This window comes from Neopelma chrysocephalum, unplaced genomic scaffold (genome assembly GCF_003984885.1).
Source record: "Neopelma chrysocephalum unplaced genomic scaffold, ASM398488v2 Primary Assembly neopelma1_80b, whole genome shotgun sequence".
NCBI classification, from domain to species: Eukaryota; Metazoa; Chordata; class Aves; order Passeriformes; family Pipridae; genus Neopelma; species Neopelma chrysocephalum.
The window spans coordinates 2,303,533-2,435,933 of record NW_020897742.1 but is presented as its reverse complement, the minus strand read 5'-3'; the positions used below and the strand labels follow the sequence as shown (position 1 = coordinate 2,435,933).

The window sequence follows — 132,401 nt, the reverse complement described above, 5'->3', positions numbered from 1 at the left end:
TTATTATTATTATTAGTTCAAGTGTGTGGTGAGTGTTGGTCTTCTCACAGGAAACAAGTGACAGGTTGAGAGAAAATGGCCTCAGGTTGCATTAGGGGAGGTTTGGATATCAGGAAAAATTTCTTCACTCAAAGGGTGGTCAGACATTGAAAGAGGCTACCTATGGAAGTGGTGCTATCACCATCCCTGGAAGTGTTTAAAAGGCACATGGGTGTGGCACTTGAGGATATGGTTTAGGGCTGAACACAGTGTTGCTGGGTTAGCTGTTGGAATTGATGATCTTAGAGGGCTTTTCTAACCTAAAGAATTCTATGATTCTAAGTTAGCTGTCTAAATTTTGAGGGCAGGATCACATTCACCTGATTCAGCTGCTTAAGCAGAGGTGTCTAATGCCATCTGTAAGGGCCTAAGGTGTCTGAGACATCAACATGTGTCCAGACAGCTGAGGTAACTGGAGTGGTTCAAGTCATACCAGTTAGGTCATCTCATCCTTGTTGTTGTGAGGTGGTTACCAACCTGTCTGCTTAGAGCTAGATTGAAGGTATTAAAATGTTACTTCAAATGAGCCATCCAACCACTCTAAAATTATTACATTTATTCCAAACCATAATATCAAAAGTGATGGAAAAACTTTGCATTTCAAAGTTTGAAAATTCTACCTTAGGAAAACATTTTCAGGTTTTCTTCTGTGTTTCCTTGATAGTTGGTGTTATTGCTGGTCGAATTTTAAGTATATTTTTCCTGTTCAAGCTGTGTATGTGATTCATTTGCTCACTTGTTTGTATGAGTAACGTTTTTGATCACCCCTCAACGTCCAACTGAAAAGTGTAAAGCCATTGATTTCATTCTGCAGAATTATGATTCATCTTCTCAGTAATGTCTTTCCTCTGCGTTTAATCATGCTCCATCTGAAGCAGTCACAAGGGATAGTTCTGATGATTTGTTTATAATGAATTTGGGGTGAGCATTGCGCCAATGGATCACTAGCCACAATGATGTAAACACTTTATTTTGATTTTGAAAGGTTTTTAGTAAAATAAAAAGCTGTAATCTCCTCTCCTGCTAACTGCTTCTGTTAATATCTGCCATGTGGGTTTTAGTAATGTAGTTTTTTAGCCCATAGGTCAAAACAATCTGTAGAAATCAGCTCAATGGCAGCAGTCATAGATGGGTGTTCAAAAGCGAGCTAACTCCAGTCTGGAGTGCTCGTTTTCAGGCAGAAATGGAATGGAAGCAAAAGGTTTAAAGTATATCTGTATGTGTTAGCTTATATTTATTTCAGTTATCACAACACTATTTGTAGCCCATATGCTGATATATAGCTCTCATTACAGGACACAGGAGCATGAACAAGATGAAAAAGAGACCCTGTCACTGCTGTGTGAGTTGGAAACAGAGAGAAAACAGTCCAATCACTGATCTTGGCTGCTGTTAATTCCAGCAGAGTCTGCAGGATGGCCATACAGTGCTCACCATACCTTCTTCTCCCTGTGAATTCAGAGCAATGAGACAGGGTCTTGCATTGCTGGACGGGGCTGCTAAAGGGACTGCGTTGGGTAAAGAGAGAGTTGGATGTTAGAGGTGGATTGGAGAATGTAATTTAGCATTTACATGATCAGAGTGAAATTCGTTACAATAGAATGTTGTATTTAATAATAAGAAGAATTATTTATCTTACTCTTTGAGGCGAGGACTTGAGAATTATAGTGAAGAAAAAGCAGGGAATGACATGGACATAGAAAACCAATCCTGAACAGTTTGATCTCTGCAGTTCAGCTACTTGAAACTATTTTGGTTTGAGGAGGCCTGGAAAAAACCAAACCTGAATAAGTATTGAGATGTATAGGAATAAAAGTCAACTTTGGAAATGTATGTGTTTCCTAGTGAGATCAGGAACAGCATTAGGTTATCCACTGTCGATAAGCAAGGTAGGATTTTTCTTGTGTCACTTTAAGCATTTAGAAATCCAGTTTCAGATCTAAGTTTACAAGGCTGCCTCTACAAGCAGCAGAAAGAAAGAGACACTTGGTGATTCATTCTGTCTTAAAATACTCATGCATATATTCATCCTGCCTCTTTCAGACATCTCACTCTGTATGGGGTGAATCACTGAAATTTCTGGCCATCTCCATTGGCTGCAGAGGGACCAAAGACAACTGACTTTTTAAGCATCAAACATTTGATTCAATTAATGCACCTTTGCAGAAAGAGTTGTGATGAGGAATATGGATATAAATGAAGAGTGAATCTTGTACTATTAAGCAAAGCCCAACAACTTATGAGTCAGAGATGCAGTCCTATAAAGGCATCTGATGGATTCAAACTCAAATTAAAATGAGGCTGGAAGGTGAACAGTGAAAGTACTTAGTGAGAATACCAGCTTAAGGAGTTTGACTGTGCACATATCAAACCAGAGTACAGTGACATTTCAAACTAACAATATGGAAAACTGATAGCAAATCAGAATGTAATACAAGTGGAGAGCAAGCATGGAATACTTTTTGATAACCTTATGACAAAATAAATTAATATCTATTTACAAACAAATGAAAACTAAGGAAAAAAATGTGCATATATGTAAATGAGGTCAAGGCAATGGCTAAAGTTCAAAAAACCTTATCCCCAAGCGTGAACCTTCAATAATCTTTCACTCAAAGAAAAACGGAATTTTAATTCACACTAGTTTCTACAAATTGACAAAAATTCTGTATCTCAGACAGAGGAAATGTTGATACAGTTTGACATATCAAAATTAGATGGATGTTTACAATCTACACAAATGTTGTCCCGTGGTTCCAGAATAAGACTGGAACCTACTCAGAGAAATTATAATGTGCATACATGCCCTGTCAGTCTTCTCCTAAAAAAGAGATGTTTGCAGAAATTATCCCCGAAAAGGTGGAGTACTGAATAGTGGATAGATCTCTGAAATATCTAAAATTGTATGAACCACTCTTTTGAAATGCAAGGCTCAGAAAGTGACTATCAGTGCTGACATGTAACTTGTTCCAGTGGCCACTCTGAAGTAGTGATGTCCAGGAGGTTCCAGATTTCACATCTCATGAGGAAAAGCTTATTGGAAACCATATTCTAGAATAAAACCTCAGAGAAAGCAATAAAAAACTCTTATATTTCATAAAAGGTACAAAACAAACTTGTCACAGCAATCAAGGCTCTGATGTTGGAGCATTCTGGATAATTAGGTGATTGCAATGGTATTCAGCATATGAATTATTAGGGAAAGGTACAGTAAATGTTCTGCAGGCATTTTAAGATTATTATTTACGAGGAAAAAATTCAAGACAACAGACCTGTGAAGAAAATACATATTCCACTGCTGAAAAATGAGTCTTCTTCCTCAATTCACACCTCCTTGTTACTCACTGATCACCACCCTCAGTAGACACTGGACCAGTAGCAAAATGAAACTATGGCAACAGATGAACTTAACATATTTGTCTCAGCATTAACAAGCATATTGTTCTCTCCAGAAATTAATCATGAAATTCTGTAGAACATATAAATCACTAAATTCTACTGAAATATTGGAAAATAGGTTGACATGGAAATAAACCCACAAACAAGTTTGAGTTATGGCAGGCATCAAAGCCAAATAACAAAGGTAAGGAGAAAGCAAAAATTTTCTTAAGGACAACTGATCATTCAGAGCCTAAACTTTCTGTAGAAATGGGGACACTCTCCTCCTTGTGGTCGGAAAGGACCTGAGAGAAAGAACAAGCAAAAGAGGGATTTTGTCTTTCCAAGTACAAAGCTAAGTCATAGAGCCTGGACGCTCTTCTGAGCACTTGTGTCTTGTTGAACAACTCAAATAATTCTTAGCTTTACACTGTGTCCTGCCATCCATGTCCAATTGCAAAGGAGAAAAGCTAGCTATAGCTTTTTGTAAACAACTTCCCAATACAAATGAGAAAGGGGGCAGAAATAAGACCCTGCCATGTTCTTCAGACCAGGTTAGTTTTTACCTAAGCTGCCAGCTTCAGCACTGGGCTTTCAATAGAGCCCTACTGTGACTCACAGGAGTGCATCAACAGTGGAACTACTGGTGAATCTGGTATTGCCCTTGATTTTCATATTGAAAATGTAGAGAACTCCCTTTTCCAGACTCCACAGAAAACAAATCCACACTTTTAATGAGATAAATCCAATTTTAGCTTCCTAGTCACCCAGAAAAAAAAGCCCTACATACCAGTCATTGTTGTGTTAGAGCATCCTCCTGCACAGCTTTTACCCTTTCTAATGTTTTCTTTATTGCTTGAATCTAATTGAATATCCATCTCATTTCAAATAAAATTTAAAAATATATCTCTCTTCTCTTGGTTAAACCTCTTTTCTCCATTTATTATTCAATTCGGTGGGATAATTGCATTCCTTAATGTAATTACTCTCTATTTTCCCCCATTTCTTTCGCACGAAGAGATTACGGACCTGAATCTGATATTTGGTAAAGCCAGTAAAGTAATCTGAAATTACTGCATTTATTCCAGTTTTTGCTGTAGTGTAATATAAATCAGGATCTAGCCTACTTGTTTCACCCATAGTTTGAGGTTTATGTTGTCAGCTGTAAATCATGTCTGCTATATATTTCAGTATATAGCAGTATAGTGTTACACAAACACAGAATCACAGGATGGATAAGGTTGGAAGGGACCCCAGTGGGTCATCTGGTCCAACCTCTCTGCTCGAGTGGAGTCATCCTAGAGCTTGTTGTGCGGTATTGCATCCACACAATTCTTGAATATCTCCAGTGAGGGAGACTCCACAACCTCTCTGGGCAATCTGTTCCAGTGCTCGATCTCCCACACAGTAAAGAGGTTCTTCCTCATACACACACACATGTAAATTCTTATTTTTCAGTCATAGTTGGTTAGAAATTCAAAATAGAGCTCCAAGTTTTGTCTGAAGGAGAAAGCTGTTCCTTCACGCTTGGTTTTGCTTCTAAGTAGGGAGAACAACATGGTCCTGAGGTAACTGATGGGCAATACAGCAACATAAAAGTCTGTTAGCTCTACCTATACCTGATAATGGATTTATCCCACAATTATTACTGAAAGGATGTCTGCAGCTCTTCAGTCGCAGAACTGTGGAGGTTGGCAGGGACTTCTGAAGATATACAGTGCTCAGCCCTACTCAGCAGGGTCAGCTAGAGTGGGTCCTCAGTGCCTGGCATTGTCCAGCCCCATTTGGCTGTCACTGTGTCGGGTACTCTGCCCTTGGTGCCTCTGCCAGTGTCTGGCGTGGTGTTCCTTGCCTGGCTTTTCTGTCCTGACAGCAAATACCTGGAGGTGGATTTCTTTCATCTTCCACTCCTACAGGTTGTTGCAGCTCTTCTTTCTTGCAGGCAAAGTGCAGGCATGGAGCTGCTGTGTGTTTAGATCCAGGGGTTCTGAGAAAGGAGTAGGAAGATGGGACTGAGCCAACTGAGGGAGTTTTTGACTCATGGGGGTCAAACCCATCTGCGGGAGAGCCACAGATGCCATGACATCATGAAGTAAAGGCTCCTGATCACTGAAGAGGATCTGGCTTACAGGAGAGACAGTGACAGAAAAAAAACAACTGCTGCCACCACTAGTTCCTTCTAACACAACTGACCCCTTTTTCAAAAGGTTTAATCATAGTGTAGTACTTACATGGTGTCAGCATCTTAAGAGCTGGTATCACGCAACAGTACCAGAACCTTCTCTAAAATATATTAATCTTTTGAATGTTTTGGGAAAAGAAGGGGCTTTCTAGTGTAGTTCTGCTATGCAAGGTATAGGACTCAGCATCATCCTTGCTTCATGCAAACTGACTTAGAAATTGTGTTGACAACTGATGTGAAGAGGTGCTTCACAAATTGCCTAGGGAGAATAGAATCATAAAATAGTCTGGGTTGGAAGGGACCTTAAAGACCATCTAGTTCCAACCACCTGTCATGGGCAGGGACACCTTCCACTAGACCAGGTTGCCCAGGGCCCCATCCAACCTGGCCTTGAACACTTCTAGGGATGGAGCATCAACCACTCTGAGCAACCTGTTCCAGTGCCTCACCACCGTTATTGCAAAAAATTTCTTCCTTATATGTACCTTCTTTCAATATAAAACCGTTACTCCTTGTCCTTTCACTACAACCCCTGATGAAGTCTCTCTCCATGGGGATGGGAAAATTCCTCTTCTTTTCCACACATACATTTCCTTGGGTACTTATTTCCATGGGGCTTTGGCTATGAGGTCGTTGTTTGTTTTGTGTGTGAAAGACACACTACAGCTCCAAATTTCATCTTCTTCTGTGAAACAATAAGTGTATTTGAAGAAATGAGGCATCTTTGTGGCTTGATAGCCTGCTTCTATCATCATGCGGATGTTAGAAAAGGCAGTGTCTGAAGTAGCCTGAAGAGAAAGGAATGATGCTGGGAATTGTCAGGAGTTAGAGTTATTACCAGCACACAGCTGGAAATTTGATAAACAGCCTGCTTAAAAATCATGTGAAAATGATTCTGTTACTGTAAATTGTATGATTTTCCCAGCACTAATTGTTTGGGGTTTTGTTACCCGTATATATATGTATGTTGGAGTCTATACAGTGTTTGATGTGCCATTTATAGATTTGTATTGTGTCAAAGATTGCAAAGACACCCACCACGCTTGCTTGCTCAATGCCTGGATTTCACATGTAGTCCCCAGGAGTCAGCACGTTCCTGTGGGAGCTTGTGGGCTGGGAGTGGGCAGAGGGGTGGGGGTGAACCACAGTTTTCCTTCCAACCTAATGAGTGCCTGCCAGCGCAGCTGAGCTGGCAAAGTGAGTGTTGTCATTTGCTTCTGGCATAGTCCACACGACTCGTTGCCATTTCCCAAAGCCAGAGAAGAGCAAGAAAAACATGCACCATACAAGGGAATTCATCAAATGCACAGAACTCACGAGGCTGCAGAGGTGTTAGTTGACTACCAACCGCTTCAGCTCATGCAGAATTACTGAGAAACCAGAGTGTGAACATGGTCAGGTGTCAAAGCAGCCAAAGTACACGGGGATTAGTAGGTCCAATCAGTTAGGTGCTTGTGCCCAGGGATATAAGGCACTCCTGGAATCAGTGAGGGAGGGAGGTGACTTCAATCACCAGCGCCTCTTCTCTAAATGATCCTTTGGATGAGCACTTTTTCTCTCAGCTATCCATGGGGGAATTTAGTGAAATTAGGCAGCTACTGCATATGCCAAAAACAGGTGGTATGACTGCCCCTTTTCCCCATAACTGTGTCACAGAATGACAGAATCACCAAGACTGGAGGAGGCCTCCAAAGATGCCCAAGTCCAAGCCCCTGCTCGAGCAGGGTCAGCTAGAGATGATTGCACAGAACTGTGTCCAGTGGGATTTTGAGTATCTTCAAGGATGAAGACTCCACAACTTTTCTGGGTAACCTGTTCCAGTGTTTGATCACCTGCACAGTAAAGAAGCATTTTCTTACATGAAGACAGAATTTCCTGAACCTGAGTTTCTGCCCACTGCCTCTTGTCTCCCTGGGCATCCCTAAGAGGAGGCTGGCTCTGCCATATTTGTTCCCCTCATTGGGTATTTAGACACACATTGATAAGACCCTCTGAGCCTTTCCTTCTCCAGGCTGAACATCCCTAGTCCTCTCAGATTTCCTTTGTATGACCAATGCTTATCACCTTTGTGGCTGTTTGCTGGACTCGCTCCAGTAAGTCCATGTCTGTCTGGTAGGGGGAGCCCAGCACTGGATCCAGTGACCTGGTGAATTGGTGAGGTATGTCTCACCAGTGCAGAGCAGAGGGGAAGGATCACCTCCCTCAACCTCCTGGCAGCACTTTTCCTGAAGCAACATGAAAAGGAAATGGTTTTATATAACTGTGTTTAAGGGAAGTAAGCAAAACAACATAGAACTGGTTTTCAGGCACAGGGCTGGACATAGTTGGTGCTGTCTTCTCAGTGGAATTTGGGTCCTTTTTCAGCACAAATGTGAGATCTTTGGAAGCACTCAGTTTATTCTTTCTTAGGAACAGCTAGAGTTCTGTTTGTTTGCACTTGGTCCCTTTGAACTCTGGGCACTTACTGAGGAGGCTGGAGGGTAACGAGAGGAGGGAAAAGAAGTTGGTGGGAATGAAGCTGTGTTAGCAACAGTTTGGGAGGTCTTTTGAAGTCATTAAACAACAAACAAGGTTCTGTAAGTCACGTTTTGCTATTGAACTCAAGTTTTTTTTCTTTAGGTCTTTAGTAAAATTTTGTTTTGTAAAACTGTGCTCACACTGGCAGCTTAGTACTGGCAAGCCAAGTGGGAGCTGCAGACCTGATAAACCTGTGCAGGAATTGCTGTAAGATATTCCAGGGAAAAAAACCTTGCTTGGCCAGGAGGTTTGGATGATGATCGAGCGGAGAGCATTTAAAATGGCACAAGCACATGTGGGACACATGATAACATTGCAGGAAAGCTATTAAACAAACGATACTAGGTCTTCAAACTGGAGGAACTGTTTTCCTCTTTCTCCATGGTGACTTAATGCCCACTGCCTCTAAAGGCCCCAGCAAATCATATAAAATGTTTGCTAACCCATGCTGCTGAACCATTTTAGAGTAAGTTCCAGCTGCTGCTGAAGCCCTTTCCTGCTTCCCAAGCTGGCTGGCATGGGCCTCTTGAGGTCCAGCAGGGCAAAGAGCAGGCAGGTACATCCTCATATTGCACTTACTTGCCTGCTGCTGGCACAGCCTGGACTGCTTCAAGTTGGGGATTGGCTGTTTAATAAATTTCCATCTTTTAAATCTGACCTCCCTACAGACCTGTAAAAGCAGCAATTAAGGTGTTACTTAATGAAGTACTGGAGTACTAGTCTACTAAGTATTTCTCAAAAGCCATTTTCTCTGGGCAGCTGATGGCCTCTTTGCGCATTTCAGAAAAGGGACGTGTTTTTAAACTCAGCCTTCATTGCTGTTGCTACTTGTTACACAACAGTAGAGTTTTAGTGTTTTTCTTGATCTCTACTTTGGATTTTGTTGTCCTTGTTAGTATTAATAAGCATTCTCCTGCCAGAGTAACCTCATTGGGAACAGAATTGATACCTTTATTGATGCCATGTGGCACCCAAATACCTGGTTCCTTGTTTATTGTGAATCTCTCCCCCACAATGGCTTGAAATCAAAGCATGTTGCTTTTTTTCCTTTTCCCTTTCATGATTTTTGCCAGAAAACACAACAGAAGATGAATAGCAGTGTTTCAGTTGTCACATTAGATGGTTGGAAGTATGGAAATTGGAAGCAAATTTATAGTTTAAAATGGTAAAATTTACTAAAGAAAGAAATGCTTGCAGTGATCTTTCCTCTTCTTGAAAACTTAGTGATTGTGCAGCTGTTCTCTCCTGTCTTTTCCTAGTGCGTATTCGTAGATTTTCACAAAGAAAATGCATGTTTGCAAAACCATGATTATAAGTTAATTAAAAATAGTTTTCATTTAGAAAACTAAATGTGTTGGTGGTAGCATACTCATTGCTAATGGCTGACTGTACTTTTGCAATTGTAATAAGAGATTCAGTGAAGCTCTAGAAGATGTTAGGATATGATTAACTAGATAATCTACGTATTTGAGTTTTTATTCCCAAACAAGGTGGATCTCCCATAGCCAGAAGTGTGAGATTATATTTGATAATTATATGAGACTCTTGAGCTTTCTTGCAGATTGTAATTCAATTCCATAAGAAAATAGCTTTAAAACATGGAGAAAGAATGAATGCTTTTAATTCTAGGAAGGCATTGTGACCAGCTTGGTCAGCATGTCTCAAACAGAGCCCAGCAGATTATGCACCATGCTGTGCTGGAGCAGCAAATAAAAGTACAGAACCCAGCAGTCCCAAATTATACCTTTCTCAAATACTGGGTTGATTCTGTGGCAAAAATAGTGTCTGAGAGTGTTTATCAGAATGTCAGCTGTAGTTTTCCTTTACTAGAGGATAGTCTATGGTGAAGTACATCAGAGATGGATGGAAGGTGTTTGGGACTTACTGGACTACCTGTTGCAGACAAGCAGCTGACCAAAATTAGGGACCCGTATCACAGAAGCAGAAAGCTGGTGTCTTGTTTCTCTGAATCTGATGATAGAAAAGGTTACGTGTGGATATGTGTGTTTATTCATGTATTCTTACATACTTAATCTCCATGTTCTGTAGATGTTCTATAGTGTTTTATGTTCACAATATTGAAAACAATACACATAACTTTGAAAGATGGAGCTGAGATTCACAATTCTGTCTGCTTCCACCTGTGTAGTGCCAGTTCCAAGGGCTTTAAAGTTAACACAACAAAGATTGAAAAGTTGCTATTACAGAAAAGTTGTCAGTCAAAACCACCTGATTTTTGCTCATTGAAGATGCTTTTTTTCATTGATAGGTGTTGTTGAGTTAAACATTAATGGGGATAAGAATCCACGTGAAGAGTTAAGTAACAAAACACTTGGATAAATTAAGAGAGCCAAAAGGTGTCTTATGAATCTACCTAAGCTAGTTACCCTAACTGCTGAGAATCATTAGAGGTCTTCTGGGTCCTAGGCAAAGCATGTTATGACTGCAAAGATAACAGAGCTTAAATTAAAAAAAAAAAAAAGGGAAATAAACAGGCTCCATAAAGACTAAAACAAATAAACCAGTCATTTTTTCATGTAAAAGCTATCTGAGTTGGAGCTAGAGAAATAACTGGTATACTGTAGTCTCCATGGGATTTAAACTCAGATTTTGCCAAATTAGGTCAGTGTCGTACATGAGAAGATGGGGACTTCAGAGATAAGGCTGGGGCAATTGTTCTAAATACTATGAATTGCAAACCAGTAGTTTGGTCAAAACTGCTGATTTCTGGATATCTGAGTGTACAGTTATTCCTGTGGCAATTAACTGGAAAGTTAAACCCTTACATATTTGTTCTAAGTTTACCAAAACATGTGAATGGGAGATTGGCAAAGCTTCAGAATAAGTTTAGAGCAAGGGTGTGCTGCTCTTAGGTAACAGCTGAGTGAGCCCTTGCAGCAAGTTCTTGTAGTTCAGAAAGATGAAGGAGGAGTGATTAACTTTGCACCTGCTCAAGGAAGGTTCCCATAAAGGAAATCATATAAATAGATCGATATGTTGGAATAGAACAAAGTATGTCCTTCTGAGGAGAAAGAAATTTCCCCTTCAAAACAGGGGAATATGCCAAAAGCAATCGATTAATATCAGGAATGGGTAGTCATATGGACTAGAAATCAAGGCATTCAGCATGGTGCAGTCATTAGACATAGATGCTAAACTGGAGATAAAAATGGAAATGCAAAGCTAGGCTCAGGAAAGAAATTCATCACTTTGCAGTTCTGTACAGGACAAGTTAAGTGTTGTCTGTCATCTGACTAAAAAATAACTGAAAGACATCTGTCATGAAGCAAACTGTAGCAGAATGGGAAAAATTAAAGAAGAGGATTTCTCTAAAGTTCTGTCAAAGGACGTCTCTTGAAATGTCAAAGAACCTGGAAGTATCTCAAAGGGCCAACATGAGTAATACTGAAATAACTGTATTTATGTATACATACATGCATATTTTGTATTTCTGGTTGTTTTATGTTTAATATTTATAAGTGTGTATACCAAATGTATGTGATTAATGCATTGAATATCTTCAGAGTTAACAGTGTGAAATGTAAACCGTCTAGTGCGTATCAGCTGTGCATTAAATATATAAATATGCATCTATGTATACATATGTGTATATATACATTTATATGTACAAATATATAGGAATTAAATTTATTTTTCCAGTTCAATTTCATCATTTTTTGAGACCAAGTGTGTGGAGTCTTGCATTGCTTCCTCCCAGTGGAACACCTCATGCTGTACGTTACAGGCCTCTCTGTCCACAGCATTGGACCTGTGAGGAATAGCTGCTAATGTGGGTGTCATATCAGAAGAGATTTTCAAGACAAAGAGTAATTCTGTGGACATCCCTGAATCTCTGATTTTTTATTTGGTAAATTCAAAGAAAAAAAATAAGTAATCTTTTTCAATCTTAGTGTAAAGAAAAGCTGTATGGTGCCTAATTTTAAGGCAAATAAGTAGTCTGTCTCTAGGCCTTGAGATTCCTAAATGAAAGAAGAATGTTGCCTTTTTCAATATTTTCAGCCTCCAATATTCAAGTATGACTAAGGTTCATGTTCACTAACAGATCTGGGAAGTTGTGTCTGACTGAAAGCAGCAGTGAGTACGAGTGTGCAGTTCAATCTTTATGGCTAATTCCAGTTTAATGGCCACATTTGGCTAATTGTATTCATTTATTTTCAAGGCAAAATGGGGAAACAAAACAGCAAGCTGGCCCCCGAGGTGATGGAGGATCTGGTGAAGAGCACGGAGTTCAATGAACACGAGCTAAAACAGTGGTACAAAGGATTTCTAAAGGACTGTCCAAGTGGTAGACTGAACCTTGAGGAGTTTCAGCAGCTCTACGTAAAAGTAAGTTATTTAATTTACTTTAACTAAGTTCCTGCTATTTGACTGCAGAAAAAGTTATGCAGTAACATAAAGCAAACATGTGGTCAAGACTCGCTGCTCATTTAGACTAAGGAATAACTTTGCTGGGAGAAGCAATGATGATGAGATAAATGGGAAATGCTACCATCATCACACCAGAGATTCATGTAACTGCAGTGACCGGAATCAAAAGTTTAGAAAAAGAGCTGTGATTTATTCACAAGAAAAATATTCTCTATGCTCTGCAATTCATGGGCCTCTTTCACCCTCAAAAGATGGTTGTGGTCCTGCTCAATACAAACCACGTGATTGCTGGACATACTTATATGACACTGGTGAAGTTTCATAGCAGTATGAGCTGCCGATAAATTACACACTGTGCACAAAGGAATTCTGTCTAAAATTTTAAGTATTGCCTTTATTTTTTTCCCTACTGCCACTTTCTTCTCATTTTATTGGAAAGGAAAAGCAGGCTGATCTGTTTATTTTCTTCTTATTTTTCATTATTTTATCAAGTTCAATTTAGTCTTTTCCTTACATTTATTATGTATTTATTCTGTAACAAGAAGAGTATGGGGGTAGCATAAGAAGTGTATTCATGTTACAAAGAAAATTATATTTTAATTCAGAATTGAGTGTCTGCCTAAAGGTCAGAGACTTCAAAGTAATGTTAATTAGGAGAAATATTGGATGGCAGTGATGAACAGTAAGATCAGAACAGCTCATAAATACAACGTGAGGCTGAATAAAAATAAAAAAAGCCTTTCAAAGGTAAGTAGTTAGTGTTGAGCACACTGACAGTTTCTTCAGACAAGTGGTACTGTCGTTTCCCTCAAATGCATGCTACAGTTCTTTCCTAAATTTCTTCAGCCTTGAACCCAATCATTCTGCAAATTATACCTAGCCCCTTTTTCTTTCTAATGAATGGTCTGGCAAAAACTTCCAACTCCAGCTTACATAAATAAGCTTCTGTCTTCATATTTTAATATTTATGGCTCAAGATGTTGCCTCACAATCCTTTTCTTAAGAAACAAATGACTTTGTAATAAATGTTATTTTCAGATGAAAGAATTTTTACAGCCCCAGGTATTATCCATGTTATTGACTGATAATTTGTAACTTCTATTTTAAACAGTTTGGAGTGCACTTCCAGCAAGAGCAGACATCTAGTCATTTCTCATACATGTTTCTGAGAAAAGCAAACGGTCTTCATGAAATTCCTAATAAAGTATGCCAGCTCTTTAGCAATAATTACTTTCTTTTTGGCAAATCACAGTAAACGGATTAATTTTTTTTTTAATAGTTTTTGTGTGCTGTGATAAAAAATATCTTCTGAAACCAGCTGAAAACTGTTAGGACTACCTCCCCTCAAAGGGGCATTTGAAGTGTTCATAGATACTTCGCAAGATACTTTACTCATGAAGACATACCAGAGAGTAAATTCAATATCATGTTTACAGAAATGGTAGTGCAAAAAATAACAGGAAGAGCATAAGCAGTATTTCGCTCTTGAAATTTGAAGACAGCTTTCTAATCTTACTAAACTTCAATATCTAGCCTTGAGTTTTATGGCCTCATATATCTTTAGATATGCACATCAAATACAATTGTCTCCCTTGCTTTGGTAGTTGTGGGTTTTGAGTTTTGCTGTGTAATGGCACTGTCATATATTTAGTCCAGTTTATTGCCATCGTATATATATTGTCTATACAGGGCAAAATACTAATTTTGCAGAGGAGAAATACAATTAGCTGTAGTAAATCCAGAGCTGTACTTCTCTTTCTGTTGCAGAAATGCTTGTAAAATAATGTCTCTGAGAAGCCAATAGTCTGAGTGTTGGCCGTGGTGGCGACTTCTCCTGTGCAGGACATTCTCCCTGCTCCAGCTGCTGGCTGCAGACAAAACCCCAGATGTGAAATTTGCTCTTTCCAGGAGGAGCCACCAGCAGGAAACCCAAATCATTATGATTGCAGTTACAGCACTTCAGTCCCCTTAAAGCACGTTCAGGGTGAAAATACATGAAGCATGTATTGATTTGTAATTCTTCTGCACAAGCTTGTAGTTGGGAGGGATGACATTTATCTGTTGGTCTAAACTGTATTTTATTGAAGAAGATTTCCATAGATCAATATATTTTGAAAAGAAATACAAGACTTACCTTCATTTCAGATTTATATTTACTTAAGATGACATTGTTTCTTTGTTCATGAGTTGTGTGGTGCACTGTCACATGCGTTGATAAAAAGGTGTTGGTCCTATAATTAAGATGCAAGGATAACTCTTTTTTTTTAACTCACACGCAGTACAAAAAATCCTCAGCTTAAAGAGCCCAAACATTTTATATCATATGAGGAGCAATATTTTGAGGTGAATTTCCTTGATGTCTCCACTTCTCTTCCATCATATTTGCAGAGTGGGGTGTACAATCTTGGAGAAGAGGAGCTGCCTTTTTTTTTTTTGTTAATGAAATGTAACTAGAGGTGTCCTGGGATCCCACCTAATATGTTACTGTATCTAATGCCTGCTAATAAGCTTGACTTGATCTGAAGCAGAACATCCAGAACATGTGTGATGTGAATGTCAGGTTCTCCACACCAACTCTACCAAGTCTACGTATTTGCATCAATTGTGCTGTGCTGTTGACTGATGTAGATGAAGACTGTATTGACTAAAGGGGGAATCACTCTAGTTTGGCTTGGAAACATTTGCTATTGAAGTTTCCATTATGAATACCAATCATCCAGTGCTTAAAATAAATAGCAGTTACACAAATGGACTCTAAAGAAAAATTATTTGCAGCACTTTAGTGGAAGTGTCTATAAAAATACTTAGTCAAGAACATCTCTTAAATAAGCAGCTAATAGGCATAAGCATACTTTATACTGTTGCATATTTAGCATCTTCTGCAATATAACAGATTCATTAAAAATATTGGTTCATTTTTGGGTAGATAGATTCTTCTTGGGATCCAAAATCTATGGCAAGCTGTTAGGGCTCATCTTTCCCTGCATGATGCTGAATGACATGAATGCTTCAGCAGTTTTTGAAATAGTTTATTGAAGAATTGGTTATATACTGCAAACCCAGAGTCACAAAGAGACCTAAATGCTGAAACACCGAGTTAGCTGTCCCGACAGTCTGCACAGTGCATGGGAGTGGAGGAATCTGTGGATAACATTGTGAAGAAGCTAAAACTCAAGCCAGCATGTTGTAAACAAATGTGGAATTGGTATTAAATTCTACATTTCTCCAGGGTATATGTATCTGCTTTTATATGGGACTTGCACCTTTCAAACCTCTCCCACAGAGAACTGTCTAGAACGTTAGAAGTCCAGGCAAAAAGAACTGACTGGAGTCCTTTTGCTTTCTCTCTTAAGTGACGAAGATAATGTAATTACCTTATCACAGTGGTTTAAGTACTCCTTAAGGTGTAGAAAACTGAATCTATTAGAGGAAGAGCACTGCCAGAAGGTTGAGGGAGGTGATCCTGTCCCTTTACTCAGCCTTGCTGAGGCTGCATCTGAAGTGTTGTGTCCAGTTCTGGGCAACTCAGTACAGGAGAGACAAGGAGTTCCTGGAGCAAGTACATTGGAGGGCAGCATAGATGATCAGGGGACTGGAGCATCTCCCTTATGAGGGAAGGCTGAAGGATCTGGACCTGTTCAGCCTTGAGAAAAGGCAACTGAGAGGGGACCTCATCAATGTCTATAAGTATCTGAAGAGAGGTGTCAAGAGGATGGAGCCGGGCTCTTCCCTGTGGTGCCCAGCAATAGGACAGAAACTGATACACTGGGAGTTCCACCTGAATATGAGGAAGAACTTCTTTGCTTTGTGGGTGACCGAGCACTGGAACAGATTGCCCAGAGAGGTGGTGCAGTCTCCCTCACTGCAGATATTCAGGAGCTGTCCGGATGCAATCCTGTGCCATGTGCTCTAGGATGACTCTGCTAGAGCAGGGAGGTTGAACCACTGCGGTTCCTTCTAACCTTACCCATTTTGTGAATTATCTTGTCCCTGTTTGAATCTGCACTGCTCACCCTCTCATTTATCTACCTGTGATGAGATATCACCTTTTGGGATGCTGACAATATCCCAATTAACCTCTTTTTCTGCAGGAAATAGCATCAGACAGGCTGAAACCTAGAATTTCCCTGTTCAAAGAGAATACCCTAACTTAATCCTGCCTGGCTTTCTTAATTTTCCTTTTTTCTCTTCTAAAAAGTCCTTAATTCTTTTATCTTACATAAAACTTCATTAACATTGTGAGCAGAGAGCTAAGGAATTAATATACAAAACTGTCATTAAAATAAAATATACTAATAAAAAATTCTGGAGTGTTCCTATCATTCTTTAGGGCTTCTTGCAGTCTAGAGGGCCAAATACATTTTTCTTCAGATCTTTTGAATTCACTGGGTTTAGATGAATATGCCCTAGAGTGTGTAAGTGTGCATAATCACTGCTAATGTTCACAGGAATTATGTATGTTTATTAAGTGGAAAATAGGCTTCTATATTGTGATACTTCTTGGAACTGGGTCACTGAACATGAAAAGCATATCCTCTGCATTAACAACAGAAATAAACACCAGTGGTCCTATAACTCCAAGGGTAGGGTTAGGAGTGATCATGATGTAATGCTAGCATTAAAGAAAGCAATTTACTTTGTGAATTCATGGCACCTATATATTTAGCTATGTTCTAGAGTTTTATAGATAACATTTAAATCAAAAAAAATTAAGAAAAAGTAATGCTATTTGATTAATTACAATCAAATGGTTTGTCATATTTTTGGCTTCTATCTCATATTTCTGGCCTTGAAGGGAATTGATTTCTAGTCCTTCATTTTAATATGTGTAGGACAAAAGAATCTCAAAAATCTATTGAAATTTAAGAGGGTGTATTTGCAACCTCTTTTTCTCTATCCAGATTTTCAAGATAGGCTAGCATCTTTCTAAAGATGGCACAGAGCTACTCAAAATTTTAGGTTAGGGCTGCTTTTCAGGCTTTTAGTGGCTGCAAAAAAGTAGGATTCCAGAATGGCACAGCTGTGTTTACAGATGTCCTGAAGATAGATGCAGTTGTACTGGCAGAAACTGATTTTTCTGGGATCATCTCTTTTAACTGGTAGAGCTGTGGTGGTTTTATGAGTGTGGTTTGGCCACTTAAATTCTCCCTATAATAGAAGTACTTTTATGGTACTTTATACCAATGTTAAGTATATTATGCCTAATATAACTATTATATTTAGTATATTGTACCAATCCTGTATTGCTGAAGAACTAGAGCATGTTTTTGAAATAATGCCAATTATAAGAAATACTGATCTATCACACAATGATTTTAGCCCATGTGTTACTGCCTTCCAGAAGATTGCATGTGGCGCACCAGCAGACTTCCTGGACCATATGACAGAATATTTGTTTGATGTACAACCTAAATTTAAGTGCAACACCATAGAAAACATGATATGTATTTGTTTATAAACATGACTCTAAACAAATACTTAAACTGGTTAATATTACTGCTTTGTTATTAAATTTTTCAAAATGATGCAGAATAATAAAGCTATTACTGTTACATTAGAATTTTTTTATACAAACAAATAAAGCAGTGAATAGCTCTGATCTGGGGACATTACAAGGTGGCTCTATAAAGAAGCAGTGCATATGTAGATAGGCAAATAGAGGTTAGAAAGGAATGACAGTAACATTACTGGCATCAGTGGAAGTTTTACTTGTGGGGGATTGTAAAACAGTTGATGAGGTAAAGATTCTTAACGTATTCGTTAAGCACTTAGTATAAATTTGCACATTTGAGACAATTACAGTAAATCATTAGAAACAAATGCTCCTAAGGAGTAAAAAACCTTTCACTAGAAGCACAGTGAAGTTCCTATGAAAGGCAAATTAATATAGTAGAATCCAAAAGGCTGAAAAGCCACTGTGCTTGCGGTCCAGCAATATCACGGGGAAGTGCTTTTCAGGATGAGCAATGTGTTTGGTGCTCCAAAGCTGAATTAAAACTGGTTTCTGATAACTTTAAAAACAAAAGAGATTGCAATTGCTTTTCATACAGGACTTGGCTTAAAAAAAAAAAAAGGCATGGGCTTGTTGCCTGGATGTTTTCCATGCAAAACTGCTTTTGCCATTATTCGTTTTCTTCTCCTTATAAACATGAATAGGCAGGTGCTGTGCCAAAATGCAGGTCTGCTACAAAACCACATAAGAGGCTTATTATATGTTTCAAACAGAAGCTGAGCATGTGCTGTATGAATTTTAAAACAAAGGGCCAGAATGCTTCTTACATATAAAACCAAAGTCAAAGAAATCCCGGAGGCAGAGTTAACTTTGAGGCTGACTTTGAGTGATTCAGGAAAGGGGAGGATACTGGTAACGTGCCCTCCTGCTGCATTTCTGTCTCTGTGCTGATCCCAGGAAAAATAACGTCTGGACTTAATATCATTCTGTGGAAGAGCTTTTAAAATCTGTCTTTAGTAAACAGAGCTTTAAAGATCAGCAGCCATATTGAAAAACAAAATACAGTAAATAAACACAGATTCTCATTTAAGCTGCAAAGTAAATTGAAAACAGTAATTTCCAGTAGAGGATCAGCATGCTGGGTAGCAAACAGTTCTGAAAATACAGCTAAATGACAACACTGGATGCTAAGAACCTTTAACAATGTGGAATGGAGTCAGTTTAGATTGAAATCCTAATCTCAGTGAAGCTAATGGGAGTTTTCATTCCTGATCCTTACTTAAGCGCTTAGGACTGTACTGAGTTTCTGAAATTGTTTATCATTGTGAGACCTGAGTGCTGTGAAGTCTGGTACAAGCTCCATTAACCATTATTATCCAGTCCTACAAGCTGGATCTAGAGTCTGGAGAGCTCTTCATCAGGTGTGAAGAACATACAGATTGCTAGCTGCCATTTAAAGGCAGCAGCTGTTTAAAAACTAAGTCTGTGTGGGTGAGGGGTGAAAATAAGTGTCCTGAAGTTAGTAGAAAAGAGTTTCAGAGGCAAAGGACAATTCCTTTTCTATTTGCAGTATTATGGCTAGTGGTTAATTGTAAAGGCTAAAATACATTTTTTCTTTACATCTGTTGCAGAGCATATAATGGTTCATATCCTCCAGACAATCTCCTCTGGAGATTCTAAATCTAGAAAGCAAGGAAGTCAGACAATTCTAAAAGATGAAATCTAAGCAACTAAATCTTAATTGCTCCAAATAGTAGCTTGTGGAGTATCCAGGCTAGTGGAATGACTCTCCCTAATGCTTAAACAAATCAGTAGCATATGCTGACACTCTGTCTGTGAGAGGTGGGAATCATGGTCACGTGAATCCATAAAGCAGTCCAACTGTCCAAAGGCATCTCCAGGGCTTAGAGTCAGCAAATGCGTGGGAATGCAAAGGTTTAGTCCAAACCTCTGATTATTACTAAGTATTGAATAGATCTGTAATTCTGTGGTTATATGAGGTTCTTGGAGGCACTCTAAGCTAACTTGAGGCCCAATGCACTGAAGAGAGTATGTCCAACCAGGACAAGATGATCCAGCCTGGAATGCTTAAAAATATCGCCATTTACATTCATGCCCTAGTTTCCACTCTAATCTGATAGAAGAATGTAGGCTGGGTAAATTTGCCAACAAAAACATGCAAATTACTTTCACTTCATCTTTTATTTTGAAGGAAGCTCACCAGTTCCCAAAACTGTCATGCATTTTTATAAGAGACCTTGTTCCTTTACAGCTCACCTTTGATCTGTGTTGGATTCCTCCGAGAAATCAAAACAATGAATTTGGGATACTGTGATTATTTCTGTAGCAAAACACTGAATTCATTAATAAGGTTATAGGAAGGATAATAAAGAAGGAGTGCTGCAGCTTGGATGGAGAGAGCCATTGCTGACACAAAGTATGAAAGATTTCAAAGAAAAAGAACCCAATGAACTGTCAGCACCAAGTCCCTTAGCTGTTACAATGTTCAGATTTACTGTTTGCTGTAACAATGCTTATTTTACCGTTGTTAAGTAGTCCTCACAGCAGCTATCAAAACTGATCAGTGGTTCATAACCTTTACACACTCTGTTGTACAAGTCAAGTGTTTTGGACTTTTTTTGTCCTGAAACTTCTGTTTCTTAGCTCCCTTCATACCATCTCAGTGCTTTCCTTCTCATTACAAGGAAGGGTGTTCACAAAACCAGTGAAAATCCTTGAGGATGTGCAGTGGAGAGAGAGAGGGGTAATACTGACTGTACTTCTTTCAGACATATTCAGGAACTTGGTGCTCTGAACTGAGTCCCTTCACCCTCATGTGTCCTCTCTGACTCCACACCTCAGCTTATCCTCCCTCCTCCTCCCAGGAAACTCATCGGTCCTGCAGAAAATTAATTTACTGACTTTACTTCCAGAGCTTCCCAGATGGACAGCTGTAAGTCACTGTAGCTGGGTGTGAATGTCCCAAAAATTAAAGAGGCTGCATTAGTCTGGACTTGCAGCCAGGCACTGCATCTCAACCTGCTCCATCTGCTCGTGGTGCATTGAGATGGCAAATCACCATTATCGCTGCAATGAATATGCTGCTGTGGGAAGCTACAGCTATGCAGGTATTGAAACATCAGCTGCTTTTTCAGGGTACTGTAGTATGGAGAGGCATTTGGGAGCTCATTTGGTTATCAAGTTAAACACAGTTTTTATTATCATGTAGACATTAGTTGACATTCCAGTCAGGTTTCTATTAATCGTAGTCTGAATGTTACCAGTACCTTGGGATATCAGCTTTCTTTTTCTTCAATGAGAGTAAATTTCCATCTTTTCATGTTTAATTAAGGCTCATAGGAATAGACTATTTGCGCCGACAAACCTAATGATTGATGAATTGAAATGATTTACTGCTACCTTGCATGAGAATTAGGTAGCTATCTTAATTTTAATCAGAAACAAATCAAAATGAGAAAAACATATGGTTTGGAAGATAAAGTAATCAACACAAGGAAAATCAGACAGGAGGAGATTTTGTCATTTTGCTGACATACACATGAAACATTCTCAGAAGAGTTTGGTGTGAAATCCGCCAGTTTAAGAAGTTGTGAAGTTTGGCTGTCTGGTTGCATGGAGAGCCCAGAACTGAGCATGCATCTCTAAGTAAAATCCCACTGTAGTCCAAAGAAAATGCAGTATATACAGAAGTGTAAATCAACACTGTAGTTTACTTCAAAGTGAATATCAAAGTCAGTTGGAGATTATTTCCACATAAACAAAGCTATTAAAGAAAAAAGGAATTAAAAATTCCTGTCATTAATTGACATAAGACTTTTTATGGACCTTGTCAGCAGCTTTCTGCAGAAATATATTCAATTCCCAAGTTATTTCTAGATAGCTCTAGAGGTCCCCTTCATTTGAAAGCATGTACCCTAGGATTGCTGTTATCCCTTACTAGGAAATACACACCTGTAAGCATATTTATGACTCTTCACAGCTTTCTTTGGCATATACTCACTAGTTTCCTCCTTGCTGTCAAACCAAATCAGGCTAGGAGATGGTTAAAGCCCTATTCCAAGATACATGAGTTTTGGCTATGTGATTCCTGTCCCTAGTGCTGATACCAAAAACACAGGAACTGATAGAAAAAGAACAGTTCTTGAATTCTCTTTTGTGTTCACAGGTCCAGCTACTGCTGCTACTTGTGTCCATGGTGACTATATCTGTGTCTAAATACCTTTTTGGTTCTGGAAAACTCTTAATTGTGTTGGTGATTGTTAATGTAGCAATTACAGTGCCTAATTTTATAATATGTGTCAGTGCAGATAATTATGACTTAAAATATTTAACTGAAATGATGGAGTTGTCTAAGAACGGATCAACTAAAACAAGAAATTATGTTGTGAAAGCCTCATGGGATACCACAGGGATGCAGGTGACTTTAGGAGATGTACTTCTTCCTAGCATGGATCTGTTTTCACCAAAATAAACTCCAGCTGGCTGCTTTTCAGAGAGCTGCTAAACACTGGTCTCTGGAAGGTGATGCTCTTTGGGTGTGGTCCTGGTGAAATGCAGATGTCCTTCTCTCCCTTCAGAGTCTTCCTATCCACACATACACATACCTTAGCCCCAGTGGGGAAGGATGGAGTTGTTTCTTCTGTGAAATCACTGCTTCCCACTTACCCTCCCACCTGCATTTTGGCAGGTCAGGTACCATTCCCTGTACTCTATTAACACTCCTAACTTCATTCAGGAGTAAAACCTTCCTCAAGGTCCAATTTCTGCATTTCAATTCAAAGCTTTTTCAGCACATTGAGTCTTATATTACCTGTGGGTTGGTAATCTCAGTACAAACATTATATGCACACATTAAGCTTCTTAATTAGGACAAGTGATTTTGGTGGCAATCAACCCTTCTGAGCTCATAGTTGCTTAGTGGTGACCAAATCCCACAGTTTTCTTGGAAGAATACAGTCATACCATCTCATATGTAAAGTCACAGAAAGGTACAGCTGAGCATCACCTTTAGTGTAATGATATTGAACACATCGTTTTCATCTCCTGTTGCACATGTGTATGGAACAAGGGATGTCTTAACACTCCATTTATTACTTTAGAAAGTCAAACTTCCCAATATTTAATTTAAAAATATTTCAGACATTTATTTATTTATTTTTAAATATAATTTCTATACATGACATTTGCAGTTTGTGTTTTTTTAAAGGAAAGTAATACTTCAGATAACAGTTGGCCTGAAAGAGGTACATTTTCCAAGTTCCACTATACTGTAGTTCTTAAAAGCCCAGCAAGAAAACTGTGGTTAAAGTCTAGAACAGCTCTTTAAAGCATATCTGATGTCTTTTTTTTTCCTGAGTTGAAAGAAATGCTGGTATGTTAAACAGGATTCTGAAAATGGGAGTTAGTAATAGTCATATTTAATTGTAAGGGTGCTATATTAGTCTTGGCTTGAAGAAGCAAACATTTATCTATCAATTAGTTCTTGCTACAATTAAATACAATATATGACAAGGGAAGCCTTAGAATTGCTAACTCAGTGCCGCAGATTAGCCCTTATGGTGTATTAGTCTATGCACTCATTTATTTTTAAGATTCTTTTCCCCTAGTGTTTTTCTGTATACCAGGAATGTGGTGTTTAATAGACCTAATGTTACCCTCACAGAGACACAAATGCTGGGGTTATTCTAATGTATGACCAAGAGTTGGGAGAATAATGATATTTTTGCATTTTGTAACTACTACCTCAGGTTATTTTTGAAGCAGGAAAATCATGAAAAAGAACACATGCTCTGAAACAACCTGGAAGGAAACCCTGTTTTCATTCTCAGAAAATTTAGTTGCTTATACAGAAAATCACCAGCAGGTCCAGAGCAATAAAACTGAGTAAAAAAATACTGCTAACAAAAGGTAAATGCTGATCTTTGTATACAGCAGTTTCTTTTTAAAATGATGTACCTCTTTGTTACCTCTCTGGAAAAATAATGACATTTTGCCAAAGAAATGAAATCTGTTTCCAAAGGATAAATTTAACACATTCAGTATAAAAATGACAATAACATGTAACCAAATTTACTAAAGACTTTTGAAAATTATTAATTTGGCATGCAAACTTCTAATAATCCTATAGAAGTGGACTATCTGTGGGAAATTGGCTCTTGAGCTGTATCCAGCAGGCAATTGTCAGTGTGAGAGAAAAAAACTTGTATTCTGGCTATCTAAGGGTGGAATTTTTCCTTCACAGGCACAATAAATAGTTTTTGCTAGAAATAAAGAGACTGCCAAATCAACCTATCTGAATAAAAAGTATGTTGTGCTTTACACATGGGAAAAGTGCTCCAGAACAGTTAATCCCTATGAAAACATTATCCCTGGATTATCACCAGTAGTACTTGCCTTCAGGCAGTTTTCAGTTATTTGTTTCCATTTTCTATACATGTACCCAGTGTTTTTATTTCCACATGATTGTTCATCTCAATCATTTTCTTTGCTGTCATCTATTCTGGGCTCGTGCGTGCGCATTTTACATGTTGCCAGAGTACTTTGGGCTATATTTACATTTCCAGATTCATAGAAATATTGTTCTACATACAATGCTATGAAAGCCAGTATGTAGTCCTAAGAGGACCACTGATTTCTGTGGAAATGGCCTATGTCACTGCAAAGTACAACCGTGGGCAAGAATACTTTTTATCTTTTCTCCTTCCCTTTTACGTAGACAGGATATAAATATTCCATGGAAGTCCTTTATATGAGTGGTGTGAGTGAGTTCACCCAGCTCACTGGTTGAAGAAGTCCCACACAGGTTTTATTGCCAGCACATTGGTGCAATAGCTGGGTCAGGGGACAGCTAAAGTTGTGTTGCTATGCAAACAGGATGTCTTGGAGCCAAATAAAAACAAAGGGAAAAGAAACTCTATACGAGAAATGCAGTCCCTAATTACTGTGTAGATCTTTTACTATGTAACAAAAAGGAGTGGTAACAGTGCATGTCACGTATACAGTGAAGTGGAAACATTACGGTGGCGGATAAGAGTTTGACCAAAGTGAGAATATTTCTTTAATATAATTCATGATGCACTAAAAATACACTTTTTTAAATGTTAAAGCTAATTTACTGTACTAAGCCCTTAATTCTTGGTATCACTGGGTAAATTCACAGAATGCAATATAATGAAAAAATAAGTTTTCTTCCCCATGGAGCAAAGTGCCCTCCTTTTTCCTGTGCCTTCCTTGTGCCAGAAGATGCAACCTTGGCATCTTCAAACTCCTGCACAGTTCTGGCTGTCAGACATGTGGGATCTTGAGCTACATCCCCATCTTTTTCTTAACCATAATGTGCTTTTCTTCTCATCTAGCTCATCTCCTTCTTCACTAAGGCACTGGCTGGATCAGTGGTGAAGCCTGATGTGATATCTGTACACCTTTGTCCTTTTCTTCTGCAGCTTTTGAGTTTCTGCAAACTCTGCCTTGTGACTTCAGCATAGTGAGAAGCTTTCTGTTAGTTGTGCTCGTTCAGCCTGTGGTGGTGGCTTGGTGATTTTATTTTGTGTCCTTCTTTACTTCAAGACAAGGGCAGCCCAACATCAGAAAGCCAGCCTGGTCCTTTATGCAAAGGAAAACCTTACAGCTGAAAGCTTTTTTAAAATACAAGTATACAAACTCTGGAAAGATGCTGCATAGCAAAGCAAAAAGAATAGGCATAGTTAAGTGTTTGTTTATTGTGAATGGAGCTGAGAAACACTTCAAGAAATGGAACTATCCAGGCTCTTATACTTGAACTAAAATGAAATGTCTCCAGAAAGATTTTGAAGTACCTTCCTTTTAATTTTTAAATGTATAAATTTCTAATTTACTATGCCAGAGGTAAGGGGGTGGGAGGCTTTGTAATTTTTTTATTTTTTAATATTTTTTGGCAGTAATGCCAGTTATATGCATTGTGTTGTCAAACAATACAGATTTGAGGAATGAAAATAAAGTAAGAAGAGAAGAAATTGAGGCTGGGTAAGTGTAAATTTGCTGTAGACCTTTATAAAACTAAGGATTTTAAAAATAAAGACAGATGACGAAGGGAATGTTGGCAGGAGGACATTATCTAGACAGTCCATTCAATATTTGAGGTTATATATCTGTAATAAAACACATGGTTCTGAGAAGACCTGTACTGCAGCCTTTAAATAAGGTTGTAAATTAACAGATTGAATAGCCAATGGTCCTGTTCAAATCCATGGGAGATTTGACACCTTCTGTGGGACCAAGGCTTGACTTGCATTGTACCAGTTTCTTGTTTTATAACATATGATACACTCTGCAAAAGAATGACAGATGACCTTATAACTATTTTTTTTTGTGATGAAAATACATTCACCTCTTTTTATCTTTTGTATGGAAATTCATTCTCTCTTGGTAACTTCCACAAATAAATAATCCATTACCGAGCTGTTCCTGAAATGACAAACATAGTATCTGGAAGCACAGAGAAGATGCTGGACTGGGCACTCCTGGGAACTCCCATTCAAGCCATTGTGGTTTTTTTCAGTTCATTGGCCAAACAAATCAGATTACCACATCTGTTTAGCCAGATGGTCTTTCGAGTGTCATGAGGCAAGTGCAGTCAAAATACTATCTACAACTAGCACAAGGATTGCACTGGCAACTTGCTGCAGAAAAGGAATTACTTTACAGAAAACCCCTGTTGATGGCATTTGATGGCATTTTTTTTTCTAACAGGCAGATGAACTGAGCACCGTCTCCAGCCATGGTTCAGGTGTGCACAGAGTAGATGACAGCCTATAAAACTGAGTAGTGCTACGGTTGGTTTCTGGAATGCAAGTTAGGAACGTTAATCTTTTAATGTTAGAATCATAGAATGGGTTGGGTTGGAAGGAACCTTAAAGATCATCTAGTTCCAACTTTCCTGCCATGGGAAGGGATGCCATTCACTAGATCAGGTTGCTCAAAGCCCCATCCATCCTGGCCTTAAACACTGCCAGGGATGGAGCATCCACAACTTCTCTGGGCAACCTGTTCCAGTGCCTCATCACCTTCACAGTAAAGAATTTCTTCCTAACATCTAATCTAAACCTATCCTTTTTCAGTTTAAAATCATTGCCCCTTGTCCTGTCACTATCTGCCCATACAAAAAGTCCCTCTCCCTCCTTTTAATAAGCCTCCTTTAAGGTACTGAAGGGCTGCTATGAGGTCTCCCCAGGGCCTTCTCTTCTCCTGGCTGAACGGCACCAGCTATCTCAGCCTGTCTTGACAGGAGAGGTGTTCCAGCCCTCTGATCACCTTTGTGGCCACCTCTGGACCTGCCGTAACAGGCCCACGTCCTTCTTGTGTTGAGAACCCCAGGGCTGGATGCAGCACTCCAGGTGGGTCTCACCAGGGTGGAGCAGAGGGGCAGAATCCCCTCCCTCAACCTGCTGCCCACACTGCTTTGGATGCAGCCCAGAATACACTTGGCATTCTGGGCTGTGAGCACACATGGTTGGCTGATGTCCACCTTTTCATTCATGAGAACCCCTAAGTCCTTCTCTGCCAGGCTGCTGTCAATGAGCTCTTCTCCCAGTCTGTACTTACACTGGGATTGTCCCAACCCATGTGCAGCACCTTGCACTTGACCTTGTTGGATTTCCTGACGTTCTTGTGGGCCCACTTCTTACGTTTGCCCAGGTCCCTCTGGTCCTTCTGTTGTGTCTTCTATTAATCTTGGCCTGACCTCCTTGATATATCATGAGATCTTAGTTTCTTTGTCTATTTTTTCAGCACCTGCTGGCAAAATAGTATTGTGTGTATTTTGGGTTCTTTAGACTACTTCTCTTTCATCTCTTCTGCTGGATCCACTGTACATACATTAGTATGATTAGATCTATACTACATAAATAAAAAAGAAGAAGAAGGAAATTATCACAGCTGCTGTGCTTCCAGCTAAAAGGAAACTACCTGAGATCCTCTTTCAGATTATCATTTAGTTGATTATGGCCTTATAAGGAATCTTCTCCCAGAGGATGATCATGCTCTGGTTAACTCCTAAGAATTTGCAGTGACTATAATGATGGAGCCAGCTGAACATTCAAATGTTGGATGACACTTTTGAATAGTAAATAAAATGGATTTTGTCCCTATGGACCTTAAAAAATCCAGTATTATAGGAGAAATGTATGGGACTTCGTTACTAATGGAGAGCAAAGGCATCTCCAGTGGGAAACCATTTCTTTACGAGATAAATGTATAGGAAACATGGCAGAAATCATCCTTGGAAATAACCTATCTACCTCTATCTAAAGGGTGCCAGTGAGCAGTTAGATGGCTAGAACTAGGAAGAGGAACCTAGACCTTGATGAGAGGTATTTGAGAGAAAAACAATTTTGCATAATAATACTTAAAAATTAATCCCAATTGCAAAATATCATATAGATTTTGTAATGCTGTTTGGAATATATAAGCATGTTTTATATCAAGATATCACAATGTTTTCTTAGCAAATGGTAAAAATCATGCAGATCAGCTCACTCCACACACTCCTTATCTTTTTATTGTTGTTGAATTCAAGGATCCACTGTGGTCCTTGACAAGTTATTCTTCCCCTTTGGTGGAAATAAGATCTGGTCCTGTGGACTCAGATGGACGAAGGGAAAACAGAAACTGAGATACATGGAAGAAAGTGTGCTTTTAGGCATTTGTAAACTCTTTTATTTGCTTAGTTTAGAGGATATTCATAGTGGGAGAAAAAGATTGTTTCTGACTTTTTATTAGTTTTGTGATAATTATAATAATTACTTTAAAAGTCAAAACCCAGGAAATTCTAAATGAGACAGTATAATTATAATATATAACCATAATAATGCTTCCTTCCATTCCTCACTTGGGTACTGTGATGCTTAATTAGTTAATGTTTATACAGCGGTAAAATGCAAAACACCATAAAAGTATTAAGCATTTTTCCTGTTTCAGTTCTTCAGTATAACCAATTATCTTTCATAAGGTTTTTAAAGAGGATAATTTAAAAAGATCTGTATAACTAAAATGTATTTTATATCTGTCTTGCTGGGAGATGGAGTGGCAAATCAGTGTTTAATTGCATCAGTATTTCACATGAGCACGCTGACACTGTGACAATGGATTTGGCCTAGAAATATTTGTTGATTATCATATTTCTGGGCCATGCAACAAAACTGAAGTGTTCTCATGGGAGCCAGCGACACAGCTGATAGAAATGAATAGAGAATGAACGTCACAAGCTCACAAACCATCATACTTAGAAGGGAGAAAAAAATCACTAATAAATAGTGTTCAGCTGGAATAAATAAAACCTTTTGTCAAATATTTAGAATGTGAAGGAATATTTCTTCCTTTCTGATGTACAGTGTTCAGTGAAGAAAAAAAACCCTTGTGCCAGGTGTAAATATGCAACGTATAAACAATAAATGGAGGTACAACTCAGGGAATGTGTCACTGTAGACCAAAATGAGGTTTAAAATTATCTTTAAGTGAAAGAAGTTCCAAGCAAGATCTGGGTATCAAAATAACTGTTTTACAGTCTATAAGAATCCGTCTGCCTTAGAGGTGGCAATGGACATAAGTTAATTTTCAGGAGATTATTAGCACCTTTGTGGATGATAGATTCTGTTGGTTAAAATCCAGGATGTTCTCCACTAGATCATTTCTTATTTAGTCATCCTCATTTTGGCCATTGAGCTTCAGCACAGAGTCAAAGGTTGGGATTAATTTTGCCATCTGAAGGCTAGTTTGTTATTTAGGATGCATTAGAGTCAATGGAAAGAAAGAGGTGTTTCCATAGGATTATTCATTTTTTTCTACCTTATGCAAAACCACTTTTTTTTCTTTATTAGCTGATGGACCAAAGGAGAGTTCTCAAAGGAATTAATCTGACTGTAAACACTTATTTTTCAAAGAAATTAATGATGCTTTGGAAACACCACTCTCCTTTCACTATAGAGGGATTCTCAAGTTTCATAGCTGTCTTTTAGACGAATTAGATGCCTAAGATAAATTGCATGAGGAGTATGAGCTCACCTCTCAACATGCTACATACCAGCAATGCAGAAGATATTGAAGTACTTGTGAGAAGGGACAGATCTCATCATTGACTGGGGTCATTCTCAATGTCATTTGTTTCAGTTTGGAGACCATTTTAGATTCCTTACTGCTGATGATACCATGGAATTAAGAAGCTTCAGTTGTAATCCACATGTTTCTGTGAGCATATGGACCTGTCAAATACAGATTAAAGCAGATATTTTTTTAAGCAGAGGTGGAGTGCTAAGCAATTGGCTTTAGATCCACACTGACACTAGGATCAGTGCTTTTAAAAATAAGTTTTAATGAAAACAAATTTAGATTATAAGAAGACTCAGTTTTATAAAGGTGGTGAAAGTTTTGCAGTTGACTTTCAAGAATCCATTATTTCACCCATTAAATGAAATGTAGAGTGGCCTGTTTTACTGGTAATCATATGATGGTTAACAGACTGGAGTAATCGATATGTAGAAGCAATCATAATTAAATATTGACTCTTGATTTTTTAACCTCAGCCTCTATTACTGCGGTTGCATCAGGCTGGTTGGTTTTCCATTCAAAACTGTATTTTATTTGGAAAGAATTTTTCTAATGTATTAGTGCCACTTATTCTGCTCCCAGCCGATTTATAAACATCCGCTTTCAGCAGGCGAGGGCTTTCCACTTTTGTAACCGCGAGAATTTCCATTATTGCATTTACATGTGCCTCAGCTGCTGCTAAGCAACAGGGCTGAGCTACCTGCCAAGGCCTGGATTGAAAACCCAGGTCTGTAAAAAGGATGGATAGAAATATGGATGTGTAATATACTTAGAATAACAAGTGAGGAATGTGGTTTTGGAAATACGTAGGAATGGGGACATATAAGAGGAATACAATTCATTTTAGGAACATGTGAATAAGGGTGATATAATGCGTTAGAGAAAAATTAGAAATTCCATCAATTTGTTATATTTTGGTGATTTGTTCGTGAAAACAGGCTGTTGTCAGACTGTTTTTGCTTTGCCAAACCTTACCAAGAAGTGAATAGGTATACATGCAGTGTTGGACAATGGGGAATAAGGAATGGGGAGAACATCACGAAGAAAATTTAATTGAATGCATGTAGTATTTCTAAATCATAGAATCATATAACGGCCTGGGTTGGAACGGACATTAAAGATCATCTAGTTCCAACAAAATTTGATTCATAATATTTTGTTTGATTCATAGTGATTTTGCTATTTTTTTTAAAAGAGGCAAATGTAGTTATATTTGGATAAGAAAAGAGTCAGTCTCAACTGCTTTTCCAAGTCTTAATTGGTTTTCTTTTCTGTTGGTGTTTTTGGTCTCATGCCTTTGGCTTGACTGAGTGGGACTGTTTCTAAGAAATGGTTTGGATGTTAGAAATGCTGTTGCACTTAATTGCATTAGCATTCAAATCTAAGGGTGTATGAGCAGTAGTGTTGCACCAACACGAAGTATACAGACAGTTTTACCTGGCAGACCTCATAGTCTGCATTTAAGGAGAAGGTGGTATATGGGGGGGAAACAGACCAAGAGCCCCAGGAGTGACAATCCAAATGGCAGATGACTACTGTCTAGGCTTGGGTAGCAACAGACAGATTTCAAGAAGACACTTTGAAGAGCAGGAAATATCCTGCACTGGGCAGGATAAGTGGGAAGAACATATAATGCTGCTTGCTACAAAACTGTAGATAGTTACAGGCGACATCACTGCTTGAAGTGAAGACTCAGTCTGCATTTGTGCCTTGGTACAGTGAAGAAAGAGGTACCATGAAGGCTGTAGGACACAGAAGGTTGTCAACGAGCAAGTTCAAACTGTTTGGACTGAGAAAATGTTAGATTTTCATCATGAACAACAGAAGTGTAAGTTCTTTATTCTCCTCTGAAGTTTGTTCATATTTTTCCCTAGTTTTGAAGGCATCTTAAAATTCCTTAAGGCATTTCCTCCTTTAGAATAATCTTATATGCCAAGTAAGACATTTAACTCTCTTTATTAAAGCATTTAAGAGAAGTTTCCTACCAAGTGGTTACTCTTTCCTGCACTTCAAGACATAGTCTGATGAGAATATAACATCATAAAATGTCATTTTAGCCAGACAGTTTATGCAATAAATTCCTAATTCTTTAGTTCCCATGGTTCTCTTGGAACCAATGTGTATACATGCAATCCCTTAACCATAGAGTTGTAAGAGACAAAGCATTTTCATATATATTGCTTGTACTTTGGTGCACACTCTTTTACTAACAAAACTGCTATGTTTTGTTAGTAAAAACTAAAACTGTTGAAATGAGGCAACAAAACTGTTGTGACATTTGGGGCAAAATATTTAGACTGTAAAAAAAAAGAAAAAATGTTATGCAGAAAAAAAAGATACTGACATATTTATAACTCTGCAGAATAAGAATAGAACAACTGAATTTGTAAAAAAATTTTTTAAAAAGTTAGGATTAGTTTATCTTTTTGTAATAAAACTGCACTGTATTTTTAGAAAAAAAAGGCAAGTGACAGGAAAAAGTGACATATAAAAAAATCAGATTAAATCAATGGTTTAGTCTGACTGAACACAATTTTTTTCAGCACTTCAGTGACTATGTCCAATTTAGCTATACTTCCCCTGTCAGCATCACTAGTATTAAGTCTGAAATTTTTCCATAGCTGTTTATGTATTTAAAGTCTGTTGGGGAAGAGTCAACACCATGTATTCTTTCCTCACTTCTTCGAAGTGTCTGATGGGGTGAGTGGGCATGTGTGTATAGGTAATCTGCTTGATACCATTTACTTGACTTTGCAAAGAATTTAGGAAATCCCTTCAGACTGAAGTGAGTTTCTCCTAGAAAAGTTATAGAAAAGAGATAAAAATTCTCCCTGGTATCATTCAGAACAAGGATACTCTCTATTGAGTACAGAGGACCTTTGAGAAACAGGTCCACCTCAGATAACCCAAGCCTTTCAACTGCTCACTTTAATATCCATAGGGGGTCTTTAAATGGATTTTCTGGATTCCTGTGCCTCACAATGCTTAATTATTTTTGTTGACTTTAATAGGTTAATGCTGTTTTGAAGGGCAGAGTGTTCTCAGCCTTAACCATCTTTTCTTCTGGGCATATATTTAAAACTGTGAGGAGAAACAATGGTTATCTCATTTGAAAATCTTACTGCTGTTCTCAGAGCAGTAATTGATATCTCACAGAGTATGGCTACCTTCTTTTCTCATGTGTATTATGATTCATAAAGGAGGATCATATTACTTCTTGAATGGCAGTGCCTGGAGGCGCCAACCTGAACTGCTTGGAATAAAGAGATTGTGTCATCAGCACCAGTGGAGAAAAACCATGGGAAGAAAAATAAACCTCTAAATAATTTGATTACTCCTCATTCTAGCACTTCCAATTAAGGCTCTCACCTGCACTCATGTGTTTTAACTTAATGGAAGGAATTTGAGCTAATGTACCCAGAGAGAAATCAAAATACAGGGTGGGGCTAAGGCTAAATAGCATCATGGGTCACAAATAAAAGACTTAACTAAAACAAACACAAACAAGGCAAAACCCAGACATGTAGACATGGTGCTCAGAAACGTGATTTAGTCATGGACTTGCAGTGTAAGGTTCATGGTTGGACTTGATGATCTTAAGGGGCTTTCTCAACCTAAATGATTCCATGATTCTCTAAAAAATACATCTGGATGACATCAGTCAAGGCAACAACTAATCGTTCTTTCCAATAGCCCTGTTGAGAATGGAGGAATTGTGTCCCTGGGTTAACTATCCAAGAGAATGAATCCCTTAATCCCACTGAATTTGTATGAGAGCAGAGCTTCTATTGCAGCTATTCTGACAGCAAGAAGTTGTGTTTGCCAGTGGTTGTGCTGGCAACTGGGGTCACCATGACCCCAGCTGGGACTCCTTGGGGGACAGGGATTATGTTATCACTCCTGAACCAGCAGTTTTTGAAGCTGAGACCATAGGGAAGATCCAGAAAAAGCAGGTAGACTTTTTTCCTGTCCTCTTCAAATTGTCACCTCAAAAAGTCCAAGTCCAGTTTATTACGGCATGGTTTTTAGGCTTTGATCTCTTTTTCACTGTGCCAGCATGCGAGAAGATCGTTCTTTGCCTGCCTTTGCCAAGAAAGAAGGACCTGGGATGGATGATTCAGTGCTAAGGTCTATGTCTTAAGCCATCCCTATGCTAAGTCTATCTCAAGGAAGTAAAGCTCTTCCAAAGCAAGAGCTGCAAATTGCTTTAGTGGTCTGATGAAGAGCACTGTTGGAAAGAGTTTGTGCAAACAACATGTGCGCAAGAGATCCTGGGAGTACCAGCGTAACATAGATGTTAAAGAAACAAAAAATATACAATTAACCTAACTGGAAAAAATTCATCAGGAAATATTTTTTCCTTTTTTCTTCACACAAAGTGTGCTTCTAGGTGCCTTAACAGTAGGAGGATGAGCTGAGTCACTTGAGACAATATTTTCAAGAGAGAGCTGATTCTCCAATGAAAAATGTCCAGGAAGGGGATTTAGCTTAAATACTGCTCCCAGGAAGCATGGCATCCCATGACCTGGGCTGAAGATGGCTGTGTCCCTCAGTTCTTGATTTCTAGAGCGGAGAGCCCTCCTTGAAGCAGGGCACCAGAGCAAATTCAAATCTTTCCACAATAGTGTTCCTGTCTCCTTTAGAGCCCTCAAAGTAGTGCCTTAAAGTATACTGGGGGTTGAGGTGCAATCTTACCCCTGCTTGAGGATATTATTTAAATTTAGTTTTCTGTACTCCCATTAAGGTCCTCTTGACACTTGGTGTTAATGTGGCTTTGTCTGTCTCCCTCAGTGATGCTAAACAAAGGGAGTAGTGCTGGTCTGTCCTAGATCAGAGCTGCTGGCTGAGGCCCCTGGTTGGTCCAAGAGTTAGTCTGTCGTATCTGTCTGGGCAATATTTGCTGTCTCCTTTCTTAAGGAATTAAAGATGATGTGATTGAGCTGTGTGCTTGTTTGCATCTGTCTTTCTGACTTCCTCTAATGAGTTTTGAATCGGTATCCCTGATTCATATAATTTGAACAGAGGAATAAAAGTCTCAATGCAAAAAAAACCCCACCAAACCAACCAACCAAACAATCCAAAAACTAACCAAACAAAAACAAACAAAAAGAAAATATTCCTTTTATAAGTTTTATGTAAAAAATATCCCCATAAAGCCATAATACTCTCACAGAAGAAAGACACCAACAGGCACTGAAACCTTCTGATGTATCAGATAATTCACATGGGCACTCAATTATAAGATGTAATGACGAGTTTCTCTGAGTCTGATGCTCAAGAGGTTATCTGTTCCCTGTTTAGCAAGTTTAATAGCTTGTTCAATATTGTACTTAATAATGAAACTAAGTTATTAATGGTTTCAGTAAAATATTTGATATTAAGCAATTAAGATTATGAAGCTTATGGAAGCAATTGAGTTCTTGTTTCTCTCCCATTCTCTTAATAATTGAAAATAAGATAAAATGTATTACATTATTTTTGTGTTATCATTATGATTTTAAATTTATTGCTTAAACCATAGTAGATTGTAATTAATAGCCTTACATACAGCTTTTGATAAACCTCCATGTCTGTTGTAAATCAAGGCTTCAGGTATGCACTGCAGACTATTTTCATGACTTTTTAGTTGATATACCCTGTAACTGCCCAGTGATGTGATAACAGTGATTATGTGTGGAAGTGGCCTTCATTAATAAAGATAATATGTCTTTTTAATAACTGAATTTGCTCAAATGCCCCCGCATTGTAGAAGCATTGTTAGATTGACATTTATTTGGGATTCATGTCTGATTTTTGGGAATGACCAGTTCAATACATCATACAGCATCATGTATGTTCATTCCTTCCAGTCATGAATCAACAGATGAAATCTGGTGGGTTATCTGCCAAGTGTTCTCCTTTGATGATATCTTAAGCAGCATCACCCAGTTCACTACTTGATGAACGGTATAGCTTGTCTTAGAAAATAACTGTTTATAATAGCAGTCTAATTCGGGCTTAAATAGAAATAATGTTAGCAGGCAGTATCATATATTCAGTAGAAACCATGAGTTTGCTAAATGGCTTTTGTTTTCATGATAGCTGAGCTTAATAGGTGCTTCACTACAACAAATAAGTCTTCTAGTAGAGGATAATCCTTATCCCTTGCACTGCCAGACCTCAGCTCTGTTAGTCGCCATGTGAATTCAAGCAGTTAAAACATTTTGCTGAAGGAGACTGGACGTCATAAATGTTCTTCTCTTTTTGTAAAACTACCCAAATGATCTTTTCTCAGGTTAGATCATTGAAATAATCTTCTTTCTTTCTAATCTGGGATGATCAGCTTTAAATGAGGTTTGGGGGGTTGGGCTTTCCATTTGCCTGTTGTTATCAGCTAGTGGTGATTGTATTGGAATTAAAAGTCTCTAGAGCTAAGCTGGTAATGCCATAAATGATTGATTTATTGTCACTCTTTGGAAATGAGTTTGTCATGGGAGGGAGCTGAAATCTCTGCATTGCAGACTGAAGGGGGCAGGTTTCCAGTTAAAAAAATAATAATTAAAAAAAAAGATAAAACAAAGCTAAGTGTGGATGTCACAGTTAACAGGCTGTTAATTGTATGGAGCTTTCAGAAGGTCTAGGGCTCAGTGGGTGCCTCTGCAGCCTGCTCACGGTCAGGGGAGGGTGCAGGAGTGTCCCGTGGGTGTGCTTTGTACCAGGCGATGTCTCAGCTGCTCAGGTGGAGCAGCTGTCACTGAGGGTGATGCACTAAAGGGCCCCTTTCCATGTCCTTGTCCTTTCAGACAGCCTATACATGAGGGAGGAATAATGACAGGTCTTGGTGCAGCCAGGAGAAAAGCTCTCAGTGGAGAATAACCACAGCTCATCCGAGGTCTCAGCTGCTCCCTGTGGGAAGATGTTCCTCCCTCCCTGCTCCTGCAGCATTCCTCTGATTGGCTGTACAGGACTGATTGTAATATTTCCTTTGTCATCTAAAATGCCATTTTGTTGTTTCAGATCAGGATTTTTGAGGAAGATAAGTTGTTTTCAGCAAAAACTCTTCAACATGGAGGAGCTCTTGACTACACAGCCTCCCTCTGCTCAGGGGGAGGGACATGGTTTGCAGAATGAGCTGTATAATCTAGGTCCACATTGGCAGCACAAGTCAGAACTGGGCTGTCAAGTGTAGCACCTCTCAAAATAAAGAGCTTTTAAAATGCAAAATGCAAAAAATTGCTATACAGGAGACTAGATTATAGTTCACTTGAAGAAGTAGTTTCACTTAATGCTGAAAAAGCCTTTGGGATACAATCCCATTTCATCCAACCTGTTTGCAAATTAATTATGCTAAGCAGGTTTTTTAATTACATTGCTTGAAGGAAGAGCAGCAGAACATGTAAATTCCATAAGAGAGAAAGCAAAAGGTTTCCACTGCTAATTATGGAGCTAAATTTGATGAAGGCAGCTGTAGCATGATTGGGCAGAATTATTTTAAATGAAGTCTAGAGAAACTCCTCATCTTTGTTTTTGTCAATGTCCTGCAGTGCTCAATTGTATCACACTGGGCATGATATTTTTCCAAAGCTTTAAGACTTACCGTTATGCAGCTTTTGACAGTGGTACAACAACCTGTAGCAAGTTAAAGCACTTGGCTCTTGCTTGGGAAGGATTCAGGATAGTGTTTGACTTGCACTACAGTGGACGTCTGTGCAGTGTGCCCAAGTGTTTCTCCTTCCTTGAGGTTTGTGAGAAAGCCAAGCAAGAAGTGCCAGGTACCCCGTGTGTGGCATCCACCACCACCATCTAGTGGTGATTACCTTCCAGCTTGATGGATAGCTGTTTGGAAAGAACTACGCAGAATTATTCTGGAAATTGGGAAAACTCTCACCTGGGGCTGTTCTACCTCAGTGTGTTTCTGTATTGTTTATTTGTTTACTTAGTGAAAGCATTCAATGAAAAAATAATTCTGTTGGTAAGTCTGTCCCCGTGTAACAGCTGGAGAGGCCATGTGAATGATCAGTATAGAATCTAAAATGCGATATGAAAGAGCACTGTTTTTTATAAGATTCTTGGAAATGTGACTCTTACATGTCATGTACACTTCCAAAAGCAAGTGGAGGAGTTTTATAAGATAAAAATGTTTAAAAAAATAAGCATGACTCCAATTTTGGCATGTTTCTTATGCTGAGCAGTTAAAACAGCACTGGTAATTGCGGAGAAGTATTTAAATCCATAATTTTTAACTCTATACTATTCTTTTCAGACAAATACTTGATTTGTCATTTTTGCAAACAATCTTCAGACAATTTGACTATTACATCTAAAAATACTTTATATAATAGCATCAAGAGCAGATTGTTCAAGACAGAACCCAAAGTATCCATGTGGAATGTCCATAAAATGCTTGAAGAGTCACTCCAGGTTACAAAAGATTATGTTCAAATCACTTAACTTTGTCATGTTGGAGACTAAACGAGTTATACATTGGGCACCTACAGCAACCACTTCCTGAGAGGATATTTCATCCTACCTATTCCAAACATCCTCCTAATTTAAAAAGATCAGTCTCCTGTTGCAGGTGACTGTTTCTTTTACGTCCCTGTTGAGGGAACCTTAATAACAAGCTGAGATGGAATACCTGGTTTTGGGACAGATAAAGTGTGATAAATTTTTTCCAAAAAACCAAAGGCACAGTTATTAGAGAAAAAGAAAAAAAAAATCACCATTTGTTCTTATGAATCAAAGTTGAATTTTTAAATTTGGCCTTTGTTTAAAAAAAAAATTAAAAAATATTATTTTTTAGTGAAACATAGTAATCAGAGTTTTCTGTTCTGATGTGCAATTCAGAGGATCCATCTTGCAAGCTGTAAAATTATCTCTTCTCTCATTTCCTGAGGCGAATACTAGGCATTTCACATGAGTTTTGGAAATTCAGGCCTTTCTCTTATTGTAAAGAAAAGGCTTTGAAAAGGCAGCAGTAAGGAGTTCTGTTTACTCATCATTTCTGGGTGGACCCTTTATTCCAATTATGTGAATTACAACTTCATCCTCTCCCCACACCGCACCTCTCACTTGGCATGTTGCTGTGACTCTTGAGAAGGACCCTGGTCTGAGTTCAAGGCAGTGGAGTTGCCACAGCTGTCTTTGAACTGCTTTTTACTTTCGTTATCCTCTATTTCCTCACAAAGATTTATTACCCTTGAGATATTGACACTAATAGAAAATGAAGCTTTCTGTAAGGGGGTAGAGATCCTCTGTCAATACCCAGTCAGTCCTTGACCTTCCTACTTAGACTTTTAACAACATTGCAGTTCTGACGATATGTTATATTTTACAATTAAACAAAGACCATCTCATTTTACATGGCTGCCAGACAGCTGTCAGATATTAATGACTGGAGTTTGCTATGACCAGAGCTGGATTAAAACTGGTGACCTACATGTGAAAGACTTTGTATTTCATTTTCTCAAGCTACTCACCCCTAGATTTCTTTGAACTTTAATGCTGTTTTCTGGCTTGCTTTTATTAATCATGTTTAATGGTGTCTGTCTGCTTAGTCAGTGAAATATCTGGGTTCGATATTCCATGGTCCTCTTTCTTGGATCGCACACAATTTTTACCCATCCTAATTTTTGTTCACTCTGGTTGATCTTAAGAGATCTAGAAACTGGATAATAAACCAGGAGTAAGAAGATCAAAGCTTTTTACATCTAGGTCACTACTAATAATCCAGTGGTGGTCATTAGAGCATATGTTTAGCAGCTGATGTAAATTCTTTCAATCCCCTTCTTTGTGGTTACAAAATAAAATGTGCCTTTACTTGATTGGCACTTCTGCTGACTTCACAGGGTGTTTGGCTAATTAAGAACAAATCTGTGAGCAAGGCATCTATTCAGGATTTGACCCCAGTTTAGTAAGCTGCTTGGTGATTGCGGTTGTTTCTCTAAGGTGGGAACCAAATAAAGGATCCAGTGTTGAAAAATTAAGATGCTCCAGACTGTCAGTACAGTTTAGACCCTGCCTTGCCATGTGCTTCCATTATGGGGGAAGATTGTTGGTGTGGGGGTCCTATGGAAAGCCTGCAGCTGCTGCATGTTTTCAGAGAACACTGAATATGAAGAAATAAAGGTTCTAGGCAGAGATCCAAAGCAGGGATGTTGCCAGGGTTCAGTCTGCATTTCACTCCACTAGCATACAAATTTTCCAGATAGACTGGTTCAGCAATTCTGATGGTCCCACCCCAGCTCCTGGACAAAGCAAGTGAGACACATGACACATACACGTGTAAGAGGCAGCTCTGTGTGCTGCATAGCTGCTGCCAGACACCCAGTACCATGACGGAACAGAGAAATGCTTTGAATTTTGTCATACATGCTTTTGGAAGGAGAGTGATGCTATTAGCAGTGAGATTGTCTCCTGAAATGGAAATACATAATTCAGTTTGTGGTTCAGTTAGTTCTATTAAAACTTCATCTTTATTTCTGCTGTCAAAATATATTTAGAGCAAAACCTTCAAGTTGAAGGCAGGAAAGATTAAATTGCTTTTATCTTTTCAAGTTACACTGAAAAGAGGTGGTAGAAGGGGATTATGGAGGTACAGCAGTGCTGTAGCCTCCTTGCATCCACTTGCCAGGTGAGGGAGGACATGCCTCCAGGATTTTGATGCAAGGTAAGGAACATGGAGGAATCTTCCTTCCAGTGTCATAACTGTTTCCAGTGAAAATGGTCACTATTTTCAGGGCCCTGGAGCTCTGTCAATTCCCTGAAGCTTCTTGGGATGCTGCCTAACTTTTAGCAGCCCAGAAGTGCTGAGCAGCATCAGACACTGAGGCCCCCCACTGTGGAAGCTCCTTCATGCTTCATACCCTCCCTCAGCTTCAGACAATCTTTAAGTAAAGCTGAAAACCTGGCATTAAACAGTGCAGTGGAAAGCAATGAATGATGCAGTATTCAAATGTAAATGACTAAGTAAGTGGTTGGGATTTGCTCAGAAACATAACAGACATAAAAGCCACATCTTAGCTCATCGACTGGCCTTGCCATTTGTTTCTAGTGCCTAAAACCAAAAACCAATCTTTCCATGGAGAATTTGGAAGAAAATTTAGATTCACGATCCAAGGTATTTAGAAACCCAGATCTCACCTGCTTTACATGGAAACTGTAATTCCTGGGCTTTTTGGAGCAGCCAGAAATTTGCCTGCCCTCTCAGTTGTGCACTGTTTGCTTTCGTGGCTTGAGAACTGTAGATGATTCAGATGTGCTAATTCTTTCCAGTATCCAAAATTCAGAAAATACTGTTTCTTGTAGTTGTGCCTGGACTTCTTGGTAGTCTTCCTGGGGAGAGTTACGTGCTTCCATGCCATGCAGTGTGAATAGCAGGTCACCTCCTCCCAGTGTCTGTATGTTGTGTAACTAATGCCTATATGTTGTGTAACTGATTTGCACTGAAACAATGAGCTTTGCACCTTCTGGCATCAGCCCTGGGCATGTTGTACATGTGCTGTTTGACTCTGCAGTGCATGGACTCTGGTGCTCCTGGTACATGTTATACATGCTGGGCTTCACTGGGGACTCAGACTGCAAATGCAGGGTGGTCCTTTATCTGGGAATTTGAGTTTTCCTAAAGGCTACCTAAAACAAATGCCATGCTTTTTTCACCTGAAAGTCCCAGGCAGATGGACCCAAAGAGTAGTAAGGTGATAGGTCAGGTATAAAAGTGGTAGAGTTTGTTTATGGCTTATTTTTCTGTGATCTCACAAGTTCATTTGTTTTGTTGCTTGGCTTTGCTGGTTCTCTGGTGTCCACTCATGTGGGTAGGTTGTGGGATTAGACTGATGCTAGCAAAGCACTTTGGGATCACTCAGAGTTCTGTAGGTGTGAAAACAGCTCTTTTTTTAATTGAAAACCTGTTATTAAGCACACATCTTACAAATTGGTATAGCTGGCTACATCTACACACTGTTGCCTCTCCTGAGACAATGGGATCATTGATATCTGTCAGGGGAAAAGCACAAACTAGTTTGCTGTGAGTAGAAAATGTACATTGCCCTCTTGTGAAAACACAGCTCTGCTGCAGCAATAAAAACAGCCAAGGATACATTTCAGCTGAAAAGTCAACATATTCTGCCACTCTATAATTATAGCACAGGTCAGTTGTTGCTTTAGACTGACATCTCAGACAGTGTGCTCACAGGACAACATAACCAAATAGAAAAGATTTATGTACACAAGGTAGAAAAAAAAACCCAGTTTTTTTTTCTCCTGCTTGGCTCTGCAGTCATCCTGGATTTTAGTCACTTCATTAGCATGCTGAATTGTGCTGTCATTGTATCGCTGTGGCAGCTTCACTTGTATTTCAGCTTCATGACAGGTCTCAAACACAGGATACTGTGACCTCAAATTTGCATCACATTCAAGCTTCAGCGCCACACCATCCCCTTCTCTCCCTGTCATTTCAGATCAGCAGTTGGAATAGTTACTTGTAGACTGCACATAATTATGCATGTTATTGGAAATGCAACAGGACTGTTTTGTTCACTGGTGTATCTGGAAGGGTTGTAGGTATGTCATCAGTTTAAGACAGAATGAGGAAGTAGCACTTTATATTTCAGTTGGGAGTTAAAATCTTACTTTTCACTGAGATATTCTTGTATTCAGCCTGTGGTCATGCAATCCTTCATAACCCCAAGAAATCACAAAGTTCTCACCTGGAATGGGATTCGGGTCATGCCTGCTGTTGGGATATATGACCTGTCTTGGTATGTATCACCCATGAAGGTGCAGGATCTCTCTCCAATGAGCAATGAGCATCGAATTGGTGTTTGTAAGGCTGACTGTTAAACTACATGTGACAGATTGTTTAAACTCATCAGCTCGCAAAATTATTTTTTCAGCAAGCAGTGCTACCAGAAAAAAGACAGTGTATTCACAGATGATTGATGTAGGTCCTGTGGCACAGATTGGATATCAGGGCTGTCCACAGCTGAGAGGGTGTCAGAAATCTGGTGAATAAGGGAAGTCAGATCTGAACATTGAGGGCAGGGCTGGAAGAAGTATTGATGCTGACAGCAGGTAGAAATGATTAAATTTAAGACCTTCTCTCTCTGCCAGCGGGGTTTTATTTAGATTGAATTTAGACAATTTTCTTCATGAATAACCTGGACAGCTGTGAAAAAGCTACCTTTCTGTGCTCGCTTCAAGTATACTCTCACTGTTTCCCAAATTATTAGAGCCAAAACCTTGACACAGGGAGTCTTCAACTGGCAGATTTCTATGAAAATATCCTTCAGCTCTGGGAGCTTCCAAAGAGTTGGCAGTCTGCTCTCACTCTACCAGGAGAGACCGAGCTATCAGAGGCACAGGCTTTTGCCAACACTTGTGTAAGAAACGAAGAGCAGAGCAACCTCAGAAAGGTTGACCTTCATAGATTTCGGTGCTGTCAGAATTCTCTCTTCGATGTACTTGAACAACCCAAAATACTGCTTCTTACTGCTAATGTTGTTTTCCTGGGTGATTGCTTAGTGAGAGCTCTGGAGCTGTGGTTTAGGATCTTGCTTTCTTTCTCGTGAGCTGTCTCTGCCCAGGGTCACAGCATAAGATGCTGCTAAATCTGCCCTGGCAGCTGGAGTGGGTATCCTCTGGGCTCCATCCCAGGTGCATTAAGAAATGCCAATGTTGTGTTTTCTAGTTGGACCCTAGACCCCAGCCTGGAAGATAAGTTTCTATGTATTGTGAGAGCACCAAAAAGCATTGGCACCCCTTAGATTGGTAGGCTATTGTTTTTCTTCAGATATGTCCTGTCCATATTTCAAGTTTCTTCTCTCCTGTTGTTTAACAGGGACTAGACACAATTCTCCTGTGTTTCTTGTTCAGTAAGTATTTGTTACTTCCTCAGAGGCTGAATTCCCTGGCTGGTTTGTTGAGGGTCATTTCCTGGGCAGTATTTCACTCAGGTATTTGGATGTCACTGAGGAAAGATGCAAAGACTTTTGCAAATCTGGTTGTAACTTTAGTTATGAAGGTGTTGCCACATCTCCATAAAGATCTCATGCTGTGAGAAGGGGGAGGTTGCCCTATTTTTATAAGAACGTGAACTCTAAAACGGATGAGATGCCGACTTTTTCATATATTTTTAAATAAGATTCCACATGGTGTGAAACTGGTTGTATTCTAGAGACAACTGCCGTAAGAGAGCAGTTGTTCATTGGATGCCTCTTGAGATGGATTATTAAGTGTTTAGAGGCTTTGACCTCTAAAATCCTTTGACCATCAAAAAGACACTAAGCCAGGAGTGTGTTGAGTGTGTTGAGAAAGGAGTGCAATAGGAGAGGAAATTCAGAAAAGCCCTCATGCTGAAGAAAAGGTCTACCTGTTACCTATGTGGTAATAGTAAACAACTGAGAAAAAGCTTTCTTGTTTAATTCTCATCTTCTTGTGACTTTGGTTTTGATATTTTTTGTTTGATTGAGAATTTAACATCTTGCTAGAATTAGCTCATTATTTTTTACCTTAATTACATTCTAGTATGAAATGTGAGTCCATCAAGTAAGTGTGAAATATATGTCATTACATCATATATACATAATACATGTTCCTCTAGAAACAGCTTGTCCTTAGAGAGCATTATATGTGGTCAGCTCATGGAGGAGATATGAAAGAACTTGTGGATATCAGGAATTGGGCTGTATCCCCCAGCTGTAAACTTTAAAAGGACACTTTGGGAACTGGCATTACCAAGAACAGTGTTCCTGGGAGACTGACTCTTGGCAAGCATAAACTAGCATCCTTTTGGAAAGCAGTTAGTAGTGTAATAGTTTGGTCATGACTACATGGTTTATTGTTCAACCATTAATGTCTATAGGGCTTTTTAATCATCTTTATTGACTCTGGGGTACAAGAGTATTAAGGATGATGCAAGTGCTGCTCTCACAAGATAAGAGAGTGAACTTCTCCAAAGGCACATATGACTAATCAATCTTCCTTTGAATTCTCACCCCAGTACTGAACTCTTTTTTTTCCACTGTTATTGTTATTGTATTCTTGTGTGCTTGCTAAGAGCTGAGTAGCAGTTGTTATGTATTCATGAAAGCCTACAACCTGATTTATTTAACGTGTTTACCAGAATACTTGGGGGGAAAAGTCAAATCTATTACTCATATTCATTACTCAGTGTGGAAAAGTAACAGTTGCTCCCCAGTGTGAGATAGTTACCATAATTATACTGCTGGGCAGTTCAAATTGCATCATTCTACATTTTTGAGCATGTTTTTGAGGTAATGTTTATTAATGGAAAAGATTGATTTTGATACATCCCTCTAGTTATGCTTTACTGTGTCTATAAATAGACCTTGTATTTTCCTGCTTGCATGTGGATTTAGTTGGACTTTCAGGTTTTTAGAGATTTGTTTTGTAGCTGAGGGGAAAAATTCAAACAGATCTGATTTTGAACTGAAATTGCATTCACCACTACGGTGAAGATGTCAGTTTTACATTTGTCAGGCTTATAATTTTATGCACAACTAAAGTGGTGCTGGTATCTTCAGCTGGTCTGGTGCACAGAGGGAAACTTAATCCAAAGAAGAGCATGTAGCTACACTAAACTTGTGTGATAAATAAAGCAGCAAAGAATCAACATTAGAGAAGTGTATTGCTCAAGTGCTTTTTATTGTGTCTTCCTTTCAACTGACTCCTAATTATGTTATTGAAACTTCAGTTAGTGTGTGGAGTGAGATATCCTGGTGCTGGAAAATGGGCATAGGTGGTAGCTTTCTTTTAAGCATGCATATTGATGAATTTTTTTGTGAGTATAGTTTTTTCACTTTTTAGATAAAGATAATTCTTAATTAAAGGTAACTCATTCTCTGCAGATTTCAGATTTTTTTTTCATACTATCCCTTTGTATGGTCTTACTGCATTCTAGTGTTGTCTTTTGCAGACTAAGTACATGAATAATTGTAAGGTCTTAAAGGAACCAAGTGGCAGGTAAGCTCATAGCTTGTTGACTTTTCTGTAACAGAAGAGGCTATTCTACATGTTGTGTCTTTTTGCTTCAGTAGACTTTTAATCATGGCAAAAAGGTGCTGAAATGCAAAGTTACCATGTACTGAAGGATTTAAAGTTACTTCATCAGGCAAATGCAGGAGGGGAGACGATCTTTCCTCTCATTTGCAATGCTCTAAGTCAACAAGCAGCATGTTCCAGTTTATATTAATAAGTTTACAAATTTCCCTAAAATGAGCTCTTGTGATCATGTCTGATAGAAGAGTGGATAAACACACAGACACCCGCTGGAAGGTGATAATCCAAAGTTACACTTCTGAGAAAAAGGAATCTGTGGGTAATTTTCCCTCTCCAAAGATTTGGCTCATGTAATCTCACAGAAATCTCTATCCCCCAAGAGCTGATTTGAGTTGTTGGGGATGAAATCAGGGAGAAGCTGTATTCTCTAGGATGATATTGTCTTCTTTAGCTGACCAGTTGCCTAAAAAGGAGACACCTTTGGGAACCATGTAGTACTGAGTATCACTAGTATCAATATCCACGTTTTATCTGCACTGGCTGAGCACAGTCAGTACCAGCACAGCAGCAGCATATTCAGGGCAATGGCAGTTATCCATATGGCCCATGGGGAGATTTTCCACATCTCTTTCTACATATAGCAAAGAACATAACTGATGGAAAAAAATAAATTGTATATGATGAGAATTTTCCCTTCGTGCACTATTTTAGACAAAACCCAAGAGTGTAATGCTCCTTTACATGATTCCATACATCCTTTGAAAGTCTTTGTTTAAGATCCCTTCCCCTTAGGGGAGCTGATCTGTGAAGCTAATAGCCAAGGAGACAGTGTACCTGAGAACTGTCATTGTTTGAATACTTGTGGTTTTTTCTAGACCTGCCCTCATATCTTCTTAATTCCCAGAGAGTGACACAGTGAGTTGTGCCATTCCCGTCTTCTTTTCACCCTCAAGAAAATCCTTTGGATTCAAGTCACAAAGAGAAGTCTTCCAAGCTCCTTGCACTGTCTTTTCCTTTTCCTTACATGTTAAGCTTTAGGTGTTATCCAAATGCTGCTCAACCAAGATTCCTAGATACTGTGACTAGCAGTAACAGCAATAATAATAATAATAATTATTCATGTGGAACCACAAATGTGCACAACACTTCTTGTAAATAAAACTAGTTCATTTTAAACATCAATGAGTTCAACATATTGTCCTCTTTCTGGACAGAAACTGATTTAGTCCACTCTCTTGATATATGTCTCTATATACATATACAGATATAGATTCTCTAGGTATATATAGATATAGATGCATGATCCCTTGCACCAGAATGCTGATATTTCAAGGTTTTTATATACTGTTGGACTTGTCAGTCTTAGCACTGACCTTTGAAAGGGTTTATGTTATATGAGAAAGCATAGATATGGAAGAAAATACATTATCTTGGAAAGCTGTCTTCTTAAAACTGCACTGTGTTAAAAGAATCTGTTTTTATTATTATTAGTCTCCAGAACTGGAAGGCTTACAGAGGGAGGGGTCTCCTAGGTAAAGCTGTGCAGAATTTTCAGAAGGTTACCTGAAAACCTGTCTGCTCTCAGCTTCATTGCAGAAGAAAACTTCTGAGACAGACCTTGCAGCAGATAGAAATGTGGACCTGATTTCAGATGATTCAAAACTTCCCCTGTGAGTTGTTGGATTGTTTTCAAACTCAGTACTGAAAATAAAGTTAACAGGATATGCCTAGGGACAACAGGGAAAAAAGGATTATGCCAAGTTGCCCACCTGCCTCTTTTCGGTTATGTCAACTATTGCTGCCGTTGCTACCATCCTTCCTGCCTCTCCCCTCTGACTTTGGGATCCATTTCATTCCCTTACCTCTTCTTCCTTTGGGAAGTATCAGTACTCTGTTATGCCCAGCTACAGCCATTTTCCTTCTCTTTCTGCAGTTTCCTTTCTGCAGTACTGGGCTATAACAACTCCATATGTATAAGAATTTTAGGAGGACATATTACATAAGTATATGAGACAGGCAGATATTTCAGGCATGAGTATTTTTTCTGCAGTTCCATCTGTATATTCATAAGATGGTTGTCTCAGACTTTAGCAACTCGTGTTTCAAATCCCTTTTTGGCTGGAAATGGCACTTACTGATGCTTCTATAGTCCTGCTCTTTTGGGAAATTTGCACTAAGGACTTCACAACACAGCAGGCATAGCGTTCAAGTTAATACTCTGAACCTTTGGAACCAAAACTCACTGGGAAAGCCTCTTTCAGAAATGAAAACAAGTCAGATGATCTTTACTGGGGAGAGAAAAAAAAGGAGGAGGGGGGAGAAAGAAATGTCCCAGATCAGTGTTTTCTCCATCTGGTCTGTTCCCAGATTCCTAAAGAGATAATATAGTGTCAAGTAAAAGGATGTTATGATGAGGTTGGGGCATAGCTACAGTACAGCAGGATCCTGACATTGTCATAACCCTGTGCTGTCACTGACCTGGGGAAGTGGAAGACTGTGCCAAACTTAAAAAAAATAAAGTGTTCCAGTGCTGCTCCTCAGTTAAGGAAGACCAAAGAGAAATAACAATTAATCAGTGGTAGTTGTGGTGTTAAGGACTAGCAATACTAATTGTTTTGATGAGAATTTTCTCTGAAGATTTTTTTTTATTAGCACTGAGTAATAGCTGATCTGCTACTGTTATTGACCTCTAGCACTACCACAGCTCAATAAAGTTTCTTATTGTCCAAATCTAATCAGAGAAAAGCTGAGACTGAAAATCAATTCATTTCCTGCTAGTTAATGACTAATTCCCCACAAATGTGAATATAGAGATTAACTTTTCAGGTTGAATGTTTTTTAGAGGTAGACTCTCCCAGATGGATGTTTGCAAAGAAGCATGGCTTCTCTTTTCCCATCCATCTCGCTCCAGCCTCTTGGCATATTCTTGCTTTTTACAGTGGGTCTTGCTTTATCATAGCCTGTGGCTTATGCTTGTTCTCTGGTCTCTTAACCAATGTCTCACATGACTGCAAAAAAATGGTGTTGATAATTCATGGTCAGTTCCTAAATTCTCCAATATTTCTTCTCTGTATTCTTCAGATGAGCATTTCTGCAGTGGCTAAAAACACCTGCAAGACAGAGTGACTTAGTCCTTAACAATAATGTAAGGGCTAGTCACAGTCTTTGGAGGTCTGGGTGAGACACAAACTCTTTACTGATCCCACTTCAGGCTGTATAAGTTGTGAATTTTCCCCTGTGAAGGGAAGAAGTTACATTTCTTGGCTCATCTTTATGTAAAGAACTAACAGCTGCTTATAAAGCCTCCCCATGTGTCTGTGCATGCATATGTGCTCACAGCATTAAAGCTACCGAGCAGAGACATGAGCAGTAAACATCCATGAGGTTTGGCAGCTCTCTCCAGTTCTTGCCAGCTCTGTGACTCCCACGGCTGCAGTATCTGAAATAATCACAATCCTTTTTTGTATTTATCCTCCCAGCACACCTCTGAAGTGGGGACAGCTCACAAATTTACACATAGAGAACTGAGTCCTGGATCTAAACAGACATTTAGATTCTGGTGGTCCACAAGATTATTCTTTCCAGAGGCTGAGCCCCATGGCTTAGCTGCTGCTGAGACCTGTAGACCCACAGCTGTGGATGGTGCCCACTCCTTGGGACCCTCTTGCAAGCTGAAGCCAAGTGGCTGGAGGCAGGTGTCCTAGGTGGAATATTTCTATCTTACACTGCAGATGTGCAGCTGTACCAGACTCAGCATCTTTGAGACAAAAGGCTGGAGGGCTTTTACCATCAAGATTGGCTCTGCTACAGTGCATAAGGGTGTGGGTTTTTTTAATTTTTCTGTTTTGTTCCTGCTCTGCAACTGATGCTTTATCCCTGATGTCTTGTTTTTATTTGCCTTGCTGCAGAAAACACTGTTCTGCTTTTTTCTTTGCAGCAATGAATTTTGCCACTGTTAAAAGGTTCAGATCTGAATCCTGTCAGACTGAAGCCCAGATCTGTGTGTATAAATCCATTGTAATCCTATGGGGTAATCTCTTCCCTGATCCTCAGCAAAACGTAATCAGACTCCTTTTTCTGGCTGACTTGAGAGAAGAACTTGATTTCTATGAAGGAATACAGCTGGTAAAAGCTATGCAGACCTGCAGTACTGGGTTGTGGCATTGCATGTTCCAATTCTGCATATTTCAGTGGGTCGTCCCAGTGAACCTTTTCTTTGTAAAGCATAATAAAAAGGCTCAAGTTGAGCCAGAAAATGGCCTTTCTCCCAGACACTGAGCAGGGACCCACCTCCTTTGTGTGTGAAATGGCTTGGTACGTGTATGACAGGCTGGAACGAGATAATAACGTTTCAAAGGTTGAATGGGAGAAGGAGAAACTGGAAAACTATGATAATGTTTTCCTCCCAGTAGAGGCAGCTGTAGGAGGAAAACAAAATGAATCTGATTTCTGAAGCAATGTATATTTTTTTACATGCAAGCAAAAAATACATCGATGCAGTTGCTTTTTTGCATATTCCACCAGCAGAACCTGCAGTGCTACACATGGACAGGCTAAATATCATAATCTACTTTGGTGATCCTGCTGTTTCTTGAGTTACATTAGTGCCTTGGAGTAATACACTGAGCTTGGATTTCAGAAGGTACACTCTGACACACTAGTACCATTTTTATACATTTGTTTGTATTTTGGAAGGCAGATGAAATACAACTTGCAAACCATGAACAGTTTATTAGACCTATACTAGCCCTTTCCAGCTTTATATGCAACATGAAAATAGCTTAACAAAATAAATTTTTAAGCTAAATGGCCTGGTAATACACACAAGATGTGATTGGGCAAGGTTGGGCAGCTTTGAAATAGCAGCACAAAATCCTGCTGCTATTCCAGACAGTTTTATATGCACCATTAACCCACAAGACCCAACCAACCTGCCCATCTTCCTATGACTGTGGAGCAGAGACCAGGATCCCCTTCAGCCCCATTAGTGCAGCACTTGCTTCACGTGGAGATCAGTGGCATCAGTGCTGTAGCTGGGGGTGATCTGAGCTGTTGCTTTCAGATCTCTCCTAGGATTTCTCTGCGTAAGGGAGTAACAGTACAGGGTGGGGAGGAACAGAGGAGAAGGAGAAGGCTGAGAAGAGGGTCCCCATCTCTACGACAATTATGAATGTCATGTCTGGATCTGTAACAGCATCCCACCTCTAGCACAATGCAGAAACATTATCCTGTTCCACCCGGAATTTCAGTAATGAAACTAAATTGTAACTCTCACTTCATTTTTGATGTGTATGAACAAGACAGCCCCAAACCTTTCAAAGGCATGTGATGTGCCTTTCTGTGCTGATGTGCTGCTACTCTGTGGCTAAAAGCTGGGAACAGGACAAGAACATCTGTATCTCTGGGATCCAGATCCTTTTACATTTGATTAAATTATTAATGGAAGGATGAATAGCTGCTGAAGTTACTTCTGCTTCTGTGGAACTAGATTCTTGGGTGCTCATTCACTGCTTGTTATATCTTCCTTGGAGAGCTCTGAGACTGAAATCCTTCGTGGCTTTCTAAATGCATCTAAATGGTTTTCAGTTAAAGGACAGTTGGGGATAGGAACCACAAAAGAGCTTTAATACAGTGAGATGTGTTTAATTGCCTCTGAGAACTAGATCTCCAAGGTCTAGAAGAAGAGTTGTGTGAGAAAAGCCCTTGAAAATCCACAGCCAAAACATTTGGATACTTAGAGAGATGGAAGACCTGGCTACAGAGAAGGTTGCTCAGTGCCTTTCATTGCCTGTGTCCCTTTGTGGATTTTGACTTGGTTGCTTAAAGGCCCTTGGGGGTCTTGACTTGAAAAACGACATTTGGATTTGTTTCAGTTCATTAAAGATCTCATCCAATGAATAGTAACTCAGGGGAATCTTTTAACAGAACTAGAAATTGGTAAGGAAATACTTTCAGATTGAGCATGATCATAAGCCCAATTCAAAGCTCATTGAAGTAATTGGATCATTTGAATTGGCCCATACTGCTAATAATATATGTTCTTCTAGGTATTGTAGCGGTTAAGATGCAGATGAAGTGAAAGAATTGTGAAAATTACCTGAGTTAAAGTAGATTTTAACTATATTTAATGGAGGAAATACTCAAATCCAAATCTTCTGTCTCCTAAAGCAGTTCCTCAATCACTAATTTGTTAAGAAAAAAAAAATGTTTGCTCTCTTTCCAATCCCTTTAATATTAGTTCACACAAGTTGTTCCCAGTTTGGGAACTCATATTTCCCTGATCCATACTGTGCTGTAACCGGTGCATTCCTCTGAGCTGCCTGTTCATCTTGTCTCAGATAGAGAAGGGAGGCAAGTGTGAGGTTTCCATGTCCAAACTGACACCTCTGAGCAAGGAAAGAATGCTGCACCATCCCACTGCTGTGATTTGCTACAAAAGCCTGTTTTGTAGGCAAGCCCTGAAAACACTCCAGCCAAAAGTATGTAGAAGATAGCTGGGCCTAGTCAGAGAATTACAAGGGCTAGAAATCTCCATGCTTTGAACTGGGAGAACTTACTTTGCAATTAAACCCATAATTTAACCTTAATGATCTGCTCGCCCTATCGCCAGGCAAGGGAGAAGTCTCTGACACTTGACCACTTCAGGTGGCTCTTCGGAGTCACCTCTCCAGTGACCAATGCACATCAGTGATCCAGGGTGACGCTGTGGCTCTCGCACCCACAGAGGCTCCTGCTCACAGCCCTGACCTGCTCAGCCTTGCCTTGTCCCACTGGTCCCCCTCAGTCCCCATCAACCTTGGTGGGGTGATCTCTGCCAGCCTTCTCCTCTCCAGCACGGGGCATGGAGGCAGCTCACATCTCACATTCATTTCACTGACTTACTCCAGAGAATAAGGGTGAGATATAACCTGAATAAGAGGGGCACATTGTGTCTTATCCACTTCTTAATCTGCACACCCCCAGGAAGTCTTGAAAATGTTTCTTTTATCTATTTTAAAGGTTTTTCTGTCCTGACCTGACCTTGAGCTGTGTAGTCACAGTGCAGTCAGATCTCTTGAGAAGGACAGATGTGCTGCTGCATCTTTTTGTGATGGTCTGGTAGTGCCCTCGTTACATTAGTTTTCATTTTTTTTACAAGAAGATGCTGGCAGGGACAGGCTGCAGCCCTGTGGGTCACCTTGGTACCAGAGTGGCACAGCCTTCCCAACAGGTCCTGACAATGACAGCCTGGACATCTCCTCCCCTTCTCATACCTTAGAATTTGAAGTGCAAGAGTACAGTACATTGCAGTAAGTTACAATTTTTTTTTTTTTAATAAAGGAGGCAATTAAGGAGTAATCCTTTTTCTTATTTCCTCAAGTTCTGTGTTTGTACTGCTGGCAGGAATCCAGAACTTCATCCTCTTACGAAACTAGCAAGCAGCAACTTGCTCCCCAGTCATCATAGGCATCCTCCCCAGTGACCTCAGCTCCGAGGAGCTGTAATACCAGGCTTGACCAGCAGCTGTCAGCATCTGGGTTCAAATTTAAGAGTGCTATAAAAAATACCTGTATGAGCTTCCAAAAACAGCCAAACTCTCTGATTCTCAAAGTGCTCATGTTCTCCACTAACAAAGATGAGCTGGGTGCCTAGCAAACTTACAAAAGGGGGGAAATAAAACCTAATACAGTAGATAAGAAGGGTAAGTAACTCCTTCCTAAAGGATAACAGCATCAATTGTGGAAGGTTTTTTGATGGGAGCCAACTGTGAGGCATATTTTCACTTGCTGGTCCCAGACAATGTTTGTGCCCCCTCATCCCTCTTTGCTGTGCCAGCCCTCAGCAGAGCTTGTAGTGCTGAGCCCCAAATGGGGCCAGGGGAATTAGCAGCTGCTTCTTCCGTCTTCTCCAAGCCTGGGATACAGAAGCACTGTACCACCTTCTGCTTCCCCGCCTCCTGTTCTGCGCTCCAGCTCCCGCCTCGGTTCTGGAAGCTGTGACCTCACATCAGTGACCTGGGCCCATGTAGGCAGCGTGTTCTGCTTTCTGTACACTACTCTAATTCTGGCTTTCTCTATTTTATAGCAGAATTTCCCTTTTAATAGAAATGCATCTCAGCCATGATAAAATATCACATGGAAAACAAAGTACCACTCAGGTCAGTCTACAGATTCGCTCCGCTCCACCTTACCAAGGAAGGAGAGACCCTTCTGTTTCCCACCCTCTCCATCACTGGGGAATTTAGGAAAGCTGACTTTAGGGTGTTTTTCTTTATCTTTAGCCATATGCTAAATTTTTAGCCATATGCTTTAGCATATGCTTTATGCTTTTGCAATAATTCCCTCCCAAAGATGATCTGAATAGAGTTTATCACCGAGTTATCTGTGAACAGCATCACTTAAAAGAGGCTAAAGCAGCTGCAGCCAAGCAGATAAGTATTTCCAGGTATTTGATCAGTTTTCCCAAGAGTTATATACAATTTGTAGATGATATTCACTAGATACTCTTATTCCAGGACCATTTGAATGCCTCCCATATACCAGAAAGGTGTCCAGAAACAATGTGGGAGCTAAGAATCTGCAAGACAATCCTCTCCTTCAACATTTAGAAGCAGAATAAGGGAATTTCTTTTAATATTCCTTTTTCCTTTCCTAATTGGCAGTTGTCTGTAGAGATAACACTGTTCACACCCCAGCACATTGATCTAACTGGTTAGAAAACACACAGACCAAGCAAGAGACAAATCATAGACTGGTTTGAGTTGGAAGGTACCTTAAAGACCATTTAGTTCCAGCCTCCTGGCATGGGCAGGCACACTGTTCACTAGACCAGGGAGACCTTTCACTAGATGAGACTAGAGAAGCAGAAGCAAAGGAATGAACAGTGTTGGGTAACCCATGGCGCTGGCTGCTGTAAAAAGCCTGGGCTTTTTTTGTTGTCTTGATTTCTGGAGGAAACAGGTAAAGCAGGAGGAAATGCTGGTGTGTAGAGTGGACTTTTCGGTGGTAGGTTGCAGTGGAAGGGAACTGGTTACTGTCATATGTAGATTGATCTCCTGGACAAGGGTTTGCAGAGAACACTGAAGGTTGAAGGCACCAACCCTCCCAGTGGCTCTAGTATCTGAAAATCTATTGTGTTTCTTTCCTTGTTTCTGAGGTATTCACTGAGCTCTTGCCAGAGGCAGACTAAACTACCCTCTTCATATTCCCCCTGACAAAAAATGGGTGTTTGTCTTCCAGAGATCCCTGTCTCCCATTGTCACTTGGATCAGACTATTCTGGAAGTTGTTAAAGCCTGTGCCTTTAAACTTTGCTAAGGCCTTACTGTATTTTAATATTCAAATAATGTTTTATCAGAGCTGGCTTTTTTTGCTCTGTAATTGTTTTAGTTTTCTTTTACTCTGTGTCTTATTTATGAATTGTTTCAAAGCAGGCCAATGGAAGTCTTCAAGTAGGTTTTTAAACAAGTTTTGACAATGTTTTTCAGTTTTTCTGAGCTTAAAATAACAGAAATCAGCAGATACAGACTGGAGAAGAGTGTCTTCAGCCCTTATGGACCTTTTACTGCATTTGCTCCCTACAGGAAAGCAAATAGAAACAAAAAAAAATAATAAAAAAAAAAGGCATCAGTTGCATTTTTTTCACCTTACGAGGCTGTAAACACCAGGGCTTAGCTCTGAGCAGTGCCACCACCTTCCTCACCTCAGAAGTGAAAAATTGAGGTGTTGTCTGTGATTAAAAAATTAGAAGGATGTTTTTCTCCCTGCTACATAGTTAAGGGTATAACTGGCAAAGAGGTAGTCACAGCTTGCTGATGCTCCTCTAGTGGGAGACTGAAAAATATGTTCAAGAATAATTTAAAAATGGTCTTCGGCACCTCCAGCCACTGGTCCTTCTAATTCCCTGCTTTTTTCTTGTCCTCTTGCATGTTTTTGGGTGTCTGCCATTTCTTAGCCTTTTGTGTAGGTGTGCTTCTTTGTTGGAATTTAGTTCTTTGGTCCCACCAGTATGTTTGTGCCATTTCTGTATTTTGGTTCTCTGGACCGTGAAAATAACAGTCCCAGTTCTCTTCAGCTATTTACCTTTCCTTTATAGGGACTGTAGAGTGACAGTCACAGGAATACAGATAGGTCAGCATCCTCAGCAATAGTCAGCTCTGAAAAAAAATACCTAGAAGACTGTAAAATTTTGAAGTATTTTGTTCTGTAACACATATGTCACAGGGTAGTCATCAGTACAGATTTAAAAAGCAAGAGATATGTCTTTTCTCCTTTGAACAGCCTCTCAAGAATAGAAGGGGGGGCTTGGAATTCATGGTGGAATACAAGGCATGAGAGCCATTTTTTAGACTCTCACCTGTGGTCTGGAGAGGTCCCTGTTCATCTACACTCACATGTAAAATTAAATATCACCAATGTTAACATCTGCAGTTGGTACAGGAGTTGGAGGAGAGAGGTAGCTCGTGGAGAAGAGGAAGCAGTGAGAAGGATTTTCAATAACCTGCAAATAATGTTCAGGTTTTGGATTAACATTCACAAAACTTTGTTCTGACCCAGCTGAATGTAGGACTGTGAGCCCAAGGAGCCTTCCTACAGAGGAAGCTCTCTTTGGTTTGACAAAAGTTTGAGGTTGTCACTAGAAGAACAATTCAGCAAGGTCTGGTAACTGCAGTCACTGCAGTCCAGAACTGTATCACAGAACTCATATTTCTTTGTATATGTTGATAAGCCCAATCATGATTATATTTAAAGGCCAGAAAGCAGAAAGTTCAGAAAGAGCTGCAGCAGTAACCTGAGGTATTTACAACTCTGTCGGTTTTGATTATCAAAAAAGAAACAGGGGCTGGATTGAGTACAGGCACAGAAGTTACATTTGCAGGGGGGACAATATCAAATACTCTTTCAGCTATTGGAGACGAGGCATAGAAGCAGTGGGTGGATGCTGACCCACACAAAGTCAAATGAGAAAATCACAACTTTAACAGCAATGGAGTGGGTACAGCATCCCGGTCACTTGATGACTCCACACCATGTTCAAATATCCTCCCAAAAAGATACTTGGGAAGTGAGATGGGCATATTTGATACCACTTCTGAGTTAATACAGCAATTTTTTATCCCTTTTGGGGTAATTCACAACAGGACAATATTCCAAATGGATGGAGCTGGGCAACATTTAATCCTGCTCTCTCTTTTGAGGGGAAGATTTTACAATGACTATAATTGCACTAAGCCAGAGAAGCAATTGTAGCACTCCTCTTCAGCAATGCAAAGGTTATCTAGATTGATGTCTGAAGAGTTGATATCAGAGAAAACAGTAAGTTGAAAGGAACCCTTCAGGATAGGACCCCCGTGGAAACATAGCTGTGGCTTCTGACATGACCCATATGGCCCCATAGTGCAGGCAGGTGGCTGTACACTAAGTTTTGCATTTTAATGGCTATTTGGCTTCCTGAAAGGAAAAGCAGCAAAGACTTGCCGTATTTAGTCAGACAGTTGTCAGTGCTGGTTTCTGTATATGCTCCAATATCCCCAAAATCTGCCATGAAATTTGAGTGTGTTGTTCAAAAGTGTTCACAGGTGACCACAGCAAACATCAGCCTGCAGAGGAAGCTCTGGACAGGGAAATATAAAATTGTAAAATGCAGTTCCACTTCCTTGGCTGCTGCTGAAGACTTCTGTTCAAACTGACATTATTAAATGCAGTACTTACTAAGAACTGGAATTTTAAAAAGCACAAAATGAGATAGCTCGCAAATGGGGAGTAATGCATGTTTATATATAGGGAGCATGAAAACCTCCATGAAATTATGCTGGGAATATAAAAACAAACATTTTATGTGTATAGTCCCTGTACTGCCACGGGACTTCAGCACTGATTTAAAATTGCGTTTCTTAAGGGGTGTGTTTTCTTGAATCTGGCCCACATAAAGAATAACTACTGGCTCAAATGTCTTAAATCATACATTTCCTGAGGGGAAAATACATCAGCTGAAAACCTGCATGTTATGGTCATTTAAAATATTCTGTTAAGTTTCAGTCAGTTGCCATGTTCACTGATAATGTATATTAAACATGAAAAGCATTGCACAGTATTGTTTAACTGAATCTCAGTTCTCAGGTGCTTGAATGTTGGTTGGCAGAACAGAACATGTTCGTGGAGTTTTTTATAGGTGTGGATTTTTTTTTAATAACTGAAATTATGTAACAACAATCCCACACATACACTTTGTTGCAACCATGGTTAAAATACTATTAAAATACACCTTGGTTTCTGTATTTCATAGTCAGAGAATATTACACACAATCTCCCATTTACATCCATTTACACTTCATTTTAAGGTTCATCTAGTTAATTTTGCTTTAAATTAGCATTAAATATAGTTGTAATATAGTCTGTGGCAAAGTGAGAGATTTTTGTAGTAATAGATTTTTTAGTAATCATTCCAGTGTAACTATTAGGAAACCTTCCATTGCAGATCCTCAGTTTCCCACACAGCTCACCAGCCACTCTTCATAAATGCCTCACTGGGGTATTTTGCAGGCAGGTATGTAGCTCGCTCCTCTGCATTACCCACAGTTCTATGAATTATATTATTTTGCAGTTCTTCCCATATGGAGATGCTTCAAAGTTTGCCCAGCATGCCTTCCGAACCTTTGATAAAAATGGAGATGGGACCATCGACTTCAGAGAGTTCATTTGTGCCCTGTCCATCACCTCCCGGGGCAGTTTTGAGCAAAAGCTGAACTGGGCCTTCAACATGTACGACCTGGATGGTGATGGTAAAATTACAAGAGTGGAAATGCTGGAAATTATAGAGGTGAGATCAATATGACACTCAAAAATAACATGTCAGAACATTAATAAAATTTGATTCCTTGCTCACACAGACTTCAGATGTCACTCACATCAGAGGCTGGTATGATTAAAAACATACATGGCACACATTCATCCTACTCTGACTCATGTCTAAGTGGTACAAGCACTAACTAACATATTAATAGATGTAATCTTGGAGAATTACAGAGAGTACATATGTGCATATAAACTTTTAAATACCCAGAGATTTTTTTTCCTGATGAATGGATTAACCTCAAGAACAGCCCAGCACAGGATTTACAAAGCCCATCTCAAAGTCACTTGACACCCATGAAATTACTGGATTGTAGCTCAAGTAGCTGAAACCTTACCAGAGATTAACTTCAGATGATTACAGAAATTTACAGGGATAACAACATGCTATTTTAAGTGAGCTCTCACAGATGGGCTTTAAGATGACCACAACACATAAGAGGAAGGATAAAGTTTTCCTCCTTCATTATCTGCCAGCTACTTGCCACAGTAGTTAATACCAGATTGTGCCCACATGTACACACAGAAACCTATTAGGTGATGACTTCTAAAACTTATTATTCAAAATTTACGTGAAATATTTCAAATAACCAGTTGACCCAGAGAATAAGTTAGAAGAGTTTTGCACTGTGAAACAGGAAGCCAAAGAAATTAATTCCAGGATGCAAAATGTAACCACCAAAATAAACCTACATCTGAGGAAAGTATAATATATTCTTTCTTGTTTTAAGTGTCTGGAGATTGGATCCTAAGAAAAAAAGGAAAAAAATCTTTCGAGAAACTGGCAATCATTTTATTGTTAGAATAGATTTCCAGAATTTGATCACGTCAAAAAATTAGATTGAATTTTATATTAAATTTTACATTTGGTTTCTTTCCAAAGGCTATCTACAAAATGGTGGGCACCGTGATAATGATGAAAATGAATGAGGATGGTCTGACGCCTGAGCAACGGGTAGACAAGATCTTCAGTAAGATGGATAAGAACAAAGACGATCAGATCACACTGGATGAATTCAAAGAAGCTGCAAAGAGTGATCCGTCCATTGTATTACTCCTGCAGTGTGACATTCAAAAATGAGCTTGTGTACAATGCGTCATAGACTGCACAGAAGTTTAATGTTCCATTCAGTTTGCAGCTATTTCCACACACACAAAAATTTGCTTGGACTACCTATAAATGGACTTGCTTCTTGTGTTTGAAACACTTGTGTGCATGAGAATGTCATTTGCTGAAGAATTTTAAAAGTATATATTATAAAAATAAACTGCCACAACGTGACGTGTGCAATGTCATTTCATAACAACCCTCTTCCTCTGAAGCCTGTGCAGCAGGCCTGTGCTGCAGTGAATTATATTATTTATTGTTCATGTTTTACTGATGCTAGCTCTGTGTCTCCTAGACTGAGTAATGTTAGTGACACTGAATTCCCATGGTAATGTTAACTGTTTATTATAAATCATGTCACCATTCTGCTGTAAAGTAGTACTGGACAGACAGAGGGGAAGAGCTCTTCGGCTCCCGAGTCTGATCCACACGTGCTTGTATTGTCAGTGGATATAAATGTACTTCATTTGCATGCCTTTTAGGTTTGCCTTAATTCTTACCTCATTTGCATCCCTTCAATCTGGAAAGAGCTATGTCAGAGGAATGCAGTATATTTAAAAAAAAAAAAAGAAAATCCTGCTAAAATTATCCCTTTAATTAAGAATATATAAAAATATATATATAATGTTTAAAATATTGTTTTATTGCAAGTTTAAAGGTTTTATTGGAAGTGTATTGATCTTTGCCAGAATTTTCAAAAGCTTCCACAGAGGTTGCAATATATATGTCCCAAAATAAATTTATAACATTTGATCTTTTCCCCTAATTCTTATTTCATGTCTTCAGCATGGTAATAAAAAAAAAAAAGTTCAATCTCTTTAATTATCTGTCAGTGTACACTGGGAAATATATATTTCATTATGAAAGCATGAAGAAAACTACTTTGCACTCACTCACTAGGAGAGTCATATATATGAAACCAAATGTTGTAGTTCTTGTATTTACCAACAGAGCTGCTGTTGGTGCTCTAAGATGCTACTGCTAAGATCTAACAGCACACCTACTAGAATTGTGCTGATGTAGCTTTTTAAATTAGCTGCAAGTCAAATACAGTTTATTTGCTTGGCCTAAACCTGTTTTTTTAATGTTTTTCCTTCCAGAAGTAAGAGTCTTCCGTCTTACTGTATGACACTAAACTACTCTGGGTTTGATGTAAACAGACATGTTAAAAATCATTACTGATAAATGAACCATAAAGTATGATGATAAAGGAGGGACAGTGAGGAGAACCATCCTCTTCCTCACTTGTATGTGCACAAATCAAGTTTCCCTCTATCCTGTGACAAGTACAAGTTCTGCACAGCCCTGGGAAAGAATGGAGAACTATCAGACTGCAGAAACTGCAGATAAAAACTTTCCTATGCCCCATTTCCCTGATGCTCTAAACAGTTGGTTGCTTGATGGATTAAAAAAAAAAAAACCAGTCTGAACATCTTACAATTGCATGTTTGCTATTTCTTCCTTACCTTATGAAGAAACGAGACGGTACTCTTAATAGCTAAAAATCAAACAATAAAACATGACACAAACCAAATCATTCTCTGTATTTTCAAATGTAAAAAGCGAAGCTCATCTTAAAATTAAAGGGAAAAGAAAACAAGCAACCAAAAATAGTTTTACACAGCTTGCTAAGAAACGTTGTTGGGGGGGAACACAGAATCAATTGCTGCCACAACCACAGCCATTCTTTCATATTTCAGTTTCTTCGTATTCCAAACAACAGCAAATGGCAGAAATTTCAACTACATTTTCTAATACCAGAATTTTAGTTAGACTACACAGATAATAGTCTTAGCTAACTAGAGAGTGGTATACTTCATATATTTGGCTATAACTTAAAAGGCATTCTGAAAATTACATAGGTCTGAGAATGATATGCCCACACCGAATACTTCTCGGAATTTATGCCTCTGGTTTACATATACTTTTTAGAGAAGCAGTACCTCATTCTGCATTTCTCTGCATCTTGAATTTACGTAGCAGGACAGGATCCATTTACTTTAGTGCAGCATTAAGCAATGCATTGCCATCCAAAATGGCCAACAGCTCAAAAATGTAGTCAATCTCAAAAATATAACATCTCTCTACATAGCCAAAAAAGTAAACTCTGTATTTAAAGTAGTAAGAATGTGATAGTTTTGAGACCTTAGTAGGATCACTACAAAAATAAGAGTGTCCATGTAAGTATCCATAATTTTTTATTCAGAACTAATCCTCCAATGAAAACAATTGCTTATAATAATTATACAGTCAGGTACACATCTTCAAGTACAATGGTAGATTAGAAAAAATACAATATATTGATTTGAACCAAAGACCAGAATTGTTGCCAAGTGCTCTAACATTTCAAGTAAGTCTATAAAAAACTTGGGAGAAAGTTGAAGTGTTAGCTCAGTGGGAATGCACTAACTTTCCTTAAGCTCTCTTCTCCACACAACTCATTATGGAAGTACTAATGATGATAAATGCTTTTCTTTTTCCTGCCTCTACACTCTTGCCTTTTTTTTTCGGATGCTGAAGAAAATCAGGAGGAAATAATGCTATGCCATTCTATCATCTCATACTGTAAAAGGGTCTGAAACACTAGTTCCATCAAAAAATGGAGTCAAAGGAAAAACATGGTTCATGATCATAGATTCATAGACTGGTTTGGGTTGGAAGGGACCTTAAAGATCATCCAGTTCTACCCCTTGCCATGGGCAGGGACACCTCCCACTAAACCAGGTTGCTCAGGTTCAGTCTGGCCTTGAACACTTGCAGGGATGGGGCATCCACAACTTCTGTGAGCAGCCTGCTCCAGTGTCTCACCACCCTCACTGTAAAGAATTTCTTCCTAATATCTAATCTAAATCTACTCTATTTCAGTTTAAAGTCACTCTCCCTTGTCCTGTCACTACGTGTCCTTGTAAAAGGTCCCTCTCCAGTTCTCTGGTAGCCCCTTCAGGTACTGGAGGCTGCTATAAGGTCTCTCTGGAGCCTTCTCCTCTCCAGGCTGAACAACCCCAGCTCTCAGCCTATCTTCATAGAAGTGCTCCAGCCCTGTGATCAACGTAGTGGTTCTCTGCCAGCTCTCATTCCAACCGGTCAATGTCTTTGTTGTGTTAGGGATCCCAGATACGGATACACTACTCCAGGATCTCACAAAGGCAGCATAGAGGGATAGAATCACCTCTGTCAACCTGCTGGTTCCAGACAAGTTTTGGCAAGTATGTACTTTGCCTGGTACTCCCGCCCCTGCCCAGTATTTTCACATAATCCTAATGGTGTAAGTACCTTTAATTATGGAGTTACAGAATTGTTCAATTTGATAGGGACCTTCGGAGATCTTCTGCCCAACTCCTCGCTTGAAGCAGTGCAAGAGTCTATTCAGACTCCAAAAGCCTCCAAGGATGAATATTTTACAGTCTGTTAGGGTAACATGCTCAAATGCCTCTTTATCTTCATCATGAACAACCTCTCCTGGTTTACTCAGCTACCTGGTCTACTGACACCTGACAGGATGAACCTATCTCAGACGGGAAAAAGCATTCTAGCACAGGAGCTCACAGGGCTTGTTGACGGGGCTTTAAATTAGTTTGGAAGGAGGAAAGGGAAAATATCAGGCTTGCCAGTGATGAGCCATGGGATGGTGTGCCAAAACTTGAGGAAATGAGCACTAATGGGATCCCTCAATCTGCCTCAGGAGGTGTTGGCTACAATGCACCACTCCTGAAATGTTTCTACACCAAAGCACACAGCATGAGGAACAAACAGGACGATCTCAAAGCTTTGGCCCAGTCCCAGAGATTTGACATCACTGGTGTAAGTGAAACCTGGTGGGATGACAACTGTGACTGGAGTGCCCTGTTGGATGGTTACAGACTCTTTTGGAGGGATAGGCAGGGCAGAAGAGGCAGAGCGGTGGCACTGCATGAAATAGAAGGGTTAGAATGTGTGGAGCTCACAGTTGGCAATGGCAGTTGAGAGTCTCTGGGTAAGAATCAAGGGGTGAACAAATAATGTGGATTTCATCGTGGGAGTCTCTACAGACCTCCCAGCCAGGACGATGATGCCAATGAATTATTCTTTGAGGAACTAAGGGACACTTCCAAGTCAACTGCCCTTGTCCTTATGGACTTAGTCAACTTGCCAGAAATCAACTGGGAACATCGCACAGCTGGTACAACTCAGGCCACAAGATTCCTAAAAAACCTGGATGACAACTTTATGGAACAGGTCCTAAGGGAGCCAACTTGGAAAAAGGCCCTCCTTGATCTGCTGCTTGTCAACAGAGCGGTTCTCATGAGCGAAGTGGAGATTGGTGGCCTCTTGGTCACAGTGACTGTGAAGTGATCGAGTTTAAAATCTCTGTTGACAGAAGGAAAAGTGGCAGCAAAACCACAACTCTGGCCACGAGGAGAGCAGACTTCAGGCTGCTCAGGGAATTAGTAAGTAAAGTCCCCTGGGAAAATGTTTCTTGCAGGTGTTGGGGCCCATCAGTGCTGGTCACTTTATAAACATTACCTCCCAAGGGCACAGGAGTAGCAATTCCCAAATGCTGGAAGTCAAGCAGGTGAGGATGAAGGCTGGCTTGGCTGAGCAGGGATCTTCTCGTGGAAATAAGGCAAAATAGGAAGCTGTATGCCCAGTGGAAGCAAGGTCAAGTGACATGGGAAGAATGTAGAGATTCTGCTTGCCACTGTAGGGAGAAAATTTTTGCAGCCAAAGCTGAACTGGAGTTGAAGCTGCCAGAAATGTGGGGGACAATAAAAGATATTAATGGCAAAAGTTAGTGTAGAAATAACATTGGCCCGTTACAGGATGAGGATGGTCACCTCACAAACAGGGGCAGAGACAAGGCAGAGGTGTTTAAGGCTTTCTTTGCCTCTGTCTTCAACATGGATGATGGACCAAGGGGGTCCATCACTGGCCTGGGCTGGAGACCAATGACTGTTCTGAGAACGATCAACTCCCAATCAACCATGTCCAGGATCTGCTGCTCCAGCTGGATCCCTACAAATCTATGGGGCCTGATGGGATTCATCTGAGAATCCACAAAGAGGATGTCATCACAAAACCTCTCTTGGTGATTATTTTTGAGGGGTCCTGGCAATCCGGAGAAGTCCCAGCTGACTGGAAGCTGTCGAACGTTGTCCTGATTTTCAAGAAAGGCAAGAAGCAGGATCCCAGAAACTACAGGCCTGGCAGCCAGGAGGGCCAACCTGTCCTGGGGGGCATCAGGCAAAGCATCGCCAGCTGGGCGAGGGAGAGGATTGTCCCGCTCTGCTCTGCACTGGGGCTGCCTCACCTTGAGTATTAAGTGCAATTTTGGGTGCCACAATATAAAAAAAGACATTAAGCGCTTAGAGACCGTCCAAAGGCTCTGGAGGGGAAGCCATATGAGGAGCGGCTGAGGTCACTTGCTCTGTTTAGCCTGGAGGAGACTGAGAGGAGACCTCATTGCAGTTACAACTTCCTCATGAGGGGAAGAGGAGGGGCAGGCACTGATCTCTTCTCTCTCCCGACCAGTGACAGGACTCAAGGAAACAACATGAAGCTGAGTCAGGAGAGGTTTAGGTTGGATATTAGAAAGAGGTTCTTCACCCAGAGGGTGGTTGAGCACTGGAACAGGCTCCCCAGGGAAGTGGTCACAGCACTAAGCCTGTCTGAGTTCAAGAAGCATTTGGACAACACTCTCAGGGACATGGTGTGATTCTCAGATCTGTCCTGTACAAGGCCAGGAGTTGGATTCCATGATCCTGATGAGTCCCTTTCCAACTCAGCATATTTTATGATTCTATGATTCTATGAAGTGTATTTCCTTCAAGTCTTACCTAGGTACCATTTTTTAAAGAAACCTAGAAATTTAATACCTGCTTGTGTAAAAACTGAACAATATTACAGAACACAAAATACTGTGCAGCAACTGACAACAAATTAAGCTACAAAGTCGAGTTAAAACTTACACTACAATAAGGTTTTACTGAGGAACTGCTACTCAGTAAAAAACTGCAAAAACTGCAGAATATTGTTCTCTGAGTAGTCTCAATGGCTTTAGTATCCCCATAACATAAAAAACCAGAAGAAAAAAGTATGTCTAACAGCTGAACTCTAAAAAATGATTGTTTTTAAAGAGCTGCCAATAATTTCAAGTTCATGAAGAAAAAAAGAACAGGAGAGAAAAAAAAAGTTAATTTGAGGGAACTTAAAAAATCTGGTTCTTCTTTCTCTCTCTTATCCCCAATAAATGCTTGCGATATTTAAATAAATCAAGTTTATTTTAAGTGCTCTAGCATAGTCCCAGGGAACTGTGGAGGGGAGGAGGGGCAAGGAGACCCAACAAAATACAGGTCTACAATGCTGTAGTAAAATTACTGTATTCTTTCCCAAAATTCTTATTCTACTTTATTCCTCTATATTGGAAGGACTTGTCTCTCTAGTTTGTTCTAATACAATGAACATCTAGAGACTTAATCTATACCTGGAAACTCTGAGTGTGCAAGAACTCAGTTTACTGGAAGTAAGAATCTAAGTTTATAAAGCCACAGTCTGCTAGGTTTGCAGTCCTCTGGATTGCTGAAGAGGGGATTGTATGTGCCACTGTAAAGGATTTCCAGCACTGCCAATTCCCGCAGGTACTGGATGCCTCCATCTGCAGTAGTCCACTTTCTTGGGAAGCTCATTAGATTTTCCTTGAACGGATACCTTTCTCTCACACTTGAGAGGAGCCGAACCCAAAGAGTGCGAATGCCTTTCTCCTTTCCAATTTCTTTTTCGATTTCACGATCTCTGGCAATAGATCCTGGTTGCTGTGCTTCATGACCTTTTAACAGGTGACTACTAGCCCCGTTATCCCAGCAGCGGAGCAGCCCAGGTAAGAATTTGTTCACCAGGCTGGTGGCTGTAATCTCTCTGCAATTCCCGAAGTTCTGATGGGCTCAGGGACCGGGTAACTTTGCTCTCCTGTCTGATTTCCTCTCTGCTTCTCTAACGTGGAACCGCTTCCGCTTCGTCTAGTGAATCACTGGCTATTTGTCCTGCCTCCCCTTCTTCTCTTGGAGGTGCGGGCAGGGTAGATCCTTCTCCTTCTTCCTCCCTTACTAATCACGGAGGTAGGCCTGTAGGTGCTGCAGATTTCCTTACCCATGTCTTCCTTTTCACTACAGGGGCAATAATGACTTCAAATGTTGTAGTTTGGGTCCCTGTCTCAGTCACAGTCTTTTTAGGGTATTGAACTGCAGCTAAATAAGCACAGGCCAGGCCCCAGTACAGGGCAAGAAGTTGCTGGTTTTGATCAGGGTAGGCAAGGCACCCTTCAATTAAACGACGTGTTAGTTTGTTGGGGTTGAATACTTGTTCTGATGTGAAGTCCCAGGCAATGGGAGGTGTTAAACGCCCTAAGAACCTGCCTAAATTCATCCACATTCCCTGCCACCCAGGAACTGGGCCTTTTAAGGCACATCTCAGTAAATTCTCTCTCAAAGGTTGTTTTGTCCTGCAACAAGGCAACAAAGACAATACTACAGTCCCCAATCCCCATAACGTTCTCATAGTGTTGGTTATAAGCAGTACCATGGCCAGACAACTCAAGTAAGGGTTAGTAAAGATCATTGGTACTTTCATTGCAAAGCCATCTATGTCAAAACTAAAAAGGGAAAGTAAGTTGTATCAGTCCCCCTGGAGGTCTTTCAAAGGGTAAGTTCCACATACCAGAAAGACTGTTAGTACAAGTATAAATACTAAAGCTGGGTGTAAGGCCGTGTTTTATATTAGTATGTCCCCAAGTTAGCAAAAACAAAAAGATAAGCAAGGCAGTGTTTATATAAACAACCTTTCTTGGCAGTCTTCCTGGGTTTCAGCACCAGAATTGTTATTGTTTACCTTAGCTGAAGGCCAGGTATCCACCCGGCCTGCGCTTAACCTCCCCCAGAGGAGAGGGGAGGAGGAAAGAGGGAAAAGGAAAAAAACCTGCAAAACTGAACTTGCTAAGAAAGGCGGTTTAATATTTACACAGAGAGGAAAAAAACTATAAACACTGTACACCCAGAGAACAACTAACAGTGAAGACTACTTCCCCACGAGAACGCTCTCCTCCTCCAAAGAAATGGCCTGACTATGCTGCGCAGCTACCGGGAAGAGAAGAGAGAGGCCTTGCTTCCTTCTCATGTCTTTTATATCGGAGCTGACGTAACATGGTATGGAATAGCTTATTGGCACAATATGAATCAGGTCATGTATTTAGTTCCTTTTCCCTCCCAGGGAGGGTAACAAACCCATTACAGTTTTGTAAGCTCATGTCCAAAGAAACTCCAACTCTTTAGGAAAAGAAATAAAAGCACTTGTTTCTACACCCAGAGAATATACTGCAAATAAATTTTTCCCTTCTCTAATTATGAAAGTATAAGTACTAATAGTTTCTCATGTTCAGCTGCTCTGGTTCCAATGGAAAATCAATGAAACACGTTTTACTGCATGTATTAATTAGCACATGTTTAAGAAATAAAGCAGAGCTAGGAAGAAACCAGTATTTTTAACTTAATGCTAATTTTAAATGTGTAGAGACATTAAAACATTACCACAAGTATCAGTTCAAACTGTTTATTAAAATATTACTTAATAGTTATACAAAATATATTTCAAATTTCCAGAAGAAAAAACAGAACAACTGTTAAAAAAATTTTATTAGTTGGTAGCTAAAAATATCAACTGAACATTGAAAATTTTCTCATCATACAAACTCTGTCTATTCTTGGTCTGTGCACACACAAAGTAAATTCTTTAAAAAATAATAATAACAATACAGAAACATCTTCCTGAGAGTATCTAATAAAACATCCCCTTCTTCAGCATCAGGAAGCAATAACTTTATATATATTATTCCACATTTGTGCTCAATAGTATGCCATATTCACAAAGAGATACTTATTGATCTTCATCACAGTCTGTCCTATTTTGGAAATTCAATTGTCTTTGGCCTCTTTCAGGGTCTTGCAAGCAGAGAATTCGAATATGGGGACTCTTAGGCAGAGATCTAAAAATAAAGTATGCATCATTTAAACAGTGTTTCTTCTCCACAAATTTTAATATTTCCATTTGATTCTTTCCATTACATATTTTCCTTGAAATAACTCCATCTTTTTAATTTGACAGTCTTAAAAAACAGCAGCACGGGGTGAAATTCAGGCTTCACTGAACTGATACTGGACCCAGACTTCACTAAAAGCTTGAGGTAAAGACAAGGACTGATTTCCATCATGTGATTTCTAACAATTAGACTACCTTAATTAGAGAAAAGGTACTTTTACAAAAAACCTCCAAATAAAACAGTGATGGAATACCGTTTTATTTGCCTTACAGATCCTTATAGGCACTATATACATGTGCAATCACTCACATGCAATCACTAAGAATGAGCAAAGTTACTAAACATACATTTACATAGCCTTCTACACTGATCATCCTAAATTATTTTTTCCTGAAGGTGCCTCCATACTTCTGTTAAATTTAATATTTGCTGAACATGCAACATGTAACAATGTAACAAAACCAAACTGCACTTGAATTATTAAACTTTTAAAAAGTAACCATACAAAAAATTCCTGTATGTTTATTAGTTTCAGAAAATCTCCACAAAAGCATTTCCACTGAAATAAAAACAGAACACTACTACCCTATTTTTTATATACTCTAGTGAGGGAAGACAATTAAAATAAATCAACTTCATTTTGAAGACTGCCTAATTACCCCCTTCAGGCTTCACTGGTTACACTGGGTTCATAGGGAGGAGTTACCTGCACAGGGTTAGACAGTGACTGTTCCCTTAAGCTGGGCATGGCTTTACCAGGGACTTATGGAGGTTTTGGAACAATTTTGAGCTACTAGATCAAAAATTCAAAACATGGTGTAAGTTATGAGTCTCTAGATCAGCAATATTAAAACCCATAAAATAAAATAAACTCAAGTGACAAACACCTTGAAAGTACTGTAGTATTAATAGAAAAAATGCTGTCTTCTGTTAATTTCGGGAGGGGAGAGGGACATACAGGGCACTAAACGACAAGGAGCCTGCTTGACAAAATAAAACATTTCAAAAAGTTGTTTTACTTCAGATAAACTGATTCAAGTCCCACTGAATTACCATATTAACAGACATTACGTAAGGAAGAGTAAAAAAAACTATTAAATTCCGAGAACTATCAGCACTGAACTGCCTAATTGTTGATGTTCTACTGCTACAAACAGCAAAATTTCTTTCTCTTCATATTTAATTTTTTCAAGTTACACTTCTTGCAAAAGAACTTAGTAATTCCTTGTAATTCTTCTACCACGATATAAAACACAACGGTATTACCTTATGCTTTGGGGGGTGAACAAAATGAACTGTCGATACTGCTGAAAATTAGCCCTCTCCAGAATCATATCAATGGCAATTCTTCTGTTAAGCATGTCCTAAAGACAAAAGATTTATCAGGTAGTAATATTGACCATAGTAAACACATTAAAAATATGATTCTAGTAAAAACCTACCAGAATTAATTCCTATACAGTAAAGGTTTGCTAAAGAAAAGTCTGATAACATCTAAGCTGGAGAAACATTAGGGTTAAATTCTAAAAACTACAAATTACAGTCTGGGAGATTCTTAAACTGTACTTTTTAGTATCCATGGACAATGGAAAGTTTCTATCAGAATAATCACACACTCCTACTCACTGTTATTCTATCAGCTTTGATATACATGTAATACTTCTTACTTTATTGATATGCTGAGATGAAATGTATTTTAGTAAAACAATGTTTCCAGTAAAAATCTGCCTCAATAATACCCGAAAGGATTTAAGGGCTGCATGAAACCCAAGACATTATGGAGCTTGTTTTTATTGGGATTATTACTGTTATTATCATCTATTTTGAACACAACCTTATGCATCAGGCTTTACTGAAGGAGATACACAGTGGGAAGCTGTTTCTAGCAGGAACTAACCAAGTTTTGCTGCTGTAACTGTTCCACATGAAACTAGGGATCTCTCTCTAAAATTCTTTATATATGAAGTATATTATCTTTTTTCTCCTCTAGATCTGTAATTCCCAGTAAATAGGTGATTGACACTGAAGACAAAATTAAATATTGCACTTTCAACTCTCTGTATCATAGAATTATTTTCTCAAACCATACTACCCTGCATATTAATAAGGAGCAAATACATATTTTTAAAAAAATTTAAAATTGGTTAATGTCCTATCCAGGGATGCTGTTACAAAAATATGATTTACCAGTTTTAGATGACCTTAGTATTTATTATTATTCTGCATCTCAGCATCTTGGAAAGATGTTACTAGGTATAAAATGACTTCCTGAGTAGCAACAGTGAACTCAATTGCTATATTTGCTCTGAAAAAAAACCCACATTGATCTCAATATTGGTAGACACCTAAGCACATGCCAAGCCCAGAATGGTACAGCAAAATGCAGAGGCAATCTGTGACAAACACAGTAACAGCTGATTTATGATTTTTATGCTGAACAAAGGTTTGAGCATGTACATTAACAGAAATGCTCATACCTCTGGACACCAACTTCAGAAACAAAATAAGCTTCAAAAGACACTAAACAAAGTGAACAAGATCCCTAAATTTTGGTTTGGGGAATTTGGGTATTGGTTTGGGGCTTTTTATTATTTACAGTTACCAGTGGTGGTTTTAAATCTAACAAAATACAAGTAACAATACAACTATTTCAGTATTTTATATAAATTGTAGTAGGAGATGTAGTTTAAGTTTAAAGTATACCATGTAGACATCAAATTCATCCAAGCATCTGAAAGGAGAGTCAGTGATGTTCCACAGAGAAAGAATGTAACAAACTGTGGAGAAGGTACGTTCGCCTCCTGATAAGGCTCTCAAATCAGTAAGGGAAGCTTTGTCTTCATCTCCAAACTGAACCTTGAAATAAAAACATTGAAGCGATTTTTAGACATAAGACAGAGACTTACTAACAGAATCATAATTTTAACAGCAAATACATTATACATGAGCATATCACCTGAGAACAATTTTCTGCAACTCGCTGCAACTGCCATTCTGGAATGGGATGGCTCCTAACCATTTAATAACACATTTCTAGGATCACTGCAACTTCCTATATCACAGTAAAATACAGACTGAATGACTATGCCAGTGTTTTCTTATTCAATTCTCTATCTTTGATAGCTGTTAAACAATGGTTCATAAATGTTAACTAGTGTAGTTACATTACAGTAAAATCCAATGGTTACCAGCCACAACAGAAAATCAGGTAATTGATTTACAGTGGAATTTTAAAGGCAGAAGAGTTTCTTTACTGGAGTGCATGAAACATTGTGAACAGCCCTTTGGTTCCATTGATTAGGATGACATCTTGTGGCACTCCTGTAAGATAAAACTTAGGCATTTTCTTGTCCTGTTAATTGCATTACCTTTCACAAGTTCAGCAGGAAAAGAATTATTTTGGAGTGGGATCTTTTTTGGGGGGAATTGTTTTCTTTTTGCAATTTACCTCCCTTGACTAAATATAGATCTATTGTCAGAAACATGAGACATCAGTTATTAAAAAATATATATTCCCATGAAGTCAGTCAATGATTTGATATTTTATGGACTGAGTTTGATTCTTCAGATACATGTGCTTCACTTGTTTAATTAAGACTGCAACAACACGTATTTATGTTGTCACTGCACATTTTTCCCCTTAATTCCTAAAACTGAAGTCTCCCACAGAAATAGAAGTATATAAACTCATGACTTTTTGGGATTTATGTTAAAAGATACACAAAGAAACCCACAATATTGAAGCTTTAAGTCAGTAAAAGTTGTTTAAATAACAACTAGAGCCATTACACAATCACACAAATAATGGTGAACTTCCTATCAATGAAACAGGAATGAGTTACTTTGAAAGACTTTCTAGGATGACTCACTAGTGAATTCTTCTCCTTGGTACAAGACAACAATCTAAATTTATTTCCTGTAATCTAGCAACCCGCCCATTTAAGATGGCAATGTTTTTTATTCTTGCTAGTTTTCAACAACATTCTACAGATTACTGTATCACAATTTGGAGAGGGAAGAACAATTTATTCTATCCTTTGCAATACATGTCCTAGCACCTGAGATCAAAAAAGTAATAATTAATTACATATTATGATAATTGAAGTAATATAAAATAACTTACAGTTATGGAAAGTGTCTCATTCTTGTGATCAAAAAGTATTTTTCCAGAGCAACCTCGAACATGCAATAATCCCTCAAAGCTGCTTTTGCACCGTATAGAAAGGATACTTAAATCAAGCAAACAAGCATTAGGTCAGCAAGTTTTACAATACATAAAAAAGTGACAACAGATGTTTATCAACAATCCCACATCATTAAGTATTAAGGCCTGCTCATTAATAACACTTTTCTCAAATCAATTACACTCTTAAGTGGGTGACATTCAATGCTTAACATCTGCAGAGAATCACTGACACAAAGCAAGGAGATAAGAAAACCAGATGTACAGTTTTGTATTTTCTAGAATTTGTTTTAATAGACCGGAAGCTTTTTACACCATTTTTCCAGAACTTCAACAGACAATTACCACATTCCACTGCTTCCCTATGCAGTACTAGGACTGCACAGTAAGGAATTTACATGGCCTTTGGTAGATTCTGGGAATTAAAGAGAGTTGTGTATTGGGCTACCATATTCTAGCCCAACAGACAACACATGACAGTTCCTCCAAGAAAGAACTATGGTTCTTTAACACATTGTAAGGTGGGATTCATACTCAAACTTGGGCACCAGGACTAAGACTGAATTTGACATATGCGGGCACCATAAGGCAAGTATCAGATTCTGCAAGTAAATCTTGCCCACTACTATCTCTGTACTTCCACCTGCAAAGGTTGGGATTCTCCTCATCATCACTATTTGTCAGGATCATACTCGCACCTCCCCCAAATCCAGATCAAAAAGTACAAAAAAGCAGAGCCAACAAAGATATCCCTCAATTTTGCTGAAGGGAATGATAGATGATGAAGTGCTGCATTGGAAAACAGACCATCAATCCTTTTAAAGGGAGGTCACCACAAAATCTTCATGGATACGTATAGGACATTAAGGAACTGAAGCAAGACAGAAGAGGTGCACTCCCACTATGGAGAAGAAGCTGTCAAATTATAGAATCTTAACAGAGATCTTCAAATTTTTTCAGCACATGGCAGAGGAAAAGTGCTTGGCCCACAATGAAATTATGTGAGCTCAGCACCAGTAATTATGACCAATAAAAATGAGTGACAGTCCAGATTATTTCAGTTCTAGTACGTTGATGATATTCTACTGACCAAAATCAGCATTCAGACATAGCTGCCTTGGATGAAGTCAGCACAGTCGAGGTCTTTGGTGTGAAGCAAAATACAGCCTCCACTATCACACTGCTTTTCTAGCTGTCAGTCCAGGCTTCCCCTAAACTGTCAGGAATGACAGAACTGAAACTGGGAACAAGCTTAGGTTAAAAAGATTGTTGTGAACACTGGCCTAAAGACAGTGTGTTCTCACTGGTCTGCTCTTTAATTTTCACCCTGGAATATGGGAACATACTTAAATGTCAGTTTATCTGAAACCTGAAATTACAATGAAATTAACTTACCGTAGGAATTGCTGATACGCTTTGACCCTCTCTGCCATGATTCTTTCCAGCACTCTAAAAAATTTCTTTAAATTCTTTACTTTACTGCTTGCATCCTCATATCTTTCCTTTGCATCATGAAATTGCCTGTTTTGATTAACAGAAAGTTAACATGCATTACATTAAAACTAAGCTATTGTTGTATATGCTGAAAATCATTTTGATAATCAAAATATTCAAATGAAAACTCTTGTGAGGATTTATGTTAAATCTAAAAGCATTTGATTAGTCAAATAAGACACTGTTAACAAATCAAAAATGGTCAAAAATTAAATCTTATTTCTATTTTTAATTCTTTTGACAATAAACTCTAGCATCAGAGAATGAATGATTGGGTTCCCCATGCTCAAGAATATCTGAGGGGAGTTCTCCCTTGCAAGACACTGTATTTAAAACGTCAAGTAACTTTCTAACTTGTGCATTAGTTACGCAAACTAGAAGTATGCTTAACACTCAATGCATCACAGAACAATGGTGAGTTATGTTTGTGTAGTCATAACTGGGATATTTCTGAACACTAGGAGGGTACCTAATTACTGGTAATGTCATATATATAGCACAGATGCTGCTTAAAATCACTGGAGGGTTTTTCAGGACTCCTAAATCTGTTCAGTACTGGTTGACTGCAAATCAGTACAACACATTTCCATACCTTCACACACAGCTTAAGTACTAAAAACACACATAAATGCACAGTGAGTCACTAAGAAAACTCTTCCCTCCCCTCTCCTTTCCATCTTACCTGAACAACTTTACACAGTTAAGATGACTTACTGTATTATTTCTTCTCTGTTTCCATGGAGACTAGTTTCTGATTTTATCTTCTCTCTGAAGCGATTCATTTCTGCATCAAGACTCTTAACAGTCCTGCTGACCTGGATGCGCTCCGGGTAGATTTGCCTGGCCTGGGCCGTTTTTTCCTAAAGTAATGTTTGAAGTTCAACTAATTGATACATTTTTTCAAAATCTGTTTAGTCCTCACAATAAATATTTTAGGCTATGGAAAAACATGGTCTCTGAGCAAGACAATGTTTTTGTGCTGTTCTTTGTGTATTCATCACAGCAAACCCAGTTAACAATTTTACTAACAATATTTATAGGTAGATAGTTATTTCAGTGCCAAGAACTGTATCCATCTGAGATTTTTAATAATATCACAGTTATTTAGCTAATACAGATAAATAAGGAATGGAAATCACCATAATTAAATAGTCTTCCAAAAGTCTTTGTGGATGTGATTTCCAAGTTAGTTAATAAAGTTTAGCTAAGCCTTCAAAAGATCAGATATGGGGTCTGTACAATGAAAAACCTAGCATCCAAGAAACCAGAACAGCATTATTCAATTTAACTTAAAATGCAAATTTTAAGGTTAAGTCATTTTTATCTTCTCATTGCAAAATACAGAAGACATAGTCCTAGATGGATAATCCCTAGCTTATCTGTCAAGACAGAAATTGTGTCCTGTCAGAAAAAAAGAGGCCTCAATTCACTTACACAAAATTACTTTTACTTGATTTTGACAGTCAGGTTAGGAGATACCTGAGAGAGTACTCAGTGTAGCTGAGTATTAACATGGTCTGTATGTCACACAACTGGAATGATTTATTATTAAATATTAGAAGGATCATGACCATCTGACTTCAATAAAGAAAAAAAAAAACCCCACACATACCTCTAGTTCCTTTTCTTTGGCAGCCAGTAATTCTTTGAGCTTTTTTATGCAAGCCAAGTGTTCTTTCTGTTTGTCTGCATAGTGCTGCAAATGGCGTTTACTGCTTTCCATTTCTGACTCAACCTGGTTTAATTCATCCTGTTTGGAACAAATAATGATGAGAGCTGTTTGGGGTAGATTCCTGAGAATCTCTCCACATGTTTATGGACTTGTCACAGGTTGTTTTTAACACAGTCTAATTGATTTTCCTTTCAGTAAGGCTACTCCTTCTAGAGTCCAGAAGCTTTAACAGCAGCTTATCAGAGAGTCTATACTCAATTCTGACAAGGACATATTAAATACATGCAATGATTTTAGGAATCATATCTTGAAGTGATGTTTAATTCTTTGAAAAAAACCATCCTTTCTCCTAAAACTCAAAAATATAGATTTATTTTTTACATTTCATTCTACCCAGAATTTCTGATGACTGTGTAATGACATCAGCCAGAACTGCATTTCTGTGTGAAAATTCAGTGTCCTGTTATACCTGTAATATAAAGTCATAGAATTATAGAATAGTTAAGGTTGAAAAAGACCTTTAAAATCATGAAGTCAAACCATCAATCCAGCATCACCAGCATAAACACCACTACACCATGTCCTCCAGTGCAATTTCCATACATTTTTTGTATGGATGGTGACTCCACCACCTGCCTGGGCAGTTCGTTCCGCTGTTTTACCGCTCCTTCTGTGAAAAATTTTTTCCTAATATCTAATCTAAACCTCCCCTCTTGCAATTTGAGGCCATTTCCTCTGTTATCTGTGAGAAGAGATCGAGCCCCACCTCGCTACAAGCTCCTTTCAGGTAGCTGTAAAGTGGTACGGTCCTCCCGAGCCTCCTTTTCTCCAGGCTAAACAATCCCAGTTCCCTCAGCTGCTCCTCACAGGAACTGTGCTCCAGACCCTTCACCAGCAACTTCTATACTATATAAGTGTTGATACTGTTGAAGTGATATATCTTTCCAGAGAAGCAAAGAGGTACAAAGAATGACATAAATTAAGGCATAATTTCCTTCCTCATCCCTGTCCACTAGATGGCTTAACAATCAAAAAGAAAAGAAACCCAAACCAAACAAAAAAAACAAATAAAAACCACCCCAAACCCCCCAAAACGACAAACAAGAAAACCAAACACCAACAACAATAACAGATGCTCTTACTTTTTTCAAATCCTATCTTAAAGCCACAACTTACAAGTTATTAAACAACTGTAGAACACTTAACAACACATCTCATTTAAAAGCCTTTCAGGAATTTTAGAGCTGCCCTCTATTGTGTTCAGTGTTCCAAATAACAAGCAATAATAATATTCTCATATTCTGAATAGATCTATTCTCTTTCCTTACACAGTGGTTCTTTTAAAATATATCATATCTCTAGAATTTCCATATTAGATACATTAGAACATATTTATTGGTTGCTTTCCTGACCTGTTTCCTTCCTCTTTTTGTTTGCTCTTACTTTTTTAATTTGGGCTGACTACATAGCAATACACAGTTTAAGTGAGACATATAAGAAATTAGGATAGTGATCCTTCTACGTTTTTCGTCATTCCATCCTTCTACAAGTTTACAATACCGTAAATGTGATGGACTCTTATTTCTTTTTTCCATTTTCAAACCATCAGTTCTTGTCAGTATCACATTTTCCATGTCACCTCTCTGCTATTTGTCTTAAGTCTTGGTATTTCTCTGCCTTTTACAGGTGCCTTCTGTAGTCTTGAATAATTAAAACTAGGTACTGGTACCTTCTGGGATTATGCAACTTCATAGAATAAAAACCACTTCATAAAGAACTTCAAATGCTATTTTGAGAAATAAACAGTTATGAACATTCTTAGCCAAGGCTTCCTAGAAAGAAACATGCCAAAACAGCAAATATGATGCACAAAAAAGGAAAGCCAAGGAAACTATTTTTCCTTCCTTTTCACTCCATTGCTAAAAAGATACCTGGAAATGAACTCTCTTTGAACATAAAACACTACAGCAACTACACTTTACAATCAACATCACCTTCAAAATATTGCCAAGATTATTTCTCAACATGCTCTAGAAGGAATGCTCCATTTCCATTTTATAGGCAGACCTTAAGTGTATCAGGAAGCAGCACGATCTTTTCTCGTGCCTCACCTCTTCTTAACCTCATTCTCCTTGCCACACAAATGGAGCAAATTAAAAAATACAATATGAAATTATTATTACCCTAATTGGACCAGCAACTTCTTCTACTTCGTGAATTTTTTCTTTTACTTCTTTTAATTTTTTTTCAGCTTCCAGGAGAATATTTTTCATTTCTTCCATTTTTCTGCTTTGTAGTTGCATGTCTTCTTTTACAGATTCCATCTTAGCCTTATTTTCTTCAGCTTCATCTTGCTGTCAAAATATATTAAAGTGAGAAATAATAAAAGGAGACATACATTTGTAAATTACTGTACCAGATTTTAATTTTACTACCAGGATACAATATTATATGAAGTACTTTAAAATTCTAATATGAGCATGAGCAGCTCAATGTAATTGTCATGAAAGCCTAAAAGAAGAGACTGACAAATCTTGTAGGAGACCACTAAATCAAACTCCAAAATAAAAGTGGAATTTCATAATTATAAAGGACTTTATTTGGGAGTAGTGATGAAAAAAATGAAAAGAATAAGGAAACTTCCTTCAGGATCCATGACAGAATATGTACATACAGTATACAAAGGAATACAGGAAGAGTAAGTGGATTGTTTTTGTTATTTAGAAAACTAGACCATTCCTAAGGAATTATCATCACACATACTTTCTGATTCACAAAGACAAATATTGCAAAACCTGGGAAAAATATGTAAATGAAACTCTGTACTGCTAAGAGTCTTCTTCACAATCAAACAATTGTGAAATCAAGGTAGCAACGAAAATCAATACCAAGTGAAAAAAGAGCAATTAATCCACAGTAGTGGTCAGAAAGCACAGAAAACACAAAAACCAAAATCCAAGAAAGGAATGAGGAGAAGCAAATACATAAATCTAACAGCTGCATAGGACCATTAACAGAAATCAACTGTAAAAACGTTGATGTTGAACAAGCAAGTGTCCAGTAATTTTTAAAGAGGAAGATATTCTCCTACAAAAAGGTAATAAACTATCTTCCATCTCATCAAATAATATACTTTTTTAAAAAAACCCAACAGAATTAGGTTATCTGGAAAAGAGAAACTCTGTAAGAGCTTTCAGAATCTGTACTGATCGTTTACTTTTTGAATAAATTTTGAAATGCTTAGTTACATGCACGTGTGCATACAGACTAAGACAGACTACCAAAAAAAGGGTGAGTTTGTGCCAACACCAGATGCAATTAAAGAAAAAAAAATCTGGTCAACTTAGACTCTTGTTGATCCCAGATAAAATACTGGGGAAATTGCCATGGAATTTAACTGAAACAACTGCAGTCAGGATTACTATTAGCAGCATAATTCTCAGAATTAAATCTTGGCCATCTATACATCAGCATATTACAGAGCAACAGTTCAAATTCACAGCCACTAATACACAAATCACAATAGATCATCAAATATTTTCTCTATTCTTAAACTATTTTGCACATATTCTAGGAACACATTGATAACAATAAGAACTTCGAAGGAACCATCATCCTACCATGTCCTTCCCTAGGGCAATACATTAACTTGAAATTTGTGCATGGTGAAGCTACAGAAAAGGAAGAACCTGTGGGTTCAGGGCACAGCAGTTGTGCTATGGCATTAATTATGCTCCAGGGTAGCCTTTACCTATGCTTTGATGATGCCACTTCTGACCTTCAAACCTACAGTGTCACTTCTCCCTAACCAGAGTCTTACAGCACTGCACGTCTGGAATGAGGAAAGAAAAAGGCAGAAGAAGAAAAGGAGGAAGGGGAAGAGGAAGAGAGAAAGGAAGCACATGACCAAAGAGAAAGACGGAAAAAAAGAAGGAAAAAATATTTTAAAAAATCACCAAAAATAAATAAAATCACTCCATTTACAGAAATGTTTACAATTTCAGCAAGTGTTACATTCTTGACTATTCATCCAACTTTGCTTATTACAAAACACTGTCAACATTAAAAGACATAATTTCATATGCTGATTAGATATAATTTGATAATCTATTCTTACTAATATACGGATGTCCACTGACTGGTGTTCTTCCACATTTTCAAGATCTACTATTTCTCCATTTGTTGTTCTTATTTTTATCTGAAAAAAAACCCAAACACATCCTTAAGTTAACTCAAGAGAAAAGTTCACATTTGTTCATTTAAGTCATCACAGAAGATATTTGATTTTTTTAGTTTCATTAGTGACTAACAATAGACAACTCTTCACACGTACCTATGGAATTAATTTTCGTAAGATATAACTTGATCTGAAAGTCATGTGCACTGAAAATCATTATTTCATTTGTATTTAATATAAGAATTGAATAATTATTTTTTCTTCAAATATTTATCTTCAGCATTTCAGTCCACATGGCAGTTTTTTTGCTGCTTTTTATTTGTAATTTAGTGAATATAACCTTATATAACATGCATTAGCTTACACTGCCTACCTGGAGCATCACTGGCCACCACAAATATATATCACAGAATAACAGAATATGCTGAGTGGAAAGAACCTACAAAGATCATCGAGTCCAAACTTAAGCTCTGCACAGGACCATCCCCAAGAGTCACACCATGTGCCTGAGAGTATTGTCCAAACGCTTCTTGAACTCTGTCAGGCTTGGTGTTGTGACCACTTCCCTGGGGAGCCTGTTCCAGTACCCAATATCCTACCTAGGAGTACCAGAAAACACAAAAAGGAAGCTAACAGTTGTAAAATGGTTTTAAAGAAATTAAAATTAAGAAAACTTAAAGATGTGACATGTCCCAGCATACCAAAATGGGATAAAAGTATATATGAAGAGCATGACAATAAGCAAGATTCTGGGAATGAAGAGGCAAGCCTCAACAGAAATAAAGGAGAGAGAAGGATTATATGATGCAAGTGTCTGTTCCGTGCACTATTAGTGTCAAAACAAGCAGTAGAAATTTGTGAGATTATGCACAAAGGGGAAGAAAGATATCAAACAGAAACAACAGCATATGTTAGGACTGATGTCCTATCACTCTGTCCTAAATTATGGGAGTATATTACGAACATAAAAAACAGGAAAGCAAACAACAAAAGTAAGGATAAACATTAAAAACTATCACTCAGTCAAAATACATTGCAGAAGTCAAAATGAAATAGGGAAAGACTGATGAGTTTCTAAAAACTAACACTGTTCTTATTTTTACCTGTAGTTCTTTTTGGTGTCGTCGATGACCATAAAGATGATCTTCATTTTGCCTAATCTCATTTTCAATGGAATATAAATGTTGCTGAGATGCTGTCAACTGTGCCCTTTTGCTTTCAATCTCTTTATCCAAGTGACTTTATAAACAAAGTGATATTGAGATATATTACACAGGTATTATTTATGACACACACAGAAAAACACAAAAATTACGTGAATGACAAGACAAAGGGTAAAAATGCACTCTTTTTCAACTAGCCTACATCATCCCTCCATGGCAAAACTAGCAATGGAATTCCTGTCACACTTTGAAAGTGTCCTGGTTGTTGCTATTACTGTGCATTTCTTATTCCATTGCTGTTTGTTTTCAGTAAACTGTCATTTCAACTCATAGTCTCTGCCTTTGCCCTCTCTTACTGGAGGGGGGTGAGTGGAAGTGGAATGGTTTATTTGGGGTTTAATTTCCAGTTGCTTTTTTTTAAACCACCACAGAAAGTTAAGATAATCTTTGAGTGAAGCTCATTATATACTGACATGAACAAAGTACAATTAACAGACATATTTAAAACTTTTGGGTTCATAGAAATGAATTTTAACATTCAATTCAGTGTATACTATCAGCTATTAATACTAAAATTAAAATATTTACCTAATATGTCTCTAATATAATCTGAGCCTCAAAAGTAATCTATTGTTGCCAATTTGTTTATTGACAGTTCGTTTGCAATCTTTGAAGTACATTTTGCTTTTTTAACTACCATATTGAAAGCAATGAGAGAGAAAAACCTTAAAAATATAAAAGGTGAGAGAATTCTCAGAGATACCTACCATGAATGAAGTCAAAAGCCTGAGAAAGCACAAATACAAAGTTTGAAACCAGTAGTAGGATATGTGCTTTGGTTTGGAAAATCAGGTTTCCCTTACAGTAAACTATGACACCACTGTTCAAGTGTTAGATTTTAAAAGAAACAGCTTTGACTCCATACTCATTTTCTCCAACTGTAAACTCAAAAAGAAGGTAGATAGATTTCCTGGAGTATCCAGCACAACAAATCCTTACTTGCCACAAGCTGAAAGATAACTAGATACAATCCAGTTTTGCATCTATCACAGAAAGGCACTGAAATAAAGAGATTTTCTAGAATTCTCAGGAGAGAAGTGTAAATCTCAGAAAGAAAATGGAGAGATTAGAGAGTAGTGTACATGCAAATAGACAAATAAGCGATTCCACTACTCATGTCAACAAGTACAGTTTTTACAAACACAACATTACAAGATGCTAACCTTATTTCTGCTTCAACATCTTGACTAAGGTACTTGGGTCTGGAGTAATTGGAAGAGTAATACCGTCTTTCAAAGACGTGATCACCTTCACCAGTGAAAGCTTCTTTACAGTTTGCTGGGGGATGACTGGACTGCATTACCTCACGAGCTCTACGGTTGCTCTGAAAAACACAATGGCCTTATCATACCAACAGAAAAGCAACAACAATTAAAGATAACAATTTAAAAGTTGTCTAGATGCTCTCATCCAGAAATAATTTCAGTTCCTAATGAAATAAGAAATACAGTAATGAAAGAATGTGGAAAAAAATTTATAATGTCAAGAATTTACTTTTCTTAGTTGAACAAGACATTTATGTTCTCAAGAACCCAGCAAGTTTAGCTACTCATTTATTTTATTCTATTACAATTTTATCTACATTGTAAATTCTGTAGTCTAATCAATCCCTTGTAATTTGCCATGGGAAAAAAAAAACAAACACTAACCAAAAGGTTAGTATTCAGTAGTCAGAAGTGGAATAAACATACAGGAAACCATCTTCCAAAGCAAGGTATGAAGTACATCCAACAATATTCAATTAAAGTGTAATGTCAGTAACATTACCAACAAACATGTTGCTAAAAAAAAAATTGACAGTGTCAGACTAAGCGGTTAAAAGTGCCTTTGTCCAAGGCAATAGTGTTCTCTATTCAGAAGCATCAGTTCTTCCACACAATACTTCAGATTCAATTGATATAGTTCAGGTAGGGCTCAAAGATGGTAACATTATGAAAATCAGTGATTAGGTAAGGCAGAGGGGGAATAACAAATCTAATATTCCTGCCATGAGAAAAGCCTAGAAAGTTGAGCTGTACATACATTCAGTGACAGCCACGCTTAATAAACAGTCAGCTCTGCGCTCGACAGAGCATGAGCTGCCTGTTTTCCAGTAGGAATGCCAGAGGACAAACTGGGACAAGAGATTTTGGAGGAAAATAAAATCCACAAAAAGTAAGTGTCGTTAGTTCCATCAGGGTCCTCACCTCTCCTCAGGCAGGAAGGGAAACAAAACTTGCTCTACCCCTTTTATCCATTACAGACACTACCAGTGAAGGTTCCAGATGCTCCACACAGAGAAAACAAGTTTCTTTAAAGACCAACAGGGAGCCTAAAGCCTTACTTTAATCAGCAGGACTTTTTCTATACCCCTCACATCGATCAAACAATTGGCAACCATTACATGATCTATTTCCAATGCTGTTAGAACTGATGGAAATTCTGGATGATAAACAGCTCTGAAGAAAAGAAGAAAAAACATCATTTATAAAACTCACATGAGATTCTTAAAAAAAAAAATCAAAAATAGTTCTTTTCAACTAATAATTTGAACTATTAAGGCTAAGTAACAAATTTCAAAACATAACTTACCTCGGTCTAACATCATAAATTTTATTCTGGAATTTATTTACAATTATTTGAGGTCTAAATCCATGTGGATAATATTTTGACATCAGTAATTGTAGAGTTCTTTCATCGCTGTGATTATCACAGCAAAATGCATGAACTAGGCCCTTTAAACAGGCTTCGACAGCCAAGGTCAGTTCAGGATCTTTTGGATGAATGAAAGCACCTAAATAAACATAAGAGGCAAGGCTTTAGGAGCTGTGTTCCATGATAAAACATTCAGCAGAACATTTTTACTAATTGTTGCCTTGTGCTGCAGTTTTTTTTTAAGAGTCTAAAATAAACCTTTCTTACAAATAGAAAAAAAAAATTAAGAAGTTGACTAAAAGATAAAAAACTCCACAACAGACAAGCTACTCTGAGAACATAAATATATAATTTCTTTTCCTAGAGACACCTACACATAGTTGGAGGCCTACATTTTCTTTCAAGATTTTTGACCGGTGTCTACTAACTTTCATTTAGGGTACCAATTTTATGGCACCTCAGCAGTAGTGTATAAAGGCAAAGATGGCTTATCAACAATTTAATGCTTTAAGGATGAAGGCAGTGGAACAACTATGCTGCAACTTAAACATGAAGATTTCCATTATATCTATCACCTGTCTTCCGTAGCACATGTTCTTACTCTGCAGTAAATGCCACATACTTTAGTACTTGGCCTTCATATCCAGAATATGCTGAAGTCTTTGCTCCCATTCACAAACTGAAAACAGCAGCCACTGTCAGAGCTGGACAGAAAACAAATAAAGGCAAACTTCCCAAGAAAATCTCAGTTGGGTCTGTCTGAGTTGATCCACCCAAAACATCTCGAGTTTGACAAGCCCACAAGTCAGCCACTGGACACTTTGAACAAAATCTGTCTAAGACCTGGACAGTGCTACCCACTGAGGCACCCAAAGCACAGCAGTCTGATGCTTTGGGTGTGTGGGAGAGTTAGAGGGGTGCACTGACAGTTTACTATTTTAGCTACATAAAGTACCTCAACTCAAACAGCTGGAAAGTGAGAAAAACAAGAAGATGTCAGCAAGTTCATGACAGGAGCAAAAGATAACCTACAGGATAAAACTTTTAGTTCAGGAAGTACAGAAGAAAAAGATATATTTGAAACTCCTTAAAGAACAAATAATTTTCCTGAAAGACCACTGTTTTCATTAGCAGCCACACAAGAAGTCCTATGAGAAAATGTGCCTGTTTCAGCGGTTATTCTTACCTATAGGTCCAAGAGGTTTTTTGTTAAAGCGCCCTTGCTGATAGGCTGTTTCAACTGCTTCAACAAATCCTGGTATATGTGGTCCAAATCTTTTCAAAGTATCTGTTTTACTATCTTTCAGCTCTCTCAGCTGTTTCTGCTTGGCATCCAGTGCTTGTTGCGCATCAACGTTTTCTCTCCTAAGAGAACAGAATTTTTTTTCAGTAGTTATAGAGTCTTAATTGGACCAAAAAAAATTATAAAGCCTTGTCTTTCAATTCCTAATAGCACAGTGTATCGAGATGTCAGTAGTTCAATGTACATCTAGGTACAGTGAACATGCAACAATATTTTTATAGTTTCAAGAAACATGACACAAAAAAGCAAGAGAGAAAATTACTACTTTGCAACAGTTTTACAAGACTCTTTTTATTTCTAAAAAATTATAATAAATTTATTTTATTTCTAATTATATGCTTCAATTTCACTGTCTTCTAAAAGACTTTCAACAGAATACAAAGTAAGAATTGGTTATAATAATTGATAAAAGATGTTTAAACTAATACACCAAGTGCAATAAGCAACAATCCTCAAATCCCTCAAGACAATAAATGACATTGTCATAATCCTCTCTGGTAATACTGTTCAAGTTCAGGTTTCCAAATCAAAGTCAGAGTGCTTTGGTTTTCCAGCTTGGGTATGGTCTAAATTAGTACTTGAAGCACTTGCCTCAAAGCCTCTATGAGTGTGCCTTAACTAGAGATGCAATAATTACTCCTAAGTGTATCTATTTTCTTATAATGTTTTACATATCTTGTGCCAGTGTATTAAACTAAAATAAAAAATTTCAATCATAATCTGCCCATAGGATGATAAGAGAGTAAGATAGAGATAGTGGAAATAAGAAGGAAGGATATTAAACTGACAGCATGGATTTAGAGCAGGTTTTAAATTACTAAAAACTTTCACTTTTAATGACAAAACAGTTTTCTTAATTTTCCAAAAGTTTTTCAACTAAGTCACGGAAGTGTCAAAGAAAAAGTTTAGCAAGATAAACAAGGGGATAAAAAAAAAAGAAACTGGAGCCTAATACTTCAGGGAACGCAAGTACATAACAAGAGATCTCTCTCTATAACTTAAAACAAAGGAAAACAGTTACATTCAAAAAGCATCACTTACCTGACCCTGGCATGTTCTTCCCTACACTTATATATAGCCTGCTGAAACTGATCCATCTGCTGAGCAATCATTGTTTCTTCGTCACGGAATGCCTTTAACTGCTCCCTTAAGTGCGCAATTTTCCTTTGTCTTTCCAATTTTTCAGGCTCTGGAATCTGATTAGCACTAGAAAAGAATATACTTCAATATTTTAACACCATACTGATGAATTATAAATGACATGAACTTTATTACTTGTAGCAGACAGAAGATTTATATATCAGAAATTTATGTTTAACATTCTGTGCATTTACAAAATCTACAAAGCATAAATCCCAATTTTTATTTATTTTTTTTAAATTTGTAATCACATGTAACTCTCCAGTTACATTCCTGTTGCATTTAGTTTAAGGCATATTTGTTTTGCGACATCATGGAAGCTAGAAAATGTCTATTATCATCACCAAAAAAAAAAAAAAAGCCTTTTTGCTACCCAGTTACCTCATCACATTCTAGTCAAAGTCTTGGCATGCAAAGAAACAGGATCAGAAATATTCAAATATTTAACTGGACTCTGTAAGGTTTAAGTAAGTATTTTATATTACTGCAGATTTTCTCATTAATCAGAAGAGCTCGCTGCTTTCATACCTGTATAATAAACATACATCATAATCACTGTATCTGTATTTACCTGCTTTTCAGTTCTTCAATTCGTTTACGCAGCTGTTCATCATCTTTTCCCAGACGTTTTAACTCCGTTTTGAAACGATTATAAACCACCTATGAAGGAAATAGGATACAGTAATTTAAGAAATAGAAGAAATCATTTCAAAAAGAACTACACTTTTGAGTAAATAAATACTGAATGGCACCAAACTAGACAAACATAATTTGATTTTCAAGAATTAAATTTATTTATTTATTTTGACCTAAGTTTAACACTGATTAACACCTATATAAAGATATAAGCCCCAGGGCCCCTGACCAGAAACTACTTGCCAGTTAGGCAGGAAATTGCACCTGTTTTGAACTGCACTATGGATTCAGGAAGCCAAGACAAAAATGCAGAAATACAGAAGGGTAGAGCATGGACAAGATTAAAGCTTTAAACTGGTACAAACTTTTTGCCTACCTCAATTTCATTGACTGCTTTTCTTTTTGCCTGCACTTCAGCCTTCAAAGAAATACACTGAGGATGAAGGGCTTGTGCTTCTTCACTTACTGTTTCTAATCTGTCTTGTATTGCTTTGTACTTTTTTTCTGCTTCATTCACTTTTACCTTTGGTGAAAAAAGAGAATGATATACAAGTAGTAATGGAGCAAACTTTTTCATTGCCACTATGGAAATGCAAAGATGAAAATTAATAAATGGACATTCTCAGGAAACCTACAGACTACCAAATCTGTGAAGTAAACAGCAACCTTTTTTTCTATCTCATGGTTTACTCAAACACAGGACTCTTGATATAATAAGGCCAAGTAACATGACATCAAAAGAAGTTAAGCCAGTGTCTGGACAATGTTCCTTCAGTACTACACAGACACGTTCACCCCAATGCAAAAATGCCTCAATTATAAAACAAATACTTATAAACAAACAAACCAATCCACAAAATTTTTTTTTAAAAAGGAAAATGAATGCTAATAAAGAAAACTTGGAGAAGGAGTTTTAATAGACTGAAAAGTTTTGGGCTGTTCAGCCCAGAGAACAGAAGAAAAGGTTGTGTGGAGACCTCATATCAGCCTTTCAGCATCTGAAGGGGACTTACAAGGAAGCCTGAGAGGAACTCTTCATCCTTTGTAGTGACAGGACAGGGAGTAATAAGTTCAAACTGAAAGAGGGGAAATTTAGATATATGGAATGAATTCTTTCCCATGAGGGTGGTGAGGCACTGGCACAGGTTGCCCAGAGAAGCTGTGGCTGCCCCATCCCAGGCAGTGTTCGACATCAGGTTGGATGGGGCACTGAGGAACCTGATCTAGTGGAAGGTGTCCCTGCCCATGGCATGGGGATTGGAACTAGATGACCTAAACCAACCCAAACCATTCTATGATTCTAAATTCACAATAATGATGCCTAGCATTTCTCTGTAAAAATATATATTTCATAGGTGAATCTGAATATTTGACAAAATTATTCTTTCTTTCTTTCTACCTACAGAAATCTTAATAAGTCAAAGACTTCCAAAGGTCTCCTGAAATCACTGATCTTTTCTTCAGGCAGTGATACCCAAGAAAATCTACATGACAGATCTCTGAGGCAGGGACTAAAACTAGAGTGATTTAAACTGTATATGTACCTGCCATTCTTCTACCTTCTGAATAAACTCTGTATTTGCTTCTTCAGCCTTGATGCCTTCTTTGATTGGCTCTATTTCTTTTTCCATCTCACTCACCTAAAAAGAAACCTATATTAGCATGTATCAGAACGTCTGCAACAGACTGAGAATGAAGTACATTTCATATGAATAAACATATTTTAGCAAGACACTTACCACTGCCCATGCCATATTATGTTTCAACTCTTCGAGACGTCTTCGCATGTCATTCACAAATGCAATGCTTTTGTAGAGTTCCTTTTTTTCTAAATAAATCTGCTTAAGTTCTTCAAGACGCTTAAAAAAGGAGAGGTTCATCATGAGTGCAAAAAGTTGTGATGTAGTATGAAATCTTGGAAAGATTTGTTTTTTTGTAAAATTTAATGTCACTAAGACCTAATCAAATCAAAACCATGCAGTTTAAGTCCTCTAGTTCTTACAGTGCACAGATCTGTGCTAATAATTAACTTTTACATACCTCTCTTCCTTGTTCTATCTGAATACGTGTATTCTGTTGAGTTTTCTCAACACATGAATAGTCTTCTTTCATTTGTTCCAGCTGAGTTGCCTTCATAAAAAACTAAAAAGGAATAAAAATTTGCAGTTGTCAGATTCAGCACCTTATCTAAGCAAACTTTAATTGCCACAGAAAGACCATTCATCCCAACTTCTCTGCATGCTGAATGACACCCAAAGTAAAGTAAATGGTGGGGTTCTGGTCATACAACTTCCATTCCCTTCTTGGCCTGCACTGTGATATCAGAAATGCTCGTTAGGCCTTGGCCTTGACGAACAGCACCTGGGCTCAGCTCCTTGCGAGCATATTAGAAACACTCTCTGCTCCCGGGAACTTATGCTGTCTGATGAGCTCCTGTTTTTAACAAAACTGCCTTGGAAACTTACTTTTCTTGCCTGAATAACAACCCATGTGGAACAACACTTTTGTTACTGAACTTTCAAAGTAAGTTACAAACCCAAACTGTGGCCAGGATGGAACACTACTATGACTAAAGCCCACTCTTTTGCAGCTCTATAAACAGTCCTAAGCGAGACCCTTTGAGCTCTCCTGGACCTTAGTGCGCTGTGACCAGCATCTCCTTCTGAGTGGGACACCTCTTGAGCCACTGAGCTCTCAAATTTACTTGGAAGTTGACAACAGAGCCTGAGCTGATACTCCCACTCCTCAAGGATCAACCTCTTTAGCCGACACGAAGGCATCCAACATGAGTACTTCCCTGAATTCGATGGGAATTTTTCACAGAGATACACCTTGTACGTACTGTTTAGGCCTGTGGGTGTGTGAATATGCTCTAGCAAATGTATTATGAATGTCACCCTCTTAGATTCTTAAGTAAATTAGGCCTTCTTAAGTAAATTAGGCCTATAAGTGAGTTACCATTGTGCTATAGTAAATTCTATAAGAATCTTTTGTTAAATTGTTTAAATTAGGCTATCAATTAAGTGCTGTTAAGTGCTGTCAAGTTTAAGTGCTGTCAAAACCTTTAAGCCTAAAACGTTGGTCAAGTCTGGGGCTGAGTTTGGCAAGTCACTCTGGACCCTGTGACTTAACAGGCAGGTCTCCCTTACTCCTTTTTATCCTTACCCTTTTCCCATCACCAGCCTCTATGTAGATCATTTTAGGCTGATTTTAGTTTTAGCTTGATAGATTACAGGTTTGAGTATGATTTTTCTCTGTGTGCTTTAACCACCCAGGTAAGTAGGAGAGTGAACCTTGTCAACAAACTTTGTCCTGCTTTCATTTTAATATTAAACCTGCTTTTGCTGATATCTGTGCTGGTGGTTCTTTGAGCAACCTAAAATACTCATTTGCAACACTGGTATTCCTGAATAATGAACTAACTCAGCAGTGTCCTAAAATTTAATTGTATCAATCTCTTTAGAGAGAATAAACTTCAAAAAAATTGTTTGTGCAAGTGGATGACTGCTACAATCAGACAGTGTACTGGCTCTGGCCAGGATGAAGTTAAGTGTCTTCATAGCAACTTTTATGGTGCTGTATTTTAGATGTGTGATCAAAACAATACTGACAACACCCTAATATTTTAGCTGTTGCACTAAGGCCTCCCGTTTCTCACTGCCCTCCCAGTGAGTACATTAGCGGGGTGTGCAAGAAGTTGGGAAGGGATACAACCAGGCAGTTGATCCCAGATATGCCACCCCATGAAACTTCATTGTTGTGGTTTAGCCCCTGCCAGCAACTCGGCCCCCCACAGCCACTCACTCACTTCCCCTTGGTGTGATGGGGGAGAGAATCAGAAAAGTAAAAGTGAGAAAACTCGTAGGTTGAGATAAAAATCATTTAATAAAGGAAAAGCTACACACACAAGCAAAGTGAAACAAGGAATTCATTCATCACTTCCCCTGGGCAGGCAGGCATTCAGGCATCCCCAGGAAATAAGGGCTCCATCATGTGATTTGGGAAGACAAATCCATCACTCTGTCTTCTAATTCCTTCTTCTTCCCCTAGCTCTATATGCTGAGCATGATGCCACATGGTCTGGGATATCCCCTGGGTCAGTTGGGATCAGCTGTTCCAGCTGTATCCCCTCCCAACTCCTTGTGCACCCCCATCCTCCTTGCTAGTGAGGTGGGGTGAGAAGCCGAAAAAGCCTTGACTTTGTTCAGTAAGCACTGCTCAGCATTTACAAAAATAGCAGTAACAAAAACATCTCCTTGTTATCAACACTTTTCAGCATGAATCCACAAGGTAGCCCTATATTATCTGCCATGAAGAAAATTAACTCTATCCCAGCCCAAACCAGCACAGTCATGCTCAGCAAAAAAAGGGATAAGAGAGGGTTTAGGGGGATTAGCCATCTCTTGCTTGGGAACTGGTTTGGCATTGGTCTACCAACTGGAGGTGGTGAGCGATTGCTTTTGTGTCTCTCATTTTCTTTCTCTTTCTTTCTCCCTCCTTCTAGCTTTCTCTGCATTTTTTTTAAATAATTTTTATCTCATCCCTTTAATTTCTTTTATTGTACTCTTCCGTTCCTCTTACCCCATCCCAAGCTGGAGGGAAGCACAGAAGGGAAGTGAGTGGTTGTGTGGTATTGAGCTGCTTACCTGAGTTAAACCACAATAGGTTATTAATCAAGGAATCTGATATTTTTTTCCATCCAAATGCCACCTCTAAAAATTTGAAATCAGTATTCTAATGTTTAATCAAATTGCTCAATGATTTTTCTTACCTTATACTTGTCACTTTCACTTTTAGTCTGTAAAAACTGCTTACTCATCTCTTGGGTTAAAATAGTCACAGGATTATCTACCTGCAAAAAATAATTGCTTTTGTTTTATTTTCAATAGAACAGTTATCATGTGACTGCAAATCCATGAAAGTGAGCAAACCATCGCCCTGTTCCATGTACTGCAATTCAATAATAAGATTCAGAAATGAAGATTTCTAATCCTATCATCTCTTTAAAAAAATACAAAACATAACAGACAAAACCAATAACAAACAGAAACTTTAGAAATCCAACTCCATCAAGTAAAAAATCGAACCACAGCAAGAACAACTAAGGAGTTGCTTCCAGGAGGATGACTTCTATAAAGACAGTGCCTGTAAGTTCCATTTATTTAACAAGATCAGCATTAGAAATTTGTCCAATGTTGTATTTCTCATTATTTAATTGATCAAAGTATTGCATTTAATGCAATGAATTGACTCATATATTCTTACAGAAGTTTCCACAAAAAAAAAATCAATACATACTAACTGAAGTTTGTGTTACTTGAAATTCTAAGTATGTTGAATATTTTACACTTTGTGTGCATTACCTGATCTTTCATTAACCACTTAAGCAGCAAAAACACACTCAAATTTCTTGCACAGAAAACACTGAAATAATCAGCATAAAAACTCCCTCCAGATACAAAAGAAACCTATGCAAGGACTTTCATCAACAAGCTACATGACTCTTGGCTCACAGATGATACCAAGTACGTATCTGCCTGGGACAAAATCTTATTCTGCACTGTATGAGGTATAAATTTCAATTTTTCTTTTGCTGATGCATTTGATTTTGAAATAATATGGAAGGAATAAACCTCTCTCATTTAAGGAAATGAGAAAACACTGCTTTTTAATGAAAGAATTATAATATCGCATGCTGATGTCTGAAATTGCACAGAATTTAAACACAGCAACTACCTGTATATTAAAATGATCCAGTATTTTTACGAGTTCCTCTTTCTTTGAAGAAATTAAGGTTCCTAATGGAAAAAAACAGAGAAAAAATACCAATGGGTCTGAAGTAATGAGACATACAATGCCCCAGTCTTTTGTTCAATGTAGCAATGTAAAAAATTAATCTTTTTGTAACATGGATGTAGTCCTAAATGAGAAACACTGGTAGTTTGGGGTTTTTTCCTAATATATTTGCATTTGCACTGAAAGACTTCTAATTTAAGTCCCTCGTTGCCTCATAAACCGTCTGTGACAGAATACAGGTAAATCAGCAAACTCAACAGAACCTCAAAAAGATTAAAAGAACTATGTTCACCCTCATCATACAATCAGATTTTTGTAAAAAAAATACATAATGCAGAACCTGACATACAAAATAACATATATCAATAAATACATAAGCTTTTGACATATTAAAATATTCTTAGTCTGAGGTAAACACACAAAAAATGGACAGTGTCATCATCCTTGAATGATTCTATGAAATAACATCATCCTTTACTAACATCATTTAAAGCAATGAAAACATTTAAAGAACTTTTAAGACTGAGAACAAAGCAAACTACCACCAACCAGATTTGCTTTTCAGTTTGTAACTTCTGCTTCCATCCTGATTAATGCGCTGATTCACAATAATAGAGTTACCATACACTTCTGGTTTAAATGCATCTCTGCCCTGGTTTCGCAAAGTTATGGAAATATCTGCAGAACTAAAAAAAAAAACGAAAATAATAAAAAAGACAACTGAAATTAATTTCAAATCTAACAAAAAAATCAGAACATTCTAATTTTACATACAAATTGTCAGGTTTACTACAGGTCAAAACTGCAAGTCAATCACAGTACCAATCAGAACAACATATATTTAAGTTGTTTGAGCCAAAACAGCATCAGATACATCAGATACACATCCAGAAAGGCTGCCATACAGTATCTGTTTGCACCTTCTTCATGCAACAGCCAAAAGTAAATAGTTGGAAGAGCAGATTTCCCCCACCTTCCCTTCCCGAGTGCCCCCATTTTTAGGTTGCAGATTCAAGTTGCTTTTTTGTTGTTCTCCTGTTTTCTAGATGGTTTCTGTAGAAAACAGTTGCTTGGCTTCTACAGCCTAACCAATGTAATCCCTACCAGAATGCTTAAGGCATTCTTCTAGAAAAGATGAGATATGCTTTCACTTCTGAATTCCTATTTTCTGTTTCTTGAGTGAATGCTGAAACATTAAGTTAACATACATAAGGAAGGTACTTACAAAAATTTACTTGAAGCACCTCTGAAAGGAAAAGTCTGGAACTCCGAGTTACAGCTTTATGTAAATGTAAACTCCTAAACCTATTTTGTTATCGATTCCTCTGAACATGTTATTCCCACTCTTACTCAGACATGAATCCACCTCCTGCATGTTTAAATATCCACCTGTAACTCAAGGTCTTTATATTGCATATTCATTCACTTCGCCAGAAAGACTGAAAAATAATTAATCTCGCTGCTTGCAAAACAGTAACTAGTTACCTAGGATTTTTTTGTAATGAACTCAATTATTTGGTAGGAATTACATAGCGGAAGTAACAGACAAGAACAGGGCAATACAGAGGACATACCGCCACGTTAGCTGGTTCAGTGTCCTAGTTTCAGCCAGGTCAGAGTTAATTTTCTCACAGCTGCTGTGAGGGGAGTGGGGTTGTTATTCTACGCCACCCACGTCATTACTGGGGGATGTGGCTGCGGGTGAAAGAAAAGGGAAACTCGACGTGGAACTGCTGCCATTTTGTTCCTTTCCTCCAGGGAAAGTAAGCAGCATGTGGAGCAGTGGGGTGGCTCCAGTCCTGCTGGGGGGTTTGTCCATCACTGCTTTTCGTTGTCTCGAGCTTGGGGAAGGAGAGAGGGTGTGGACAATCTGTCCACCATTGTTTTTTTTCTTCACTGGTCCAGGCTTGGGGAAGGGGGGGATACAGACACTTTCTTCCGACATTTTCTTCTTTGTCTGGGGAGCCGTGAGGTGCAGTCACGTTTATTTGGACTCAGTGAGCATTTTTGCATGTAATCACCCTCTTTTATACACTATTGTTATTAATTGTTGCTGTTACTGTTTGTTTTCCTTATCTTATTGCTGGTTTTTTTCAGTAAATTGTTATCCCAACCCATAATCTCTGCTTTTGTCCCTCTCACCGAGTGGATGGAGGGGAAGAGGAACAGCTGTTTGCAGTGTCATTTCCAGCTGGTTTTAAAACCACAACATTCAGAAATAACAGTATACTACTTGTAAAATTTCTAATTTTTTGTTTGTAGTTTTTTAGGGGGGGTTGTTTAAATAAAGTCTCTTCATTGTTTTGCTTTTTATTGAAGCCTTGTGGATCCAATAAGAAGATATAGAAAGTGACAGTGAACAGAAAACTCATCAGCTAACCTGAATGACTAAACAGCACACGCAACTTTAAAACTAAAGAAGTTTTACTTACGTCTCTCCGTCTCGAATAAACATTTTTAATGAGGAACCTCTATTAGTTGCAGTGGCTTTTCCACCAAGTCCAACAATAAGAGCAGTTAAAACAGAACTTTTTCCACCTGTAATATAAGCATTGAACTTGTTTTAAAGGAAGTTCTTGTAACTTCTCCAGTTCACCCATATTACAGATTTTTGTTTGACTGGTTATATATTCGTGCATTAGAAGTCCAAATTCTGTCCTTACTGAAAAAACATTTAAAATAACAATAACACTAGGAAAGTATCTGCCATTTCTACGGTTATCCTGAAAATAACCCAACATGCTGAGCCAAACTTGTTACTTCTATCTAGCAATTTGCATTCAACTCCTAGGTCAGGAGGAAGGAATGTCCCGTTCCTTAAAAGCATACTAAAAACATGTATACAACAAAAGAAATCAAACAGGTATTACCATTTACCTAATATCTGAAAGGTTTTAAAGTCTCTTTCAAAATTTATGTTTTAAATTTTTAATTCTATCTTCACAAGAAATTAGCTTGTATAAATATCACTTCCTTTTCCTATAATAGTTTCTACACGACCTACTGTCCTGATTTTGCTTCCTTGTGGTTGGTACAGTGCTGTGTTTTGGGTTCAGCATGAGAACAGTGCTGGTAACACACTGACATTTTGGTTGTTGCTAAGTGGTGTTTACCCAAATTAAGGACTTTTCAGGGTCTCATGCTCTGCCAGGAGGAGCACAAGAAGACAGGAGGGAGAACGGCCAGGAGAGCTGACCCAAAATGGCCAAAGGCATATTCCATACAATAGAATGTCATGCCCAGTGCATGAACTGGGGAGAGTTGGCCAGGAGCTGCTGATTGCTGCTCAGGATGGGATGGTTGTGAGCAACAGTATTGTGCATCACCTTTTTATCTTGGGTTTTATTCCTCTCTTTCTGGTTTTTATTATAATTATTTTATTTCAGTCATTAAACTGTTGTGATCTCAAACCACAGGATTTACCTTTTTCAGATTCTCCTCCCCATCCCACTGGGGGACGCAGGGGAGTGAGCAAGCAGAGGCATGGTGTTTAGTTCCCAGATGGGATTAAACAACAACAGTCATTTTTGGTGCCCATCACAAGGCTCGAAGGGTTGACATAATGACAGATATGACCAGTGTTTTAAAATGAATGTTTTGTAAGCTTTCATTATAATTCAGTTTAATAGTTGCTAGTCATAATGTTGATTCATTTGCTCTCAGACTCATTGCACTAGTTCTCAGAGTTGCATTATGCAGCACCTTCCTTGCAGGATGTGTTCCCCATTTTGGTGTTCATCACCTCTGGGGCTTGGGCTAAGGTTATCATTTTGCAGTACTTTGTAATACTGGTTCATATGATGTGACAGAACTGGTTGTGAGTCTGGCCTGGTTCGTGCGCTCAGCATCTCCTTCACGCCTGGGCCTCGGGGGCCACCTAGCGGCAACTATTGGCCATTACACCTCCTACCTTCCCTCTCCGAGAGCCAGCCTACGCGGGAGGAATCTTCCCCTTCTTCTCCAGGCTAATTAGAACAGCATTTCAGAATTCTGAAAATTTTGAATACCCTTGGAAAGTTGAAACCATGAGGAAGTAGGATGTTGCTGCATGTGGTTCAGATCTTGTTTAGCATTAAGAAACTAGTAGTCAGTACTCCAACCCCCCAGTACAACCACTGAGGCTCCTCCAACCTCAGCAATGGGCACTGCAGGCACTTGGACAATTACTGTGTATTTAATAATAAACATACAAGTACATTTAGTTCAAGTATAAATTTATTTAGCTAAGAAAATATTTATATTCACATTATATTTTGGAAAAATCTCCACATTTAAGACCTAATTCTTTCATCAGCCTTGCCCTACTGGGATAGAGCTGTGTGGCTCCCAAGTCCATGCCTAGAAGATGGCAAAGAATTCTTTTTCAAATAAACATTACATCTTCTAAATTATTAACAAAAGTGTCCTTTGACAAAGAAATTATGCAATTAATACTTACTTCCATTGTTTCCAACAACGAAATTGATATTTGATCCAAACTGAAAAGGCCCCAGATTTGAATGGCACATGAAGTTCTTCAGCTGGATACTTTCAATTATCCCAACTTCACCGGCAGTCTAAAGAATGAACAGTGAAAACTAGAGTTACATATGCATTTTAATGAGATATAGTTTATATATTTTAATAATCGTGGCTAGGCTTCACAAACGAAGATTTGGGAAAGGCTCTATCCACATTGGTTACAAGCACGCTGGTGGCTAATAAGGCCAATATGAGATAGACGTGTCCGATTCCAAAAGACACAGCAGAAAGACTCCTTAGGTGGTATATTCTGCAAGGCACAATTCTTTCTGCTTTGTCTTTTCTCCTCGAGAGTGATCCTGTGTGCTTTCTCAAAGGAAGCAGCAGCGTTATAGATGGTGTGTCTCCAGGCCTCCGGATTGGAGGCCAGAGTATTTTAATAATAATGAGCATTAAAATGACAGAATAATATAAAGCATCAATGGTTACAAGCTACAAGGAAACAGAAGGGTTTCATGACACTATGTAGTTGCTTGCTACAGAGCAGTTAGGTAATAAAATAGAAAGAAAAGAGTTACCAAAGCTGACTGCTCACTCATAGTAACTTTCAGTTCTCCCCATTACTAACTTATAATTAATACAACAAAAAATATTAAGACAATAGATTCTACACAGTTGACTGACCATGTTAATGCATGTTATTAAGGGCATTGGCAAATACCTTTTAAATCCTGGCAGGCTTGGGGCACTCACCACCCCTCTAGGAATCTGTACTGGGTTTGAGTGGCAAGATTTTGGCAGCGGGAGGGGCAGGAGGCTACAGTGGTGGCTCCTGGGAGAACCTGCCACAGGATTCCCAATGTCCAACAGAGTCAATGCCAGCCAGCTCTAAGACAGACCCATTGCTGGCCAAGGCCAAGCCCATCAGCAATGGTGGTAGCACTTCTGGCATAAGAATTAAGGGCGGCAAACTGCAATTGCAGCAATTGCAGCCAGAGAAGAGAGGAGTAAGAATATGTGAGACAAACAGCCCTGCACACCCCAAGGTCAGTGCAGAAGGAAGGGCAGGAGGTGCTCCAGGCATCAGAGCTGAGGTTTCCCTGCAGCCTGTGAGGCAGCTGTGTCCCTGCAGCCCATGGAGGCCCATGGGGGAGCAGAGATCCACCCGCAGCCCACGATGGAGCAGGTGGATTCACAAAGGAGGCTGTGACTCCTTGGGAAGCCCATGCTGGAGCAGGTTTGCTAGCAGGACTTGTCACCCAGCGGGGGACCTACACTGGATCAGTCTGTTCCTGAAAGACTGCATCCAATGGAAGGGATCCACACTCAAGCAGGGGAAATGTGAGGAGTCCTCCCCTGGGGAGGAAGGAGCGCCTGAGACCATGTGTGACAAACTGACCACAGCTCCCACTCCCCCATCCCCTGTGCTGCTGGGGGGGAAGAGGGAGAGAAAATCAGGAGTGAAGCTGAGCCCAGGAAAAAGGGAGGGGTGAAGGGAAGGTGTTTTAAGATTTCGGTTTATTTCTCATCTCTCAAATCCTGATTTGTTAATAAATTCAGTCAATTTTCCCAAGTGGAATCTCTTTTGCCTGTGACAGTAACTGGTGAGTGATCTCTCCCTGCCCTTATCTCAACCATGAGCCTTTTGTTATATTTTCTCTCCCCTGCCCAGGTGAGGAGGGCAGTGACAGAGCAGCTTTGGTGCACACTTGGTGTCTAGCCAGAGTCAACCCATCACAGAAGCTTGGTCCAGTGTCTGAAATGTTTCCTAATGTCCAGTCTAAACACACAGAACAGGATAATACACAAGACAGTATTTTCAATCTCAGAAATTATTTTTTAAAATTCCTCCATCAAATTAGAATTCAACCACTAACAGAAAAGCAGAAAACATAATATTCCTGCTTTCAAGTTTCATTTCCATCAAAATTCGCATTTCAAACACTAGATTTTTTTTAGACATTTGAAAGTGTCAGCTATCCAAAACAAACAAATATTTGGTTCTTCTTTTAGTAAATAATTAGTTTTAAATATTTTCTATGCTGTTACTACAAATATAAACAAAATATATCATGGTTCTACCAAAATCCATTTATTTGATTTCTTGACATGTTCAGTAGTATTCATTCTGTAAAACCAGAATATTGTTATTTTATGATCAACTGTTATAACTAGATGACCTAAAAGAAATAAGGTAAGAACGAACATCACAGACAGTACCTCTAGTTTCTTTTGTATTTGTTCTACTGAAGCCTACATCCAAGATATTTATTTAAACAAGCACAACTTTTTCTTCTATCTTCACCTCTACGACTTTTTAAAAAACTTACCAACTGTGAGGAGGCATTACCATCAGCTGATGACTCTAAATTTTCTTCTTCATTAGACTCATCACTATGTTCATCTATGTATTCTTGTCTCCGCCTTTTCTGGGATCCAGGCTTTGAAATACTTTCCTCCTTTCTCTTACCCATGAGTACTGAAAAATGAAAGTAATGAAATATTGTAGGTTTCAGTTTTCTAGATGAAAACATACCCACAGGTGATAGCACAGACATACCAAATTATTTAATTTGATAAAAGAAATATTAAGATCATAGCAAACATTGCACAAATACTTTTTCAGAACTGAAATCTTGGTAATTTAAGCCTAAGCGTACTACGAAAGAGTTGCATGAGAACAAAAGAAACACAGCTTCATAATTCTAATCAAGCTGAATTTGTTGATTAACAGTAAAATCAACCTTAACTCTGTTTTCCTTGGTACATTAGTCTTTGGAATATTTGCTAGAATTCTTTTTGGTTAGCAATGGAGTTGAGGATCAGGTGGTAAAAAGAACATAACTAACATAGTGTGATCAGCAGCATCAATGCTGACATGATTAAAGTAAGCTGCACAGCTAAAAAGAAAATGTATTAATTATTTGTGGTTGACAAAAGCCTAGAAAATTTATATGCGGAACACACAGAAGTAGAATAAAGGAAAATTTAGACTCATAACATTGTTCCAGTGCTGTTTCTTACATGCGAGGCAGTGTAGTGTGATCACAGTAAACAGAATGCTGTTATCCTCCTAATGAAGGATAATAGTTCTCTCTCTATAGAAAACATATGCATAAATTTTCTCTAAAAAAATCAGTAAATAACACACAGACTTTCAGCACTAATGGGATTGATCCAAAATGAATCTTGCAAAAGTAACAAGCTTTACTAAAGTCATATAAAACTGAAAAAGGCATTAGGATTAATCAAAATTTCACATTCTCTGTAACTTTAAGCTTACATCATGGTTTTTATTCCCCCAAAAGTACATATTATATTTTTCATGTAGAGTCCTGGAGTCCCAAAGGCCTATACAAAACACGGAAGTTGACGTACTTGCCCAAAGTAGAAGCAAGGTCCTGTTTATACAAAGGCAACGCACAATCTTTTTACTTGTTAGTAGTTTAGTCAGCTACTGCTAATCATCCAAAACAGGCTAAAATTCACATCAGTTGCATAGTTTTCCAGCACCAAAATTTTTCTGAAATGGAGTTATGCTCTCCTACTCAACTCTGTACTAAAATTTTGTCTAGAGCTCTCTTGTAAGAAAGATAGCAACTAACTTTAATGTGCATCACCAGTTCGAGCAAAATTCAGAGGCATTAAATGTAATTAACATTCACTGTCGTGGGTTTCTGTGGCTGGGGGTTTTTTTTGGTAGTGGTGGGGGCTACATGGGCTGATTTCTGTTAGAAGCTGCTAGAAGTTTCCCCTCTGTGGAGCCAATGATAGCTGGCTACAGGAGGAACTTCCTGCTGTTGGCCAAGGGAGAGCCAATTGTTGCGCCTCTGTGACAACTTATTTAAGAAAAAAAGTTTGTTGCACAGAAGAAATTGGAGCCAGAGGGGTTGCTGGTGGAAGCCTCTGGGCCCGGGCCCCGCTGCCCCAGCCCGAGGCAGGCATGGCACTGGAGTTGAGCGGGCCTGGGCCGGGGCTGTGCCCCGAGCCACCACTGCGGGCAGTGGCCACAGCCTGGGCCCCATGGCACCTGGCCCGTGGCAGGCACAGTGATGGAGCCGGGCCGGGCCAGCCCCACTGGCAGGCACTGCCCCCACTCCCATCCTGGCCAAGCCAGGACGGGCTGGGACGGCTCCGCCGCGTTGCAGCTGAGCCCATGCAGGAACAAGTGGATGCATGAAGGAGGACTGTTACCCTCGTGGGAGGCCCAGGATGGAGCAGGGTCCCTCAGAAGATCTGTGGCCCATGGAGAGAGGAGCCCACACCAGAGCAGGTTATTCCCGGGTAGGACTCAACTCATGGCCCTGTGGGGGACCCACATGGGTGCAACTCATCTGTTAAAGACTGCATCCTATGAAAAAACATCGGGGTGCAGAGACCCCTGCGCCCCATGGAGGAATGACCTTTGGGACAGCAGATATGGAAGACCTGCGGCCCAGGAGGGGTGGACCCATGTTGGAGAGGTCCATCAAGGACTGTTTCCCGTGGGAGGGACCCCACGGAACAGGGGAAGGACTCAGAGCTTTGGTGCCTCTGTAGCCCCTGGTGAAGACCATGGTGAAGCAGGCAGTCCCCCTGCAGTCCATGGAAGGGTGACCCACAGGACAGCAGACTTGGAAGACCTCTTGCCCTATGGGTGGACTTCTCTTCCTGCACTGGCGCAGGGGGAGGAGGGAGAACATGGAAGGAAGGAGGGGTGGTTGGAAAATGTGTTTAAGACTTTTATTTCTCACTCTTTAGCTCTTATCCTGTTAGTAATAAATTTTAGTACCATCCTCATATTGAGTTTTGTTTTGCCTGTGTGACTTCTCCCAGCTCTTAGTGAATTTAGTGGGTGCCTAGAATATGGCCAGGGTCAACCTACGACACATAGAAAGATCACTCTGGCCTAAGAGTAGGCTGCTTATTTATAAAAATAAAAAAAATATATTTTTTTTTTTAAATTGGGTGGGGTGCATGAAAGAATGACCAGCATTAGAGACACTGGATGCCTAAAGTTGGTACCACATGTCATGGTTTGAGACCAAATTGACTGTGTGGACACTAAACACACTGATGTGATGATAATAAGAGAGCACTTCCTTGTCCCATAGGACAGATGAGGTGATCCAGGAGAGAAGACATGCAGGTATAACAGTTCCTAACATGATCTCCTGCCTCCTGGAGGGAGATGACACGGTCTGTGACAAAGTAGGATGGATCAGCACAGCGGGTCCAGCTGTGCCATGCACAGCCTTGGGATCCCATGAGGCCCCCTTGTTAAAGCCCTCAGGCCCTCCCAGAGCTTCTCAGTGGGTCTTGCTCTACATTCTCTCTTTAAATGTTTTAAGATTAGTGACCTGGAGAATCTACAGAGAACTTAGTGGAATGAAGACTGTTGAATTACAACTTTAGTCATAAGAACTAGTGCTGCAACGGAGAGCTGTAAGATCCCAAGGCTCATCCTATGAGTTCATCGAATGGGTTTTACTTTAAAAATACACAAGGCTCCAAAAATCTGCTCGCTGGACTTATTAAAAGGGTCTTCAGTTCTTTTAATACCTCAAGAACGAGCACACAGGAGAAGACACTTGCACACACTTCTTAGGAGGTCAAATAACACACTTTTACTGGCAAACTTTAGAAAATAAGGGAACTTGGTAAAGGTTTAAAGGGCAATATTGAACCAAAATAAAGCATTCCACAAAGCATTGACTTAGCACATGCTAACACACACAACTTAGCAAAATCCAACCCATCCAGCTTTAAGTTACCCAAATATCAAGGAGATTAGGAGAAGAAACAAAGAAAGAGAGGGAAGAAGAGAAAATTACTGCTACCATCCCAGATCCAGCATAGATCCAGCTACCAGGAGCCCAGGAGATGGCAGGGCTGTGACCACACGAGGGCCACATGGTGTTGATTTTATCTGCTTTGGCCCCTTGTGGCCACACCCTCCAGGCAGGACTTCTGGCCCACTGGCCACTCTGGGGCTCCGGGGTGGAGTGTGCGCAGTGCTCCCGGTGTCCAGCGACAGACAGCTGCTCTGGGGCTGCCCAAGGAGGCTCCAAGGGGCTGGAGTATGGAACAGGGCACTATTCCACCTTCGTGAAATTCGACCTGTCTCTTCCCCATACACACACACACTTGAGTTCGTCCAAGCCAATAATTAATATAATAATCCAGTGTCTCATAAGAAGAGCAGTCTTTCTTCCCTCTCCCTCTACTGATTCTGTCCCATCCCCCGAAGTTCAAGCAGCTCTTTACGCAACAAAATAATAAATCATCTCAATTCTCTGATTCTACTGAAAATTAATGCAAGAAAAAACTTTTTTCTTTTTACATTATGCAAGTTCCCCAACCTTTTTACCATGCAGATCTGTATGGTTGGGTTATTGTGGAGAAAGAGATGCTTCTCTGAGCAGTTCACTTGTGCCAGCTTAATGCTCTGGTCAAATTACTGCCTGATTTTAACTGACAGGAGGTCAGACAGTTCATACTACCAAGCATCACAGACTGGAGCATATATTATAAGAAACACAACAGACATTAAAATTTGCTACTCTATTATTTTGCTACTAATAATAATCATTATTATGTTATTGTAATTATTAGTAGTAGTAATAATAATTTCATGAAGTATTTACAGCTAAATTGTCATATCCATTTTATGTTATGAAGATTAACACCACACATAGAAATCAAAGAAAAAACACACTTCACAATTACATACCTTTTGCTATGCTACTTTCGGTTTACTACATAAACATGCCTTCATGCATAAATAATAAGGACCACGAAACAGTCCCTTCTACGCTCTTGGCATATATCCATCATCCAAATATGAAGACAAACATTCAGTCAGTCTGCTGTTCCATCAAACTCTTTCTCTAAAAAGAAGGGAAAACACAAGCTTTAAATGTTGCAATTAATAATGTCCAAACTAAAGATCAGGGCTATCAGTTCCACTGCTATACTATTTGAACATTTAAGGAAAAGACAGTATGAGAGCGGAAAACAGAACAACATAACCAAGAAAACTCACTCATGCAGTCTAACTGTGAGGAAGGCAAAAGACAGATCAATCTGCACCCCAAAGTTTTCGAAGAGTTAGTACTGTAAACAAAACTTAACTGGAACTGCAGGCAAAAAGTAGCCTCAGAAATTATGACAAATGTCAGTGGATGTAGCACCTTCGTGGAGTATAAAAAAGACAAAAGGAATGAGGAAACTGACTGCAGCAATAAGGAATCCACTAGTAAGATTTTACAAGAAACAAAGCTTAAAAGGCAAAGGAAGAAATAATCAACATTTTAAAAAAATAAAAACATAGAAAATGACACATACATTTGAATTTTATCCTCATGTCACCTTGATATTTTTGACAGAAAAGGTTCATTTTTTGACATTAACTACTCCCAAAACTCTTGCAGCAAGACACCCCTAATTTTCTTCATTAAGTTTTTAACTGAAAAAATAGTTGCCTTCAGTCTCAGCACCACTTACCATAATTCTAACAACAGTCTGGAAATAACTACACAAGGCAAAGGAAAAGCAGCTGATCCAACCTATCTGAAGGTTATTAAAGTGTGCAATACTATATTGGAAACAACTGAACTGACAAAAATGTAGACCAGTACATTTTAAGACACATAATACAATAATGGGAAGCCAACAATGAACACTATTGACAAATGTTAACAGAAGGTGTTTTTAAGGTGTTTATGGACCAGGCATCATATTTAAAAACTGAAATATAAATACATGTTATATTGCAATATAAAGTAAGATATGTTAATGGAAATGTGATGACAGTCATGAACATTATTAATTCAAACAAGAATTCAACAGTTACTCAGAAAGACAAATCAAAAGTACTGATTTAATGAAAAAATGAACATTGGAATGTAAGAGCATACAGTCAGGAATAAAAACTAGACCTATAACTGGGAACAAATAAGGGCAAGACAGATCCAATTATAAAAACAATCAAAGGATTGCTACAAAATATTACAAGCAATTGTTGTGCATATAATGAGAGTTGGCAAAATAGAGGTAGAGCAAAAACATCATAGCAGACCTATTGCAGGATGAACACAAGATACAAGAGGAAGCAAAGGGTGGAAGAAGAGGAAGAAAATATCTGTGGTCTTTAGCTGATTTATAGCACCATGCATTTGTTTAACAGTCACAAAGATAAACTGACTACAAATCAGCAGTTAATAATTATGAAGAAAGCACAACACTATCTATTGAACTTAAAGGCAGATGTTTCAGAGGGCTAAAGTCAGAAGCCCAGAATCATGAACAGCAGTGGGGTGCTGTTCAATTTTGAGGACTGTCTAAGCCAGGTGTCCCATGTTAGGCTACGTGTCTTTGACATTCATGACTCCTCTCCTAATGTATTTGCAGCCAGTGCATAAGAAGCCTGTACCATCACATCAGACAATGGAAAAGCATTGCCTGACCCACAGAATCACAGAAGGTGGTAAGGTTGGTCATCTGGTCCAACCTCCCTGCTTAAGCAGGGTCATCCTAGACCACATTACACAGGACTGTACGAGGGAGATTCCACAACCTCTCTGGGCAATCTTTTCCAGTGCTCAGTCACTTCCACAGTAACGAAAGCGGAACTTCCCGTGCATCAGTTTCTGCCCATTGCCACTTATCCCATGGCTGGGCATCACTGAGCAGAGCCTGGCTCCGTCCCCTTGGCACCGCCCCCCCGCCCCCAGATATTTACAGACATTGATGAGGTCCCCTCTCAATCGCCTCTTCTCGAGGCTGAACAGGCCCAACTCCCTCAGCCTTTCCTCCTAAGAGATGCTCCAGTCCCCCAGTCACCCTCGCTACCCTCCACTGGACCCCCTCCAGGAGCTTCATGTCCCTCTTGCACTGAGGAGCCCAGAACAGCACTGCGGCACAGAGATCTGCCTTCTCTGTGGGAAGCCAGGTGAGGGGGCAGAAATCCTGGAAGCCCACGATTACCTATTGCTTTTCCCAACACCGCAGGACCTGGCAGGATCCCCGCACCCGCAGAGAAGGCACCCGGGTCCCTTGGAGGCTGGAACACCCGGGCGGCGCCGCTCCCGCTCCTCACCCGCTTCCCGCCGGAAAGCGGGCGAGCAGCCGGGGGGGAGCCCTGACGGCCCGGGGCAGAGCCCCGACGGCCCGGGGGGCAGCCGTCACGGCCCGGAGGGATCCCTCACGCCCGGTGGGACGGCCGCGCTGGCAGCAGGTGACAAACAGCAGCTCCGACCCCGAACTGGTCCCGCAGAGCCACCTGCGACACTCGCCCCGGCGCCGTGCCGAGGGCACCGAGACGAACGGGAAGTAGCCGCCGCCGCTACGCTGTGGCTGCCCGGCCGCCCTCCCTCCCTCACGGCCGTTCCAAAGGGCGGGAGTGCGTCCGGTCACCGCCCGCCAGGACCCTCTCCCCGCACGGGTCGCCCTCTCCGCCCCTCTTCTCTCTCCTCCCTTCGCCTCCCCTCCCCTCGCCTGCTCCGCGCCGCGCGGGCGGGGCCGTTACCCGGGACAGCTCCGGATCCTCTCGTGGGGCGGGGCCGGGCGAACCAAACCGAACGGAACCGGAGCGTGACGAGCCGGGCCGGGACAAGCGGAAGAGCCGCCGCGGGCGCAGCGCCTGCGCGCTGCGGGCGCGGGGGGGGCCGTTTCCGTGAGCCCGCCCGCCATTTTCGGGGGGGACGGGGCGGAGCCGCCGTGGGGGCTCTGCTCGCACCTTCCGAGCGGGACAAAGCCGAGCTTGCCGGGGCTCCCACTGGGATGTGAGTTCCTGCCGGTGCCCGCGAAGGCTGAGCCGAGGCCGGACACCTCGCGCGGTGCTCGGGCACGCCTGTTCCTGTGGGCCCGGTGCGCGGGCGACGCTGGCGCAGCGAGGCGGGAGTTTCAAACTCCGCGGGCGGGGAGCCCGCGCGTCTGGGTATTCTTCGTCTCGGGCGGCTGCTGAGTTTTGTCTGCGTCAGGGGAGAAAAATCCGTAGGAGTTTGAGGAGGAATCTGTAAATGCTTCTGTGCTTCAGGTGCGCAGGTTTATTGGCAGAGATGTGGTGGGATGGCGCAGAGAGAGGGGAGGAGAGTTTTTAAAAACCTGTTGTGGGCTTTTTTGTTTCCTCCGTCATGTTTTTCCTCTCCCTCCTCCCCCGTGTTATAAATCATACGCTTGGCTGTCTTTTCGACTAACCTTTGATAATGTGTGAAAGTATCTCTGTATGAATTAAATTTCAGCGTTAAATGCTTTCTGTAGTTATTTTTAAGTAGTTGGCTTTTCTGGTTGTGTAAAAAATTTTGTAGAGCAGAATGCGGTCTTAAAACATTGTTTATAAAACATAAAAGCTGTGTAGTTTTAACAAATTCTGGCCTAATTAGAAATTGAGACTTATTTTTGGTTTGTTGGGGTTTTTTTCAGTTTATATTTACTGTTAATGATTTTCAGTGATTTCTAAGTATATGAAAATAAATTCTTTCTGCCTTCTTTGGGAGTTGCCATCTCTCTGAGGAGGTTGGGGGCTTGTGGTAAGTGAAGCTCTTAAAAAAAATCTAAGTAGACAGATAATTTGTATTAGAAGTAGTTGAACTATTTGTATAAAGGATCCAGATTAACTGTTTTACAAAATACACTCTGAAAAAAGCAAAGACTGGTAGGTCTTGCAGGCTTTCATAACTCCCCCTTAGATATATATTGAGTGTGGATATGGAAAACTTTAGTCCTCAAATAACTGTACTTTATGGTAGTGAAAAAGTGGGCCTTTGGGGTTTTTTTGTTTGTTTGTTTTCAATTTTTTTATACTTTTTTTTCTTTACATTTCATTACAAATAATAAAGTGTTTGCAGTGTATTTGTCTTTCCCATCAACTAAGTACCATGTGATATTCCACAACGTTATTTAGAAATTGACTTAACACCATTGTTTTTTAAGAAATTGTATTGCTGCAGACTGGCAGAAACCAAATGACAATATCAGAATGGTATGTCCCTTCTTTGCTAGGTGTTCTCTCACTGAAGCTGAATATCACACTTGTCTTTTGGGAAGGTTTGGATACCTCCCCTGTGCATCAGGGAAAGTGATCATCCTGGACATCAAGAAATTATGCCAAGTATTCGCATGCTTAATTTGTGCTTTTAGCTTATTTTATGTGCTTGAGGTATAACAACAAAAGCAACACATTATGCTCTGTATGCATACAACTAAAATCAGGTTGAATGATTGTAGTAGTTAAAGAAATGGATTAGAGGTGTGATTTCTGTTGAAAGTAAATCTTTATATGGGAACTTGATTTAAAAGCAACCTGGAATTGATTAGCTGCCTTGCTTTAAAACAGATTTAGAGTATAGCAGAATGTACCTCCCAAAGACAGGCTTGCTGCTCTGACAGACTGTGATGGTGTTAAAGGTGAGAGACTGCTGAATTGAATGTGGTTCAGTTCCTCACGCGTCTCAAGCAGATCTCTGAGCACTGGTAGGTCAGTTAGTCATGATTTATTCAAAGAGCATTTTCATTTTTCTGCGTATACAGTAATGTCAAAATCAAAAAGAAAGAAATACAAAACATGTCAGATTTTATTTTTACCTTATAATATTGAGGAGGAAGAGGGAAAACAAATAAGTATGAGACAAACCTTGTGCAATAGGACAGTGCAGGAATAGATTGGCATTGTTAGGGGGGAAAGCAGAGTATGTGCTAGAGGCCTTGGTTAGAACTGGCAAAGGGTGGAAACCAGAAGAATAGTGAAAAAGAGGAAAATCCAGTAATGGGGTAGCATGGAGACTAGTACTGTATAAGTTAAATAAGAGACAAAGAGATATACCACCTAATGGTTGTATGTTTTCAACTGGCATGCATTATAGGTACTGCCAGTCATGCAATACCAAAATTAACACAATACAAACACACTGATGTGCTTCTGCAATCAGGGTGTTAAAAATGTCAAAACATTTGTTGGAAGGGACCTCCGGAGCTCAGTGTGCTTCAAACTGAGAAGAGGTGGTGGTTGGTGGAAGCCTGAGAGCTTTGTAACAAGCCAGGTCATCCCAATCCAGTTTAGGGACTCTTTGGCCACCTAAGTAGCAAATTGTTTGGAAACATGTAACATTTTCCTGATGAATGTATATATTCCTTGCTAATAAATACCTGTACCATCCTGAGCCAGGTGTGCAATTATCCCCTGTGCATCTGGTGCCATAATAGAGTGATGCCTGGTTCTTAATACTGCATTGATGTTAAGGAGTTTTATTCCCGAATTTTGATGACAATCACTGCTGATTCCACCAGTATTGGTTTAAAGCAGTAGGACAGTATGCCAGCTGGATGTTAAGAATCTCCAAGAATGGAGATTCTGCAGCCTCTGAGCAACCACTGCTGCAATACCCTCTGTCATTTTTTCCTGAATTCCAACTTGAATTTCCCAAGCCAGAATCTGTGGACGTTGACCCTTCTAACATCATCTTGGAATGCTAAGGAAAGTGTCAGTTCTGTTGTGATTGAAAATATTCTTCAAGTAGCTTTAAGCTACCTCTGTTTGAATGGAAAAAAATTTAATGTGGATCCTACTTTAAATCAGGAATCCTCAGGAATCCTATGTTTTTTCTTTTTTTTAAAATAAAGCTTGGATTGTGCTTATGAGACTTGGAAATGAATAATTTTTATTGTTTTTTCTTTTCTTCAGCTGAGTTCGTTTTTATTTATATTCAGCTTATTAGTAATGCAGATGTTCAGTCCAAAGAAGGTATTTAGTTATAAACCATCTGTGAACTGGAGTCACTACACACTTAGAAAGCTTGATTGCAAGTGTTCTTGGCTCATAAAAGTAGAACTGATTATGACAAATATATTTATTTTTCAAACCTCACATTCACATTGTTACACACATTTCATGTTATGTTCTGAAAGTATTTTATTTTTTTTGGTCTTCACAGGTAAAACCTTCCGTCTGACAACAAAGAAGGTAGAACAATGGGAGTGACTAATCTGTGGCAAATCCTTGAGCCTGTGAGACAACCCGTCAACCTGAGCAGTCTCAAAGGAAAAACACTTGCTGTTGATTTAAGTTTGTGGGTTTGTGAAGCACAGACAGTTAAAAAGATGATTGGAGTAGTTACCAAGCCACATCTCAGGTATGGTATCCATATAAATTATTGCAGCCAAAATTCTTGGAGCTGTATAATTTAGGTATGTTACTTATTCGAAAGATTTTAAGATTACCTATGAAATCCATATGATAAGTGTATTGATTCAGTTATTGCTTATGTTACATATGTGAAGGCTTTGAAGGGAATTCTAGTTAGACCTCATGGTGAAATAAATATGTTTAAATCATTCTTCAGGCATTTGAACAACCATGACGAATATATATATTTTTAATTTAAATGATTCACCTGAGTTATGAGCATGTCTAAGCAGCTATAACTTCAAAGCACTGTTTTCTGCAAACAGTGCTGACAAAAATGAAAATATATACAGTTTTTGATCAGTGACATTGGTTATCTCAAGAATACAGACTTACTGCATGGTGTTACATGCTCTTGTGACTTCTATTGAATTGGGCGTGATATGAAATATTGGCATCTTCTGAGAATAGTTTCTTAATATATTACGTGCTTATGGCCCCAAATGGATAATTAACTATAAAGCTTGAAGCATGACCAAAGCTTACCCTTTTTGCACATAGCACCTGTACAAAATTAAATCTAGAGTAATGATCTCTCCATGTCAGTCAAAGAGACAAATGTTTGAACTACTCCTTTTGAAAGATTGATCCTGGAGATACTGGAAAAAGTTTGATATTATTGCTCTTAATTTTACTTTTGTAGACCAAATATTTATTACTAGTGCCTTGCAAAATTCCATCCCTCAGTGATGCTGGTTTGCATATGAAATAAATTGGCATGGCAATGGTATCAGTGAGTCTGTCTAATACTACAGCATTGAGTCACTTCAGAATCTGATGTACCTGTACTGATAGATTTGGGATTAATATTTGATATAAAAGAATCAATGTGAATATGTGTTTGAAAGCAGACTTTAGATATTGAATGGTTTTTTATTAAGCCTTTTAAGTTTGCTTACATCTTTATACCCAAATAAGATTTTTCTTGACCTTACGTGGTATTTTCTTGGGAATTTTGTCAGGCTGTTTACAATTTCATGGTATAACAACTTCAACCAAAGACAGGGATATAGATAAAAGGCTTGTTTATCTTGAGGGTGAGAGAATCATAATAAGTGGAAGATTTTTTCTGAGGTAGGCTAAGGGATATAAGGAAAATGTTTGAAGAAATCAGGCTTCACTAATAATACAGCTTTGCTTTATTGCAGAAACCTATTTTTTCGGTTCTCTTTCTTCACATCAATGGGAATTAAACTAGTGTTTGTCATGGAAGGAGAGGCCCCCAAGTTGAAAGCAGACACCATGACTAAGAGGAATGAGATGCGCTATGGACCTTCAAAGAAAGTTGGAGCTGCCAGAACAGGGAGATCTTTATTTAAAGCCATGTTAAAAGAGGTGAGTGATCGAGGGCTGTGTTTCAGTATTTTTGATATGATAGAAAGAAATCTTAACCAAATTAAATACAGAAACTTAAAATAATTAATACCATTTGTTACCACCAACACCTGAAGGTGTGAGGTAACTGAGGTTCTTGTTAATGTTCCCTTGGGGCAGATTAGAAAGAAAAGACACTGAATGACCAGGGTGTGCATGTGTGTGTATATATGTGTGTGTGTGTGTATATATATATGGCAGGTTTATTTTGGAACAGTTCGGTTGCAATGGAAAGGAGGTATGTAGCTGTTTTGGTTACTATCTATAGAAATATAACAATATAAAAGTATAAAAATAACAAAATATATAAGGAAAAGAAAAAGAAAGAAGGGATGAGTAGATTGTGGAGAGGAAAGATGTCACTATCTGTGGATCCAGAGACGAGACTTGACTGTTGCGATTTAGACGTACGTTGTTTGAAGTGATGGACACAGTCCTGATCTGTTGGGGGTGAGGGAAGCTCACACAAGCCCACAAAAAGTTCAGTGGGTTAATATACATTCAGGTTCAGGTGGGAACGCCCAGGTACCTCCCCGAGGCAGTAGAAGTTTTACACTGTCTGTTGCAACACTGTGGATCGTGCACAGTCCTCAGGTGGAAGGCCCCAGAAATGAGTCTGGGGGCACTCTGGGGTCTTTGGTGATTTATGACACCTTCTAAGACATGACAGCTGCCTCTCACGTCGGTGTAGTTGGTCCAGTTATGCCATATCAGAAGGGATAAATACCTTCAGGCCTACATGTGAATGTGAGTGTCCCCATACCTTCCTGGGGTGGGGAGTTTTACACCTGAGCCAGTTGTGTAAGGGAGGAAATTGAAGTGATAAAAAGCATTATCTCAGCTCACAGGATCTGTTTCTTATCAACCTTCTCCCTCATATGGCTCAAAACCCAGCTTGTTGCTAAACAAAGGTTGGTTTGTCATGGTCATCCTCTGGTGGTGGGTGCCCACCCCCTCTGTCTTATGCAAATCAGAGGTTTCTGCCACCAAAAACTCCCAAGAACCACCCAAAAGCTCCTCCTCCCCTTCAACTGGGGCATGTGAACCTGGCTTCAGCAAAGCACCTGCTGCTTTTGCAGCAGATTGTTTGAGTCATCAACCCTTAACACTTCAGTCTCTCACAGCTTTATACACAACAAATTTGAACAGTATTTTGAGATTTGAGGGGACATGCACCTTTGAAGTCGAACCCTACAGCAAGTGTTCATTGTTGCAGAAGAGGGACAGTGTCAGAAAAATTTTCTCATTTGATATGTTCCCATGCATGTTATGCCATAATTGAACATTTATTACAGAAATTTAACTTTGTTTTTCTTTTATAGTGTTAATATCGATGCTTCTTTTTATCTCCCCCATTAACAATTTTTATCTATTCAAAATTTTATGAACTAGAATTTGTAGACACTCATGGCTTCAGTAGATTGCACATATCAATTCATGTTTTATTCTTAAATTCTAAAAAGAATTATTTTCTCTGAAATTTGTAAGAAGTATATATGAGTATATATCAGTGTGTCTTATACCGTGGTCCAGTCTTATACCGTGGTCCAGTCTTACGAGGCTGACAGCATTGTGCTTTCATGCTTGATATTCTCGGGAAGTCTGGCACCTGTTGGAAGATGCCTGGACTAGTTCAGTATTACTGCTTGAGTAAACAGAATTGCTTCACAAAGATAAATATTCCTTTGTTACTCTTCTTTTGAAAACATCCTAAATATTTATTTAAAGTGTAAAGACTTTTGTGAAGTAGTCACCATTAATCCTGCTGTGTTCAAGTCCTGGAATTAATACTTAGCTCTCTGTTGGATGTTTATTTTCACTGTTAATTATAGTAAACTATTTTTGCTAAAGTAGTGCTTTTATTGATATAGCGTTCTATAGGCAGTGCAACAGTAGCAGCTTGTATATGCACTTGTGAGAAAATGCATGCTAACAAATGAATTTAATAATTCATCATTCAATCTCTCCTTCCTTTTGGGTTCCTTCTTTTAGTGTCTTGAACTGCTGGAGTGTTTAGGTGTCCCTTGGGTTCAAGCAGCTGGGGAAGCAGAGGCAATGTGTGCCTACCTAAATGCAAAAGGACATGTTGATGGCTGCATTACCAATGACGGAGATGCCTTCTTATATGGAGCTCAAACGGTTTATAGGAACTTTGCTATGAATGCTAAGGTAATTACCTCATCCTGTTCCCACCCTCTCTAGACTCTTTACAGAAATGTAAATAGAGAAGGGACTTGAAAAAATTACTTAGATATTATTGCACTTGCTCTCTAGTAGTTGGATTTGTTTAAAATAGTACGTTTACGACAGGACCATTTAGTTTGATTCACTGGCAGTTTGTGTATTGAATGTGAGAGCAAAACTGCTGAAACTGAAGTAACTGCTTCCTACAAATTTAGCTTTAGACCATGTGGGAGCGCTCAGCCTCTTGGGTCTAATAAGTATTCAGACACTTCCCTCTTGCAGTTAATACTGTTAGTCCCAACTGAACATGAGAAGGGTAGAGATTGTGCATCTGTATCATGACCGATTGTTGTGACAAAAAACCAAATAATTTATGACCTTGAACTGAAGTGCTCATTTATTAAGAATACAATTTCCCAGAAATGGTGAAACAAAACCCCAAATTTCTGTAATTTATAATGTTCATCGGGAAGACTTGCTGAGAAAATGCGTCAGTAATGTGAGAAAATCAATGGAACAGAAGAAATGCACTACAAACAATTAACTTCTTATAAAAATAGTTAAAGTTGATGGAAGGTTTTTTGCTTTGATGATACCATGCTTTAGTAGCTTCCTTGACCTGGTTCTTTTCTTTCATTCAACTTCCTTGTCATTTATCACCAACAATGAAAGCAAGCTCAATCTTTCAGGTGTACTTTGTCTACATATATGTCAGCATAAAAAAGTGATTTATGTGAGTGTTTGTCTGTCAGGCCATCTGTTCCAGAAAAATGGATTACTTTCAGTTGTTGGCTTGTGTAGGAATTTATTTTGGTCTTTTTTGAGGAAGAGGTGTGTCCTATGTTGTGATTCGTGTTAATCTTGATTTCATGTTGTATTTGAGTCCCTTTACCCTTCAAAGTTTCAGGTGTTTCTTTAGTTCATATCTAATATGCTAGGTAACATTTTTATTTTTTTCCTTTTTTAATCAAGTAGCAGATTAAAATGTTTATATGTATTTTAAAAACTGCACTTCCTGAGATGACTTGCACAGTCACTAGTACTTGATAATGTTAGTTTTGCCACACTTTTTCTACAGGTAGTAAACAGTAAAAACACCTTGAATCAGAATCATAGAATATACTAAGTTGGAAGGGACTCATCAGGATTATCGAGTCCAACTCCTGGTCCTGTGCAGGACACCTCAGGAGTCATACCATGTGCCCGAGAGCATTGTACTAATGCTTCCTGAACTCAGACAGGCTTAAGGTGCTGTGACCGCTTCCCTGGGGAGGCTGTTTCAAAGCTCCAACCAACCATGCTCTGGGTGAAAAAACTTTTCCTGGAATCCAACCTAAACATTCCCGACACAATTTCAGGCCATTCCCTCAGGTCCTGTCACTGGTTACTACAGAGAAGAGATCAGTACCTGCCCCTTTGCTTCCCCTCACAAGGAAGTTGTAACTGCAGTGAGGTCTCCCCTCAGTCTCCTCTTCTCCAGGCTGAACAGATCAAGTGACCTCAGCTGCTTCTCATACGGCTTCCCTTCCAGAGCCTTCACTGTCCTTGTTGCCATCCTTTGGACACTCTCTAACAGCTTAATGTCTTTCCTACTTTGTGGTGTGCAAAACTGCCACAATTCAAGCTGAGGCCGCCCCAGAGCAGAGCAGGACACTCCCCTCCCTTGACCAGCTGGCGATGCTTTGCCTGATGTCCCCCAGGACACGATTGGCCCTCCTGGCTGCCAGGGCACTGCTGACTCATATTCAACTTGCCATTGACCAGGATCCCCGGGTCCCTTTCCTCAGTGCTGCTCTCCAGCCTCTTGTTTCCCAGTCTATACACACAACCAGCATTGCCCTGTCCCAGGTGCAGAATCTGGCCCTTGTCCTTATTGAACTTCATATGGTTGGTGATTGCCCATCTCCCTAATTTGTCGAGATCTCTCTGCAGGGCCTCTCTGTCCGTAAGAGTGTCAACAGCTCCTCTCAATTTAGTGTCATCAGCAAACTGACTTAGTATTCCTTCAGGTCCTGAGTCCAAGTGGTTAATGAAGAAGTTGAAGAGAACTGGACCGAGGATGGAGCCCTTGGGAACCCCACTAGTGACAGGTCACCAGTCTAATGTAACTCTTTGTGCCTGACCTGTGAGCCAGTTGCTCACCCATCTCATAACATGGTTATTCAGCTGTATGCTGGACCTCTTGGCTTATTTTACTTTCTTTCAACAGTTGATGCCCATACTTAGAACTTTAAGTTCCGGAATTTTTAATTCATGTGGTGTCCATGCATTACATTATACATTTTAATTGCAGTTTATTTTTTTTGCTATTAGACCTCTCTTATGGGATAGACCCATTTCCTGCAGGTGTGAGTGAATAGGAGTGGGAATGACAACTGAATGTGACTCAGGGCAGTTCCTTCTGTCATGTACCAGAAATAATATGCAATAAATCCCTCTTGCAGGATCCACATCTCGACTGTTACACAATGTCCTCTATTAAGGAGAAACTTGGTTGTGACAGAGAGTCTTTGATTGGGCTAGCTGTTCTGCTGGGTTGTGATTATCTTCCAAAAGTAAGCAATATAATTATTTTTTATTAGGTGCTTATACTGTCTTGAAAAACAATAAACTGTATCAAGGGAGACATGCATGCTGACAAAGCTTTATGCAACGCACGATTAATGAGATCTAGTTGAAAAAGATCCTTAGTAAGTCACTGTAAATTTTTTTTTTTTGAAAGGTTAGTCAAAATGGTTCATGAACACCAATCTTTCTAAAACAGTTTTGTATTATTCCAAACCTTTTCTATGGTGGAGATGAAGGCAAAAGTTTAGATGTTGATTGCATCAAGCCAAGGTGTGAGAACTCCGTTGTTTGTGAGGATCCCTTGTACAAGTTACATACAAGTACGTCCCTGGCAGAGTAGCTGTGGAAAATGAGAAAAACAACTTTGTCTGTGCTGTTTGGAAGACTCAGTAGTGATAGTTTGGAGCTGTATTTATTAGTAAAGGCATTTCTGGATGCAGTTTAGATGTATCCCTATTCCATTGTTTGTAAATATATAATTTATGAAGAAGTAGAAGTGATCTATTTGAAAGTTTACCTAATTAGTCGAGAGGAATGTCACTCAGTACTACTTCACTTCTTTCTTTCTTTTTTCTTTTTTTTTTTTCCTGTAAGCTCTTGAAATCTTTTTTGAGACTTTTAACAGAAGCTGTTGTAATGGCTATTTGAAAGGAAAAGGAAGTGGGATGAAACCTGATTTTCATACAGTTTGTTATTTAGTGACTTCAGGCAATTTTTGCTCCCATTCAGGCTTGCAGTGGATATCTCATTTTTCTTAAATCACTGTGTTCTAATTTGATAAAGCTGTTCTTTTAAACAACTGATTCTGCTGAAAAAACACAAACCTCTCATTACTTTTGTCTGTGTGTGGCTTTTTTTTTAGATCTTGTTTCTGTTATAGGAATCTTTAAATAGTTTGTTGTTGTTACTACTGTATAAAGACAAAGAGAGAGAAAAAGTGGATGATCAGTGGTTATTGCAATGGAGCAGCTCCTGGAATGCCATGTTCTTACATAGTTCCAAAGTGTCACAATTGTGTGATGTCAGATAGGTCCTTTTAGTTTTTGCAGCCCAGTGAAGTAGATGAAGACAGAAACTTGTGAGGAAAGCTGAATTACAGGAGTACATTGGGAATGGGGATTGGCAGAACAGGTAAATGAGAATACCACTCTATAATTGCACTTACTTTGTTGAAAATGTATGAAGATAATGCTTTTCTTGCAGAAGCTGAATATCTGACTCTTACCTAAATGTGTGGCTGTAGTCCAATGAGAACTTGGTTTGGAATGTCGATTTATTTTATATGGTTGAGTGTATTCAGTTCTGCCATTACAGCTGAATAAAAAGAAGCATAGATTTATTTGTAATGATGCTGTAGAAAACACACTCAATGCAATCTTTATATTCAGCTGTACTGATTCTTGGCAAAATAGGGGAAGGATGGAAAGAGGAACTATAAAGCAATATGTGTGTTTTAAATCATGGAATGCTACAATAGTTCGGGTTGGAAGGGACCTCTGAAGTTCACTTAGTCCAAGCCTTCTACAGTGGGAGGGACATCTTCAACTAAACCAAGTCACTCAGAGCCCTGTCCAACCTGTCCTTGAATGTTTCCAGAATGGGGCATCCACCACTTCTGGGCAATGTGTGCCAGTGTTTCACCACTGTCATTGTAACTTCTTCCTTGTTATCTATTCTGAATCTAATTTCTTTTAGTTTACTATTGCTTTCTCTTTCTTTCTCTACTTTGTTTTACCTGAGGTGCTATTGAGCATTAGAACATTTTATGCAGCTTGTGTGTTAAAGTGGCAGTACAACTGTAATCTGTCACCTTCTCTGCCCTTAGAACTTGGTCAAAAATATTTTTCTCAATTTGTTCTCAACATCTGAGATCACTTTTGTAATTTGTCTACATAATGATATGAAGGTGTTTTTTGTGAAAATATGAATATTTTGGTCAAAATTATGTAATGTTTCATATTTCTCTATAGGGGGTTCCAGGAGTTGGGAAGGAACAAGCTTTAAAGTTAATTGAGACTCTGCGAGGTCAAAACTTACTGCAAAGGTAAAATGGCAATTTACATAAGTACTTTGATTTTGTTCAAAGACTGAATAGTATGTACTTCAGCTCCGAGACAACATTTGTAGTACTTTAATTTAGGGAGGATATTACCACATTCTTCACCTTGTGTTTGTGAAAGGAATTGGGTGTTGTGCTAGGAAAGCTTCTTAATAGTTTTAAACATTAGCTGGCTCATAGGTTTGAGATAGCAGGTGTATGTTGGTAAATTGGAAAGAAAGTCATAGGGACTGATGAGAGACTTCTGCTGATTTTTAATGGGTTGTGGATTCAAGGATTTGAGATACTGAGTGCTTTCTGTGTTTGTTATCATAATGTGTGTTTCAATACTAGAAATCCAACAGTTATATGTCATACTATAAAAGAACCCTGTTTTACCCCTGTAGATTGGAAAACTGTGTTTCTTGGATAGATGCCAGAGAAGTATAAAGAGTATTTTTCAATGTTTTAAAGTGCAAGTTAAAAATATTTCTTGATCCTTTTAGATTTGATCAGTGGAAAGAACAATTCTGGTATGATGATAATCCACCTTTGGTTGTTAAAAGGGTAATTCACTGTTCAGAGTGCCACCATCCAGGTCAGTGTGAAAAGGGCTGAATTTTATTTTTAGCCCAATTTGTTTATTTTTTTTATTCTGGGGTGGGGGTGACTTTTTGTTTGATTGATTGATTGATTGGGTTATGTTTTTTTTTTTTTAATTACTGGCATTAAAAAATGCTTTTCAGCTTCTGGACCGTCTTCACATTTTCAATATTGTATGTATTTACCTTTGTATAAATACTTTTAAGGCTTGGAACTGCTTTTCTTCAAATATGAAACTAGTTGATGGCAGATGGAATATTATCACAATACTGTTGTGGGATCCCAGATATTTGTCTTTTTAACATTTTCATTAAAGCAAGTATGCTGTACTGCCCAGCAACTATTTCTTTAGTTACCTGAATTGTTCCTGCATCAAGGGGACTGAATCCCATTAGCATTGATGAGTCTTGCTGCAGAGTTTTCATAAAAAGCAATTAATCCTAAGAAACCTCATTTTGGAAGCATTTTTGATCAGTGAACTCCTTCAAACCCAGCATTTGGTGAAAGAAAAGCTTCTTTCAAATATATTACTTATATATGTTTGCCAGGTTATCACACACTTCTATAATAGTTCTAGGTAAGGTAAACTATTACTTAGGTAATAGTTTTCAGCATAAGGTCTGAAACAGTTGAGGGAAAAAGTCTTCAAAAAATGGAATCTTGCATGTATTTGTCAGTTTTTACTGTAGATACAGAAATGCAGCTGATGCACTCAATCTGCTTACAGCTGCTATTCACATCAGATTCATATGTGTTCTCAGCTTTGTATTTGTAATATTGGCTTTATATATTTTGAAATTTTGGAAATCCTTTTTCTCCTCACTTTGTGTATCTGCTGCTATAGGATCGTACAAGGAGCACGAGCACAGTGGATGTAAATTCTGTGAAAGCATAAGATACTGCAAACCCAGTGACTCCAAACACTGCCCTTGTGAATGGCATCAGTTAGAGCAAGTGAAACAAGCAAATGCCATGGAGGAAAATATCAGAAAGTAGGAATGTCTTGAAAATTGAACTGCTTTTCCCTGTGTTCATGTGCAGGGTGATCATTTAGATTCTGCATCTTTCCCATTTCTCTTCAGTTCTTAACACATTTGTTTTACCTGCAGAAAAGCTAAGAGTTGTGAGGGCTTTCCATTCTCTGAGGTAACAAACATAATTTAAATATTCTTTTTTTATTCAATTAATTGGAATTTCAATATTCTGCCCTCTCTTAAACTGTCTCTTTTTTGTTTTATCTCAAGGTTATCCAAGAATTTCTAGTAAACAAGAATAAATTGATCAATATAAAGGAATGTCGAAGGCCAAATTTATTGTCCTTTCAGGTATATAACAAAATACTGGATATTCAGCTTTGTAGTTTTTTGTTTATTACTAAGGAAGGCATTTGTGATAATTGTGATCTTCATTGGTAACTTTACTGGAAATAAGAAAGAATTTTGCTACAACATCTTAATATACCTCACTGTTTGAAAGCCTAAAATTGTAAAGCTGATCTTAATCTGACAAGGTGTTTAACAACTGTCTCATTCCTGCTGCTGCCGCTACACAACTGTGTTACTCTGTCTTGCCACTGACATCTGAAGAATCTGCCACTGTTAGGGATGACTGTTGTCAGTGAGGTATCATTGGGAATTACACTCATGTATAAAAGCACTCTAGATGTTTTAAGTATTTAGTCCTGTGTCCCTACTACATAACTGGCTAAGCATGGTATCTAACAGAATAAAAAAAGTTTCAAAGTTTGGGTTTTTTTTATACTAACAGATATTTGCTTCAGAGAAGATGGAATGGGCCAAACATTATGCTTGTAAGAAACTGTTAGCACTGTTGACACGTTATGATATGATCCAGAGAAAATCTGGATACACTGACTCAAAACAACTGCAGGCAATAAGGTAATGTAGTTTGATTTCTTGAACTTAATATGTTGACTTCTGCTCCCAGATAAAAAAAGAAAAAAACTTGTGTTTTTTATGGAAATATGGTTTTCTTCCAGCTTTGTTTCAAGCTCTGTGCTCATTTTGAATAGAGGTGAAAATTTAGATAGGTGCACCAATTGTTATACTACTGCTGCACAAAATAATCCACAAAGCAGTTGCCTTTCATTCTAGATGGCAGTGCCTGTGTTTTCCTGTCCTTACTTTCTGTTCTGTTTCCTTGGTCTGCACGTGAGTTTTAGCATTACAGGTTAGATCCTCTGCTCAGGTTCTAAGCAGAAGTTTAATTGAGTTCTGTGGTTCATAATAAGAGCCCAGGTTTAGAAATGAGCATCTGCTGGTTCATTTGTGGTCTCTGATTTGTTATAAGACCTGCCAACTGTTGTTCTGTATATGTATACAAAACTACTTTTCACTCAGGACCACTGCATTTAGGAATATAAAAATGGCCAAGTATCCTGTTACTAAAAATTGACATGCAGGGGAGAAAAGCAAGATAAGCATGTAATTATTTTCCCACAGAATATTTTCCCATCATCCAGGCTTCTGTCACTCAGGGATTTTCTGATCCAGAATTAGGATCTTCTTATTCTATCAGCCCTCGGTGTAATTTATTTTTTTAATGATCTAATCTTTTCTTAAAATTAAGTAAACTTCTAGAATCTACAGTATCTATTGGAAAGTTTGAACTTCACTGTGAAAGAGAATTTTGATTTATTTTAACTTTATCTGATGGTTTCATTTCCCAAATGAAACCGAAATGCCTCCCTAATTCCTCCTGCCCCCCTAATTCTTGTATTGCAAGAAGGTTAGTATTTTTTCTGTCTTCCTTGATGCTGGTCAATATTTTTAGACATTAATTTTGGGGGACAGGAGGACAGTCAGTAGCAGTGTGATAATATCTCTGCTGGGTTGATGTGTCGTAGTCTTAAATTATTACTTTCAGAGAAGCTGTTTTATTCAGTGTTATCTTTCAAAAGTTTGGAGAGACTGGTTGGGGGATGCTTTTTGAACAGATTGGCAAGATAAATTACTAGCATTTACCTTGATGAATGAATTCACTGACATTCTTTATAACACTTTCTAGTGTTTCAAGAGTTTAAAAGACAGATAATGTGTGGTCTAGAAGATTTCTTTTGTTAACAAAGTGTTTAAAAATGCAGTAATGGTTCAACAGGATCAGCATGATTCTACTCTTGACGTGTAGGAACCTACTAAATTTGGGTATAGATAATAATGTTTTTAAAAAGATCTCAGTGACTGACTATCCCTGCTCAGTTCATGTTCTATTTTCCCTCATGCTCTCACACAAAATATATGAATGACCCGGTCTGGTCATTCAGAAAGTTACTGTCTATGGCAACAGCCTTCTCTGGCATTAGTATCTTAAAATCATTGAATTGCTTAGGTTGGAGAAGGCCTCTAAGATCATCAGGTCTAACCAGTGACCTGACACTGAAAAGTCCACCAGTAAATTGTGTCCCTCAGTGCCACACCTACAAATGTTTTAAATTGAAGGGATGGTGGCTCAACCACTTCCCTGGGCAGTCTGTTCCACTGCTTGACCACCCTTTCTGTGAAGAAATTTTTCCTAATATCCAATCTAAACCTCCCCTGAGAAAACTTGATGATGTTTCCTCTTGTCTTCCCAGTGGTTATTTGGGAGAAGACACTGACCCCCACCTCCCTACAACTTCTTGTAGAAAGTGAGAAAGTTCTCACTGAGCCTCCTTTTCTCCAGGCTAAACACTCCCAGCTACCTCAGCTGCTCCTCAAAGGACTGGTGCTCCAGAGCCTTCATCAGCTCTGTTGCCCTTCTCTGGATGCACTCCAGCACCTCAGTGTCTTTCTTGTACTGAGGAGCTCAGAAATGGACACAGGACTCGAGGTGTGGCCTCAGCAGTGCCACAGAGGGACGATCACTGCCCTGGTCCTGCTGGCCACTATTGCTGATCCAAGCCAGGATGCCATTGACCAAAGTACAGAACCCAGCACTTGGTTTTGTTGGACCTTATACAATTGGCCTTGGACAATGGATCCAACCTGTCTGGATCCCTCTGCGGAGCCTTCCTGCCCTCTGTCAGATCAATAGTCACACCCAACTTGGTGTCATCTGCAAACTCACTGAAGGTGGTCTCAATCCCTTGTTCAGATCACTGATAAAGATATTAAACAGAACTGGCCCCAGTAGTGAGTCCTGGGGAGCCCCACTAGTGACCAGCCACCAACTGGATGTAACTCCATTCACCACCCCTCTGGGTCCATCCATCCAACCATCCAGTTTTTTACCCAGTGCACTCATCCCAGCCACGAGCATGCAGTTTCCCCAAGAGAAAGCAGTGGGAAATGGCATCAAAGGTTTTACTAAAGAGTAGACAGGCACCATCCACAGCCTTTCCCTCATCCCCTCCTATAGTAGAAGGAGATCAGGTTGGTCAAGCAGGACCTGCCTTTGAGGCAGGTCATCTGAAGATACAAAACTGATGTAGGAGTCTGCCTTATGTTTATGTGCTACAGAAAAGCTTTTTGATTTTGTGTAAATGCTCTTCTGAGCATTAAAAAACTCCAAAAATTTTTAGTACTTGAATCTATACCCCAAATTTTACTGTATAGCTTATACAGAGTAGTGTATTTTTTAAAGATATAGTAATTTAACTATAACAGGAAGATTTTGTGCTCTGAATAATTTCAAATTAGAATATTGAAATATTTTTAGATAGGTTAGATATTTTTCATTTCCTGTTCAAAATCATTTAATAGACTTTGTCTTCTTACAGGATTGTCAAGACACGTGTTAAAAATGGATCACCTTGTTTTGAAATTGAGTGGCAAAAACCAGGTAGGTGTGGTTTCTATGTACATTATGAGACAGAACAGTTCACAGGGAAAGATAAAAGCATGCTTTAAAGAAAGAAGAGCTTGACAACACTCTGAGGCAATGAAACGTTGGTGAGATTTGAAACTGTTGTATGGAAACAGTAGAAAATGCGCATCAAATTTCTCATACCCTGAAAGTAAAAGCAATGCTTAAAAGAGAAAAAGAAATCTACCCAGAAAGCAAGGGACTTGGTCTTCAGCTACTTTTTCTGGTACATGTTAATGAGACCTGAACTGAGTATCACATTCCTTATTTCACTGTGTACCTTAAGCTGTGACTGTTAAATAGCTAGAACATTTTCTATGCTGCCAGACTCCTACCTCCAGTGAGCCCATTTGTGCCAGGAAACTGACAGAGAGAGAAAGACTTCACTTGTAGGTAAATCTCAAATATTGTACTGTTGACATTTTTATGTATCTTTGTACTCAAATCTTTTGTTCTTTGGTTTTTCATTCCCTACTTTGACTTGTGTCAAAAGTACATTCATTAATTTTTCAGAGCACTATGTTGATCCAGAAGATGAGCCTGTGGAATCATTTGTAGTCACAGTAGAAGAGGAATCTTTGTTTCAGGCTGCTTATCCTGATGTTGTTGCCCTTTATCAAGTGGAAAAGTCAGAAGTTCTTCAGAAGAAAAAGAAAAGTAAGTGCAAAAGTTTATTTCTTATGAACTTGTGGGTCTTACCAGAATACAAAAAGCAAAAGCAAAAAACATTTCTCCTACTGTTGATCAATATCATGTTTTGTCAAGATGAGGACATGATACCTTGCAGACACTGTGCTTTAATCTTACTATTTTATACTTTAGCACTAGGAAATCCTAACTGTGGTTTACATGCTATTTGAAATGCCCTTTTGTTTTTTTGGTTTTTTTAGAAGGGAAAGACAGACCAGAAGAAAAGGATATATCAAGTGCTTATGATGAAGTTAGCAATCTTCTGTCCCAAGTTAGTTTAAAATCTACATGTGGAATTCTTCCTGTGCAACACTCCACATCAGATACAAAACCTCCCCCCAAACATCAGACACAGGAGAGAAGTAATGAATCAAAAGATGCAGCGTTAGCTGCAGCTTCCTGCAGATCAAGTGTTTGGGTACCAGCATCAGCAGCTACTCCTCCTCTGCCTGCGTCATCCCACGTACAGAGTGCTTTGGCTGACTCAGTTGTGTTGCCCTCACAATGTACCAAACATTCAGGGATATCACCCTTTTCCTCTGTAACAGCTGGTCTACAACTGAGCAGTGTTGATGGGAAAGGAACCTTCTTCAGCACTTCACCAGCCCAGGGAGGTGATGACCAAAATCCAGCAGCTGACTTAACTACATGCATAGAACATTCACATCCACTAGGTCATGAAACAGCAAGAAATAGCTCAGAATATTCTGGTGCTGTGCAGTCTGATAGTGCAGATGATTTGTTTTCAAATGATGCTACAGGACAACTTCAGGAGTGGTCTTTAAGAGAGAGAATACTTAGGAAGACTTCCATTCCATCACCGCCTTTGTCTGAAGATGTAATGCAACGGGAGTCTTTGAAATGTTTTAGACAAACAAAAGAAACGTTGGATTCTGATAGAAATTATGTCTCTTCTTCATATCAGTTAAATAAACTAGTGCAGGAAAGTAAAAATATGCTAACAGAAAACTGTGCAAGTGAATCCAATGTACGCATCTGTCAAGATCAGTACAGAAAAGCTGACATCTTGGCTGAAATGATGCTGAAAGACCATCATATAAGTGGTTCAACATCTCTAGCCCTCAATGGGCAAACAAGAGAAACACTGTATCCTGGATGTGAAATGCTTCCAGTGTCTCAAAAGCCAGCAGATGCGACTGGCTGTCACATTAAAAAAGCTTGTATTGAAACTACTTGGAAAGCTTCTTCTAAAAAGAGTGTGTGTCAGAACAGACATTCTTCTAGTGAAGACAGTGATGATGGGCACGTGAACAAAATCCTGATTTATGAGCAGCAGAAAAAGCAACTGAACCCTGGTCAGTTTAAAAAAAGTTTTACAAAGAAAAAGAATAGTGTTGTTAGTAGCAAAAGAACAAACAGTGACTCAGCCCTTATAACTAAAGGGAAGAAGACAACAACCAATTTAAAGAAAGCTGATGATACTTCCTCATTACAGGGATGTCCAAAGCCATCCTCTGTAGGGGAAGTTAATTGTTCCCAAAGTTCAGAGCAACTAATTAAGAGGTTGGGTTCTGATCCCACACAGCAAGACAGAAGTGCTGTTCTGACTTACAGATGGGCAGACAGTCCCCTTCCTCTGTCTGAAAGACTAAAAGGAAGAATCAAAATCAATTAGGTTCTCCATAAAATAACAATTAACTATGAACCATCAGTTCTTAGAGTTCTTTCTCAAAGTTTCTCCAGTATGCTCTATCAATTTTATGTGGACATGGTTTTGATGAATAAGAAGTGCTGTTACTGGAGCTGAAGTTTGAAACTAAAATGTTAACAAAAGTACCAAACAGCTGATTGTAGGCAAGTGCCAGTTATTCTGGACATGGTTACTTTCTGAACTTGATACATGAGCATCAAGACGCAGCATGGAAGGAAGCAAAGAGATTTATTTATGAAATAAGGCTTTTTTTCCCAGCCAGTTGTGAGGATTTTTGTATTAGTCTTGCTTATATAAACAGACTTATTAAAATAGTGCCTGCAGTGCTTTGGATACTCTTAATAAGACAAAGTGATGCTGCTCTTTTCAAATGGAATTCTGCGTTTTGCTTCACTAACCTAATTTTGCAAGTTTTAAAATGGGTTTTCAAATCCTGCCGTTCTGCTTGTGTTGACAGTCTCTGAAGGACCACATAGAGACACACAGCAGATGTACCTTGCAGGGTAGCTAAGTTAATATCTGCCATGACCTATAATAAGCTGTTCTTTGAGTGTGTGCATCTTCCAAAGAGTGGAATAAGCTATAAGGATAATTCTGGTTTTGTAGCAGTCATATATATACTATATATAAGGAAATTTGACGGCTGTTTAGTTAAGCATTTGTAGTTTAGGGCATATTTTCTTAAAGAAGATTAAAATCCCATCTAACACAATTTATAATAGAGTGAAAGTTAAGTTGCAGAAAATCTAATTATGACGTTGCAGATTCTCTGAACAATATCATGTAAATGTTTTTTTTTTAAATTAGGAACTTGAGTGCAATTACAATTTTGAAGGTGCTCTTCCCACCTCTTTATTATAGAAGTAATCTCTGTTCATATACCAAAAAAGTTGTCTTCAACAGCTTATTAGGAAATGCATCCTTATCTACATTTAAGCATTTGTAACTTTTTCTATGCACCAGCCAGAAGGGAGGCCACACTTGCCAAGATATATTGTTAATAGTAGAAATTTAGAATATCTATACCTGAATGAAAATGTCAGTTCTTTATTCATAAAGGTCAAGGACCAAGTTCAGAAGCTAAATTCCAGATGTGTTTAAGGAAGACATAGAAGTCTATAGATAATACAATTAGCCAAAATACTAGTTTCTTAGTTTCCTCTGGGGGTAGATGGAGAAAATTTATTTATAGTTGATTTTCCAAAGGAGATGTATTGTGGAAATGAGCAAAAAATCAAAAATATTGGAAACTTATTTTCAGTTTTGAAAATGGTCTGTCTCTTTTGGAGACTCTAAAGCACTCAGCTGATATGAGAGGGTAGCTAGAAGTGTAGTATTGTGAAGGAGAATAACAGTAGCAGTCACCTGGGGACTTTAAATGGAGAGATTCATAGCATCACGCAATGGGTTTGGGTTGGAAGGAACCTTAAATATCATCTAGTTTCAACCTTCCTGCCATGATCAGGGAACCATTCCTTGTGCAGTGGTCAGAAATGAAGAGATCTGAGTAGAGGTTTTTTTGTGGGAAAACACTGTTGTTAGTTATGTATTTTTTTTCCTTGCTGATGATTTTGAATAATGAACACTGGAATAGAGTATGAATTTTCATTAATAAAAATGCCAACATCACATGAATTACCTCACTTTTGTTCTCTCCCACGTTGTGGGAATGTGCTCTTTTGTTGAGGAGATGATACAATTTCATCCACGGTGTGTGAATTTCTGTGGTTTAGAGCTTTCTTTAGAATTGGGGGGCTAGAGTGGTTTTTGGAGGGATTTTTGTTTGTTTTCCAAATCTGCTTGGAATGACTACTTTAATGGATGATTTGCTGAAAATACTGTGCCAGAATTATGACAAGTTCATGTTTTGTGGATGATGAAAATCAGAAGTGAGATATAATCATAAGATATTAAGAACTGCAGAGGAAAAAAATATGGTGTTGATTATTGCTACTAATTAACCTGGTTTCACAAGTACAGTTCAAGAATGAAAAGCAGAAAATGTTCAAATTTTTTCATATGCAATGCATCCTAATTTTGTTTTCTGCCACTACTTTAGAAGCAGCAACAGATGTGAAAAAAACCTGAGGAGGATGCCCTCTCTAGGCTGCAGCTGCTCATGGCAGCAAATAAAAACATTTATCATTGGGGGTGACTGTTGCTTGAATTAAACCTGTGATTCATTACAGAAGGGTAATTACAGTTTTTAAAGTGTTTTGGTTTCTCATCTTTATGTAATTTACTCAGTCTAAGGATTAGGGATGATTTTTCTTTGGAGCATTTTACTGTGCTGACTGCTTTGCAACCTCTCACACTCATGAGAATGATGTTTAAATGGAGGGGGTGTAACATAACTTTCTTCTGCAGGAAATATTCCTACAAAATTATGTTAAACTGCCTGTAAGAATAAATCAATGTGATTCATCAGCCTGATGAGCCTGAATAGATTTTCATTTATCATCTGTCCTGGGCAGCCCAAATAGGTTCTATCAGGGTGCTTCATCTAAAGTAATAAAAATATACCAGCTATGGGAGTGGGGTAGGTAAAGGGCATGTTGTTCTTCAAGTACTTGTCTGAAAAGTTTTCTGCACAGATACTGTTACTTTACTAGTAAAGTACTCTACTAAAGAGAACTGTCCGTACTATCCTTCCTGATGTTGGCACCCCTCTAGCTTGAATGATTTCTGCGGAGACAAAGAGCAGAGCCATAGGGTCTGTCTTAGCAGTGTAAATGTCATTATTCCCACTTATAAACAGTATTAAACTTCAACTAAAGGCAGCAAATTCTTTTAGCATAGTTTCACAAAGGGAAACGTTTACTTGGCATTCCTTAGGATTGTAACTCACTATTTCAGGTCCATGGAAAATCAACAATAAAGGGAAATAAATGCTGCTTACATGGAATATATATATATAGGGAGCTAGAAAAAATGTTAAAAAGACCACCTCTCAATGTCTCTGTCACTGTCATTTTTTTATTGGCAGAGATTATTGAAATGCTTATCTGTGTGAACGTGCTTAACAAAAGGAAAAAATTGATGAACACAGTAAATCTTTTGCTAGTTAAGAGAGAAATTTTGTAGTTTGAGAAGGGGATTATTTAACTTTGAGGATTTGCACAGGCTTGGCTCTATGGTCTTAAGAAAGATGCTTGGAAATGGAGTGGTGAAAGAGACTAATGGCAGCTGTAACTTGAGACAAGATAGTCTTTTCATGTCTAAAAAGGTGTCAGACCCTGCCATATTATATCAGCAGATAAAAGGAAACTGTGGTTAGAATATTACTGAGAGTTGTCATAAACCCAAGTGCTACTGATGAAACAGTAAACTCGGCGCTAGATTTAGCGCTTTTTCCTTCAGGAAACAAAACACTTTAACTGCTTCAAGAAAACAAAATTACGATGGGTGACAGAACCATGGCACTGTTCTCTTGCTCACATATCCTTCATTGTAGCAACTATCAGCACTGAACTTAATTTAACTTAAGATATTCACACATCAAACTTTAAAAGTTCTTTATTCACAACCTTGTCTCAATCCCCCACCCCAATTTCCCTTGGCCGAGTTTTAGAGGTTTGGTCATTTCAGAGACTGAGCACAGCTGGGGAAAGGGACATACCTTTGAAAATTTTGCTCACTGAAAACAGGCTACCTATACTAAAATTCCACCTGATGGATATTTAAATTTAATTATCTGCCTGAATAAAAATTAATGAAGGAAAAGAAGTTAATCAGGGATATTTTTAATGCCAAGCTAGGGTAGAAGTAGCTGTACATTAGCATTTGTTATTTTAATACCTTAATTTTAAAATGCAATTTGCTCTGCTACAGCATCTCCCCTGCCAAGCTTAAAGCCAACTTAATTATCCTACCAAATATTTCTGACAAGGTTGGATCTGTGGCAAGCTATGAGTATTCTTTAGGACACGGTGGGAGGAACTGTGACCATCATCCTCTTTGGATGAATTTGTGGGCAAATGAACCCCTACGTGCTGTCTTCTTCCTCCATCCCAATATCCCAGTGTTGTCCTGGCAGTGACACCACATAAAATATAACAGACAAGATAGGTCCAACCCTAGAACTGTCCAAATTTTATCTGCTGCAAAACCATGAAATTTGTGGCCCCGTTTCAGCTTGAATTCAGGCTGTCTTCCAGTCCGACGTGAATGCTGGGTCTCAGAGCAGCTTTAGCCTTTAAGTCTCTCTGTCTCTCAGCCCCGCTGCAATGTGTTGTAGACATTTTCTTTGACTCTTCTGCACTGGAGAGCTAAATCCTCTGCTTGCTCTACAACTGGGTGGGAAAGAGCACTGAGCTGAGGCTCAAAATCCCCGAATCCTGGAGTTGGATGGAAGAAAGGGCTTCAGGAGTGACAGCCACATGCGTAGCTACTGTACAGGGGCTTTATAGGACTTTTCAGACTAACGTGTTCCTAGTTTTCCTAATTATTGAATGGCCTCTTTATGAAATCAAACCTGCCAGTCAGACATGTGGAAGATAATCTGATTTCTTTTAATTAGTGTCATGCTTTCCTGAAGGAAAGAAATCGGCAGTGGCTCTGCTGACAGTCAGCTGGTCAGCCTGTTCACTTGTGCTTCCCTAAGCTGTGTTACAGGCTGTCTTTGACTGTCAGTCAGATCAAAAAGTATAGAGGATACAGGAGGGGTACACGAGGATGTAAAGGTTTTGCCTTGAGGGGTTATCAAAATACCGAAAAAGGTGCTGTTGATACTACAGAGAAGTTTTGGAGATGCAGCAGAAGAGGAGGAGATACTACAGTGAGGTGGCATAGGGCATATATATGAATCCTGAATTCCCAAGCACTTGTGTTGCCAGTTTTGGTATAACCTCTCGGGGAAGCCCAAGACGTGCAGATCAGCAGGTCTGCCTTGGTACAACCTGTGCCAAACTGCTGTCCTCCCTGTGGCTCCTATCATAATTTTTAATGAGGCAAGTATTGCCCAACATTTACTCCTGCTTTTCTATTACCTTTCTAACCTGAAAATATAGGCTTTTACAGCATGGTTTCAGATAGTGGTTTGTGTTCTCTATGTGTTTATTATTTATCATAAGATATGTGGGATTTGTAGGTGCTCTAACCATCAAGTCTAAGTGAAGGTGATGGGTTTGCACCCACACATCTCCCAGCATAAATACACCTTTGTTCTGGTCTCTACTGAAATGCCAGAGGACATCCAAGGGGACGTCACTGTTTCCCAGACTTTTCTTTGTTTACCTTTCTGAAAATCCCTAATCTTACTGCTTACAGATTGCTTAGAATTTGCAAGGTAGGTATTTGGAAAAAGTCATAGCCTCATGATTTTTTTTTTGTGATTTCTAAAGAAATAGTGTTTTCAGTTGGTAATAATTTTTAAAAAGCCACTAGTCCTTTGCTTGTTCTGTTATCTATAGCCCACCACTGAGGTCTTAGGGAGAGAACATTCCTCTCCCCACATTGATAATCTGAAGGATATAACTGTATAAAATGGTGTCCTGGTTAGAACGGCTGGGACCAATTCATCCCTGGATGGGTGTA

At 38.9% G+C, this 132,401-nt stretch overlaps 3 protein-coding genes across 13 annotated transcripts in view; 2 read left to right on the top strand and 1 right to left on the bottom strand.

The window, feature by feature from the left end:
* VSNL1 (visinin like 1) overlaps positions 1-61,523 on the top strand; it is an 88,465-nt gene extending 26,942 nt beyond the window's left edge. For all 5 annotated transcript variants that reach the window (XM_027690240.1, XM_027690236.1, XM_027690241.1 and 2 more), the window contains exons 2-4: positions 12,297-12,463; positions 58,634-58,849; positions 59,765-61,523. In XM_027690240.1, coding sequence (XP_027546041.1) covers positions 12,302-12,463; positions 58,634-58,849; positions 59,765-59,962 — 576 coding nt within the window. In that variant the 5' untranslated portion in view covers positions 12,297-12,301 and the 3' untranslated portion in view covers positions 59,963-61,523. The remainder of the gene's footprint in view (positions 1-12,296; positions 12,464-58,633; positions 58,850-59,764) is intronic.
* Positions 61,524-68,552: 7,029 nt separating this feature from the next.
* Positions 68,553-107,382, bottom strand: SMC6 (structural maintenance of chromosomes 6). Of its 2 annotated transcripts, none has more exons than XM_027690227.1 (28): positions 107,281-107,382; positions 104,485-104,641; positions 100,103-100,251; positions 97,750-97,867; positions 95,744-95,849; positions 93,861-93,997; positions 93,252-93,313; positions 92,287-92,367; positions 89,556-89,657; positions 89,255-89,374; positions 89,060-89,155; positions 87,892-88,038; positions 87,451-87,539; positions 86,781-86,945; positions 85,623-85,801; positions 84,374-84,575; positions 84,126-84,240; positions 82,966-83,126; positions 81,683-81,818; positions 80,520-80,600; positions 78,586-78,756; positions 76,343-76,480; positions 75,445-75,590; positions 74,632-74,757; positions 73,177-73,282; positions 71,757-71,909; positions 70,320-70,417; positions 68,553-68,999 (listed from the first exon to the last, which is right to left on the bottom strand). In XM_027690227.1, exons 3-28 carry the CDS (start codon positions 100,244-100,246, stop codon positions 68,891-68,893), a joined length of 3,288 nt encoding a protein of 1,095 aa, XP_027546028.1. In that variant the 5' UTR covers positions 100,247-100,251; positions 104,485-104,641; positions 107,281-107,382; the 3' UTR covers positions 68,553-68,890. The 2 variants fall into 2 exon arrangements, with proteins under 2 accessions (XP_027546028.1, XP_027546030.1); XM_027690229.1 differs by lacking the exon at positions 107,281-107,382 and adding an exon at positions 106,740-107,111.
* Positions 107,383-107,437: 55 nt separating this feature from the next.
* On the top strand, positions 107,438-129,293 carry GEN1 (GEN1, Holliday junction 5' flap endonuclease). 6 transcript variants are annotated; one of them, XM_027690232.1, is made up of 16 exons: positions 107,438-107,790; positions 108,756-108,864; positions 109,090-109,160; positions 110,684-110,881; positions 112,083-112,269; positions 114,301-114,477; positions 116,937-117,047; positions 119,031-119,104; positions 119,605-119,696; positions 120,546-120,693; positions 120,811-120,847; positions 120,946-121,026; positions 121,469-121,599; positions 124,419-124,480; positions 125,018-125,161; positions 125,395-129,293. In XM_027690232.1, the coding sequence occupies exons 4-16, from the start codon at positions 110,721-110,723 to the stop codon at positions 126,828-126,830; spliced, it is 2,841 nt and encodes a 946-aa protein (XP_027546033.1). In that variant the 5' UTR covers positions 107,438-107,790; positions 108,756-108,864; positions 109,090-109,160; positions 110,684-110,720; the 3' UTR covers positions 126,831-129,293. The 6 variants fall into 6 exon arrangements, with proteins under 6 accessions (XP_027546033.1, XP_027546034.1, XP_027546031.1 ...); XM_027690233.1 differs by lacking the exon at positions 108,756-108,864; XM_027690230.1 differs by lacking the exon at positions 109,090-109,160.
* Positions 129,294-132,401: the final 3,108 nt, after the last annotated feature.

Excerpts from the sequence above, each read along its gene's own strand:
- SMC6 (XM_027690227.1), bottom strand. The coding sequence starts at position 100,246 with ATGGGTAAGAGAAAGGAGGAAAGTATTTCAAAGCCTGGATCCCAGAAA. Across the intron at positions 81,819-82,965 it reads GATGTTGAAGCAGAAATAAG|TCACTTGGATAAAGAGATTG; the intron begins GTTAGCATCTTG and ends TTGTTTATAAAG. Across the intron at positions 76,481-78,585 it reads AAGTTGCTGGTCCAATTAGG|GATGAATTAAACCAGGTTGA; the intron begins GTAATAATAATT and ends TGTTCCAAACAG.
- GEN1 (XM_027690231.1), top strand. The coding sequence starts at position 110,721 with ATGGGAGTGACTAATCTGTGGCAAATCCTTGAGCCTGTGAGACAACCC. Across the intron at positions 112,270-114,300 it reads TTAAAGCCATGTTAAAAGAG|TGTCTTGAACTGCTGGAGTG; the intron begins GTGAGTGATCGA and ends TCCTTCTTTTAG. Across the intron at positions 125,162-125,394 it reads TCTTCAGAAGAAAAAGAAAA|AAGGGAAAGACAGACCAGAA; the intron begins GTAAGTGCAAAA and ends TGGTTTTTTTAG.